The sequence below is a fragment of the Perna viridis genome, chromosome 15, assembly GCF_037379345.1.
Source record: "Perna viridis isolate PV_CMFRI_1.1 ecotype Kerala chromosome 15, ASM3737934v1, whole genome shotgun sequence".
In the NCBI taxonomy this organism is placed as follows: Eukaryota; Metazoa; Mollusca; class Bivalvia; order Mytilida; family Mytilidae; genus Perna; species Perna viridis.
This window is the reverse complement of record NC_142459.1, coordinates 19,393,318-19,523,310: the sequence shown is the minus strand read 5'-3', so window position 1 is coordinate 19,523,310 and position 129,993 is coordinate 19,393,318. Positions and strand designations below refer to the sequence as shown.

The following is a 129,993-nucleotide window of genomic DNA, read 5'->3' as shown; positions in this document are numbered from 1 at the left end:
AACAAAAATATTGTTTTATCAACTCATCATTAATCATGTGTATTATGAAAACAAGAAATAGCTTTCAAAATGTTCAACATCTTTAAACAAAATAATGAGTTAGCTCAACTACTGTTTGATATTTGAACTCTACATTGGTGTAATTATTTCTCGCCCTTTTGTATATGATTTTTCAAAGTATCGAATTTACGAGAAGGTGAATGACCTTTTAGAAATGAGTGACTGTCTTCAAGGATATTTTCACAGATTTTCGAAATAACCCACTGATTAATGTTGTAAAGTTTGAAAACTCGAATTCCTGTAGTCGATGACCTAATTTCCTGGCGACCATTTGTAAGTGGGTGAGTCAGGTCATTCGTTTGAACACCTTCAAAGGAGTGACATTTTTTTAATAGTCATATAGGTCTTTTCGGAAATGACTCACTTTTAATGTAAAATAGGTAGGAAAACTTCCTAATACTCAATAACCCTGTTTCCTCGAAAATCTATGGATTTCAGCTACAGTCAGGTGATTCACCTTAATTACCCTTTTAAAGAAGTGAAGGATGACACACTTTTCTATGATGTGATATAATGAAACTGAAATTAACTACCCTTCCCCCATCACTTAAATTTACTGAATAAAGTTTTTTTTCCAGAACATTTGTTTGTACACAGTAGTCGGACCAACATAGGACCATCATTTATCAACCCACTTCCCTACTATAATCCAGAGGGTGTGATAAAAAAGTATGACTCCCATTCACTGTGTTGCTTTTGACAGTATCCTCAGAGACACACTTTGGGAAATTGTGAGATCCTACGGAGTGCCAGACAAGATAGTGACTCTCATTAAGTGCTTTTACACACAGTTTGAATGCTCTGTCCAACCAAACAGCAAATAGTCAGATTATAGACTGGGTTTTAGAGAGACCGCACATGACGAGAAAAGAGGAATAATATGGTCCATGCTTTCAATTTTAGAACACCTAGATTCTGCTGATGACATTACTCTTCTATCATTTCGGCATAATCATATGCACAAAAGACCAACAGACTAAGCCATTTTGCAAGCAAAGTTGGACTACAACTCAATACAAAGAAGACTGAAGAAATGAGATTTAACACCACCCAAACTCTGATCTAGAAGTAGACGGAAAAGATATTATACAGATCAATGATTTTTTTTACTTGGGAACTGGCATAAGCACTGAAGTCTTCAAACAGAAAAATATTTAAAAAGACTTACAAAACAAGAACAGCATTTCATAGGCTACAAAACATTTGGAGATCCAAAACAGTACAGTAAAAAAATGGAAATAAAACAGTATAACGCCCACGTGAAATCTGTTCTACTATATAGTACTGAATGTTGGGTGGTTATAAAAGCAGAAATGACAACACTGCCTAGTTGTCATCACAGCTTCCCCCGACAGATCTGCAGCATATCTAGGCCTAATAAAATATCAAATAGCAACCTATTATGTCCTGTATAATACAACAAATCAAACGAAGGCGCTTCCGATTGCTAAGAGATGTTTTCAAAATGGAAAGCCCAAGTATTACCAAAGCAGCACTGCGATAGTCACCACAGGGTCAAAGGTCCAAGAGAAGTCTTTAAACAACTTGGCTAAATACAGTATAACATGAACTTCAGATGACATGGGGTGAAACAGAGACGTAGGCAAAGAGACGAACTGATTGGAGAGACCTTGTGTTGACCTTTGGCAGTGACCGGAATGAAGATGATATATAGGAAGGTATTCTCTGTGTTTGGGTTTGGAGTTTTATGCGATGTTATATCACTATGGTAGAAAAAAACTAAGCAGAGTCAGGTTACTGTAAACACAGTATTTTTTCTAGACCTAACATTCTGTTACAAGAAATTTAAATTTACATATGATATGACTTAACTGTACACTGCACATGTTTATATCTCCGAATGGAGCATTAACAATTAAGTTGTCTACGAATAAATAGTGGTGGAAACAAATGTCTCAGAAATAATCTTTATTGAGTCCACTGAGGCTATTGTCATTATAAAAAAAACATGCAATCGTTCGTTTTGAGTTTAAACAAGATGGAAACAATCACATAATTTAATTATTTGCTAAGAATGGGAAACACATGAATTCGATTGTAAAATTTCTTTCAGATGATAACGTATTTTCTGTCATGCCATTAGCTCATGAATACCAAGCAAAACCTTTATTAGAAAAAGGTTATAAATACATTAAGGAAAAGAAATTGAGAGATTTTGAGGACATACGATGTAATAAATTGCATGTGTTGTTATTTGCGACACAATATGAGCTGAAAGTAATATTATCCAGGCTAGTAGACATAGCTGCAATAAAACAATAGAAATTTTTCAGTGGTGCAAAGGATTTTAAGAAACTTTCGACCGAGTTGTTCTATCGAATCGTATTGACAAGGTTATATAGGTAGAAATTGAATATCAATACTGGAAATGGAAAAACAATAAGGAGGTTGTGTTATGTGACATGTAAACAAACTGTAGAACTTGGAGCGTCGTGTCTTATGGGCTATTATACCCCACTTTGATATTGGGAGGTGTATACAATTTACATGTAATGAAATAACCATGATGTCTATTTGTCCGTTCGTCCGTCCTAAGGTGTAAGCCACAACTGCTCTAAAACCACTGAAAGAAATGTAATAAATTATTCACATATTGTTATTGTGTACGTTCTATTATAATTTTCCTTCTGAAGGACTTTTTGGGTTTCCTGATGCAAAACATGTACTTAGTAATTGGTCGACCGGGGACGGACTACTTTCTGTCCGCAAGTCCTCAAAAATCGTTTAATTAAATTCAATGAAACTCTGACGTATTCTTTTATCACATAATGCCATTGGCATGATTGTGTACCTGTTACATATTGTGTTTAAAAAAAAATGTCGTCTGAATGACCTTCGGAGTTCCTCATATGGTTTCTCGGGAGGTCGTATGGTATTGTTCTTGTTTTTCAAACACAAAGTTCTAATTAAGAACGAGAAAAACTTAAAAGCTTTGCTGGTCCAGTAAATCTAACCTATGGCCAGGTTTCTAACAAAAATCCAAATTACAATAATCTTTGACCTACTAATTGGACAATCGAGACATGTAAAAGTGGTATACATATGATGAAAACCCTAATGTACTATTATGTACAGTAGTTTCAATTGTATAAAAGGACTGAATTGTGTTGTAATGAATCTAAAACATTGAATAACAACCTTAATCGATTACTTAATACAAACGCTTCATGTGACTTGGGCGTATTGACTTCACATGACACATGCTGTAATAGGTTATTCGTTGAATTCAATGTAAACAATAATACTAATACATTATTGTTATTATATGACAGTTCTAGAACAGTTTTGTGAGATATTAGAATTGACCTAATTTTTACTCGAAACTACTCATAATTTCTTTATGTACTCAGTAAATTTCCTATATTAAACAATTTACAAGAGCGAAACGTTTGAAGCAGCCATCCTGATACTAGATACAAAATCTTACATTGAAGAAACTTAAAGTTTTCAATACTGGCATAGAAAATTCAAAATTGCACATCTAAATGGAACCATTAATGGTCTCATTATGGGTGAAATATTACGACACTTAAGACTTTATAGTAGTCAAATGTGCCTAACGCATAATCTCAATAAAGCTACCCGGCTTTTAAAATTCAGCAAAATATGGAGGTTGGCCTGTTCGCTAGCTCCAGAACGTGTGATCTTAGATTTAAGGTCAGTACAACAAATAAAAAAAAATATTAAAATTCTTCAAAATACCATCCAACATTACAAACAATTTCGACTTTGTTATAAAAGCACTGGTCTTATAATTGATAACCCTAAATGCTCTCAACTATTTGAACGACCAGCCATAGTCTTTAAATGAGGGAGTAAGTGCAGACTGTAGTCAAACCTTAATAACACACGGTTATGAACAATTGAACTAAACACATTACTCCATAACATAATAACATGCTACAGATAAATCATTTATTGTTCTTTAAATAAGCATATTTTACATAATACATGTACTTACGAAACTATTTCATACTTGCACTATATATTAGTCCTGCTGTCAAACAAATAGACCCGCAACAGCGCTAAGCTTGTCGTAAAAGGCGACTTAATAGTGCTCAGAATTCTAGCCAGGGATACCTCTGGCGTGCTACATGATGAGGTTACCAAACTATAATGCCCCGTGCAGGTCCGGGTGTCTAAAGAATAGGCCTGCAGCAGCGCTAAGCTTGTCGTAAAAGGCAACTAAATAGTGCTCAGAACCTTAGCCGGGGGCTAGGGCGCTCTGCCCGCAGAGCAACTGGGTTGTGTGCCTCAGGTGGTGGAATGGGGTACCCCTGGTGTGTTACATGCTGGGGTTGTCAGGCTATAATACGGAAAACCTGACCGCAAACCATAGTGGTGCACCGTGTTGGGAAAGATGCCACGTTCCTCGCACGTTAAAGAACCCTTCTGTGGTATTCCCCCAGAGTAGGAACCGTAGGGCTCCGCCACAGTAGGCTAAATTGCCCGACCTTATCCACCTCTCCTCATTTCCAGTGGCAATCAAAATCTGTCGACCCCATTGTCCTTGTGTCCCATCCCTTTTTCATTTCATCATCATTTCATGTTCATTTTATCATCAATTTCATGTTCATCGTCTGAATATAGCTGAAATATTGCTGCTTGGACGTTAAACCCCAACAAACAAAATAAACAAACCAAGCTATAATACGGAAAACCTGACCCCAAACCAAAGTCGTGCACCGTGTTGGGAAAGGTGCACGTTCTTCGCACGTTAAAGAACCCTTCTGTGGGATTCTTCCGGAGTAGGAACCATAGGGCTCCGCCACAGGGGGCTTAATAGCCCGATCCTATCCATCCTTTTCTTTTTTAGTGGCAATCACAATTTGTCGACCCTATTATCCTTGTGTCCCATTCCATTTTTCATTTCATCATCATCAGCATTTCATGTTCATCACCTGAATATAGCTGAAATATCTCTGATCGGGCGTATAACCAAAATATTCCATCACTATATACTGGTAGGGCGGTAGCTGATCAAAAGCCGATACAAAAACCGAAAAATATACATATGAATACATGCAGTACAAAATATAACACATTCCGTTTTGCAATAATTGAAATACAATCATAAAGTTATTCATAAGTTAAAATAGTGTATATTTTTACTATAGAACAACAATAAGTGTGCAAGAATTTTAATAAGATATAATAAACAATCATACCCCGCACTCGACTTTTTATGAGCAAATCGACGGGTGTTCCTAGAAAAGCAGAGGACGCTTACCCTACTGGTGCACCTGGTCCATGCTCCCAGTTTTTAGTGGAGTTAGAGTTACTCATTTAGTTTTGTTACTTTGTATGTATGATTTTAGTTACTGTATGTTCTTTGTTGTGTATGTCTGTTTTCCATGTCTGGTCTTTGTCCCTGGATTACATTCATTTGATTACCGCTATAACTTTGGTTACCTTGATTACGTTCCTGCCTCATTGAATTAGTTTTGGATGGTAAACAACAATATACATTGTAGCAGCTCCTCGTCTAATCCCTGGCTACAGTCTTTGTAGGCAAATGAAATTTGAAAGGTAGATTTTTATCTAACCTTCACAAAAATATGGGGTGGTTGGGAGGATTTTAATTTTGTATTTTGTACCCTTATGGTAGCTATTTGATGTAAAGATATATTCTAAATCCATAAGCAAATCAATTTTAGAGAAGAAACATTCCTTTAGTCACCAAAAAAAATTTAAAAAATGTGTATTATAATACTACAATACTAGAAATGGACTAAAAAGATTAGTCAAGGGAACCACGATTCTAGCGTAAACCAAAAGAATGTAATCCAGGGAAAAAGACCAGACATGGAAAACAGACATTCACAATAGAGAATATAACATAACCAAAATAATACATACAAAATAAAAAAAAAATTAATCCCGATTTTGAAATTTCCGTTTTTTTTATTATTGAAACTTTTGTAGGAGTATTCTTATGAAGAATACAATATCTGATTGAGCTAAATATTTACTTCCATAATTTTGTATTTTGTAGCCTTATGGTAGCTATATGATGTATAGATATGTTCTAAATCCATAGGCACATCAATTTTAGAGAAGAACCATTCTTTTAGTCACCAAAAGGAAAATGAAAAAAATGTGTATTATACTACTACAATACTAGAAATCGACTAAAAAGTGTAGTCAAGGGAACCACGATTCTAGCGTAAACCAAAAGAATGTAATCCAGGGAAAAAGACCAGACATGGAAAACAGACATACATAATAGAGAATATAACATAACCAAAATAATACATACAAAATAAAAAAAAAAGTTAATCCCGATTTTGAAATTTTTGTAGGAGTATTCTTATGAAGAATAAAATATCTGATTGAGCTAAATATTTACTTCCATATGCCCTCTGATGTTTACATAATATTTTCCATATATTGATTATTGTTAAGTTGATTGGCAAAAAAACCCAACAAATTAGCCATATGCCTAAAAGAAATTTATTGTTCCTTTGCAATAGAACAAAATTAAGAAGATTAGAAAAAAAAATATTTAACAACATGAAAACCCCAGGTCCCCCTCAGTATGAAAAAGATCGGTGCCTAGCCATATTTATTGTTGTGTGCTCACTGCTTAATGATGCTTGACATTCATAGCAATACTGGACAAATATGAAGACCCAGATCGTGTCGAAATTACCAGGATGTTGAAGATTAAAAAAAACAGATTTAATTTTGATCGTCGTAGAAAAGGAATTTTATGTTAATGAATCTCACTTGAGAGAGATTTCTCCAGTTTTTGATGCTATGGTCACATCGGACTTCAAAGAAAAACATGAAAAGATCTTGCGGTTTCGTTACAAAAAGGTAAAACCATTTGTGTCCTTTCTTTGGTGCAGCGTACCTGGAGTTCAGGATTGTTTAACAGGTAATTGGCATGGTATTAAAATTGTTTGCAAGCTGTTTGATAACCTGCAGATTTGATTATGGTATACTAGAATGAAAACATCTTTACCCTTTTGTTCAGTGTAGTTTCAACAGACGCAAACACAAAATAAATAATGAGTATTTGTTTTAATGATCATTTTTTTCCAGTAACAATGATATAGTAATTACGTCTGATGTATTGTTCCTGTCAATCTATAAAAACACTTCATTTGCTCTGTTTTTTTTTTATTTCTTAGTCTAATACTACTGACGATATGTCTATAAAGAAGGTATTTCATACGTCCACAAAAAATGATGTATAATGGCATTACCTCTTCGTTTTTGTCTGTGTCGTCGTCGTTGGTGTCCAATACCTTTCGTTCATTTGCAGTAACTTTAGTAAAACCCATTCGATCTTTCTGAAATTTAAACACATTGTTTCTAGGTACATCGCGAAGGGTCCCATATTTTTGGAGGTTTTTGCCACACTCTTTGCTAATAGGGAGCTAAAAGGGGAAAAAGTGTTACCATTATAATTTCAGATATATCTTACGGTTTTTAGGATTTAGTTATTAGGGGCCAAATGGGGCAACGCGTGAAAATTCAATTTTCTAACTGATGCTCCTATGTTGACTTTTTTAAATTTGATTTGTTATAAAAATCAGTCAGATTTCAGGTATCTCTTTTTTTATCAAGTTATAATATTCGATTTTGAACTTTTGAATTGGATTCTTCATGAAAACCCTTGTCCATGTTTTTTTCTACTTTTTCACGTTTTAGGGATCGAGGGCAAAATCTTTGATAAGCAGCCTTAAAGCAGTACATTTTATACCTTTAAATGAATTTCAAAATTTGTTTTCAATATTGTTGTGTCCATAATGAACTGTAAGTCCCGATGTTTAATTACTAAGTGAGTTCAACATGCTGTGGTCGTATCATACTGCGCTCCACGAAGCTCTTTATTTCAATGTTCAGGAAGCATGTTTCTATACCTAAAACTAAAAATAGTTTGAAAAGCATTAAAATGGATTTATCTTGTGCGCAGTTGTATCCTGTGAGGGTTTTTTAACACAAAAAACCGGGTCACGGGAATAAGATTGATTGATTGTTGAAGTTTAACGCCCGAGCAGCAATAATGTAGCTATATTAAGGCGATGAACATGAAGTGATGTTGAAATGAAAAATGGGAAGGGACACTTGGATAATAAGGTCTACAAATTTGATTTTAACTGAAAATATGGAGAAGCCCAATTGTATCCACTCCGAGAGAATCCCACATATTGGTTCTTTAGCGTGCGAGGAAAGTGGCATCTTTCCAAACACGTTGCACCACAGTGACTATGGTTTGCGGTCAGGTTTCAATATTATGGCCTGACGACCCAAGCATGAAGCATATTAGGAGTACCCCATTCCACCATCTAGGGAATACAATTCAGTTTCTCTTTGCGCAGAGCGCCCTAGCCCCTCGGCCAAGGTTCTGAGCACTATTTAATCGCCTCTTACGACAAGCTTAGTGCTGCTGCGGGACTATTTTTTCGACACCTGGAGCCGTTCGCGGCTACGGGATTAAGGGCAAAAAGGATATAAGTGTTTCTGGAAACGCCATGAAAAATCTATGTAAGGTAGGTGGAATTTATTTTTTTTACAAATACTTTATGTGCCAACAATCTAGAGTTTAACAGTGTTTTTTTTCCCTTTTTTTTCAAAAGTCAACGACAGGCCAGGCATGGGAAAAAGTGGTTGAATCACTCTACACAGCTATTTTTCTCGGTCTAGCAGCATTCTGTTACAAGAAATTAAATATACATATTATATGACTTACTTGTACATTGCAAATGTATTAATCTCCGAATATCTCAGTTTATTAGTCTATGAACAAAAAGCGGGAGAAACATATGTTTCCAAAATAATTTTTATTGAGTCCACGGCGGAAATTGTCATTATAAAAAGCTCACAACTACCTTCTATTGAAACACTTGATGCATAGTTGAATACTTCAAGGTGTGCAGTGTTATAAAAACGTGATTTGCATTTTAAAAGGAAACATATATGAATGCGGATATTATGATTTGAACATTTGATGGTAATGAAAAGATCAGCGCGTCATTGCTTATCATTTCCTTTTTATTAAGACCTGTTTGGTTCAAAAATTAAGTGATATTGTTTCAAATAAACAGTACCTATGATGATGACAATGTACTTCCAAAGTTGTCACTAGAAATGTAATTGTATTAAAAAAATAATTATGTAAAGTCCATTCATTAGGGCATTAGTATTAAATGGTAATTTGAATGCCAACTTGTCTGAAACGTCGATCCCATACGCAATTATTTTTCTACAAACAAAGACCGTTCATTTTAACCAAATTGAAAAATTAAGTACTTTAATCATTTGCTAAGAATGGGACACATAGTAATTCAATTGTAAAATTTCTTTCAGATGACAACGTATATTCTGTCATTCCGTTAGTTCATGAATACCAAACAAAACCTTTCTTAGAAAAAAGTAATAAATACATCAAGGAAAAGAAATTGAGTGGCTTCGAGGGCACATAATGTAATGAGGTTGTACGGATGTTGTTATTTGCGACACAATATGAGCTGAAAGAATCATTATCAAGGCTAGTCCATATTGCTGCAAGAAGAAAATGGGAATTTTTCAGTGATGCAAAGGACTTTAAGAGACTTGCAACTGAGTTGATCAATCAAATAGCATTGATTAGGTGGAAACTGAATATTGATGCAGAAAATGAACTCAAAATTTGCAAGTTGCAGCTAGTGTTAGGTGACATATAAATAATCTTTAAAATCTAGAGCATCGTCTCTTATGGGCTATCATATCCCACTTAAGTTTGTTTGTTGGGGTTTAACGTCCGAGCAGCAATATTTCAGCTATATTCAGACAATGAACATGAAATGGATGGTAAAATGAACATGAAATGAAAAAAAAGTATGGGTCACAAGGATAATAGGGTCGACAAATTTTGATTGCCACTGGAAAAAGGGGGGATTGGTAAGGTCGGGCAATTTAGCCTCCTGTGGCGGAGCGCAAAGGTTCCTACTCCTATCGAATACCACAGCAGGGTTCTTTAACGTGCGAGGAACGTGTCATCTCTCCCAACACGGTGCACCGCTATGGTTTGCGGTCAGGTTTTCCGTATTATAGCCTGACAACCCCAGCATGCAACACGACAGGGGTACCCCATTCCACCACCTGGGGCATACATCTCAGTTGCTCTGTGGGCAGAGAGCCTAGCCCCCGGCTAGGTTTCTGAGCACTATTTATTTGCCTTATACGACAAGCTTAGCGCTGCTGCAGGCATATTCTTTTAACACCCGGACCTGCACGGGGCCATATCCCACTTAAAAAGCAAGAGGTGTATTCAATCAAAATTTGTCGACCCTATTATCCTTGTGTCCCATCCTTTTTTTTCATTTCATGTTCATTTTGTCATCCATTTCATGTTCATTGTCTGAATATAGCTGAAATATTGCTGCTCGGACGTTAAACCCCAACAAACAAACAAAACCGTCCAAATGTCTAAGCCATAACTGCTCTAAAACTGCCGATGCTGAAAGTAGTACGGGTAATTTAGCATTCAAACATTCTTTAAACAAGTCTTAAATGGTATAATCTTCCCATTTACACCATATTACATCCGACCATTTAAACACCCCCATTCCCTATTTGACAAATTGCACCCCATCCCATAGAATCCCCTTTGCACATTTCCTATCAAGTAAAATTTAATATTTTAAATTATTTTACAGTTATTTTTAGTTAAATTTAATACATTTTCATATCAACCAACATTTAAAAAATATAATTGTTCCGTCCTCTCCATTCAAAATCCCCAACCCTCACACATCATCCCAATCCGCATTACACACCCCACATTTCCCAATCCCGACATATCATATCAAAATGGGAACTTTTCCCGAAACAAGTACTGTAACATGATGCCATTGTACACATTACTTAATATAGTTGAGACTCAGGACAGTCTTCTCCGTTTGTGCCAGCCATTATATTAATTGTTTGGGGTTTGTTTCATTGGAGTACTCTTTCTTCTGTTGATTTCCTCATAAAGTATTTGGAAGTACTCAAGGAAACCAAGGTTATTGCGGTTATCAAATGAATGTAATCCAGGGACAAAGACCAGACATAGAAAACAGTCATACACACCAGAACATAAAGTAACTAAAATCTTACATACAAAGTAACAAAAGCAAATGAGCAACTCGTACTCCACTAAAAACTGGGAGCATGGACCAGGTGAACCGGTAGGGTAAGATATGGAACACAGTTGAGTTATATGCCGGTTGTGCAAAACATTCCCAGGTTAAATAAGAAATCAAGTGACCAAGGTTCTAGCGGTAATCAATATAATGTGAAACTCGAATTGCAGGAGAAAACTTATTGGTTGGGAAGACTGTTTCAGTGTTATCAGCAGCTGCATAGCAAGTACATGTGTCAGTAAAGAAGGTAGTAATTATAAGTATAGATGGTACATTCTATATAATAAGGAATGTTTTTAATGTTTTACTTTGGTGAAGATTTTGAGGGCATGCATAGGTTATCATTTATTTGTGATAGAGTAATCAAGATTCCAGCGGAAATCCAAGGAACAAAGACTAGACAGGGAAAACAGACACACGACGCAACAAAGAACATAACACAACCATAATAATACGTATAAAGAAACAAACGTAAATGAGCATTTCTGAGTCCACTGAAATATTGTTGAGAATGGACCAGATGCACCGGTTGAGTAAACGCCCTTTGCTTTTTTTTGAAAACACCCGCCGATAACTATATGGTCTATTTTCCATTTTCTGCTGTCTCTGAGAAAGGTGAGTTGATATATGTAATGTGTAGTTTTTTTTCAAAGGAAAACCGAAAGAACCAGGGATCGAACGGTAATCACAAAAACATAATCAAAGTACAATGACAGGACAGGAAAAAAACAGAAGCACACAAGAAGGAAAATGAAATAATAATAATAAAAAAAAAATAAAATGAAAAACAAAAGTACATGTATATGAGTAACCCGGACTCCTGACTAGGTTCATTGGTAGAATTATGTCCTATGCTCTAATTGTCAAATCCGAGGCGTTGCTCATAGAATTTCAAAGTATGTAACATTTGAAAAATCCTCGTATATAACACGCAGTCCCATTTCCTAATTTATTTTGGAATGTCAAATGCTAAGGATGAAAAACTAAGTTTTTTAAAGGATCAAATGGTATTAACATGTATTTGCTAAGATTCTTTCCGACACATATGGTCAGTATATAACAATTTCGGTTTCAAGATGTGTTTAATGATTCACATTATTAGTTTAGATAAGTTACAATTACAAATTATAACACATTCAACTATCATACAAACAACACTTACAAAACAACACATAATGATGACAATTGAATATCACTAAAACAATGATTAAGAATATGAAAAAGGCAATGCAAATCAATATTGACAATATAAAACTGAATTTGTGGAAATGAATAAAATGGGAATCTTGGGAAGAGGGATAAGATAAGAAATATTCATTAGCCATTCTGAAAGATCGGAAGAGCGCAATGAGCGAGCCCATGTAAAGATAACAGCAGACATGCGTGCATTTGTTCCTAAACACATTTATGCAAAATGCCTAATAACTTGCTTTATAAACTTTTAAAAAGAGATTGACTATAAGAAACGATCGCTTCAGACAGTAGGAATCTCTATCTGAGCCTCTTGCGTAATTGTTTACTGGTGCAAGCCCAGAGACGTAATTGAACAGAATTATAAATGTTTTCTAAATAAAATACTTATTTTGCTGTAAATAACACTGCTGGCTGACAGTGAAATGAATGTCTAACACAACGTTGATGTGCGATTAGGTTGATACATTTTGTCTACCACAACGCAAAAAATGTAGACGTTGACATGTTTTGTCTAACACAACTTGATAAGCGTTGCCATCTACATTGTTTGACTAACCTAATCTGAAAAGTGTTTACATAAACATTTTATTTGGTTTAGATTGACAAACAATGACTGATACAACATTTTTTCCCGTTGTGGTAGACACAATTACTTCTTATATACAGATAATGCGTTGATTAAGACATTTCGTGTTTGTGTCAGTCAAAAGACGACTATGTAAGGTAATGTCAATCATTATTTTGTTTAGTAGTGTAATAAAATCATATTTGAAATTGGTTTGTTGGGCGCATGGACTAGGTGCACCTAAAAAGGTAAGCGTCCTTTGAGAAACACCCGCCGAGTTGCTAATAAAAAGTCAAGTCCGGGGTAGATAAAATACGGAAGGAAAACTATGACATCTTGAAGAAATCAGTTTTCATGGTGCAGATGGATACGCCGTAACGATCCATGAGTTCATGATGAAGACCATAAACTTTTTGTGATGAATGTAATCTCGTAGCAACATAACCTTGTTCTAAAAGCTTTATGTAAGAAGTCTAGCGCGATCAAAAAGAACGCATAGTTGCGACAAATTCTGGCATAACTTATGAGTTATGATATGAAAATTCCATACGCAGGTGCTGAAGGGATGTTGCAACAGATAAAATGAAATGACAATTCTGAATGAAAAGTCATCACGTTTGTCGTAATGTTTTGTCAATAGTTTTCCTTTATCATCGATCTGTAGTGTAGGAGTAATCAAGGGAACCAAGGTTATAGCGGTATTCAAAAGAATATAATCAAGGGACAAAGACCCGACATGGAAAACAGACATACACAACAAAGAACATAAAGTAACTAGAATCATACACACAAAGTAACAAAAGTAAATGAGCAACTCGAACTCCACCAAAAACTGGGAGCATGGACCAGGTGCACCGGTAGGGTAAGCGTCCTCTGCTTTTCTTGAAACACCCACCGAGTTGCTCATAAAAAGTCAAGTCCGAAGTAGACAAACGAGGAAAGGTAAACTATGACCCGTTGAATAAATCAGTTTTCATGATGCTGATGGATACATCATAACGATCCACGAGTTCATGATGACGACCATAAAACTTCTGTAGGAATGACTTCAATCTTGTAGCCACATAACCCTGTTCCAGAAGCCTATTTGTTAGAGTGTAGATTTAGATATGAGGTTGACTTCACAGTGTCTGTAGCATCCTTTATCTCAAGTTCTTTGGGGAAGATGCAATTTATCATATCCCTGAAATTTGGATTGTATAACTATATTACGTCATCTATATAGCGAAAACTGAGATTTAATGATCTATCTCAACAAAGTTCTTTGTTTCGGTTAAGAGCAGCTTTAAAGTCAGCCTCATGAGAGTGTAGGAATATGTAAGCAAGTAGAACACTGAATGCAGTCTTAAAAACAAATACCAACGACTACACGAGTGGGACGACACTACATTATTACGATATAAATCGGCCAAAGTTTCTGTGCCTGGTATGAATTAAATTTTCTTAGAAGAAAGCAGACATTTTTCCGTTGTCCTTTAATGACTTTTAATGAGATTTTGCTTGATCAAGAACCACCTCTTAAAGTGTTTTAGCATGAGTAGAACAGTACTGGAAATTGACAAGGTATTGTAGCGTATATATGCACATAATATGTTATTTGTATAAATGAAACTATGAACATGTATGAACAAGTTTGAAATGAAACTAACTAAATTCATTTCCTAAATTATTATGAGAATCTGTCGACTACAGACCATTTTGAATGACACTCCACATAAAGCAGAATGCATTTTGAAGCTACGTAAACTGAATAAGTTTATAGAACCGAAATCGGTCTCGTTTAGGCAGCTTTCATTGTAATAGAAAATGAACGTACGGAAACAAGGATTTACTAGACGTCTTGAGGTTTATCCTTACATGAAGCATTGAAGAGTGGGTTTAGCCGCTGTAAAACCTAGATTTAACCCAGCATTTCGTTTTTAAGCGCCTATACTAAGTCACGATCATTGGGGTATCAGCTGCTCCACTGGTGTAATATCTATTTTGCACGATTCATTTTAAATTTGACTTGAATATGAATCGGATTAGAGATCGGTAATTTTGTTTTCACCCTTATTTGGATATCAGCAAATCAACTTATGAGAATACAGCTTATCTTGATTTCACGGGTGGGTTATGAATTCAAGGTAGGGGCATTAATATGATTCAATCCAATTCACTACAAAGTTGTTCATTCACTGTTGTTGCTTTGTACGTATTTTTTGGTTAGTTAATGTTTTTTGTTGTGTGTCTGATTTCCCTGCTTGTCTTTATCCCTTGATTACATTCTTTTGATTTCCGCTAGTTCCCTTGATTACGTGTGCTTGCAATATTGAAAACAAAACAGTATCTTCGATTCCTATAACAGAAATATCATGCTTAGATTGTGCTTTGTACAAGTCGGATACACTGAGTCTGTTTGTTATGTACAAACACACTAAACAGGTCATATATCATAGAGTTAAAACAAGTACTTCCTCTCTCGTGTTTTAAAAGTCATTTATATGCTATACCGATGCGTTTAAATACGACAAATCACTTTTCATTGAATGACTTCAAACTTTAAAATTTATTACAACAATCGATATATTAATACAGTATTAATGCATGTAATTGTTTGGTTGCACCATTATCTACTAAAAAATTAAATATATCAATTTTGTTTGATGTAAGGGCAATATGCAGTGGAGTAATCCAATCCATATTAGATTTATTGACATCAGCATTTTTCTCCACTAGTAATTTTACAATCTCTATTCAGCCATTGTCACATGCACTATGCAGTGGAGTATCGCCGTATGGACCCGTTTTATTCACATCCGCATTTTTCTCCAGAAGTATTTTTACAATTTCTATTCTTCCATACGAACATGCATACTACAGTGGAGTGTTTACCTGTAAACTTGATTTATTAACATCGGCATTTTAGTAATTTTTCGATTTCTATATCCCCCTCTTTGCATGCACCATGAAGTGGGGAATCTCCAGATACTGCGACACATCGGCATTCTTCTCTAGTAACAGTTTTTCTATATCTGTATAACCATTATCACATGCAACATAAAGGGCAGATAGTCCATATTCACCTCTTTGAGACACATTTGCATTTCTCTCCAATAATAAGTTTACAATTTTTGTAAAACCGCCTTTACATGCAAGATACAATGGAGTTGACTCAAAATCACCACATGGTGATACATCAACATTTCTCTCAAGTAACAATGTCACTATTTTAAGACGACCACCTCTACAGGCTCCACATAATGGAGTTCCTGACCAACCAGATTGTGCATCGTTGGCATTGTTTTTCAGTAATAGCTTTACAATTTCGATATGACCTTTATAAGATGCAGCGTATAGAGGAGTATCTCCGGGCCAATTCGACCTATCACCCTTTTTTCTACATTGAAGTGCAATCAATTGAAACATCGTGTAATTTGTATACCGCCCACACTGTGAAACATCAGCATTTCTCTCTAGCAACAATTTTACAATCTCAATATGACCAGCGTAACATGCACCATACAGTGGAGTATACCTTTTCGATTCACACTGTGAGACATCAACATTTTTTCTCTAATAACAGTTTGACAAATTCAATATGACCGCCACTACATGCAAGATATAACGGATATTCTCCATTCTCAGCACACTGTGATGCATCAGCATTTTTCTCAAGTAACATTTTCACAATATCTAAATAACCACCATCACAAGCAAGAGACAGTGGCGAGTCCGCACTACTACAAAGAGATACATTATCATTTGACTCTAATAACATTTTCAGGCGACTAAATAGTGCTCAGAAACCTAGCCGGGGGCTAGGCGCTCTGCCCACAGAGCAACTCGGATGTGTGCCCCAGGTGGTGGAATGGGGTACCCCTGGCGTGTTACATGCTGGGGTTGTCAGGCTATAATACGGAAAACCTGACCGCAAACCATAGTGGTGCACCGTGTTGGGAAAGATGCCACGTTCCTCGCACGTTAAAGAACCCTGCTGTGGTATTCGATAGGAGTAGGAACATTTGCGCTCCGCCACAGGAGGCTAAATTGCCCAACCTTACCCATCCCCCTTTTTCCAGTGGCAATCAAAATTTGTCGACCCTATTATCCTTGTGACCCATCCTTTTTTTTTCATTTTATGTTCATTTTATCATCCATTTCATGTTCATTGTCTGAATATAGCTGAAATATTGCTGCTCGGACGTTAAACCCCAACAAACAAACAAACAAAACTAATAACATTTTCACAATATCACTATGACCACTCATACATGCACTACACAATGGAGTTTGACCGGACATATTACACCTTGAAAAATCGACATGTTTTTCAAGTAATAATATTACAATGGCCTTGTAACCCTTGCGACATGCAAAATTTAAAGGAGACCCCCTCTCACTACATTGTGATACATTGATATTTTTTTTTGTCAGTCACATTTTTACTACACCAACATGGCCACTCATACACGCACCGTGTAATGCATTCAATCCATTCCCAGCACACTGTGACAAACCAACATTGTTACCAAGTAGCAATTTCACAATATCAACATTGCCTTTTTAACATGCTTGCAACAGTGGTGATAGTAAGTTATCAAATGGAACTTTATCGGCATTTCGTTCTAAAAGAAAATTAACAATTTCAATGCAACCACCTACACACGCTGCATGCAATAAATGATCGCCCTTTTCAAGCAAGAGGTCAATTTTTACACCCTTTTTCATAACTAATTCGGCAATTTAAAAAAATCCATTCATACAACAATAGATGCTCATGAACTTCTGGTATAAAAAGGTACGAATCGTTTTTTTCTTGAAATACACTTTTTTAATCTAAATCGATTTGCTATGAAAGCAGCAGATGCATGCTTAATAAACAATTTTATAAGTTAATTACCGCAAGTAACAGCTATCATATCGAGAAGCCTGTCAGGATTTATTCTATAATACAGTCTATAACCCATGATATATGACCCATTAAGACGTTCAAACGCCTCCAATAACTGATTTATCTTCAGTTCATTATCAAACATATCTAATATCATCTCTCCATTTTTTATATATTTCCTGATCCAGAGATATCTGATTGACTATGTTCATATGAACGGCACCATCGAAAAGAACACAAAACACAAAGGCGCAGTACTCAAAAGAATTACGTTCTATCATGTCTTTAATATCATTTTTTATGCTTTCGATCGGAGCTGTAAACAGTTCTGTCAATTGATTCTCATTTTCAGTTTTTGAACATCTTGCACAACAGAGGAAAAAATGGATACCTATTATAGCTATTACACTCCTTTTCCAACTCTTCTAATTTTAAATCTGAAAGGGTGACATAGTTTTTTTAGCATTTCTCGCCTTTCACTCGAACGTAAACAAAGATCTTTTGATTGCAAGTTCACAACTTGTGTAGTGAAAATCTTTAAAGACTTGAATTTCTTGTCTTTGAATATGTGCAAACTGCACGAAACAAGAATTTTGTGATTAAAACTTTTTTCTTCATTTCCGGTAACAAGAAGCATTTTGTCAATTCTCTCAGTTTCCTCTCTCCACATCTGTACTTTCTGTTCATTAATGATGCTTTTTCCGCAGAAATCACCTATTACGAAAACCTGATTTTTCTTGAAATCCCGATTATCATTTATGTCTTTCGGACCAGTAACAATTGCGATAATATCAAATCCGTTTTTTCTGTGCAACTCGAGCGCCACGTGATGAATAATCGGTGATTTCCCAGAACCAGAGCTTCCAGTTTTTAAAACTCATGTTATTTTCTTCTATTAAACTGGCTACACTTTCTGTAGCCCTGGTAACAAAAAACGTTCTCTCTTCTTCTTTCCATTCTCTAATACATTCAGAGTATTCTTCTACAATTAAAAGTAGCTTGTAGTATTTAGAACTGATAAATAATTTCTTATATAATTAACATCCTTTCAGAATATTCACAAAAGGACGTTAAGTCACATTTGGTCTTTTTTGCCATATATATATAACAACAGAATAGAATAACACAACAGCAAAGCTATTTAAACCTATTCTGATTTTTGGACTGGTTATATAAGAAAACTATACGGGGGAAGTTTTCCCGCCATTTTTCCATAGTGCATTTCACCTTAATTTTAACTATCAATATCTTGAAATGGCATATTTTACAAACGTTTTGATGGTCATTTCAGAGGGCTTTGAGGTATGAATACTTGAAAAATGTTTATTTGTCCATTTTGTGCGACTACTTAAACACGTTTTGTCCCATTCATAGACTGGGAAGTACTTAAACTGTTAGTTATATCACAATAACAAACTGTAAACTTAAGTAGCACTCCACATAAGAATCATGCAAAATGTGATACATGGTTGGAAAGCCTACATATTTTTATTTTTGATTATATTTGTTTGCAATGTCATAGTAAACTTAAAGTTACATGTGGTTTTTCATATAACCCATGTTTATAGGAGATAAAAATTGTATAGAATGCACTGTAGATTTCACAATTAAGGGGGAAAACTCTGTAACTGACGCTAAAATACAATAGAATCTATTGTATTTTCTATGTTGATTATCTCCTAAGAGCAGGAAGACACGAATGAATAATTACACATTTCACAATATAGACTCATAAAACAACTTAATTACAAAAATAAAAATATGTAGCCTTTTTTGGGATGTATCACATTTTTCAGATTTTTCATGATTCTGACAAAGACTGCTTCTTAAAAAGAAACTGTGAAAAAATGTGAGTAAGGAGACCCAATTTCCCCAATATCAGTAAGTACTTGGTCGAAGTAAAGTCGCCAAGCGGAAAGTTTATGTTCGTTCAGTTAGAACTAAGTCACACCTACTTTTATGATATACATGTACCTACACTTTTTATCAAGCAATTAAGTAGCTAGAAAATTTAAAAGCAGAAAATACTGTAACAAAAATGTTTTTTGAAAGTACGGATACCATGATAAATATACCGGTATACCTCTCGCAATGCAGAAGTACAATATGGATTTACAAAAAAAAACCAAAAAAATGCAGAACTAAACCATTAGCTCTGAAAGGAATGACAACCATGGGCAAGTTCTTGTTCTCATATGTGTCCCACGAAAACAGTGGTATAACGCATCGGACCTCAAGCTTTATTCCATGTAAAAAATGTATAGTTTTAGAATTCTAATATATGTGCAAAAAATGTATATATTAATTTTTTCTTGAATGTTCTGAAAGGCATAATTTGTCCATTTTAAAAACCGAACGACTATATATTTCTACCTGTAATTCTGCAGTATGATCAAACTTTTATGACGTATATATAAAATGTTTACCTACCTTTCTTGTGCTTTGGGACACTGTCTTCGAGTTCATCTAAAATGGAAAAAAAGACAGATAAAACCACAAAGTCAATTAACGTTTATTTTGGCATATGCAGCCACAAACAATTTTAAGTATACTGAACAAATTGAAAAAAATAATCAAGGGAACCAAGGTTATAGCAGTAGTCAAAAGAATGTAATCAGGGGACAAAGATCAGACATGGAAAACAGACATACACAACAAAGATCATGAAGAAACGTAACTAAAGTCATACATAAAGTAACAAAAACAAATGAGCAATTCGGACTCAACTAAAAACTAGGAGCATGGACCAGGTGCAGCGGTAGAATAAGCGTCCTCTGCTTTTCTACAAAAATCAGCCGAGTTGCTTATAAAAAGTCAAGTCCGGGGTAGACAGACGAGGGACGAAAACGACCATAAAACTTCTGTAGTGATGATTTCAATCTTGTAGCAACATAAGCCTAATTGTTAGAATTCTAGCGCGAAACGAAAAGTCTGCGCAGTTTTGGCAAGTCTTGGCATTACGTATGAGTTGTGAAATGAACACTCAATACGCAGGTGCTGAAGGAATGTTGCCGCAATTCTGAAAGAAAAGTCATAACGTTTGTCGTAAAGTTTGGTCAATACTTTTCCTTTACCATCTTTATTTAAGTGTAAGTCAAATTATGGTCTGACTTAAAAGTGTCCTTAGTATCCTCTATGTCAAGGTCTTTGGGATAAGACGCTATGTATCAAATCTCCGAGATAAGGAATTTTTAAATATAGTTTTCCTTTCCTCGTTTGTCTACCCCGGACTTGACTTTTTATGAGCAACTCGGCGGGCGTTTCTAGAAAAGCAGAGGACACTTACCCTATCGGTGCACCTGGTTGGTGCTCCCAGTTTTTAGTGGAGTCCGAGTTGCTCATTTGCTTTTGTTACTTTGTATGTATGATTTTAGTTACTTTATGTTCTTTGCTGTGTATGTCTGTTTTCCATGTCTGGTTTTTGTCCCTGGATTACATTCTTTTGATTACTCTTGTACATTGAAACATATCCGGAAATTAACATGCAAGGGAGATAACTTTGAAGCGGTTGGTCATTTCGCCCCATTTGAAAAAAAAAGTTGTTGGTAGTCCCATACATACATGTACGTGTAAGTTTACTTCATTTTCTGGTACTACAATTCCAAAATAAGGTTTGTTTGTTTGTTGGGGTTTAACGTCCGAGCAGCAATATTTCAGCTATATTCAGACAATGAACATGAAATGAAAAAAAGAAAGGATAGGTCACAAGGATAATAGGGTCGACAAATTTTGATTGCCACTGGAAAAAGGGGGGATGGGTAAGGTCGGGCAATTTAGCCTCCTGTGGCGGAGCGCATAGGTTCCTACTCCTATCGAATACCACAGCAGGGATCTTTAACGTGCGAGGAACGTGGCATCTTTCCCAACACGGCGCACCACTATGGTTTGCGGTCAGGTTTTCCGTATTATAGCCTGACAACCCCAGCATGTAACACGCCAGGGGTACCCAATTCCACCACCTGGGGCACACATCCCAGTTGCTCTGTAGGCAGAGCGCCTAGCCCCCGGCTAGGTTTCTGAGCACTATTTAGTCGCCTTTTACGACAAGCTTAGCGCTGCTGCAGGCCTATTCTTTTAACACCCGGACCTGTACGGGGCCCAAAATAAGGAGCTTGAAATATTATTAATACTGTGTATATACCATACATGTACGAAAGATATGTATTGTAATTCTTTAGTCTTCAGACAGAGTCTCATACAGATGTTTTTGATAAAATTTGTGTTTACAATAGAGTACTACATTTAAGTCTTTGAGGCTTTTCAGTTGTATTAGAGGGCTTAGTATTCTTAAACTAAAGTCTGGTAAAAACGCTTCACAAATATTAACTTATATTTTTAAGCTGTATCTATTCCTGACACTTTGTGGGTAATTGTTTCTCCTTTCAGGAGAATAAAACACAGACACGAAAGACACTTCACAAGGTGAGGAGAGTTCACTCCAGGTTTTTTTTTTTTTTTTTTTTTTTTGGTTTATTTTATTTCCTGCTGTTTCTTAAACTGTTCATTGAACATTGTTTATAGAATGTTAATTTTTAGAAATTAATCTTCAGTACATTTGAAAACTAAAGGTAAAAAATGCACATGTACATGTAAATTTCTACAAGCTTAAAGTAATCACTTTCAACAAAGTTGTGACATGTACATTGTGTAATATATATTTTTTTCCATTCCATCTGCCTGATAAATTTACACATGTATGTGTTATGTCACAAATGCTGAGAAAAACTTTATTTGTTTCTTCTTATATGCCCCTCTCTTAAGACCAGGTGTATTGTGGTATACAGTTTTATACGATTTTCTGTGAAAGGTTTGCAAAAGGAAACACAGTTACTGTCGGAGGACTATAAAGAGAGGTAATCCAATTTAAGAGTTTAGGTCTCAATAACCACTTATAACATTTCCATTACTTTACATAGTAAACAAAATATTTTCAATGATTCACTGTGAAATCCCAGGACAAATAACACCTTAAAGTTTCATGCTATTGCGAAGCTTGGAAATTAATCCTTTCAAAATCATTTTTCGAATGGTACGATGACAGTAGAAATTCGTCACAAAATTTACTTGAATAAAAAATACTGAAATCAACATTTTTCCTTTTCTGCTGACAGCATGAACTCAAATTACTCACGCATGTAAACAATATAAACAACATTCTTACACTTTTGTACTAAATTACAGATTTTTGGTATGTAAGTTCACAATGATTTACCAAAATTATGGTCTTGAACTTCACAGAAATAACAGTTTTTTGTACTTTTTTCTACACGCTTGCAGATTACGACATGGTTTTAGGTTTACAAGTTACAGATCTTATCACGTATATACGTTTTGTTCCATTACATTTTTACTTACTTTGGATTTATTAGAACTCAAAAAATTCGCAGTCTGGAGTTGAAACTACCATTCTGAGTAACAGAATTTACGGTAGTTAGAAGATAAAGAATGAATCATTTTCAAAAATCTTTTAAATTTTATTTTGTTGCATTCTTTTTTTAATGCCTAAACTAAAAACATCCGATTCCTTTTTTATCGGGGTCCTTCTACCACATGTACATGTATTTCTATGATGAACAAATTTACTTGAGTATCCAACATGGGGACGCGTGCAGAATGTGAGCGTCCTCACTAAGGTTCTTTAATTGACATGGCAGGTCCCATAGAGATGGATTCCATCTCCATGATTTCTAGTTTTACATTAAAAGTAGCATGAGAAGGGAGAGGTTACTCAGTTCAATTGGCCTAATTACCAATACAATTAGATACAAAACCATAACCATCCCTTTTTATCTGATAGAAAAAAATATGAGGATAGTAGATTATTAATGGTTAATGAGAGGATTATTCAAGAGTTTACATATCTTCTATCAAAGAACAACCTACATGTATATTTAGTACCTTATTAGTAAATAATGTGTCCATATTAAACTAGCACCCTGCACTTTTCAAATCCTAGTTAGAACACTATAAAGGTAGTAAAGTTAAAGAATTTCAAATTTGATGATAATACGATAAAATACTTTTAACAAATGATAATTTGCATACAAAAGAATATTATCATTACTGAGGTCAGGAATGAATTCATTGAAATGGGTCATTTTCCTCATTTATTACAAGCTTTCAACATGTACAATCATTTGATGGGTCATTTTCAGCTTCAGTGGGTTTATACCCATGGCCCCCTGCCTTTCCCTCTCATTGCATAAACAATAACAATTAAAAAAAATAGTTTACCCCTACTATCTCACATGTGATACACATCATGGACTCCATAATTTGTGAGATAGTCAATGAGCAATAAATGGCTAAAAATAGCATTTGCAGGGGACGGAGAGAAATCATAACAAAAATACGGAGTCATCTCCCCCTACAATGTGTACTAAAATTTTATTTAACGTTTGCCTCAATTCTAAGTTTTAGAAACTTTTCTTATGTGTTTTAAGGTACATTATGCTGAATTGAATTCCAATATTTTTGGTTGTAGTTTGTATAAGTTTACAATTTATTTTGACCGGACTTTATCATTTTTTAAGTGAAAATGTATGGATATCCATAATAATTTATGTGACACATTCTGTCTTGTACAATCTTACATTTTTGTTTGTATTGATATTAAATCTTTTTCGATTCTGTTTGAAAAAAAAAACCCTTATTGTCCATAAATTAATGTGTCATGATGCCCTTCCATCCAATAAAATCCTATTAAAATCCGTTGATATGATATGATATGATATGATATGATGCCCATTCATCCAATACAACCCCCTTCAAATCTATTGATTTATTATGATTCCCACCTCCCTATCTAATTCCATTAAAATCAATTGATTGGTTTTGATTTTACTCTTTATATAAAATTTATAGCGGTAATCGAAAGAATTTAATTCAGTGACAAAGACCAGACATTGAAAGAGACATTGACGAGAATGGGGAATGATGTTTACTGTATTGAAAAATCATAGGTTTTAATGTTATTATAATCAAATGAAAGTCTTGAATTGATTGTCTTTTAAAAGATCTTTCGAATTTTTCAGGATCTACATTAAATTAATACTAATACGGGTGTAACAAGTGTTGTGGTAAGACTGCAAACCCCCTTTGACAGCTTTGAGTATAGAAGTTAAAAGTTTTTTAAGAGGTTTAGTGGTACATTTTGCAGAACCAGCTATGTAACTTTCTTTATATGGATTCTTGTGGAGTTTAAGATCGCAAAAAGTTCAAAAATATATAAACCAACAAAAACAAACAATAAAGATTCGAAATAAATATACATACAGCATAAATACCTCTGTAAAAACCAAAGTGTTATTAATTTCAAAACAGGACAGAGAATGGACACAATTGAAAACCAATATGATCTACTTACCAATCTTTTCTTCCATTTTGCTGATTTTCTAAATATTAAAACATGATTCATTTGCCCATTATTTTTGTTGCTTTGTACGTATTAGTTTGGTTATTTCATGTTCGTGTGTGTGTGTGTGTGTGATACCCCGTCTGGTCTCTGTCCCTGTCGCTGTATTACTTCATTAGAGAATTGGTTTCCTTGACTACTCTTTTAATAATATAAATAATTTGTTTCAATTAATGATGTGTGCATGCATTTATGCTAAATATTTTGAATATGGACAACACGATCAAATTTAAGGTTGAAGGGGCTACTGATTCGACTTAATATTCATATGTTCATGTAAATCTAAATAAGGCGTAAAATGGCTAAAATAATTTACTCGGACTCGTATAAACAAATTCAATTACACGGGGCACCCTCATAACCTGATATCTCCCTCGTGGGAACGGGTATGTTTATATGAAATTCATTTTTTGTGTTTCAATCTATTTCTTGGGGATTTTTGAAACGCCTAATTTGATGATTGGGCAGTGAAAATGAATTAGTTTTCCCTGCAAATTCCAATATTCATTATATAAGGGCCATAAGGTACCCTGTTACAATGAAGGAACGCGAATCAAAACTGTAGTACTTTTAGCTTAATATACAGACACAATGTATGTCTTATTTTTATTTCATGCGATGTTTCTTTTGTGGTTCATTATCAGTGTATTTCAAATGGTAAGAAAAAGCGCTGGTTAATTTTAACATTTGATTTTAGAATCAAATAGGAATCATTAAAAAAATATTTGACATCACCAAAATATTGGGTTTATGAGATGATAGACACTTTGTTATTAGACAGCCTTTTAAGTAACAATGGAATGATAAAATTCTTAAATTGCTTCTCTATTGCCCTGATAACTAAGGCAGCACATCATGTGACAATCAGTCCTTTGATTACAAGAACAACTCTATCACATAAAGATAATTATTTTATGTAATGACGTTAGCTCTCTAACTAGTCTCATTTATAGTCCAGTGACAATCACAATAGACATGATAACTGTATACCATATCATGAAATAGGATATAAACATAATGAATTGAAGTATCTTTTTTATACTTGTTCTTACCTGTTCCATGTGCTGTATTTGCATTAACAGGGCTCCAAATTGTGTTTCAATCTCTTTCAAGACAACTGAGTCTGCACTGGTTCCTTCCATGAACTTTAAATCTAACATGTACAATACTATATAAGTATACATGGTATAGCTGCTTGTTTGTTTGTTTGTTGGGGTTTAACGTCCGAGCAGCAATATTTCATCTATATTCAGACAATGAACATGAAATGGATGATAAAATGAAAATGAAATGAAAAAGGATGGGTCACAAGGATAATAGGGTCGACAAATTTTGATTGCCACTGGAAAAAGGGGGGATGGGTAAGGTCGGGCAATTTAGCCTCCTGTGGCGGAGTAGCAAATGAGCCATATATGATAATCATATGGTTCTCGCGTCATATGGTAATCATATAGTAATTATATGATCATTTATTTGGTAGTCATGTGATCAATTACAGCGTGTTATTAGTTCAGTCCAAAGAAAAAAACTCTTAGATAGGAACAGTTCGCCATTTTGAATGGAAAACATATTCTGATATTATTAATAAAACAAAAGTTTAATTGGTAATTTCAAGTCAACGGTTGGATCAATTCAAAGGTTGAATTAATTCAACGGTTGATTTATTTCAATGGTTTGATTTTAAGTTTTCCTTCACAAATTAAAATGGGCAATTTCTTTAACCGGATGCATTCTTAAAAACGTTATTTTTATTTACACTCTTTTGAAAAGGAACTCAACGAGTACGTGGGCTAAGATACACCCCCTCACCCCGTGCTGTAAGTCTGCAACTATAATAGCCCCGTGCAGGTCCGGGTGTTAAAAGAATAGGCCTGCAGCAGCGCTAAGCTTGTCGTAAAAGGCGACTAAATAGTGCTCAGAACCCTAGCCGGGGGCTAGGGCGCTCTGCCCACAGAGCAACTGGGATGTGTGCCCCAGGTGGTGGAATGGGGTACCCCTGGTACTGTGGTATTCTCCCGAAGTAGGAACCATAGGGCTCCGCCACAGGAGGCTAAATTGCCCGACCCTACCCACCTCTCCCTATTTCCAGTGGCAATTAAAATCTGTCGACCCCATTGTCCTTGTGTCCCATCTCTTTTTCATTTCATCATCATTTTATGTTCATTTTATCGTCAATTTCATGTTCATCGTCTGAATATAGCTGAAATATTGCTGCTCCGACGTTAAACCCCAACAGACAAACAAAAAACAACATCAACTATAATATGGTTTTTAGGTGTCCTTATACCTCTCATATACGAATCAATTTGTCGCCAAAAATAACCGTAATCATACTTTTGTAATTCTTGGCCAATCTTAAATCTTGTGGTTTTCTTATAAGGGTTTATAAAAGTTGGGTAGGGGTACCATACTTTAGCCTAAATGGTCTTGTACAAGTTTTACTATTCATTACTTAGGCCCATTAGAAAGTTCAGATGCTATATAAATGTGTATGGATACCTTTATTTGAGGCCTTTGAATGAACAACAATTGAGTTGAATGAATGTCACTTTTAAGTGGATAAATTGAAAACAAATGCATGTTTTGATAAATTCTGGCTGAAAACCGCTATAACTAATCAAAAGAATACTAGAAATACTTATTGTGTCAGATAATGCTAGACAGGAAATATCATATACAAGCGTAAGCCATTTTTTAAATATAATAGGATAAATATTACACAGCTCTTGGCATGGAGAAATGTCTCAATTTCAGCAATTTTTGGTGGGATGCTTGTACAGATTTTGGATTTTACACATAAATCGTAAGAGTAACGACATTTTAATTAAAATCATTAAGAAGCTGAGAAATTTGGCTGTATGATGATACCATTAGAGAAATTTGGCTGTATGATGATACCATTATATATTTATCCTTTTATATATTATGATCTAGGACGCTCGAGCAATTCTTGGCTTTTTGACCTGGTAGGATACAAATATACATGTTGGCTACTACTGAAAAAGAATATAAAGACTAATTTAATGACATGCCCTAAGAAAGGTTGATTAAAGAAAAGCTTCTAAATGTACAAGTGATTTCATTTGACAATTTGTGATGAATTCCATAGTGGGGCGGGGCCTGTTTGTTTGTACAACTTGTTCAAGACAAATTGACTCGGTGTTGGGAGGTATAAAACATAGTGAGTTTGATGAGTGGGGTGCACGATGGATCCTTTCAGCCCATGGACTACAGGATTGCTTCATTTTCTCACCAAGTAGGTCATTCGTTTGAATTCATTTTATTCACCTTATCTTGTGTGAAGGCAAATAACTGTATAAAAAACCTTAATTGATAAATGTTTTACAGGTAATTCTGCCAATTTCAAAGAACATCGGATCGGACCAGTAGTTCGCGAAATGGTGCACAGGAGCAAGAGGTTAGGTATTAAGAAACGGGAGTTCTACCTCGTTACTTGTAAGAATATTTTGAGATATGCTCAAAATTTTATGTCAAATAACTCCGACAAAATTTACAGAAAATAGGAAAAGTCTAGTATGCGGATCACACCAAATAATAAAAAGAATCATTCCGGCAAGTGTTGTCTCCAACTTATGTTTACAATAGTATGTCCCATAATCCAACAAAAACCAACATCATCAAAATGTACTTATGCACATCAACACTTCATAATGTAAAATATATCAAACCAATTATTAAATGCACTACATGTCTGTCGTATATCGTTGTAACATGAACATGAACAGTTTGGCAAGTGTGGACGCACTATTCAAACTAGATACAGCTTTGAAGTTGGAATGCGATTTTTCCAGACTGAAATTTAAAGTGGCCGCTTTCTGGCTCCTTACTCCAATATGGTTAAGTTATGATCCTCAAACATTATCATTGCCTTCCTTCTGTTGTTTGGCATCTTGTTGTGCGATTTCAAAAATATACAATAGCTTAACGTCAAATTAATGCCTGAACATTGGGGAAACTGCTTGTTTCTGGTCCGTTTTGGGTCCCAAGGATAATAGGGTCGACAAATTTTGATTGCCACTGGAAAAAGGGGGGATGGGTAAGGTAGGGCAATTTAGCCTCCTGTGGCGGAGCGCAAAGGTTCCTACTCCTATCGAATACCAGTGCAGGATTCTTTAACGTGCGAGGAACGTGGCATCTTTTCCAACACGGTGCACCACTATGGTTTGCGGTCAGGTTTTCCGTATTATAGCCTGACAACCCCAGCATGTAACACGCCAGGGGTACCCCATTCCACCACCTGGGGCACACATCCCAGTTGCTCTGTGGGCAGAGCGCCTAGCCCCCGGCTAGGTTTGTGAGCACTATTTAGTCGCCTTATACGACAAGCTTAGCGCTGCTGCAGGCCTATTATTTCAACACCCGGACCTGCACGGGGCGACTGATATGTATATGTTAATCTCGATTACACAAAGTACGCTGTTCATTTACATACAAAACTTTGGTATACAATGCATGTGTCAATATATTAGGAAAGTACATTGAACAAATGTTAAGAACTCACGAACATAAAAAAAATAAAACGTTACTGAGATCGTAATTCAACTAACAACTGTTTAGTTTGAAGTAATTCAAATAAGGGATGTTCTCTTTATACGAAAGAGCCCCCATCCTTTTGTATTAAAATTGTAGGAAGTTAATATTCACCAAAAAATATTTAGATTTCGAGATCATTGTAATGAACTGTTTTTTTACGATGATGGCAAAGACCCACATGTAACTTTAGTTCATGTGAGGTAAGAAGGAATGTACAGTTGCAATCATTCTTACCTCTCATATATTCTGTCAGAATCTACCAGAAAAACTGTTCTACGACTGCAGATAGAACAGAAATCCTAACAGATCCTGACAGAGACTGTCATGGGTCGTGACAAAGAAAATACGAAAAGCTGTTCTAAACTGTATACTCCTGGACAGTTCCTCATACTAAATCTTTCTATTATCTGTGACGTGATTCAGAAAAGGAAGTCCGCGATTAATAAATGAAACTGTGTGACTAATGTAAATTAGCAAATCCGATAAGGAAAAAATCTGGATCTAAAATTATAAAATAGAGCTCGTCGTGATCACCATCCTAAAATCTCTCGATCGTTGTTCATGTTCCAATTTTCGTCGATCACGGTCTAGGCACTCATCGTTCAAAAAATTATCTTTGTTTTCATGTATGATTTTTTTACATTATTTCATAGACATGTGATATTACTTAAATTTAATTCTTTAATTATAAAAATTGAAGGTCTATGTTTCTGTTCTAAGTGTAAAAGTGGTATAACCGATAACTTTCAGATGTTTGGTAATTCTCACGAAGTTCTTGATTGACAAAGTACTTTTTGAGTGACAGCTACTTTTAATAACAAAAGGGTCACAAATCATTCTAAAATATGTCAAAATTGACAATTTTAGCATTAAATGGGTGACTGATACCTACATATTTCGGTCCAACTTCTTCAAAATCCCACTTTTAGCAACGAATATGAAGATGAACACTTCCACCATGAAAACTGATTTATTCAACGGGTCATAGTTTTCCTTCCCTTATTTGTCTACTACGGACTTGACTTTCTATGAGCAACTCGGCGGGTGTTTCTAAAAAAGCAGAGGACGCTTACCCTACCGGTGCACCTGGTCCATGCTCCCAATTTTTAGTGGAGTCCGAGTTGCTCATTTACTTTTGTTACTTTGTATGTATGATTTTAGTTACTTTATGTTCTTTGTTGTGTATGTCTGTTTTCCACATCTGGTCCTTGTCCCTGGATTACATTCCTTTGATTACCGCTATAACCTTGGTTCCCTTGATTACTCTCTCGCAAAAGTCAGAAACGATCAAACCAAGATCAACATTGTGCGGCAGATCAAAGTACTAACCAAGAATGTGGAATTCCATGATGACATTACTGTGAAAAATCTTGGACTGATGTCACACTTAAATTCTTATGAAGACCTAGATAACATTTAGTTTTTTTCAGCTGTAGTGTGTATGAGAAACTGAAGGATTATCAGATAAGGTTTGACCTTTTTGACAATTTTAAGGACGTGATTAAAAAAGAAGTCGACTGAAATAAAACAGAAAGAACAGATATATTTGATTTTTATGTAGTAAATATTATACAAATGGAAATAACCCAAAGTATAATTTTGATATTTTGATCAAACATCTAGGTGAAAGGTTATATAATATCCATGCTGTTATGGTACAAGAGAAAGAAATGTTATTATGTCAATATGCAGATGATACATTCCTAATGTTAGTTGGTAAGGATATATCTTTAACAGAGTCTTTAAATATAGTTGAGTTGTCTTATAAAGCTTCTAGATTCTCATGGATGCATCTAAAACAAACGCCATATAAGTTGGTAGTAAAAAAAATTCTCATGTATTATGTTCTGATAAAAAGTTCAATGATCAGTCTCAAATTGTACAGATCTAGCATATATGTTGTTTTTTTTATTAAATTTAGATGACATACGTCATTAATTTTTCTTAGAAGGATAAGGAAATTTCTATATTGAAGTCATGGGAATATAGAAAGATATCACTCCTTGGTAAAGTTACAATTAAATGGCGGCCATGTTTGAAAATTTAGACAGCAATTGCACATCTGCATACGGTGTCCTACTTTTTTTAGTTTTTGAGTACTTCATGTATACATTTATTTTCTTTTTAGATTTACTTTTTTCTGATTCTAATGCTGCTAATGACAGGTTACTCCTTGCAACTGGTATACTGCATAACAAGCTTTGCAATATATATAATTGGTACATGTATTTTGGTATTTTAATAACCACTGTGTCGATGCCACAGCCGTTTGACCTGAGGTTCCCGAGGGCAGTAGTCAGACTTGTCTGCTGCAGAAGAATATCATATTTTATTTTTCATATTTATTAAAATGTGCAGTTTTACATGTTGCTTGTATACAACTGTTTTTTTTTTTTTTTTTTTTTTTGTTTTTTTTGTTTGTTTGTTTGGTTTTTTTTGTTATCATTTAGATCTGAATTCCCATTTATTTGATTCTAATGCTGCTGATGAGAGGTAACTCGTTGAAACACGTATACAGCATATAGAAATTTGTAATTTATATATTTGGAATTGTTTGTACTTTTGAAAAATAAATTCTTTGTTTACCTGACCGCATGTTGTCTTATATTGTCTACAGCATTTTTTTGTAAAACAAAGCTGGGCTTTTATGATGTTTTTTAGTAATTTCAATAACATTTTGAATGCAAAAATAAAACAGGTTTATGTAATAATATGATTGATACAAATCAATGATTATAGATTGTGAATGGTAAAGTAACTTAATGTTTAACCGACCTTTTCGGTACAGCCTTTCCCTCTTTGAGATCATATGCCAGAATTGATGATAATTCCAAGTAATGCGGAAAAGTCACAGCTTTCTTCAAACGCTACATATTCAACCATAAATGTCTTTAGGAACAGTTTAGACAGACTAACCGAATCCTTAACACAATAGTCATATCTATTTTGCTGTCGGCTTCCAAGGGCCTTGTTATTATTGATGACCTCGTAATTGAGGAATGTTGACAAGTAATTTTTTTAACTGATTTAGATACTGCTGTACATCAATATGATTGGTTCTCTTCAAAGTCTGCCATAATTGGTCAAGCTTTGGTTCAACATACGTCCCTAAGGCAGGAGATATGATGTTGTGTAGACCTATACTTATAAGATGCCATCTTTTCTTCTTATTTTCTAAATCATCGAGACTTCCTGCAAATATATTTAAAAAAGCTACTAGTACATGTATTTGTTAACATTTTCTACTTTGTTTTCAATCCATGATATGAGAAAGGCAAAAAGCTATGGAATGGAAATAAATTGAGCATTTGAATAAAATAACTTAATTTGCACCTTAAATCCAAAATGAGTAAAGCTCATCTTTATTGTGATACAACAATGTATGTATCCAGCTAGAACGTGAAATTGGCATGTTTTTTACAGGACGCATTTTCAATTAATCCATATACATGTTACATTGTTACCTATACATATAAATACATGTATACACGTACTTTACTATATTGCTAAACAAAATGGAAATGTCGCTCCTCAAAACAAGAATATATACATCTTTGGCTAACTTAAACGCACAAGCTCTTATAAATGTGCAATTAACGACTTTGTAGTTTTCTGCATTATGCATTTCTTCGAAATCATCGAAAAAAAAACATTATAAAAATACCTGATATGACAAGAAAAAGGGGAACCATGGATCTCGAGAGCCTTTTCAGAAAGTTTGAAATCTTGCCGAGTGGTGTACGAAATTTCTCTGTCTTACACATGTAACACGCTCGTTATGAAAGGTTGTGGTTGGATTCTGAATTTTTTATCGCTTACATGTACATGTACATAACTTTAGTATCTTTTACATTATTGGAACCCGCAAAAAAAACTTTGACCGAAAGAGAGCAATTTATTCTAAATTTAATATGTATATTTAAGATATGTCTTTTCCCAAAGAAAGGGTGAAAACGGCTGCCCTTAGGGCCACATAAAAGAAAATTCTATGCCACCAAAGTAAGAGAAAACATCTTTCGGGATCTTAAGGTTGTCAAATTACCTGTTGCCTTGGCAACTTTTTCTTCGATTTCTCAAAGCTGTTCACGGAGCACAACAGAAGTGAACGCTTCACACCGGACATTCCTCCCATGCTTCGTGTATAATACAAATCATGCAGCTACTTAGTTCTTTCACATCTTTTCAAACTCTTCGATTTTTTTTTGTCTTATGACAGCGGTCTGTAAAATCCAGGTTAACTTTTATTAGTGCTATGTTACAAATAAATATAAGTCAATTCAATGTAAGAAAACAGCAGTGGCAGATCCATTAAAAACAAAAAGGCGGGATGAGTCATACTGGGATTCAGGTTATTATTTGCTCATTTTTGTCCATATTGTGAATAAAAGTAATAACATACTTCCCCCAAAAAGGGGGGATATTTTATCTCCTACCAAAATAATTTCTTAATGATGCATGGAGCTACATGTACATGTATCATGGCAGTGAAATAACAACACTGTAATTGATGCAATTCGTTTACATTGTATTAGAGCTGTAATTTAAGTTGTAGTTTTCTTTTAATTTGTCTTTCGCTATACAAACGCTAAAATATAAATATAACAGATCTTTCTCGCCAAATTAGCAAAAATGAAAAAGTCAAAAATTATTTTCTCATCCAACCCACGAACCAATACATTTTTTGCAGAAAAAAATGTGCTTGCTACATTGGCAAAACCTTGGAGGAAATAACCTACTTGTGACAGAGTTCACGAGAAATTCAAAAGATTCGAATCTTCACAGAAATTCAATGGGAACACGAGATTTTGAAAATTTCGCATTAAGCTCGATTCACATGAATTCACAAGAATTGCACGTGAACAATGTTTGTTTGTGTAACTTTAAGACATGAAATTCCACAACTAAAGTGTTTAGCTCCCTATATAAGCGTCTGGCAATTAGAACCTTGCCTCAGGCACATTTCCAAATTTGATGCTTAGCCTTCAAAATGTCATTACAAACCTGTTTAATTACAATAAAAAATGACCGATTTGTAGAGAATCATCTTTCAACTGTTCTTGCTGATATTCAATACAGGTGATCTCAACCCAAAACTGCTGTACTTGGACTTGAACTATTATACAGGATTAACGAAAATACCCATTTAATAACACTATAATGAAACATTTTAGTTTTTAAATACATTTAAGAGTAGTACTACCTACATGTACGTGTATCGAACGAAAGAAGAAAGTTGTCCACAGTAACGATTATAACATGTATAACATACACTCCCTGTTCATAGGTGGACAGACGCGGAAAGGAATGCTAATCCCTATTTGATTTCTAGCTTTTATTTGAATGGTGATACAACGGTACAATTGACATCAAATGTGAGGAACTATTAGTAAATTGTCACCTGTAATTAATATATTAAGGGGGAAATGAAAATCAACAGATATCGTCCCCCCATATTTATTAAAACAATTTTGGACCCGCCACTGCAGATTCATATCATTATTTTCTTATTTATCGTTTCAAAAAGCTTACGTAAAACATACATGTACGTACGTCCCGTTGGTTTGTCAAGAATTGACCTGTACGTACATCTACATGTAAGTTTTACAGTGCTTTATGAAACGATGGCCTGAATCCATTGCATGATCAATGTCGAAAAAAAAAACGTTTAACTAAAGAATGGTCAATAATCTAATACTCGACTAGTACATCTGCATGTACACATACCTAAAACATTAAGAGTAGATAGCATGCTAACCCATACCGCTGCAACAGGGCATTCGCGTGAAAAGCTTTCATTGCTAAGTAACGGGAAACATCAATCTCTCTTCGTATTCCTCTTACCCTCTAATGAGTCCCGATGTTGAACCAAATTGTTAAGTTAAAATTACGTCATATTGCATTTAAGGAAGTTTAAACTATTTTGTCATGCGTAGCGCGTAACCAGGTAAAATCTGCTCTGCTCTGGTCGCAGGAGTTACTTAATTAAATCATAGATGTACGGAATCTAACCCCCTAAAATTCCTAACTTTGAAAATGCACCGAAAGTGATTAGAAAATCCCAATAAATTATCTGGTTAAAATGTTACCATAAACCACCTGCTGAACATAAAACCCCTTACAATAGCTCCATGATTTAAAAAAAAGTTTTCCTATTGAAATATATTTATAATAATGTTCATACCAACAAAACGAAACATGTATGATATGCTCTTAGTAGGTTTAAATTGAAGTGAGAATGGCAGTTCTCAATCTTCCAGAAAATCAGGAAGTGTGTCAAAACTTAATAGCAGAAAACTGTCAACTTTGAACTATGTGTTCCAACAAGGACACAATTATGAGCCTTAAAAATTATTTAAACACCAACCCCTTAACGGGGGTAACTTTTGGGTTTTAATACCCCACCATTTCAAATACTCCGAATTAGGACATACCCTAGTTTAAAAATCCAAAAGCAGAGTCTACGTAAGCAAAGGTCTATCTTGTCATGAATTAATTCCCCATTCCTGTATTATTCATCAACAGTTTTCCACATACGTTTATATTTGCAATACCAAAAATCCGACCTTTCCATGTACATGGTGATTTAAAAATAAACCAATGAATTACGTTTTTTTTTTTTGTTTTTTTTTGTATGATTCTTACAAAGACAGCTACTTCTTAAGTACATAATATGTTAATGTATTTGTATGTTGTTGTCAATATTCCGTGATAGGTTCATGGTGTGTGTATTATTTCTGAATGAATGAAGCTATTTAAATTATTGATCGGCACTAACATAAATGTGTACTGCGTATTGACAATATAAAATGTATATTGGTTTGAAAATATAAAATGGTCGTTTCAGTCAAGATAGAATACCAGTAAGTATTTTTTTATTGTTTTACTCGTGCAGTACTTTGTACATATACATGTAATATAAATGAGTCTATACCCTGAACGAAAAGTTTGTTTGTTTGTTTGTTGGGGTTTAACGTCCGAGCAGCAATATTTCAGCTATATTCAGACAATGAACATGAAATGGATGATAAAATGAACATGAAATGAAAAAAAAAGGATGGGTCACAAGGATGATAGGGTCGACAAATTTTGATTGCCACTGAAAAAAGGGGGATGGGTAAGGTCGGGCAATTTAGCCTCCTGTGGCGGAGCGCAAAGGTTCCTACTCCTATCGAATACCACAGCAGGGTTCTTTAACGTGCGAGGAACGTGGCATCTTTCCCAACACGGTGCACCACTATGGTTTGCGGTCAGGTTTTCCGTATTATAGCCTGACAACCCCAGCATGTAACACGCCAGGGGTACCCCATTCCACCACCTGGGGCACACATCCCAGTTGCTCTGTGGGCAGAGCGCCTAGCCCCCGGCTAGGTTTCTGAGCACTATTTAGTCGCCTTTTACGATAAGCTTAGCGCTGCTGCAGGCCTATTCTTTTAACACCCGGACCTGCACGGGGCCTGAACGAAAAGTCGTCAGTAGTCAATTGCACGCAAATGTTGTTTCCAACATTTAAAACATACATACATTTATTTACAATGTACATTCTATTAAACTAGGTATGGATGATGTTCGTCTGGGAGATACCGGTTGCTGAAAGAAGAGATCCTCAAATCATTTCCTGATGCTGACGTTTCTTGTGAAATGGGTCCTGAAAGTAAGATTGCATTTTATTACCCAGGACAAATTTACTACCACTAATTCTATTACCAATTTATCTAGACACGCCACACAACAAAGAACATAAAATAACCAAAAAAAAAAAAAACGTACAAAGCAACAAAAGTAAATGAGCAATTCGGACTCCAAGCAAGTTACGGCAAACTCTGGTATAACGTTCGAGTTGTGACATGAAAAATCCAGGTGCTAAAGGGATGTTGCCACAGACGAAAGGAAAGTTGGCAATACGGAATGAAAATTTAAAACATGAATTTCAACAGAATATGACAGCTGTAAATATATGCTTCTTCATTTTCAGCTTCCTTTGAAATTAGTGTGAATGAGAAGCTTATTTTTTCAAAACTACAGCTGGGAGGATATCCCTTTAACTCCGATGTAAGTTGAGATTTTTAGTTTTAGTCAGTCATTTCCCAGTCACATGGTAACCCTCGATCCCATTGTAATCCTTTTCTCTCGTAGCTACCTCAAGAGATCCTATTAACCCTGATATCCCTAAAACGTTGTAACATGTTTACTAAATGATGTACAAATTTGTTATTAACACCATTAAATGCGATATCTTATTTTACGTGTACATATATGTGTCATGGATGATGTATAAATGTACACGTGCGATCCATATATGTAAAGTTCCTTTATACAAATTTGAAGATGACACCTGTGAATATGTCAGCAGGGTCACATGCCTACATGTGGTAAAAGCGTTTTTAAAGAAATTTAAAAGACAGGTCTACAGCAAAGTGCCTGTATTGGTCAAAGAGTAGTTCTCGCTAGCAAGTGTACATGTAACTTTCGCTAATCGATTTTTCGTTCTCTCCTGTGAAACAAAATAATGCCAAAAACTGAAGGAAAAAAACCTTACAGATTTCTGATATTTTCCTCTAAAAATGAGCTATGATACAACGGTTTTCATTGAGGAATAAAATATTGGTGAGCAGACTGAGAAGAGTTGCATCTGTCTTGGAAACGACAAGATCTACTCTCTGACCGGTAAATAATGTGCTAATTTCAAAGTTTTCGTATTTTATTTTACCAATCATAGGCCCACAGGGGCAATGACAAAACAACATTTATGATTAAATTTCAGGTACATGTACATGTATAAAGACAATTTAAGACAAGTACATGTATTTTTGTAAATGCATTGCATGTACAATGTACATGTGCATGCAAATTATTTTTTTTTCTCTCAGGTATTCCACTAAAATATCTTACTCTGTATTGTTTAAATTTGAAGGTTTTTGTCTTTGCAAACAGTCATAAAAATACACGTATACCAACATTTTTTCGAATTTATTACTTATATGTTCTATTGTGGGAAGTGCTGGTCTTTTCATTTGAGTGCATCCGTCGAAAGAACGATAACTCAAATTTGTAACTACAACCACAACATTTCACACACTTATTTATATAAGTGCAAGTAGTTATAGTACCAGTTGATGTTCAGACATAGGTACACTATAGGATTGAACAGTATTTCCGGTCGATCATGCATGTATGAACGGATCTCGGAGCTCCCAAACTCAATTCGGCCGTTCATGTAATGTTTGGGAGTGCAGAGATCCGGTCATACATTGTACATGCATGAACGACCGAAAATAGCTGTTAAATCCTTATAATTCTATCCCGACATTTGGGAATTTGTTTAAATAAGTTGAACCGGTAAATGTATTTATAGAATCTAACCTGGGATAATTTAATTTTGGGGTAAATTTACTTGTTATTAGATTTTAAGCATTTATGATTTCTTTCCCCGAGTTGAAAATTACTCTCCGTTTAACAAACAGTACCGGTAAAATCAATGTGGATGTATTAAACTATTCTTACGGCTATATTATGCCGTTAAGGTCGTTGTCACACCCTTTCGAACTACATGGCCGCCATATTGGTTTCAAGTTGACTGGCGTTCATGCACCTACAATTCTAATCATGAGATTCTTCATGCTTATAGCCGTTTCTTGATTGGTCGAGAACGTCATTGCCATAAAGTTCATACATACATGAACTACGCCACATCGTTCATACATGCATGAACCGTCAACTTTAAACCATTATGGCGGCAGTGTAGTTCGAAAGAGTGTGGCAACAAACTGAACGGCGTAATAAAGCCATAAGAATAGTCTATTACATGCATATTGATTTTACCGGTCAAGGTGAGAGTAATTTTCAGCTCGGGGAAAGAAATTTATAACCGAGTCTGACTGAACCCTCAAAACACCTGGTATTTTTCCTTCTTCCTTGTTGTATTTCCTTAATGACTTTATACCTTTTGAATTGTTTACATCTTGAATTCAGGAGCGGATCCAGAATTTTAGATTTGGGTGGGTGAAATGTAGGTATCTTTTGTGGTAAATGAAGCGAGAAATTAAAGTTTCAACCGAAAACCGCCTAAAACTACCCCTTAAAACCCATGCTTTGCAAATTTTAGGTGGGGAGCGCACGCCCGCAACGCCCCCGCCTGAATCCGCCCTTGGTATTTTTCAATGCCAACTATCATTGTCTGCGCGCTGCCATACTTTTGAAAAGGAATATAATTATGTGTATTAAAGCGTAAACATAAACATAGTTTATCAATATAACCGACTGAGGCTCTCAGAGGGTAACTTTGACTGTCGGATAGAATTATAAGGATTGAAAAGCTGTTTTCGGTCGTTCATGCATGTATGAACGGATCTATCTACTCCAAAACATTACATGAACGGCCAAAGGCCAAGTATGAACTCTATCGCAAAGACGTTCTCGACCAATCAATTACTGTTATAAGCATGAAGAATCTTGTGATTAGACTTATATTAAAATGAAAACTTAAACAGTAATGGTTAACTTTACTTAGTTTTAGCTAGAAGAACCGTAACAATGGATAAATGGTTGGTTACAACTAACCAATAAAAATGATAATCGATTGATAGTTTTAACCTATTGGAAAACACTATTTATAGCATTTGTAAACCTTGTTTATTTTTAGATTATGCAGTATCTCCATACTCTGACGATAGGCGGCAACCCAGATCCAGTCACACGTGCTAAGAAACCATCTTTCAACGTCTAAAAGGAGTCCCTCTCGGATTCAACTTGATAGGGACATGTTTTAACCATTTGTTTTGTATGGGGGTATGACTTCTATTAAATGTAATCCACAAAAAAAATCAAATTATAGGGGGATCATATCCCGTGTAAAAACGCACATACTCAATGCACTCAAGGTTCAAAGGTTAACCGGTATCTCTGTGGCGACATAGACGAGAAATGGACGTACATTTTACATGTTTTCATGACGTTTGATCTGAAAATATGCGGATGAAACTGATATATACATGTACATTGTACTAGTAAACATTAAAGACATTAGATATAACATCAATACGGTTTGATTATTTTAAGCCATGCCATGAACCAATAGTCCTCTGATATCACAATCTTACATGTAAATTCTCAATTCCAAGAATGGATTGTTTTACTGTGAAGAAGGTGATTTTATTTCCAAATTAAAGAATCTGATATGAGGCATGGTTGACAGTACAAGTTACCAGATTCATACAATATACACATAGTCCTGAGATACCATGTACAAGAACCTATGTTTCGGAGATGAAATACAGTGTTTACCTACATGTACATGCACATGTATCAATTGTCTGTTTTGCACCGACCATTTAAGGGAAATACAAAAGTGTTTCATGATGCTTCCACACTATACTGTCTAAAATATTGTTTTTAGAAATAAGAGGTTTTTCAGCAAAATATCCGTTCATACATATAAATGCGTCTTGTTAAAAATCTCATGAAGTCTACAATGTAGCTTCGGTGGATTTTTTAATCAAGTGGCTATGTTCAGTAGTTCCCTGAGAAAAATGTCAAGAAAATTCTTGTTACGGATGGAAGAACGTAATGACGAACAGAGCTAAAACAGTCCATCTCTTTTTCACAGCGGGGGTATAAAAATAAAAACAGAGATATGTTAAATGGGGTATGTCTGGAGGAACCACTCTGTTTTGAACATGTATTTTGAGTGAAGGGCGTCATTGATCGCGGTCGCTATTTGTAAAATGAATTAGCTTCCATAGTTTCCAAAAAATATTTGTCCCATTTTTTTCAACTTAAAATAGAAACTTCTTAAATTTACACTGAGCCAATATAGACACATTTTATTTTTTCTGCATAGGCTTGGAACTTTTTGTGCAGCTCGCCGCTGTGCACTTGATTTACTAATTAAAAGTACAAATAAAAAACAGTAACGATACCAAGGTGGTTTTCCCTGATCATGTATTAAAAATGATACATCAATAGACTCCTACGATAAACCAGCCTTTCACCTTAATTAACAGAACTGATCTCGATACATTTCAAGGTCAAATCTAACGTTATTAGAACTAATTCAAAGATCTGCTGTATGACTGAGAGTTGTGCCTGCAAGATATTAATGAGTTGTCTTGCTTGGATGGTTTTATGACCCATTGAGAGCGGTTCTTCATATAAAATATTAAAACTCGTAATTACTTTTAATGCGTTAAAATCGATTCGTATATAGTTGGGTCTAGAGGGATTACATATCACGACCATGCACCAATTAATAAGCATTTGTTTTTGTAATGATATTTCAGCATCTACGACAAAAAAATGTCTAAATTCTGATAATTCAAAACACATCGATTGGGTTAAAAACAAGTAAACTTAAGTACTTGGTCTACATAAAAATGATACTAGGCATGACATACCGGAGTATATTTACGATAATCATTGGAAGGAGAAACAATTGAAAGAGAATCGCCATTGAAAAAGATTTTCATACGTTCTAATTGTTTCGGTATCTAATTTCGGTTTGTGGCGTAAGGGAGTGTAATATTAAGTCCCTCGTGGCGTGTAATATGGCTGCTTTTCGTCACATAACTCTTCGTCAGTTTTTGTATGGGGTCATTCTAATTAAGAACAGAATCCAGAACTTTTAATTCAGGTTACATGATTAAAGATCGTATTTTAGTCAGATCGGGTTTGGAATGTGGCCTTTGTGAAATTCCAGGTTCCGCGTGTCTTCAGGGCCCAATCCACGTAGAACAATGCCATCTATGTTTTATGCTTGGTATCCCACTGAGGTACAAATGTGCTTTTACATCTCTGCTACATTCGGTACTCAATCAAACCTTTTATCAATATATATATATATATATATATATATATATATATAGAGAGAGAGAGAGAGAGAGAGAGAGAGAGAGAGAGAGAGGGGGGGGGGAAATTCCAAACGATGTTAGAACTGTCAAACTTGCGATGCAAATTTTTGGTCGTTCCCTCCGCGGGACTCGAACTCGTACCGCCTGCACCAAGTCCAGCGCCCTAGACCACGCGACTAGCTAGGCTATATTACGCTGAGAACGTTGTTAGGGGCTTCCCCTACATTATTAACTACATGTACATGTAGTAGTGTTTATGCCTAGCAAAAAGGTGAAGTATTTTCACATATGATGAACTACATGTACATATGTGTGTGATAATGAATGAATTCGCTAAATACTAGTATGAAGTTGTTTCTTTAAATGAGGACACAATTTCTATGACCCGCAAGTGACTAAATTTTCAAAAAATGTTTAATTTAATAGTTGTAGGTTCTTAAAAATGCATTACACCAGTTACATGTAATCCATGAAAATAACCTTAAATTAAACGGTTAAATATAAGTCGACCTAAGAATCATGCAAGACAAAAAGGCATTTTATGTTAATTTTTTTCAAAACTTTCTTAACAACTTAAAATCTTTCAAACATTAATATCAGCGATAAAATATTACATGCATACACACGTCTCGTTCAACGTTTTATGGAAGGATGGATAGGTAAATAAATGAGTCAAAACATTTAAGGTGAATTATTATGTATTTACTTTAAGGGGTAAGTCGGTGTGGGTAAAAATAAGCAAATAATATACTACACCCCTTGTTTCTGAACCAACTATACAACATCTTTGGATCCGCCCTTGAAACAAGGTTAAATTTCAGATTCGCCTTGTTACTTGAAGACGATACGCAAGATATTGCTACAAGATAACGTTACCATACGCCATACATGCATAAATTTCGGAACTCGAAGGGTTCCTGGATGACGTGATTTTGAATATTGTAGTAAGACTGATGTTTGAGAGGTGGTAAAATAGTACTAGTATTTGAGTATGTCACGTTTAGTTTTATACCTAACACAATTTTTTTTTGCAGTATTCTTTTTTTAAATTCAAATGTGAAATACTCATAACACATCCAGTAACAGAACCAAAAATTCCGAATGGTTCGGGGTCTGACAGACCTAAGAGGGGTCCGTCCGCTCGGGAGTTTTCATTACCATTCAAATCCTAGTTCCCTTGATTTCCGTTCCGTTGATTTTAATATTATCAACCAAAGTTTTTGAGCATAAACCACCTCTCCCATTTACCAGATCCGCCTATGACATCTAACAGGCACCAGATAACATTTCGTCACATGGTTATTCACATTTAGGTAATGTAAGTTTGAACACAACACTATTATGGATAGCTTCGCAAGGGATAGGTGTTACCGTTTATACTTTGTAATCCCCCCCCAAAAAAAAAAGAAGAAAAATTGTTCCATGTCCATATTGCGGCATAAACGTGCTTACCTTTTAGTTTGTAGAACACACACAACGTGTTACAAATGGACAGGATTGTTTTTTAAAAAACGTGTTCTTGCGAGAAATAACGAAAGCTCCTAGAACAGTGTATCATCGGCTTTCTTGGGACTGTCAAACCCTCTGGAATTAATGTTTAGTTATCACAACCCTGCTTTCAACTGCTGTTACTTATAGCAATTTTCTTCTTGAACTTGATACATACAATACTGGTATCTCATAATGTTCAAGATCGATCTTGTCTGAGTGGTACGGATAGAATTTATAAATAGCTTATTTAACTCCTTGGGTAGGGATTTACAGTTTTATCTCCAATACTTTTTGCCCCAGACGAAGGCCATAAGGCTGAGAATTTGGGCTCACATTTATCAATTTGTTTTTATGTCTCATTCCATTTGATTTATATTTAGTTCCTCATTTACCTTTTAAACGTGGCTCTAGTTCACAAATTCATTATTCTTATAAACGTGTTAAATGTCGTTTTTGCGGTTTGGGACAAAACTGGTAGACTCGTTTTGTCGCATTGAATGTATAACGTAAACAAAATCCTAGTTGTAAACGATACTTTGTAAGGCTGACTTCGTGTGTTTTGAATCATATCGTTTATTTATGCTTTTAGAAATGTAAAAATCTTTTCCTACGGCCACCTATTTGACACAACATGGCTCTGAATGCAAACGCTTAAGCGTGGAACAAAATAGCTAGACTTGCGGATTTCCTGATAAAATCGAAGTGTGGCAAACTTTTCTTCTAAATATATACCGATTTGGAAAAGACAATGTGAATTCTATAGTGATATGCATAATGTTCCGTATCTGCATTTGCAGTATCTAGGTGTTTCTCTTTTTTTTTCCTTTGGTCATTTTAATTTTTTTCTGTCAATAAATGACATGGACATCAATTTTGCTGTCCTGGATCTTTCTAAAACTGTTTGAAACAGTCGAACAGCAAAGTACCTGCTTGACCCCGAAATCCCATGATCCAATCTGCAATGATCTATGAGCAGATACAGTGTAACTCCAAATGGTGGCGCCTTAAATACCGAACGAAATTTTTCGGTCTCGTATGCCTCAGATAATCATTTAATCATTGATAATTTCACAACTTAAACGGTTATTTCAAGTACAATTTATGAAAAGAACGGTCGATGTTTGTTTACATCTATTTTTGGAGTGAATTATTTGGACCAATGAGCGATGAGTTCGAAATAAAATCTCCCTGTAGGAAAACGAGATTTCCCTTGTTCACTTTATTACCATATGAAAAAGGTGACAGAATCGCATTTAATACGTCATAATTAAAGATAGAGGGGTTTTATATGTAAATTGACCAATGATATTTGACCATCTAAGGGGATTAACTGTTTCAAAGTCAGGATCACCGTTTGTTTACAAACTTTTGAGACCACCCAAATGACATGTGCTCGTTGCTGTCAGTGACAAAAGCAAGCGCTATCTCGCCGAAATTCTTGTTGATACGTACAATATATGGTAAAATTGGGACAATAACATTTTCATTCAGATTAGTAATGCTTCTCTAATATATCTTGTGCATTATTTTTGATGGGACTAGTCATAAACTTGTTCAAGCCCTCCCCCTTTTTCAACGCGTATGAAAGAAACTTCTCTCGGATTTTATAACTCTCAGTCTACGTTGAAACAGCGAACATTGTGTTCAGCAAGGTTGTTTGTTTGTTTGTTGGGGTTTAACGTCCGAGCAGCAATATTTCAGATATATTCAGACGTTGAACATGAAATGGATGATAAAATGAGCATGAAATGATGATGAAATGAAAAAGGAATGGGGCATAAGGATAATGGGGTCGACAAGGTTTGATTGCCACTGGAAAATAGGGAGAGGTGGGTAGGGTCGGGCAATTTAGCCTCCTGTGGCGGAGCCCTATGGGTCCTACTCCGGGAGAATACCACAGTAGGGTTCTTTAACGTGCGAGGAACGTGGCATATTTCCCAACACGGTACACCACTATGGTTTGCGGTCAGGTTTTCCGTATTATAGCCTGACAACCCCAGCATGTAACACGCCAGGGGTACCCCATTCCACCACCCGGGGCACACATCCCAGTTGCTTTGTGGGCAGAGCGCCCTAGCCCCCGGCTAGGGTTCTGAGCACTATTTAGTCGCCTTTTACGACAAGGTTAGCGCTGCTGCAGGCCTATTTTTTTAACACCCGGACCTGCACGGGGCTTCAGCGTGGTATAAACACTTATCCATATAATCAGTATACACATTACATATCCCTAAAATGCAAATAGATGCCCCATCCAAGTCAGAATGGTCCATAATTTTAGTGTCTTTATTCTTGCTGTTTACATACATCTAGGAGTTTGAAATATACTTTAAAAATCCTTGCATACATCATCTTTAATAACCAAATATTGAATTTTTAAAAATGTAAGTGTAGATAAATATACATGTATCTTAGGCGCGGATCCAAGGACTAGCGTACCGGGCATACGCCCCCGCCCTGAATCGGTAAGAAAAAAAATTTCACCACAAGTTTCACCCCATAATATTTTTTGCCTTGCTTTGCACGGCATTTTAATTCAATTACCCCCCCCCTAAACTCTAAACTCAATACTGAATCCGCCCCTGTATCTATAAAGAAATTATATCTAATTGTCTTTCACCAAGGATTGTTATAATATAGAAATGAAATTCTATGAAAGTACTGATTTCACCTTTTGGAAAACAATTTTGCAAAATCTTCGTTCACGGTTAGGAAAACATAAATAACAAAAAACAGTTCAGCTTTTCAAAACAAAACGAACTAGTGAGCAAGTGATATTTCACTTGATTCTTTATTGAATGCATGTAAATATATGCAATGTTATTTTTGTTATTAATTTCAAGCAACTCAGCGGGTGTTTCTCAGAGGACGCTTACCCTACCGGTGCACCTGGTCCATGCTCCCAGTTTTTAGTGGAGTCCGAGTTGCTCATTTGCTTTTGTTACTTTGTGTGTATGGTTTTAGTTGCTTTATGTTCTTTGTTGTGTATGTCTATTTTCCATGTCTGGTCTTTGTCCCTGGATTACATTCCTTTTATTACACCTATTACCTTGGTTCCCTTGATTACTCTTTCAAAAGATTTAGAAATACAAATATGAATATTTGGAAGTGCAGAATCGCAGGTATAGTCGGGGTATTTTTTCACCCATATACATATATTTTGTTCTTATTTGTATATTTATTTAATTCTGGTATCAGTTTCAAAATGTTAATGATACATTATAAAATACCTTCATTCTTTAAAAAATACATGTGTTTCGCACACTCGTTAAATCTAGGCGTTCTTCGCCACTTGTGATCATATTTTGATTATTTACTCTTTTCAATTAATTACCCTATTATTCATATATGTTTCCGTGTAGATTTGTATTTAGAATTACTGTAATCTTTTTGTGTAATATAAAGATGTGAGGCTGCAAAATGCAATAAGTACTTATTATTTCCAAATTGTACTGAGACTTCCAAACACAGTTGCCTCCACTATCAAAATCGAAATTTTAATTAAGCTGACAGATCTGCATTAAACACCACTTCGTAGGTCAAAACATACATGTACACTGCAGCTCAGAAATATATCTGCCCTTCATTGTATGAAATATCTAAATGTTTTCAAAATCTAGAACTTGAGATATCGTTATTTTTATTTTGCAAAATAAAAATAACGGTATCTCAAGATGGCGATTTTTTTACTTGGGTTGGTCTGGACAAAGCTGACAGAATCTCTTCTGTGAGATATTTTGGCTTTTTATTGCTACACAATGTATATTTTAATGATTCGCAACATATCAGTGTATTTTGCCGATGTAATCGAAGCTGTAACGTGTCGCTTTCTCAGTGCATGTTGGGGCAGTGAAAAGTATCGCCATTCTGGAGTCAATGTGACGGTACTTTTGTAGATTGGCGCCGCCATTTTATTGACTTTGCGTTAAATAACTGACGTCAGGACCACTTCAAAGTCATGATATGTATGATATGAGTACAATTTCAGCCCGTCTAGAGCAGAATTGAATAGGTTTCAAGCGATGTGTAATAAGATGCAAGTGGATTTTGTAACGTTAGACGTCGTATTTTTAACTGATATTTAAAAAAAAATTGAATCGTAATAATAAAAAAAAACTTCACTTTTTGAATAGGGGTTTATCTTATATTTAATATCCATGAAGTTTATTTTGTGAAAGAGGATAGTTTCTAGCCGCGATTAAGAAACTATTCAGAGTTTGTAGCAATACGTGTAACGTGCGCAACGTTTTAGTTTGTACATGTGAACGTGAGTGCTAACTTGAAAAGGAAAAAAAAATCTATAACTTACGTTAGTGTACCAACTGACATCCTGGTACTGAAACTACTCAGAAACCAGGGATATAAAAATGGGTCACGGGGTCAACCGCAAGATGCGGATCCATGGCTGGTTCCGGGGGTTCAACCCCCCTTTTGTTTATAAATTTGGTTAATTTCGAGCAAAGTTTGGCCTAAAATGTGCAATCAATAGCCTTGAACCACCTTTTACAGGAACTCCTCTCAGTCTCTAGACCCACCCAGCCCACTAGGCACTGTCATGAAGAAAACAACCGAGACATGGATTACATTTATGTTTCCTCGCATCGAAGGACTATTATTGGATACCAGGGTTTAATTACATGTAGAACCATGCATGTAAGGCTATTGATTTCTGAATAACGAAGATCTTGTTATTTAATTACATACAATGGTTGTACCCGGTTGTTCAAGGGAAAGTATTCGACGAATTTGAATTGATTTAATATTTCTTAGTTACGTTTGAGTACAACAGTTATTACATTGACAGGTAAAATATTCATAAGACACAATGGGTTCATAAAATCTGTAAATTATATGCATTGTGTGTAAAATGTCTTGAGTTTAGACACTAAAAGTACAAGGGCAGAGCCAGCATTATTAAAAAAGGGGAAGGGGTGTTACAACACAGATTTAGAAAAGTAGGGGAATCCAGGCTATCATTGGTTCATATTTGCCCTAACTGAACGAATATTTTTTTAGCTTCCAACAAAGTGGGCCAGGGTGTCAAACACCGAAACTATACTCTGGATCCGTCACTGCGGTTAAGCCTTCTAAAAGGAAAAGAAAGGGAACACTTGCCGATTGTGAAATGTTTTTATCTCACAGGTTTTCGGTTTAGACAGTTCATCTAGGTGTTACTATGTAGGATAGAGGATCAAATTAATGATGCATGTCACAACAAATCAATATTATACAAACGTCTCAGAATGTGACGACTCTATTCGCTACACTGCTCCATCGGATCAAATTAGGGAAGATAACGTAAACTTGTGGAAGGGTCCCGTACTACCATATATAGTGTACTGAGTTAGAGCCCTAGATTAATCTTACGAGGAGGCACTTTGTGCAGGCGGTGTTGCCATAGATGTCACAGCGGTACGAGTCCCGCGGAAGGAACGACCAAAAATTTGTATCGCAAATTTGACAGTTCTAACATCGTTGGAATTTTTCAGACCCTTCTATAAGTTTACTGTCCCTTACTACAATACATCGTGTACTAAGTTAGAGCCCTAGATTATTCCTACGAGGAGGAATGACCCGGCCAGTGAAAGCTGTATTTTGATAGCCTAGCTGGCCGAGTGGTCTAGGGCGCTGGACTTTGTGCAGCCGGTGTTGCCATAGATGTCACAGCGGTACGAGTTTGAGTCCCGCGGAGGGTACGACTAAAAATTTGCATCGCAAATTCGACAGTTCTAACATAGTTTTTCAGACCCTTCTATAAGTTTACGTTATCTTCCTTGCATCAATTTGATCCGATGGAGCAGTGTAGCGAATAGAGTCGTCACATTCTGATACGTCATATTGGCTTGGTTCGTCTGATTTTGCCCACTCCAATAAGGCATTGCCATGCAATATTACATATTAGACTGGTAAGACATAATCACTCCTACAGACTATCGATCGATGTACATGTACATGTATGTGTCAAAGACATACAAATGTATCACCTTAACCTCACAATATTATAGTGTAACTTGGTAAGGTTTTTATATTATGAGCATGTACATGTATCGCATGTACATGTACCAGTTATTCGTTCCAAGGCAGGCCATATTGTTGCTCCTCAGTTCAATATGGCTTGCCTTGGACCAATAAGTCAGCCAATTGGGAAAACCTTACCCATATACACTTTGGTATTGTGATTAAAGGTGATATGTCTCGGACACATACATGTACATGTACGATATTGTCTTTCTGTAGGAATACATGTTATTCATATTTTGTTGTAAAATTACATGTTTATATTTTGACAAAAGTGTTACATGTAGTTTATTCTTTTATACACTATTGAAGGCTAGTTTCTACGACAAACTTGGGGAGGAGGGGCAGGGGAAGGTAATTTTTGAACGACCTTTGAAAATAATAAACATTTGATTCGGATCTTCCTATGCATTTGGATTTGACGCTGCTGGTGAGAGGTTATACTGCTTGAAACACGTGTACAGCATTTCTGTATTTAATAATCAATGTCACAGGGTCGATATCACTGTTGATGGACCGAGGGTAATCATCAACCCAGGAGTCAAACTTGTCTGACCCTAAAATACATTATACATGTATATTATTTATCAAAATTTGCAGTGTTACAAATTTCAAAATCCCTAAAACACTGAGGCTTCATTCTTTGTACTGACCCGTTAAAATCCCTTTCTGATGAATTTGGCTTCCTATTTCGATAGTTCTGGTTTTGAGTACTTCTTGTATACAATAAAAAGTTGGATTTAATACCTTCCCATGTATTTGATTGTATTAGTAATGGTTCTGACGAGAGGTTGCTCCTTGAAACACGTGTACAACATATAGAAATTTTCAATATTAATATGATTGGTATTTTTGTATTGAATTGAATTGACATTTACAAAGGTAATCTACATATACATTTAGGACAGGAAGGTACAAGTACATGTATGTTGGATCAGACAGGTACAAAAATCGCTGAAAATGTGATAAGCGTTTATTATAGAACAGGTTTGACCGTAACTTCACAAAGCTTTGGCTATTTTTCCCACTTTTTGGTAGCGATGTTGTCTCTTAAACACACTGTCCATTTCTGTATGTTGCACAATTATGGAATAATCCAGGCATTCTTAATTCATTTGTATCCACATTAAGTAGCTGTCCACTTAATCATGCAGGATGTAATAGATACATTTACATGTATTTATGGGTCGGAATATCACAACTGTTTTATTTCTAATATAATGTAGCTTCTGAGTATACGTTTGTAACCTTTCCTCCAGTAGCAAAGATCCTTTGACAATGGAATGCACTATTTATTTTCTTAAGCAAGACAACTCTTATTTTACCATCTCAATATCTTTAACTATAAGATCAATACATGTAGATGTATGTTCCATTCATAAATACATGTGTGATGTCTTACGTTCCGTACCTTACCACCGAACGCGAGTTACAAAATGTAAGTTCGTCTGAATATAGCTGAAATATTGCTGCTCGGACGTTAAACCCCAACAATCAATCAATCAATCAATCAATCAAAATGTAAGTATGGAACCTTTCCATTTCTCTTGCAATTCTAATTTCACATGATTCTTAGGCGGTCAACACAGCACAGAGATGGATCTAGACACTTTGAAAACGAGGGGTTTGAATCTAAGGTTTTGTTCCCCTGAAATCTCTTTTTTAGAAGTATTCTTTTCTTTTCTTTTTTTTTTTTTTTTTTTTTTTTTTTTTTTTTTTTTCAGCCCCGTGCAGGTCCGGGTGTTAAAAGAATAGGCCTGCAGCAGCGCTAAGCTTGTCGTAGAAGGCGACTAAATAGTGCTCAGAAACCTAGCCGGGGGCTAGGCGCTCTGCCCACAGAGCAACTGGGATGTGTGCCCCAGGTGGTGGAATGGGGTATTCCTGGCGTGTTGCATGCTGGGGTTGTCAGGCTATAATACGGAAAACCTGACCGCAAACCATAGTGGTGCACCGTGTTGGGAAAGATGCCACGTTCCTCGCACGTTAAAGATCCCTGCTGTGGTATTCGATAGGAGTAGGAACCTTTGCGCTCCGCCACAGGAGGCTAAATTGCCCGACCTTAACCACCCCCCTTTTTCCAGTGGCAATCAAAATTTGTCGACCCTATTATCCTTGTGACCCATCCTTTCTTTTTTTTTCATTTCATGTTCATTTTATCATCCATTTCATGTTCATCGTCTGAATATAGCTGAAATATTGCTTCTCGGACGTTAAACCCCAACAAACAAACAAACAAACTTTTTTTTCACTTCAAGCAAATGTCCGGAATAAAATACGTGTCTATTTCGTTTTTGATTTACACTAACGTATTGAATTGTTCAAAACACATGTACATATATATGAACCCATCTTCGCTTGAATTTAATCAATATGACAAACATGTACATGTATGTATTGTGTTGTTGACAATTTGACCCCAGCACGACCCTCCCCTACCCAGACAAACGTTCTGTATATAACATTTATTGATCGTTGCACCATATAAACTGGATTAGTAGAGGATTGATTTTAATAAAGTCGGAATAATTCAGTTGTTAAAACGGTCATACAATCTTAACACCGGCAGTGACTGTGAGGACGTGTAAAACAATTAAAATTAATGTTTCATTACACGTAACGTTTCTGTATAGGTTGATGAGTGGTTAATATTACATTAAGAGTTCGATTTGATACAGTACACAGTACTTGGACTAAGACTGAGAAGATTACTTACATCAAGGTAAAAATATATTTGATTTTCTCGTCTTTTGATCCTGTTCTGTAATTACTTTAAAGACGGTTTAGACAGATTTTTGCAATTGTGTGTATGTATGTGTTGTCGTGGATCCAGGGGATGTGGTTCTGGGGTCAGAACCACCCACTTTGTTGGAGATTTCGTGCAATACTTGGGCAAAAATTAACAAATAATAGCCTGGAACGCCAATTTTTTTATTGGTATCCCATTTTTTTTTTCAAATTTTCTGGATCTATCCCTGTGTATGTTTACATGGATGGTTTTGTTAAAACTTATTATTTTCCCTTTCTTTCGTTTTTAAATAGTGTTTGGTAATACGTCAATCAAAGGATTTAGATCACACTGTTTGAGGTCTTTGTCATATTTGATGTTGTCAGATTTATGTTTAGAATTCTGTTCGTGTTAATTGGGGGCGGGAATGTATCGACATATAATATGATATAAAATTAGGAACATATATCTTCACCAATGTTAAATTTTATCTCGTTTTTAGCCGGTGTTTTGAAATACAGTATTGTTGAATTTACTTTAATAATTATTCCTCTCAATTTTATGTGTGTGCCATTTCTCTTTTGTTTAGACGTGTTTTTAGACTACATGTGTGTGGGTGTTTGTTTGCTGAATGTGTGCCCTTTTCTACTAGTGTGTATTGTTATACGTTTAAGACGAATTAATCCAAATGTTTAAGTAATTGGACGCCTTAATCATGAGTTCAGATGGGTTAATAAGTATGGTACATGTTAGTGTGTGGGTTTGTTTCTGGTAGAGCAACAACATTCGACCCTTTGATTTCTCGTCCTTTTACCTTTTTTTTTTGGAAAATATTTAATGGACGGTTAAAGCTAAAAAAATGTCTAAGTGTCATTTGTTAATTATTTTTGTCTAAAGGTTACAAGGGTGAATTCTTGAACTGTTCAAAAGGGGGAGGGGTAAAAAAAATCGAAAAAAACGTGATAAGGTGCATTGGGTCCAAGCTATCATCTACTTATTTTTGCTTGTCCTTATTTTGCACACCATTAACACAGTTTTCCAATAGAAGGGGCGGTTTAACCCCCCACACCCCCAAAAAAAACCTTCCCCTGGATCCGCCATTTATTACTACAGGTATCTTTCAGACTATGAAATATGTGTTTATGAATGTATACATGCATGTATGTGCTTGCGGGGGTGGGAGGTGGTGGTTAGAACTAGAGAACACTGAATAGAACTATAGTTCCATGTTTGAGCTGTTTTGAATTATTTTGTTCCTATTTCTATAGCGGATATGCATTTGTTTGGGTGCAAGAAAACAAAATATATCAAAAGAAATTTTATTCTCCCGCTATTGAGTCACGTTGTATAATTAGTTTATAACAAATAATGAAAAAAAGGGGAGGGTATGTTAAAACCAGAACAAGACTAATATATTTTTTTCACTTCCGACTTTCAGAATTATTTCTACGGACAGATTGTTTTTGGCGAATATTCAAAAGTTTGGGTTGTACGGCCAATTCAGTTAAGACTGCGTGAAAAAAGGGAAGAAAATAAAACTAGTGCATGTACATCCAAGTGGCGTGTTAATAAATTCTGAAAAGCGGGGGGTGGGGGGGGGTTAGGGGTTGGCGCTCCCGTAATTTTCCAGTTTTCTTTCCATGTAACCAACAACAATTTTCCAATATAGGGTGGGCATTCCACCCCTTGGATTCGTCTATGCATTCAAACGTATTTTTTTAAAATCCAAACGCTTTTTAATATTCTTTACATACAAATGCGACAGTAAACCATCTAAATGCATGTAATCTGTACTTTAAACAACCAGGGTTTTTTTTATCATCAACCTAACTTAACATGATCATGAAACCATACCATATAAGACAAATGTACTTGTACAAATCTGGTTTTGCTTTCTCACTTCATTTATTGTTGCTGGCTACTTACATGTACATGTATCTATGGAATGTGTTGTTTTAACATTAACAAATTGACGGATAGGGCTTAAATATTGATAATCTCCATATATCTTTTATTAATTTTTAATTACCTAAAACTACAAAGTGATAAAATGTTTATCATTCTGTTAGGCTATTAACATTGTTGTGTCCCATCAGAATCTAATATCGCTACAAATGTAAGACTAACGATTGGCTTAAAGATCTAGTTGCCAAGTAACTCCGGCGATTGTCTGTCCTTGCTGCTTGATGAAATCCCAGTCCCCAGGGAAACAAATTAAGGACTATAATTGTCCTGGCAATTGGGTTACTTGAAAATACAAAGTTTATCGCTTTTCTGAAATGATTTTAATATTATATATTGTGTTTTCATTACAGAATAAATATTCAACCTTGCAAGCGCTTAATTCGTAGACGTTAAGGCCAATAACTCCTAAATGTAAATTATGCAAATCCAAAACTTGTTTACGTATACAGGTTTAATCGCCATATATAAATACAATACTTATAGTATGTTCCACTGTGGAAAGTCTATGTAAAATTATTCTTAAAAAAAATTAAGAATTTGAACCAGTTGAAACAGACGGAAGAATGACCGGCTCTATTTCATGGACATACATACGTGCACGATATGTTGGCTACATTGTATTTCAAAGCTTTTACATCTCTTTCGCAGTGATCAGCTCTAAAACTCAACTCTTTTTATTATATTAACTATTCACTACAGTACAATGGAAAGAGCGTCTCATTTATGTTTAGCATTGCCAGTGGCTGATCCAGGGTGTCCGATCGAGAATCGGACCCAATTGTTGTTGCACATTTCGGCCATAAATGAGCAAATATTATAACCTGGAGTCTTCTCCCTTTGTTCAAAAACTCTTTGAAATCCCTCTTTTAAATTTTCTGATTACGCCGTACATGTTAGTCTTGAATGTTTTTTTTTTCTTTAGAAATTATTTCCGTCCTTTTTAACAGAGCATTCAACCTATAGCGGAATGATATGTTAGTAAATCGGATAGCGGTTATACTTACACGTACATGTAGGCTATGGAAGAGATAGGGACAAATCTGAGAGTAACATGACTTAACCACTTGGCAACAATACTGTATGGGTATAATAAGTATGGTCGTATTTCAAAACTTTACAGCTTGATTGTAAATTGACTTTAATATACGAAATACATATGAATATATGCTAAGTTAAGCATACACGTATTTGTTTTACATGAAGGCAAAAAGTTAAATTGAAATTATCGATCAAATAAATGAATATTTAAAGCCTTTGATTTCTGTATACTAAGTACAATGTAATTATGCATCGATAGACTGATGAAGTATGTATCTAATGACTTGCATACGTACATGTAACAGTGTAAGTACTAAGGTATGAAAGAGTAATCAAGGGAACCAAGATTATAGTGGTAATCAAAAGAATGTAATCCAGGGACAAAGACCAGACATGGAAAACAGGCATACACAATAAAGAACATAGAGTAACTAAAATCATACATACAAAGTAACAAAAGCAAAGGAGCAACTCAGACTCCACTAAAAACTGGGAGCATGGACCAGGTGCACTGGTAGGGTAAGCGTTCTCTGCTTGAAAACACATTTTTCCTGAGGGTTGAATCTCCGAATTATGTGAGCATTATATTGATTCAGTGTTTACAATACTGTAAGTGTACATTTACGTTGTAATATGTTGCAAGCCCCGTGCAGGTCCGGGTGTTAAAAGAATAGGCCTGTAGCAGCGTTAAGCTTGTTGTAAAAGGCGACTAAATAGCGCTCAGAACCCTAGCCGGCGGCTAGGGCGCTTTGCCCATAGAGCAACTGGGTTGTGTGCCCCAGGTGGTGGAATGGGGTACCCCTGGCGTGTTACATGCTGGGATTGTCAGGCTATAATACGGAAAACCTGACCGCAAACCATAGTGGTGCACCGTGTTGGGAAAGATGCCACGTTCCTCGCACGTTAAAGAACCCTACTGTGGTATTCTCCCGGAGTAGGAACCATAGGGCTCCGCCACAGGAGGCTAAATTGCCCGACCCTACCCATCTCTCCCTATTTTCAGTGGCAATCAAAATTTGTCGACCCAATTGTCCTTGTGTCCCATCCCTTTTTCATTTCATCATTTCATGATCATTTCATGTTCATTTTATCATCAATTTCATGTTCATCGTCTGAATATAGCTGAAATATTGCTGCTCGGACGTTAAACCCCAACAAACAAACAAACAAACAAACAATATGTTGCAAAAAGTTATTGTTGTATTGTATTGTATAACTAAACGAAAAACATTCAGGTCTTGTTCGAATCCCGCCTATTCTCAACCTAAAACCTGGAATTTTTGGTCCGATAGCGCTTTGAGTTCCGATTGGTGCATGTACATGTTCATTGTACGGTATTTCGTGTTTTACTATAAGTAGGTCTCCATACGACAGATTTCAACTTTTTTTATAGTCATTCAATTGAATAGTTGACGTGCTAGCTCATTGAAACAACTGCTGTTTGCATTTCAGCCGAATCCGAAACTCTTTACCTGACTAAGAGCGAAATCTTTCGTTACTTTTCTTAACAATAACACTCAGTTCATAAGTCGTTTTAAACCTGGGCCACCATCACCTTCTCGCTCAATGTAAACATGAATGTGGACAGCATTGCCATCAATGTAAGCCATATTATTTTATTTATAGATAAACTAAGGAAAAACCTTTTAATTGCGCTAACTTTCGGTTGACATACTTGTTATTTACAATATAAGCAGAAGTATGCCGAGCTAATTCTCATCGGCGAAATGTAATAAAACTTGATCCTGTTCAAAAATGACAATAATATTTTTTTTTATCGAGCGAGAGAGAACAAAAAAAAAAGACAAATTACACAAAAATCGAATTCACCCTTTTGTTTGGGTGTCAGACGGTTATTACAGGTATATTGGACCCCTAAGGCCCCTTAAAGAAATTCCAAGTAGATCTTGATCTTCACGTTGTAATTCAAACCGATTAAAGTTCTTGTGGTCAACTATTAGGTTGAAAGTTCTGTTTACTAAAGATTAAAGATACAAAATCTTCTTAATCCGCCAGTTTCTAAATTTTGAACCTTAATGTCCACTGTTGATAGCCAGAAGTTAGTTCTTCCGGGAAGTTGAATTGCTGACAACGTACAAGCTTGTATTATGTATTATAATATTATATTAGTTATGTACAAAAAAGGTACCAAAATATCCTTTCAGGGAGTGTTTCATGTTTTCTGTGGTAATTTTTGGCGAAATCTAATCAACCTGGTTAAATCAAAATCACAAAAATTTTATTGCAAAATGTTTTAACTAAAATGCAATTTAACAAAACAGTACCTTGCTGAGTGGTTTACAATGTACCTTTCACTACCAAGGTCATACATTTTGTAATACATGTATAAAATATTTGTAACTACATTTGTACATGTACAAGACTGAATAACTGAAATGTTGTAGTATATACATGTTCATATAAATGTACATGTAGTTTTACCCCTTAACTACATGTAATGATACATGTACATGTACCAATTGTACAAAATTTTAATGTGTATGTAGTTGCACACCACTTAATTTGCCAATTATCTAATAATTCTGTATCAAGGTCGAAGTATAATGTCACTGGTACAGTGGCTGGTCCAGGGGATAAGTATGGTCCAGGGATACGAACGCTATTCCCCTTTTTGCCGAAAAATTGTGTTTATTTTGAGCAGAATTTGCCAAATGATGAGTAAATAACAGCCTGGAATCCCTTTATTTTTTTTTAATCCATCATTGCTACATGTAGTTTGACTTCGCGTCACATAATTGTATCTGTTAAAGCACACACACACACACACACACACACACACACACACACACACACACACACAAATGAAATAAATGTTTATCTAATTTCAACGATGTGACAACAATCGGACACGAATTAAGAAAATTGGTACATTGTAAGTAATTCTAACGTCAGCTCCCATGATTACATGTACATGTATTTATCCTGCCAACCCTTTTTGCTGAAAAAATGGGAGTGATTGCTTATACACGTACAGGATGTCCTAAGTGCGCCTGATCCTTAGTGAGCGACTTTTGTAGAAAAAAATAAGACTGGCCACACAATTGCAAATCCAGACTTTTTTAAGGGGGATATAAAAAAACTTCTTGATAAACACATTTTAATCTTGAATTCGAACTAAACAATACGCTATTTTCATAAATTTTGCAAATTGATAAGGGACCTTGGCTCTGCCTTTTTCACATAACCTGATTAAATTCAATAAGATTTACAAATGAATTAGGTTTGTTTCCATGTAGATGGTAAACAAAATCAGCAATGAGATTGCCTAACTGCAGCGATCTGTTTAAAAGGAAACTGAGCCATGATAATCGTTTCTACAGAGGGTAAAATGTTGTAAAATAATCTAAAGAATAATCGCACGAAGGCAAAGTTCGCATCTACACAGACAAAATTATTTCACATAATTTTCACACGAATTTCACGTAATTTTCACACGAATTTCACATGATTTTCAGCTGAATTGAGCAAAGAAACTAAGTGACACAGTTCACGTGAAATTCGGGTGAATGGAGCCTTCACGTGAATTTCACACAAAATGTTTACATGAAATTCGTGTGTATTGAATTTTATGTGAACATCATGTTAATTTCATGTGAATTTTACATGAATTTCACGTGAAGCTCGATTAACATGAATTTCACGTGAACAAATATTTGCCTGTGTAAAAATGTTACCGGATTTATCCTTCACATACTTGTACATGCAACAATGGTATTTTCTCAATACAGCGACAGTCCGACGTAAGATATTTTCCCACGTCAAAACTGTTTAATCTTGTCTGTTACTTTGTACCTTTAGAATTTATTTTCGTATGCATTATTTACATTGCTACGTGGTCACCTTATTGCACGTAAAATATGTTTCAACTTTGATATTTTCTCACAATGTATACGTGTTTATGTAGTCAATCACTGGCTAGTGGTCTAGATCTATCATTGTTATATACATGTATGACCCTTCCGTTCAACTGCTTTAAACAGCCGCTGGACCCCATACTTATTACAATTATGCTTCTTATATTTGGTCATGTTGCTACAAGATGGAAGTCATCACTACAGAAATTTTATGTTCGTCACTCAACATGAACACGTGGATCGTTACTACAATTCTATATCCACCATGAAAACTGATTTGTTTTCTCTTTCGTGTACCCTGGACTTGACTTTTTGTGAGCTACTCGGCTGATGTTTCTATAAAAGCATATGACGCTTACCCTACCGGCGCATCTGGTCCATGGACCCAGTTTTTAGTGGAGTCCGAGTTGCTCATTTACTTTTGTTACTTCGTATGTATGATTTTGGTTATTTTATGTTCTTTGCTGTATATGTCAGTTTTCCATGTCTGGTCTTTGTCCCTGGATTACATTCCTTTAATTTCCAGTGGAATCTTTGTTCTCTTGATTTCTCTTCCTCAACACGAATATATTTTTAACCGGAGGTTCTGATTAAATAGTTTGATCGTCTTAAACAGCGTTTGTTCTATTTTAGATCGTCAACATGACCTTTTAAAATAGCCGTTACTAACCTATTCCAAAGTTATCTGTCATTGTTCCTCTGCAACTCAGGCACACCTTTGATCCAGTTATTCTTTATGTTAAAAATAGAACTTGATCAAAGACCTACCGCGTGAGGCCTGCGATGTCTGCATTGATATTAAAACATCCATCACTCACACCGACTTTTAAAGTGCCAATATAATGCAGGATGCACTTGCTCAGTAATGAATGGAGTATGTTTTAACCTTCAAAAAGTGCTGCCGCGTTTGACTTATGTTGAATTATTCTGTAGTCCACTGACGAGATCAAGAAATAAAAAAGAGGAGCCAGTTTACACATCAAAGAGTAGGACGTGTCAGCTCGCCAGTAGTTTTCTATTCAAAACAACCGGAATTGTCGCACATACACATGTAAGGGGTGCCTGACGTTATGAGTATGGACTTAATATGTTTAATGTACAATTCATGTTTGTTTGACCTAATACCTTAATATTACAAGTAAGTTCATACACTGATATACATGTACATTAAACTATCTGACTGACTTACTATCATGAAACGGCAGATTATATTTTGCGGGCAAAATATTTGGCGAATTTGAGGCAAAAATGAACATGTATACAAGAATTTTTGGTGAACTGAGTAGTGAAGCATAGAGTGGATATTATGCAGCATTGTTGTGCTAACGGTGGGGTAGTCGAAGAGCATGCGTAGAGCATGCTCAATATACACTTCCGCGAGGAAAATTCTTCTGTTCTACCCAAGCCCTACTTCGTGGAAGTGTATATTGAGAATGCTCACCAACTTACCACAAAAGGGTCTATTCATTTTGGCGTTGCTAACAGACCGCTAAATACGCCAACATTAGCGTCCCGCGTAAATTACTCGCCAAACGGTATAACTTACATGTACTGTACGTCCTATACTAAAATTTACATTTTTTCTTTCTTTTTCACAGATGCATTGAAGTAATGGGTGAATCAGAAAACGAAAAGTTTCTTAAAAGTCTTCAAACATACATACAACGACGTGACACAGAAAAGATTAAAATTTTAGTACAGAATCCAAAGTTTAATGTAAACATCCGGGACATAACGGACAACTTACAAACGCCGCTTATGACGTTGTGCCACAGTGAAATTCACGACAAATATTTACTTGAAATTATAGATTTATTAGTGGACCGAAATGCTGATCTCAATTTACAGGACTCTCTCGGACGTACTGTCGTTATGCATGCGTTAATAGCAAGAAGATCTACGCTAGCGGACTATCTGATCAGTGATCCAACAACTCGATTAGAAATATTTGACTTCGATGGGAACTCAGCTTTGTCTCATGCCGTTAAAAGTATTGACTGTATAATGACCAAACGGATTCTCGAACATCCGGCTGGAATTGGACTTTTAGAAATTCACAATAGCAATGGTGAGACAAGCACTAATATAATAATATGTTTATGGGTGCAGTTTCAAAGGGGACCCCGTGTTCAAAATGTAAAACCCTAAAATTTGGGGACATATTGCAAAAAATTTTATCTTTCACAAAGTGTACCTCGAGAAACTTTCTTGTCTCTCTGAGCTTAGCCACGCTTCTAAGGTCCTGGAGCTCACTGTTTTTTTATTCTTAATGATAAATAGTACCAAAAGAAGAGTCCACTACTATAGGAATTCTCATGTGATGTATCAATTATCATTTTCACAATGTCATAAATCTTATACATGTATACAATGAAAGTACTAATTGTACGTTGAGTACCAATTTTCGTTGATTTCGTGAGTTAGCTAAACCACGAATTTTGGTTTTGGTTCGCAACGAAAAGGAGATTCCCACTTATGTGTATACTGAAAACCTCCAATGCACGAATTCAAGAATCCATGAACTTGTGTTTCTACCCTAATCTACGAAAATTGGTATCCACGAATTAATGTACTTTCACAGTATGTAATTTGTTGGCCATCATTGATTATCTAAGATCTAGTAATATGTTCAAGTTTCAACTGTAAATACATGTAGTAACATAAAGAAGAAAGACCTCCTGGAAAACGCTCATGTGATGTATCATTTTACCTTTCCACAATTTTCTAAACCTTGCTGGGCATCTGCAATATAGAATTTAGTAACATCTTCATGATACGGAACCATTGTATAATGTTGTTTTCAACGGATTACGACCTATAAAAATGCAATTTAATCAACCTAGGAATGGAGTTGTAATGGTAAGTTTCTCCTATATCGTATTGAGTGTCATTCTGTAAGAATTTGGCAGTGGGCGAAACGTGATATGAAATACCCCACCATTTTGGCAGCTTCGATGCCTCTATTTTTCTATCGAAAATATCCAAACATATATTGTGATGTAACATTCAAACAATGTTTGGATTTTACATCACAAGATATGTTTGGATAATGTTTGGCCCCGTGCAGGTCCGGGTGTTAAAAGAATAGGCCTGCAACAGCGCTAAGCTTGTCGTAAAAGACGACTAAATAGTGCTCAGATCCTTAGCCGGGGGCTAGGGCGCTCTGCCCACAGAGCAACTGGGTTGTGTGCCTCAGGTGGTGGAATGGGATACCCCTGGCATGTTACATGCTGGGGTTGTCAGGCTATAATACGGAAAACCTGACCGCAAACCATAGTGGTGCACCGTGTTGGGAAAGATGCCACGTTCCTCGCACGTTAAAGAACCCTGCTGTGGTATTCAATAGGAGTAGGAACCTTTGCGCTCCGCCATAGGAGGCTAAATTGCCCGACCTTACCCATCCCCCCTTTTCCTAGTGGCAATCAAATTTGTTGACCCTATTGTCCTTGTGTCCAATCTTTTTTTTTCATTTCATCATCATTTCATGTTCATTTTATCATCCACTTCATGTTCATTGTCTGAATATAGCTGAAATATTGCTGCTCGGACGTTAAACCCCAACTAACAATTTCGATTGCTGTAGATGATTTGGAGATTAAAGCATTAACTATTTTTTTTACAATTTATTATCCTATAAAAAAATTTATTGTTAGGGTTTCCAAAGGGAAATACATATACAAATGTACTAGTATCGTGACTCCGCGTGTTTCCCGGACTTCCTCATTTGAAACGTTTTCAGACTTGAAAAAAAATCACAAAAGTAAACTTTAATTCGAATTAAACGCAATGAATGTACATTTAAACGTTATGTTAAGGGTCGCATGTGAAATAAATAAAATTTACTATCTTGATTTGACATAGTGTTAAACAGCTCCTACAATAAACAGTACCTAAGGATAATCTACCTTGTACAATATTTAAAATTTACTATATCTTGAATTGAAATACAGCTCATCCAATACCTACATGTAAGGCTGGTCTATTTCAAAGCCAATTATACTACATATGATAATCCAATGGTACTCGATACAAATGAAAGATGTAATCGTGTAATGCGGCGGAATGGTCAACCTGTCCACATTTGTCTACCCTCGGAAATAACATTTAATGAGCAACTCGGCTGGGTTTCCTTGACAAAAAAACGAGAACGCTTACCCTACCGGTGCAATTGGTCAATATCCCCTGTTTTTAGTGGAGTCCGTGTTATTCATTTACTTTTGTTTCTTTGAAGGTATTAATTTGGTTATTTCATGATCTATGTTGTGTGTGCGTCTCTTTCCTTTTCCAGCCTTTATTCTAGAAATATGTTTTTTTTATTTCCAGTGGAATATTGGGTGACTTCCCTCGATTACATTTACGCATGATTGCCAGAGACTGTATATTGATCACTTGATTCTCATTATGTCAATTTTGGTTTGGATACATATGAAAATCATATACAGTAGTTGTGATAACATATGATCATGTTATGTATGGAACGCCAAAACTTTAATAATGAAGAATGAAAAATTCAGATATTTTTTTTGTGTGATAATGTGCGCCGTACACAAGTACATTAATTCAAATAAGATGTTATTATCTATCATGATAAAATCATATCATCGGAATTAATATGATTTTGGCGTGCCATACATGTACATGAACATATGTATCATATCACTGTCGATTCATATGATTTTTATTTGTAGCATTTTGGCTGTGTAGTATATTCGTGCAGATACAGTATTATAATGACACGTAAGGCATAACCCTAACAAACAATTGGGGTGATATTCGAATCATGTTTCATAACATACATGTACGTGAAGAAAAAACACACACTACTCGACAAATGTTTCGAAAAAAAAAATTTTGCTGATTTTGTCTAAAAATTTGGAATCAGAAACCAAAAAAAACACTCATTACTAGTACATGTATAATATCTAAATCATGTTACAAGATAGCTCATATACATGTACATGTATGTACAATGTATACTCGACTTTGCCTGATATGAAATACAATACATTTACAAAAAAATGTATGTGCATGTATATAGTGATCACCGAGTCCGTCTGTCCATTGATTCGTCTGTTCGTTTGTCTGCACTCCTTTTTCATTGCCGTTTTTCTCAACTTTTTTTTATTTTTATTCGAATTTCGTGTTGATCTACAGTTGCTTACACTGGCTGAAAGTTTGTTGAGCAAGACAAAATAAGAAATTCTCTTTCACGTTATAGACGCTTATACAACATATATGACTGGAAACGCATAGATTAAGACTTAAGTTTTGTACATAGTTAGCTTAAATCCTTCTTTTGATGTAAATATTTTTCACATTCATTTTAAATAAGCTTTGTTTAAAGTTGGCTGATTAATCATGAATGAAAAGAGTTTATTATAGAAGAGGGTATTTAAAGGAACATATTACACATATAGTAGTGAGACTATTAAAGCAATATTTATAAAATATAGAGATAATCCATGATGCAGAAATACCCAACGAACGAACAACGTTTTCTTTTTCTCGGTTTTCATAAGCTATAACTATACATAATTCTCCAGAGGAAACAATCAAACCAAGAAAGATAACTCTTGCAAAGTGTCAATTTCGTACACAATATATTTAAATTTTATCTCAAAAGTGCAAGAATCGACTGGATATTTGGTCTGTGTTTTTGAATAAAGTGAATTAGTGGTAATTTTACATGTATGCACGTTGTGTCAGATTTGTATACAAACTGTATTTAAGAAGAATTCATTTTGCGCGAATATAGTTTTGTCTACGTAACTTAAATAACAGTACCTTTGCTTTACTTCTTTCTAACTCAATTTATTAGAAAATTACAGGAATCAACCTGACAAATTGATTCTATAACGACGATTTGTTTTAAGGAGGTAGACCTAGGGTAAGGGACATAAGTGTAACTCATGAAGTCGGTGATATGTTTGTATCATATCATATTCAATTTCAGCAAAGGCTATCAAGCTTTCATTTGACACAGAATGAAATTAATCTAAGTTACTTTGATGCTTACATGACATTGATGTAAAAAGCTGAATACAAACGCTCCAATGATTTGTAAGAATTGTTACCCTTACCCTATACTCGAATTCACCTCAGCCTGTTTGCAGTTTTTTTGAGATTAATTTTTTTATTACTCATAAGTTCCTTTTAAAAAATTGCCATTTAATTCATGTTGTTCTGTTCTACTACTTTCATACAATTATTTCTCGTTCTTACCTCCGAGAATGAAAAAATTCAAAATTTATTTTTCCTACGAGAATTTTGCTCTGAACGTATAGTTTATCCGCCATCTTGTTTCTATGGGTATTTTGAGATGTTCCCTATTACCTCACAATTGAAGAGCTGAAATATCTTAATTCCCCGCTATATTTCTGGTTCCCTGCTAAATCAATACTTTATGTGGTAAGTCTCATATTAAGTACCAGTTGTAGCATTTTCATTCGGATCTTCTGGTTTTTTCTTTTATTAAAGGTAAAGAGCAGAAATATGGCGGGGAATAAATTTTGAATTTTTTCAATCTTGGAGGTAAGAACGCGAAATAATTGTATGAGAATTGTAGTACAGAACGACATAAATAAAATGGCAAGTTTTTAAAGGAACTTTTGAGTAATGAAAAAAATTAATCTAAAAAAACTGCAAACAGTCTGAGGTGAATTCGAGTATAGGTCAACCTCCTTAAAGAGAACGGGTATATACATGTACATTTAAGTCACTACCTGCTCCTATTGAAGGACATTGTTAATTGTTTTTGCCGTGGTCAAGAGTCCACATTTACTTTCTTGACTTGAAGGCGTGTTGGACTATTCAATGCTTATGCTGTTCTATTGAATAAGGTTGAAGTTCCTGCAATTTTTAAAGGTCTAAGGTCAGAAAATGAGGGTCCCAGGTCACGGACCACCACTAATGGACCAATTCAGAAATTCAACTTCCGTTCTTGTAAACAACGTTGCACCGTCGAATCGTACTCGTAAAATAATCAAGGACGCCATGAACAAAAGGAGTGTCAGAATGACATACAGTTTCTAAATCGGTCCAATTTAATCGTTGCGTGCACGTGGTTTCTGCAACTTTTTGCCAACTTTAGCTGTTTTTATCAAAATGTTGTTTCGAACATATAGTACGAATATATCAGCACTGATTTTTTAATGGAATGTTTTTTTTTAAATGTTTTAGGTCAGAAGCCATTACATATTTCAATAAAGATTGGGAATAAAAAGCTTATCAAACTTATAGAACATTATGAGGCGAAAATTCCAAAGGCGAAAATCAAAGAAAAACAACGCAACTTGGAAAACGATCCAGTTGACTCTATATACTCCCCTCGAACAAAGAAAAGATTGTTGAAACGTACATCAGATAACTCGCTTCTAAGTCTGAAACTTGACAATTCTGATGGCAATGATTCAGACGACGGAGCCAGTTCTGACTCTGCAAGACAACACCGTAGCAAAAAGTGTACAAATACTGTATTTTCTCCCGATTTAATCTTGCCATCAATTTCCGAAAAGACGGAGAAAAACGGACAGGTTGGTAAACACACGCCTTCAATGAGACGAAAGGCAAGGAGGAACTCGGTTTCACTTCCGGACTTGCGCGATACACCAAACTGCCTCGTACGTTCTGGGGAGAACACTCCCTCAAATGAAAATCATGAAACAGATAGTATTGAAGATGAAACTTTCGTTATTACAAGTCTGTCTCCACGGAAGAAGCCACCACCAGATATTAGAAAGTGTATTTCAGAAAACCATCTTTCTTTCCCAAGTATTGCAACAACAAATACAAAACCAAATCAGGTGAAACGCACACTTACGGAATCTAGTATCTACAGTAACAGTGATGACGCACTTTCACGTACAATGAAGAGATTATTATGAAGTTTATTGGGAAAAAAAATTTAAGGAATATGGGACGTCGCCCAATAATATACTTAAATTATTGCAAAAATACGACTTAAAATTGTTTATATTACACTTTAATAACACTTTCAAAAAATATTTACTAGCAGCTAAGTGTTAAGTCTTAAATAAATGTAATTTTTTCCCCTACCCCATTTTTTTGTTTGCATACCCAAAAATATTTTGGTAATTTTTGACAAGCGCTTTTGAAGTCTGATTATTTCCCCTAAACTAACCAGTCAAAAACTTTGAAAAAGTAAACAGTTTCGTCTACCTACTGACTGTAGTTTTTTTATGGCATTTTTACGGAACACTGTTATTATACCTAGCCCTGTATTTATTATATGATTCTGATCATCACCGTAATACCGCATCTTGGTAATTTCCCTTCGCAGGAGTATCCGCGTATTAAATCCATAATTGTTTTATAATGCAAATCACTGTTGTTAAAATGCAATTTCTGTAAATGTAATTATACCGGTTATATAGGTTAATATCAAACAAGATTACATTGATAACAATTTGCTTATTTTCACCTCACTGCCATAAAGATAACAGACGCCTCAGAACTTCTGAATCAACCGAATTCATTTATTTTCCCCCGATTACAGGAAGTCCATTTTTTTTTAAATAAGAATCTGTAGACGTACCTGTACATATTATATTCTGAAACAAAATAATTCTACATTCCGAAAGAAAAAGTTTCTAAAACAAACTATAAACCACTCCATGTACATGTTTTTTTTGTTTTTTGTTTTTTTGTTTTGTTTTTGTTTTTTATTTGTTTTTTTTTATTTTGTTTTTGTTTTATTTCTTGTTTTTTGTTTTGTTTTGTTTTTTAATCAATTACAGGTTGACCCTACCTTACTTTATAATAATTACAATACACAATCACAAGAAGAGAATTATTTCACTGTTTTGTGTTTCGTATAATATTTATCATCTATCTGATAATTGATAAACTACATGTATTTGGTATGATAATCCCAAAATGTATTGCCAACTCTCACAAAAGAGTCTAACAAAGACATGGTTGAAATTTAAAAAAAAAGACAGAAAATGATAATCATTGTGATTTGCTGCGTGTGCTAAGGCTGTATGGATAATAAAAATAAATGTTTTTGTCATTTTTACGAGTGTCTGTTATCGAAATATAGCCCCTACATGTGAAATCCGTTAGTGCCCCGGCGTCTGCATGTTTTTTTTTTTTGTGTTTCACTTCTAGTCATAATTTTGACGTTGACGATATTTATGTTTAGTTTATAACAATTTTATTTGCTCAACTAGAACAAATGGGATAGGACACAAGTTAGTTAAACTTATAAAGTCTTCTTCCATGAATTACATTTCTTACATTATTACACAGAGAATACTACAAGCATATAAAGTAATAACATGCACAAGAAAAGAAAAGAAGAAAACAACTAATATCAATTGGGTAAATAAAATAACGAGAAAAGATTAGCAAATACATATAGTTTGTGTGTGGACCCGACGCCTCCAAGTATTTTAAATAACGACGAAATGTTTCGACTTCTTGATAAAAGTTAGAACTTATTCTACAATTGCTACATTCATTTCGTTTGTAAGATCTTGATGCCCACTTAAGAGAATACTACTTTCTATTTCCATGAGTAGCCAATTCAGTTTATGAATAAGGTTGTTTCGGATATCACTGTAGAAAGGACAGACAAAGAAAAAATGATTTACATCCTCATTTTTAGCACCACAATAACACGCCGCTGGGCTAGACACTATGTTAGTTTTAGCAAGATCTCCATTTAGAAAAGAAGCCGAACAATGGAGTTGCGAGAGTATTGTGCTAAGTGTTCGTGGGCCATAAGAATAATATGAAGGTGTAGTTATTTTTGTGGATTTATCTTTTAGTGCTGCCTTGAATTTTGAAAGAGAGCCTAGATCGCGAACGGATGGGTCGAGTTTGTTCCATACTTCAATAACAGAAGGAATGAAAGATTCAGATGTAAATGACAGCCTACAGAATGGTTGCATTAAATCCTTGCCGTTTCTCAAGGGATACGAAGTTAAACTTTGAACATCGGGGCGTACAAGGGTATTGAGATAGTTGGGTGCTTTATTATTGACAATGTTGTAAAATAAATGCAGTTTTCTTCGCTTTCTTCTCTCCGAGAGTGGCTCCCAGCCTGTTTCAGAGTACAAAAATTCTGTTTTGTGTTATCGGTATAATATTATCATTTAGGGAAAAGGATTTTAAGGTTTGAGAAAATCATTATTTCGGTTTTATCTGGGTTAAAGTTCATTAACCACTTATTTGACCAGTCTGCAAGTTCCTCCAAATCCTTTCCTATTACTGTTTTGATATTTGCAGTATTATTACTAGAGTAATCCAAAGATGTTATAGTACCATTTTGTGTACGAAAATGGGCAATGGGTGGCACATCATGTTTTCCGATTTATTCTTTTTGTTAAAAATATTCAGTACATGTACATCTAAAAAACAATCTCGATTGTCCTGAAAGCATTCATGACGTACATTGTAGAGATATTTTGACCGTTTATATAGGGACAAATTGCGGGAAAAATTTCCGGTCATTTTTTGTTGTGCATTTCAATTTAACTTGATGAATTAATATCTTAAGAGGACAAACTTTATAAACACCTTTATTGTTTTTTTTTTCTAGGGATTTATGAGGTAAAAAATATCATAATGCAATAAAACCTCTGCGTTTCTTATCTTTTATGTGCCACACCTTATACCCATTTTGCCTGATTCTTAGACACACAAGTATTTAAATAACGTTCTCTATGTATGACAGTGGTGAGGTAATGACGTGGCAAGAATGACCATGAAACAACCACCAAGCAGATATCCATAAAAAGAAAATTCATTATGAGGGCATCATTAAGCCTTAAATGCTGAGTTCGACTCAAACTAAACAGAGAACTTTTACCGTTACTTTTATACAATGAAACTTGTCCAAACAGGACCAGTTTAGACAGGTATAGGACTTACCAACTTGAAGTTTCACAATACATTGTACATTGAGACTGATATGAAATGGACTTTAGAATGTGTTTGGTTTAGACAGGTTTTCGGATTATACAAGGTTTGGTTTGACAGATTTCACAGTATTTTAACTTAGAAAGCGAAACTTTCTAACGTAAGTCAATTCAAATAAATGGTACCTGAAATAGGATGGAAAAAAATAACTACGATTGGAAATCCTGACCAAGGACACAATTTTTAAATACTGTAATCCACGAAACGATCAGGTGATTGCCATCTATAAGAATACTGAGAATTTTTTGCAGTACAGAATTTCGCTATGGATTGGCGTCTAAAAAGTCGGTTAAGCTGATCCAATTGTCGAGATATCGCAGTGTGTGTGTATTTTTTTATCGAGTATGTAGTGAACCAATTCTTAAAGGGGTACATGTAGACCTAGGGTAAGTGAAATAACTCTTGAAATCAGTGGTATGTTTGTATCACATTCGATTTCACCAAAGCTTATCAAGCTTCTATTTCAAACAGAAGGACATTAATCCAAGTTACTTTGATGCTTACACGAGATTGATGTAAAATGCTGAATACAAACGTTCCAATGACTGTAAGAGTTTTGTCCCATACCGTAGGTCTACCTCCTTAAGTCCAGTCCTGTTTTTATTTGGCTATAATCATGTTAATTATTATTTATTTAATTTTCACTCATCCATGTACGCAGTTTACATGTAGTAAGACTAATCATTGAAATATTTAACAAAATATATCTTTAGAATAGACTACGAAATACGAAAGAAAATATTACCAATAAAAAAACGTGTAATACAAATGATTTATGAATGCAAAAACCCTACATAATCGAAAGAGTTACATATATATTTGACACATATGTATCTTTGCTGATATAGTAAGTTCGGTATATCAATAAGAGTCATCTTTCTTTTTATGAAATGCGTTTGGAAAAACTATCAATTAGACTGTACATGTACATATCAGGGGCGGGGTTCTGAGAAAATTTTCAGAAAGAGGGAGGATTCCAGGCTTTTGTTTGCTCATTTTTGCCTTAATTGTTTTAAATTACTGAAATTAAAAAAAAAATCCGATAACGTTGGACTAACCTTCGGAATATCTCTTCTAGACCCGCAACTGTATTAAACTCTTTTCCAACAAAGGGGTCCAAACCCCCGGAACTTCCCCTCTGGACCGGTTACTGTATAGAAAACTTACAGAATGATTAAAAGCGACAGCTTGAGAAACTTTCCTTCTGAAATACAATTTTGTAGAGATACATTTATACATGTTACATGTAGAAATACAATGTAGATGAGAATATTCCGATGTTCTGACTCAACAAGCCAATGAAATGATTTCGAGAGATGACTAATATGACGATTAATTAGAAAGAAGTAAATGACCAAAATATAATCACCACTGCCAAAGAACGCCTTGATATCAAAAGTATAGGAAACCTTTCAAACCAGTATAACAATAGCATAAATATGATGAATTTATTTGACAAAAATCAAAGATGGGAAAGGAGTCATGGCCATCGCCACTATACGTCATTTAAGTTCCATGATGTCCATAGATGGTTTCCTAGCTTTCATCACATTAGAACCAAACTTTATTATATACCTCTCACTCTACTACACTCCCTTTACAAAACAAGTCTTGACACTCCTGTTTCTGACCCCGCCTCATCATTAGACAGACTTGTTGTGGTATTAATTCAATGTGGATCCTGAAAAATTTGAAAGATCTTTTAGAGACAATCAGTTCAAGACTATTATCTGAATATAATAACATTAAAACCTATGATTTTTCAACACTGTATACTTCTATTTCCCATACTCAGTTAAAATCCCGACTTAAAAACATTATACATCGTTGTTTTTTTTTTAAATAAGATGGTGCACCTAGATACAAATATATAGTTCTTGGTAGAGATTCCTCATACTTTGTAAGAAATAATTCCAAATCATCTTCCAAATATACAGAGGATGATGTTTACATAATGCTGGAATTTTTAATCGACAACATATTTGTCCAGTGTGGTGGACGTGTTTTTCAACAAACGATCGGCATTCCAATGAAAACAAATTGTGCTACTTTACTTGCTGACCTATTCCTTCACTCTTATGAGGCTGACTTTATACATGTAGCTGATCTGATGCGAAAGAAATAATATCGTTTAGTCAGATCCTTTAATCTCAGTTTCCGCTATATAGATGATGTATTATCTTTAAACAATCCTAATTTCGGGGATTTAATGCATTGCATCTACCCTAAAGAACTTGAGATAAAGGATACTACAGACACCGTGAAGTCAGCTCATATATTGACCTACACTTAGAAATCGACGGTAAAGGAAAACTATTGACCAAACTTTACGACAAACGTGATGACTTTTCATTCAGAATTGTCAACTTGCCTTTCGTCTGTGGCAACATTCCTTCGGCACCTGCGTATGGAGTGTTCATATCACAACTTATACGTTATGCCAGAGCATGCCGAAACTACGCAGACTTTTTTGTATCGTGCTAGAACTCTAACAAAGAGGCTTCTGGAACAGGGTTATGTTGCTATAAGGTTGAAGTCATCACTACAGAAGTTTTATGGTCGTCATCATGAACTCGTGGATCGTTATGGTGCATCCATCTGCACCATGAAAACTGATTTATTCAACGGGTCATAGTTTTCCTTTCCTTATTTGTCTACCCTGGACTTGACTTTTTATGAGCAACTCGACGGGTGTTTCTAGAAAAGCAGAGGACGCCTACCCTACCGGTGCACCTGATCCATGCTCCCAGTTTTTAGTGGAGTCCGAGTTGCTCATTTACTTTTGTTACCTTGTATGTATGATTTTAGTTACGTTATGTTCTTTGTTATGTATGTCTGTTTTCCATGTTAGGTCTTTGTCCCTGGATTACATTCTTTTGATAACCGCTATAACCTTGGTTCCCTTGATTACTCTTTAACGAGTGGGTCGAACTTATTCCGCACACGGGGTAAATAGTTATGTGTTGCTCATGTTTTTGTTATTCATTATATTGATTTCCTCTATTATCGGTTGCTATTTTCAACATAAATTTTTGTGACGTTATGACTGCAGAAAGTCCGAGAGTAAAATTACAGAATCTATTTCGCACTGTGACTAATCGAAATTTTTTACACAGGGAATAACAGTTATAATGTATATCACTGTTATCTATATAATAAGTGATTAATATGCAACTGTAGGTCGACCAAACTTTGGAAAAGTATCAGTCGTTGTAAAAGCCGCATGCAAGCAAGATAGAAAGTATAGACTCATAAAACATTTTTCCAAAACATAGTGAATGTTGTTCAACCTTCAGTAGCAGTGGTGGAACAGTTGGGTGGTCCACAGTTGGACCCCTTCTTGATCGTAGACTTTTGTTGATTTCCACTAAACAGAAAAATAAATGATATCCCGGAACTTCCTTTTTATCTGCATAGGTCCCCGGATCCTTCTTTTCAAAAGCCTTGGTTATTTATATATCAATAATTGGTTGGCACATGGTCTTGTACGAACATAATCAAATCAAGGGAATTATTTTTTTTTTTTTAAGATTTTTTTTAAAACTGAAATGGACTACGATATTTTTATACATTAGTACCGTAAGACAGGCGCTTCCCTGAACAGTTCGTTGTATTCGTAAGTAGATTAAATGACCTCATGAATTTATTTTAGAAAAAAAAATCCATTGAACTGTACATTGTAATGTTTTACGTTGATTTTATTTTTTATAACACCCCTAAAATTCCAGCAACCCATTCAAAGGGAAGATAAGTCATCACTGTAGACACCCCGTCAATACATGTCTTTCCACATGTCTTTTCCAACCATTAAAGACGCCATAACCCTTCGTGGTTTAAGTGGTAATCGAGACGGTTACTTCCAGTGGAAATACGAGATCTCGTTTTAACTCGATTTTTCTCTTTTTAAACAATAGTGACAGTTGTATCGCTTATACACAATTCTTTATCCACTGCCTCGAAGATAGATCGTTTGGCAGAAGTTCTTAAAATAATCGACTTGACTTGTATGGATCCTATTTTCCCTGAAAGAAGATAATTACCGTATATATCATATCATAAATATATACATGTATACATTGTAGTTTATTTATTTTGAGGTACATGTATGTCATTTAGTCGGGTGCCGATGTATAATGCATGTAGGTCTCCGGTGGAAGCATTTTCGGTTAAACATTTGAAAATTGTAGCATTATCAAAGGGAACATTTGTATAAAGTTGTTTTATGGAAACATGTTTATGGCTTTCCCGCAAACTATTAAAAAAGTTTGAAATAAATTGAGAGTTTGCACCGTTCTTTGCATTCCATAAATTCGTTTGTTTCTCTGTTTTCCAAAATTCTGTTGCGCGATAGATGTTGGTTTTGCGTTCTATTTCTCTCATGCCAGTTAATTAAATAATACCTTTAGATCTAAGTTGAATGCTTGGCTTGGATGCGGTTCGTCAATTAGACTTCTACTAGATTTCTGAGAGTTGTCTGATCCCACTGTGTTATCTAAAACGAAGAGGATTATTTATGCACGGCACAGTAATTAGGGTATATCCTTTTGAATCGAATAAATATGCAGAATAAAGCAGATTTTGCTTATTTGGAGTGTAACTGGAGAGCATGATTTGACTCACAAAATTATACTCCACCAACGAAGATTGAACCCAAGACCGCTTTGTCACAAGCCAGCGACAAACGGATTAGGTTGAAGAATTATTCCTTTAACCAAGGCAATTGATTGGCTAAGAATCAAGGTATTGTCTGGAGATCAGGAAAATGTATGTGACCCCTAATTTCTGAAGTCTTTAACCCAAAAATCGATCCATGCAAGTCTGACTTTTGTTGTACAAGTAGAGGCTCAAGAGAGCCTGAATTGCTCACCTGGACAACCATTTGCTTATTGAAAAACTTGAGGAATGAGACAGGCCAAGTTAAAGTCAACTGATTTGTCAAATGCAGGAAATGCTTTTAATAGCATTTTTATGACCTAAACCAGAATTTTGCAAAAAGCAACAGTTTTTGAATTATTTTCCAAAAAACTGTGGAACAATACCATAAACATTCCTATGCTGTTGTGTGCGTTATATAGTTAAAGTCCATGAAATGCTTGTTCTAGGCCCCTTTTAGCCCCTTATTATTAAACACTTGAAGCCCCTCCCCCCCAAAAAAAAACAAACCAAAAAAACAAAAACAAAAACAAAAACAAAAACAAAAAAAAACAAAAACAAAAAAAAAAAGCAAAATCAATACCAACCTTTCTTTTGTGATTTGTGTACAATTTTGTAAAGATCAAACAACTAATACTATTGTTATGGCACGAAAACAAATTGTCTACAGACGATGATGATGGCGCCGTACCAATCTACGACTGCAATTTTTTAGTGGTCGTATACAAAAAAAATCTTGTGTCAGTTTATATCGTACACAGAAACACGAGACGACGTTCTTTCTATTTTTTTGGACAAGACTTTTGACTGAAGCATGCGCATACATGCATGATGTAACTATATAATCGAAGATTCTCTATTCTGTATAGGTGGAAATTCAATAGTCAGTACTGAAATAATAACGAAAAACACACCTACCAGACCGCCGTTAGGGTAGTAGTTCTTAGGGTATGGCAAGTATATAAGACCTGCCTATTTGTATTCGTCAATATCGAAAATTTAATTATATACCTCCAATAGACCGTATACAGAAATTTAAACCTATATATCTAGTCTACATTGATTACAAAAGTTAAAAAAATATAATACAATATTCTACATGCGTACATACAGGCAGTGCACAGTTGGCGAGCCGTCTCATTGTAAAGCAAGAATTTTATATATATATATAAGGCAAAAGCGAATATATCCCCTTGTATTTAATATATAAATAAAAAGGGATATATTCTACATTTGCCATTATATTTTCGTATTGTTAGCTTCCCCATAAACTTTATTTTTGCTGAGAGGGTCACGTGACAGAATCCAGAGTTACGTGATAACTTTTCGTATATTTTCAGTTTCAATGAATTCTTCTTTAATCGGAATGTCTGTGAAATTGGTCGAATTTATACACTTTGCCTTCATTCGGCACTTCGATTTCCATGGTAAACCAACGTATGCATGAATTGCAAAATGTTGACATGTGTGCAGAGGCATTACACGCAATATCCATTTGGATTTGTGAAAAATTATTTTTTAGGAGCGATTACGATGCAAACCTAACTTGCCCGTAATAAATATGCTTTATTAATGAACATGTACTCTTCAGCCGAGGCTTTAGTGACCTATGCTACATGTATGTGCTGTCAACACAAGCGTCCACGTCGTTTTAAATTTATGTTGCAGTATACCATAGACACAAGTCACGTCAAGAAAGGTATACATGTTCATGTATGCATGGACGTTCAAAATTCACTCTGGACGCTAGAATCTTGCAATGTCGGGAAAAGTTAATGATTTTTTTTATGTTATCCGATTGTCAAACAACGTTTGATTTGATTTTCGAAAGGCCTAGCTGTCTGAGACGGTTAGTAAGAGAGCAAACGAACGACTGCCACTGCGTGGAGCATGGTACTAAGGTATTGAAACCAATGAGACTACACCAGGCGAATTGCTCATATTGTGTCAAATCTGGGTTGAAACGAAAGATTAAAACTACATGTACGAAATTGTGAACAAATCGGTTCTCATGGTAGTGACGGTCGCAATTTTACGTTTTACAGTCAAAGAGTTCATGTTGACCATAAAACTTTTGTACTGAAGACTTAATTATGGATCTGTCTAAAAACCAGGCTGGGGGTGATTCATCATAAATGCATGTATCTCAAGATAATAAATGAAACGGTTCAAATACATATGTTACATCTTAAAATCGACTCTTCCTACATGTATGTTCTTTTTCTCGGATTTGCTACATACATTGAAATAATTTAAACTGCATTTATTATACAAATTCTGTCGGGAAATGTTCTCGTACTCATCTGCAGTTAAACATAACCAAAACTTCTAGTGGGCAACTTACATTTGCACTTATTTTGAATGCAGTTTCAAAAAAGAAATACAACATGTATTTGGGAGTAAGAAATGCATGAATCACTAATCATAGCCATCTGCCTGGTTTTAAGGAGGTAGACCTAGGGTAGGGGACATAACTCATGATATGTTTGTATCATACTCAATTTCACCAAAGGCTATCAAGCTTTCATTTGACACAGAATGAAATTAATCTAAGGTACTTTGATGCTTACATGAAATTGATATAAAATGCTGAATACAAACGTGCCGCTGATGTAGAAAAACCGTGAGTAATGCTCGCTAAATTGATACCCCCGCTCCCCAATCCCCATTCGATCATAAACACCTTATGGCCAATGATCTCGAAAATAAAAGTCGTGTTCCAGATTTTGATGAGGACAAGCAGTGTATTTTTATAAGTAGAGAGATAACTCTGTAAATGACACTAAGCTACAATAGAGACCGTTGGACTTTCAATGTTGATTATTTCTTAAGAGCAGACAAATTGAGATGAAAGATTATATACATGTATTTCATTTCTAAAGAACTATAAAGCAAATTAATAACAAAAATAAAAATGTGTAGCATTTTTTGGGGTGTATCACATATAACAGAATTTGCAGGATTCTTACAAAGACTGCTACTTAATTTGATCAAATCTATGTTGACTACAGAGTGGCCACAATTTGAGCATATTGATAACCTTAAAATATCAATTACTTACTTAAATGATTACTTATATGTAGGGGTACACATCTTTAATATTTTGAAATAAATAGTCTGTGTATGTCTCATTAAATTCAATTCAGTGTTGTTGGAGAGGTATAAGATAAGAGATGGGCACCCCTCTGCGTAACATACATGTGTAAGTTCATACGGAAGGACAAACAACCCTAGTAATATATAACACTTTGCATGCTGGGAGTTTGATTGATTGATTGTTGGGGTTTAACGTCCGAGCAGCAGTATTTCAGCTATATTCAGACGATCATGCTGGGAGTACAGTAATTGTCCAAACATGAAAAAATAATATAAAAATAATTAATTTGCATATTTATTGTTTGCAGAACTATTATGTACGCAATACTATACACAGCTTTTGTATGGTATTAACTTCCCTCTTACACCATATAACATCTCCCATTGTCCCCATCCCCATTCACCGTAAAAAAATCCCCACCCCTATAAAATCCCCATTGCATACTTATATTATCAAATTAAATTTTATATTTTTAAATTTTTAAGCATTTTAGCTGCATGTTATTTTAAATTCAATTTAATAATTTTTTTTCATATCTATAATTATCTTCGAATTACGTTCTCTTTGTCGCCATATCCATTCTCGTAATTTTAAAAAGAAAAACATAATAAATTTCACATTAGTTATAGTATAAATTCTAAAGCTGTATTTTCAACCATCGAAAGGCTCCGCTTTATTATTCCGAATTGTACAACATAAAATTTTATATTAAATTATGTCCTTGTCACTAATGTAACTACATCTAGTTGTTAAGGAAACGACAGTATGTATTTTCACAACATATTACTTTCCGTCAGACTGAAATCAAACCCCAAGTGAATCTAAGGTCGAAAGTTAAAGACGTAAAAAATATGAATACTTTGAAATACATTATAACATTCTAGGTTGTGTCATAATTTCTCACTTATTGACATAATTGAAATTCAACCATCTTAATGTTGTGTTTCATAACCATAATTGATTGATTGATTGATTGATATTCTTTATTTCCTCCAGTATTGAATATCATTACAAGCAAGTTTACAACACAAAGATCATTTCAAAACACACATATATATAGACTATAAACGGAACAATAGTAGCTAAAGTATCAAAGCATTACACAAGGCATGAGCACTAACCAAAATTATACGTATGATGCGCTAAGACATCTTTAATTCGACTATACATATTATAAATGCGCTCTGCCGAACAGTGCATCAGGCGTCGCCATGTAAACGAGTCAATTGTTTCTATGAAGTCTGTTACACGACCAAGTGATGCAGTTAAGATGTCCTCATCATCTTGGTGGAAGAAAAGAACAGATTCCTGGACAGGTAACACGTCCACGATATTGTAAAATAGTTCATTTCTTCGTTCCAGTAGTTCGAAGCAGTTCAAAATTAGATGCTTGACAATGTCGGATGAATGTGTATCACATACAGTACCTAAGCCTTGTTTTACGGACCACAGTTCCAAGGGAGACCAAGGTTAATATCTGTTGACGTATGCAGAAATCGTTTGCTGCCAGTCTAAATAGTCTATGTGTTGTCAGTTTATTATGGATTCTAAAATACCTGGTAAGTTCCGGACGTTCAACAATGGATGAATGCCAGTTATTTTCTTCTTGCAATTCAATTGATTGACGAAAAATTTTGGACCACAAAAGTTTGTCTGGTATATAACATTCGGATACATAGTTTTTGATAGATAATAACATGTCATGTTAAACCACAGTTTTTAACATGTCACATGTTATGGACTGCTTGTCTAATTCACCAATAAGTAGTTGGCTTAAGAGGAAATTAAACAGTTTCTTGTGAGTCGTTTCGGAATTGGATCTACATAGTCGTCCGAAGAATAAAAGTTTAAATTTATCAATTTTGCCTTGAATTGTCCAAAGTACTACGTTTATTGTGCATGCATCTGTTGGAGATGTTTTCGGTAGTTTGAGTATAAATCCAGCAAAATATCTTTGGGTTTTCTCAAGCATATCGATTTCAGTCTCTGTTAATCTCCCCCACAGTTCACATGAATATAAACAGTAGGTAGGACAATTCTTTTCCATATAGTATTGTTTGAAGTCGGACTTATTCCATGGGGGTTGACACCGATATTATACAATTATTGTAGATTTTGCTTCAATTTGATACAAACTTTTTCTGTCCGCTCAGTCGTTTTAAAGGAACAGTCTATGATAGTTCCTGCATAAACCACAGTTTGGCTTATTGGAACGTGTATATCACAAAGTCTTAAGTCGTATTCTGGTTCTCTTTAGAAGATTTCACAGGGTTAAAGAATTGCACTATGAGATCATTGCAAATAGCCAAGCGGACATCACTTCTCCCTGCCCAACGCCTTGTTTGATATGAGCCAACTCATCAAACCATTAAACTGTATATGAGCGGTAGCAGTTTTGTAAAAAGTGAATATAATGTTCCACAATTTTCCAAGAAAAGCCGAAAATACTTTGGAAGATAAGGAAGATAAGTTTCTGTCTTCAAAAATAGACGTAGTGATTTACTTTTCATATTGTTCTTACTGTTACTCAGATCAACATTAAGATCGCCACCTACGATAGTTACACAGTTATCACACAACCTATCATAGTATGTAAATGCCTCTTCTAAATACATTACATAATCATCAGCTCTATAATTCGTTGCTGGTAATAGTGTACACAAAATACAAATATCTTGAAAATTTTTTGATGACAACCTGATACCACATACTCGATCACTTTGTATGTTTAGTTCAGTACATTTAAAATCAATTGTCTTTCTTACTAGAATGGCAGTTCCGCCTGAACCTTTATTGCTGCTTAAACAATTTGAGCTAATGCTGTACACAACTAAAAAATCTTTTGCCACATTTTCCAAAAATGAAATATTACTTTCATGAAGCCAATGTTCCGTGAACAAACACACATCAGATTTATTTAAAATATACTCAAAATAATGTTGCAAACCTTAACATGGTGAAAAAATAAAAAAAAATGTATACAGATTAACAATAAACGCTGTCATTGTGAAGAATTTTTTACAGTTTTAGTAGGGGACATAGTCCCTCCAATATACCCCTTCAGACCAGAAGTACTCATCATTCTCAACAAGGCTTACAAAATCACTTTCAATCAAATTAACACGCATAATATAAGAAGCTTTTCCTCTATTCTCCCTCCTTTTCAACAGTTTTGTCACGTGCACACCCTTACTCTCAGCATACACTCTTACGGCATCACTAACTACCTCGTATGATGTATGTGCTACAACATTATACAATACAAAACTGAGCAATTCTCACTGAATTTCTACACCCCCCTTTATTCCACCATTCGATAACATGCATCTTTTGACTTCCAAATTGATTTGGATCATAATCTTAAATAAGAGTTCTTCAACAGGAATATGTTATAACGATTCAGTGAAGTTTAATTAAATTCAATTCATTGTTGAAGAAGAAGGAAGGGATACATAGAAGAGATAAGTACCCCTCTGAGTAACAGGACGAAGGAAAAACAGACAGCCCTATCATTTTGAAAGTCGATAGTATGAATAAAATGTGTGATGGACATATAGATAGATAGGCAATGGCTTAAAGATATACCCTCTCTCATAAATTCTGTAGGAAGCTTCACTGAATTGTGATATCAGTTCTGACTCCGTGTTGTCTGGATAACGGACGGAGAACAATTATAGAGGACGAAGTCCTCCTAGTAGCAATAAATACAAGTTAAACCCTTGACATTAGAAGCACTGAGAGCCCGATTTCACTGACAGGAAGTAAACTAGTAACAACAAGGGAAATATGGAGTCAGGATCCTGTTCAGTTTCGTATCTTTAACAAAAAAAATAAATGTTTATCTACATAAATTTCACATCTTAAAGATATGTTAAATTATTGGGCAAAATAAAGTGTAAAAGGTAAAATTATTTTAAAAAAAACAAGATCTTAAGCTCCGTCCTTGTACAGGTACTACTAAGGGGGTTTTTAACGTCCTTGACTACCCCGTGGGTCTCGCACGGACGGTCCTCGTACAGGTTTCACCTGCCTCATTTTATACGTCTCTTAAAGACGGGTGAACTTTGCTGTAGATAAATCTGTTACACGTGATCACGTATCAGTAAGTTCGCAAATGTACTCATCAATCGGAACCTACATTTTAGTCTTTCTCGTTACATTTAGGCACTAGGCAGAAGAAACATTCCGGAATTTGACTTTAAACTTATAGTTAAACTTATATATTTTTTTAAATTTTAATTTCAAAAAGTAAAATTCTCAATACTAACTCAAGTTTAACGAATACTCGATGAGTGGTGTCATCCCCTACAACAGACTTTACACTTGATAAATCTCCTAAAAGCTTTCCGGAACACTACCGACAGTGATCCGAAGAGAAAAAACGTGATTGGAACGGAAATACATTTTAACGTTTTTTCAATGATTCCTATAACAATCATAAATGTTCCCGCGTCAACGAAGGAACTTTCGGTCATTACAAGATCGATAATGCGGGGGAGCGTAGCAATAAATGAGAATGATGTGGTTATCGTGACGACTATGAGCATCCTATCCATGTCGGAAGTTGTCTCCTTTGACGACTGAAATTGCCGTCTAAATAAGTTCTGCAGGCGAATCTTTCTGACTAACATTATACAGAGCCCAGCCATGAAAAAAGCTGGAAGACAGTTTGCTAAAACTAAACTTAAGGCTCCTGAAACTACGTTGAGAGTATTAGGCCAGGTTACGCCCTTTTCGATATAGCTTGCGTCGAACTTACAAACTGAAACTATTTTCATCTCCTCAATGTCCGCTATTTTCAATGCTTCTATATTCCTGGCTAATATCTGCAACATCGGGATAAAAGTGGCGAAAAGTATCATTATACAGGCCCCAATAATAATGTTTCTTCTAACGAAATACTGTTTATACGTTATAGGTAGGTAAACCATTAGAGCTCTCTGCAGGGCTTGTATAACCCTTATCCACTGGTTACAGAAATACAGAAAAAATGGCACTCCAGTCGTCATTACGAAGTAAGTGTTGCACAAATTATATTCAATATAATCCTTGTCTCTGAAGTATACAATGGCTAGAACGGAGGTTTCTATCATAGCTTGCAGTACTTCCAAGGACGAATAGAGTGACATGTACCCATACTTGTGGAAAAAATTCTGGCCCCAAAGAAGATAATGTAAAAATACTAGCAACGCTAGTGACGTTAGATTGAGAAATGGGAGAACATATACCAAGAAAAGCAAATATTCAGGCAGGTAGTTGATATTCGGATGAATATAAGTCACGTCTCCTATTTCTTTCATGAGGCTAATTTGCATAAAGTAACGATTAATTTCATCAACACTGAGACTTCTCTGATCTGTGAAAAAAATAAACATATTATGTTTTTTAAGGAAACTGTCACATTTATAGGTTGTCAGTCTTTTCAATGTTGTCTGTCTCTGACGCAGTAGCGGATCTTGACACTTTGAAAATGAAGGCTGCAACTCAAGGTTCCTCAGAAAAAAAGAAGGATGCTTGGACATTATTTGCCGCAATGCCGAAAATTTGGGCCCCATATTCTTTGTATATTTTTTACTTTTTATTTGTATTTTAATTGTATGTAATTCTTTTTTACTTTTTTAATGTGACTTATTCATTATTCTTACATGTATTAACTTTTAAATGAGCCACTTCACAACATATATTATTTTTATCTGACCCATTTATAGACCATTTCGTATTAACTACGGGAAGTCGATGAACATGTCGGAGTTAAACTCCCTAAGGTATTGCTAGGGGAAAAAATAAAAAAAAAATTAAGCATGCCATTTAACTGCACCCGAGAAACTAGGAAAAGGTTTATTGACAATATAGCCTGAATTCAAAAATACCACTTATATTAAAATTGTAAACTTCGGATTGTTGTACGTGTACATGTGTTTCAAGGGCAAAATAATCTCATCAGGGCATTAGTATCAAATGCTTACATGTAGAGAGATTTAGATCACAACATATAAGTTGTACGGCAATATGAATTGTTCAACTCATTTAACATACTGATAAATAAAGAGAAGGCAACGTTGTAATCAGTGTTTAAGCTACAGCTTGTCCCAATTAAAAAATGACCATAGTCTATCCAGGGACTTTGTATTACAAATAGTTATCTGTAAGTAAGTATAATATTGTTCCTGGTCTATACATCCATTTAAGAGTGCTCGTGAAAAGATCCAGGGATGATGCAAAACACAGGAACAACTTTTATTGGACACTAGTGTTAATTTCGTGCAAATTTTGGCATTATTAGTAGAAAATAGTCTGAAACAATCTTTTTTCGTGAACTGCTTTTTCAAAATTTCTGGATCCGTCCTGACCTAGCCCTATTTAATAATGCAGCATCAGGACACAATCGAAAACTTTATTGTGTAACTACATTTAGAGCTTTAAATCTTCAAATATCTGTAAATACTTATGAATTTCGCACAAGTCACATCTGATTAATGCTTCATACGTGCTGCAATAATTCCAATACACTAGTCCTACAATTATCGCATTTTAACCGAGTTTAACCTGGGTTTTATAAAAAAAATTCTCAAGTTGAAAATTTCCTCGAGTCCGTGTTTTAGCTCAAATCCTCACTTTCAAGTTATCTGATTTGTCGAAATTTAAGTTGAGTAAGGATTTGAGGAAAATCTCCATTTGAGATGTGTAACGAAAACGGGACCCTATTCCAATGACTATAAAAGTTCCCAGTCCCATTTGTTTTGAAATCACATGTATACATAACGAATTGCTGAAATCCTTCAATAATATCTCATTATTAAAGTGTTTCGTCTTGCAGGTAGGTTAAAACTGATCATTTACCCAATTATCATATGAACCTAATATTCAATAGGGGTTTATTTACAGTTATTTGTCAATTTAAGGAGGTAGACCTAAGGTAAGGGACACATCCCAATTATTCGTTTGTATTCAGCATTTTACATGTACATCAATGTCATGTACGCATCAAAGTAACTTAGATTATTTTATTCTGTGTCAAATGAAAGTTTGATAGCCTTTAGTGAGATTAAATACGATACAAACATATCACTGACTTCATGAGTTATATCCCTTACCCTAGGTCTACCTCCTTAAAGGATGTTGCTTATAATTTCACATATGCAGTGGTTGGTACAAATGTACATACCTAAGTTTGTTCACAAAATACCCCAAAACATTTCATCGTTTTAAATAGCAGACTTTATAAAAAATCAGACAGGGAGTGATCTAAGCCTTAAAAAAACCTACGGAATATTAACGCTGAAGCTCTCGTGTTAAAAATCATCCTCGTTTGTCTACCCCGTACTTGACTTTTTATGAGCAACTCGGCGGGTGTTTTTAGAAAAGCAGAGGACGCTTACCCTACCGGTGCACCTGGTCCATGCTCCTAGTTTTTAGTGGAGTCCGAGTTGCTCATTTACTTTTCTTACTTTGTATGTATGATTTTAGTTTCTCTATGTTCTTTGTTGTGTATGTCTGTTTTCCGTGTCTGGTCTTTGTCCCTGGAATTCATTCTTTTGATTACCGCTATAACCATGGTTCCTTTGATTACTCTTTGATTACCTCTATAACCTTGGTTCCCTTGATTACTCTATGATTACCGCTATAACCTTGGTTCCCTTGATTACTCTTTGATTACCGCTATAACCTTGATTCCCTTGATTACGCTTTTAACTATCTCGATTGTAGAAATATTTTAAATCCACTAGAAATCAAAAGAAGAATCCATATGAAATGGTATGGTATAAAAATCAAACTTTAAACAAAGTAATTATTAATCTGATCAATTTGATTGACTTTTAGAGAACTTGAATGATTGATCTTTGGGGTTTAACACCCGAGCAACAATATTTCAGCCATATTCAGGCGATAAACATGAAATGGATGATAAAATTAACATGAAATGATGATGAGATGAAAAATGGGATGGGAATCAAGGATAATGGGGTCGACAAAATCTGATTGCCACTGGAAATAGGGAGAGTTGGGTGGATAGGGTCGGGCAATTAAGCATCCTGTGATGGAGCTTTATGTTTCCTACTCCGATAGAATATCACAGAAAGGTTCTTTAACGTGCAAGGAACAAGGCATCTTTCCCAACACGTTGCACCACTATATTTTGCGGTCAGGTTTTCCGTATTATGGCCTGACGACCCCAGCATGTCAGGGGTACCCCATTCCATCACCTGGGGTACACAACCCAGTTTCTCTGTGGGCAGAGCGCCCTAGCCCCCGACCACGGTTCTGAGCACTATTGTGTCGCCCTTTACGACAACCTTAGCGCTGCTGTGGACTATTTTTGTTTTACACCCGGATCCACACGGGGCGGGAACTTTAAAGGCATATTCTGAGTGATCCACTTCCAACAACAAAAAACATATCATAACAAGTTAAACATTACTTTGAAACAAAAATTGTGCTATGATTTTTATTTTGTGCTCTCCGGTTTTTATGTGGACGGTGTTTCAAATTGACAACAAAAACAATTTATAATTTATGTAATATATATGTACCAAATATTTCATCACAGCACACCAAATCTGATTAAAAAATAGGTATAAAATTCTTATTGGACTACTAGTATCGTAATGGAATGTTTTGCTTTGAGGACCATACAATCTACGTTTTAAATATCTAAAACTGACACTTATATAACTTTAAGAACAATGAACATGGTATACAGTCTGTCTTATGAAATGCCTTCGCGCAGTTTAGACACGCTATACATAAGCATGATTGTATACATGCAGCTACTTGTACATGCACAGTGAACATGTAATATACTACAATTAACTTCTCCTGTTTTAACCTTCAAAAATAAGTTTTATTACGTATTCTCATTTTCCTTGGCCTTAGTTCGAACTCGTGTGCCCCCATAACAAAAAAGCGAAGCGGCAAATATTTCATGCGTTGTTTTGGGAACAGAACGAATTTAATTGGAACAATGAAAATAGGAATGGGATGACATACAAAGAAATCTCGAAAAAAATTGAGAAAAAAGTAGGGGTAAAAAATCATTCTATCTTACATGTACACTGTATATAAAAAAGTCTTTCTATACCTGTAGATGTTTATTCTATGTGCATACAGGGTGGAGCTCTCCAGACACGTCGTAGACACACATGCATTGTAGTCCGCGGTCAGATTTTCCTTAAATGGCCCGATAACCCCCCTCCCCCAGTAACTATAGCCTATATCTTAAATAAATGCCTGTAGTTGAGTCTTTTACCACAAAACAGATTTCAAAACTCTTTGTCAATTTTGACGTCAAGCGGAACTGTTCTCCTCGCAAACATCTGTGTCGCCACAGTTTTTTTTTTTTATTTTTTGTTTGTATATATATTGCACCAGGAGTGAATGAGGCCTACATATTAACATGATACTAACCTTCCATATTGTTTCTTTACATCTGATAATGCCAAACAGAAAATCAAACCCCGGTCTCATCTTTTAAATCATTTTATGAATTGCAATCTAAGTTCATGACACAAAGCCTCCACCAATCAAATATTTGAACATTTTTTTTTATAGATATAGGAAAATTAATATGGATGATAATTAATGTGCGAAACACGGAGACCTCAAATACGACGATCCTTATCTTTGTTAAATCTACTATCTTACCCGAAATAGGTGTAGCTAAAGTTCAAACATGCCATACAACCTGACAGCATCTAGCTAAGACTTTCAATGCATACACAAGTCATGTAAAGCAAACAAATAAAATTAACTGATGCGTCACATTGAGCAAGTCTTTAAATCTTTCCCTGACTTAAGCTTGCTACAAGAACATAACATGGTCATCATCATCATGAACTCGAGGAGATCCGATTTGTTCAACATGTCATAGTTTTCCTTTCCTCTTTCGTCAACCCCAGACTTAACATTTTTATGGGCATCTCGGTGGGTGTTTCTAGAAAAGTAGAGGACTTTACCCTACCCGTGCACATAGTCCATGATCCCAATTTTAAGTGGAGTCCGAGTACCTCATTTTTCTTTTTTTTTTCTTTGTACGTATTATTTTGGGTTGTTTTATTTTTTTATTTTTTTTTGTGTTCGACTTTTTACATGTCTGGTCTTTGCCTTTGTCTGTCCCTGGATTGCTTTCTTTTGATTGCCACTACAATTTTGGTTCCCTTAATTACTCTTTCAAACTGCAAATTTGAGGACAATCTGAAAAAACAACTTTGGGATACCAGTATAAAACGGGAAAAGCTCGACATTTTCATGTAGACGAAATATCGGTAAAATCTCGGATCTATAGTAGTTGCCTGAAACTTTGATACACGTACCTCCTTACTTGTGTATCTTACATTTCACATTCTGCAGTCGGGCCCCTTGTAAAAAGTACTTCAAAAGTTTAAATGCTGACACAACTGCTCATTATTACTCCCCATCTGAAACTGTTTTAGGTTCTCTTTCAAATAATACTATTTATCAGTGTCATAACCTTCTCCGATAAACTTGAAAACCAAACACGACTTTTTTTTCGGTTCCTTGGTCTTCATATGAGACAGTTGAAACACGAAACACTCCCCATGAAACAGAATGATGTTCATTCCACCAGTCGTTATGTCAGTTCAAAAGATCTTGAGAGCTGATGTTTACTGTTATATGTCTTGTCGACCTATAAATAAAGCTCATCAATCAGTCTAAATGTTTCGATCTATCTACCTTTTTTTAGCTGATCGAAACTTGGTTCGATTTTTAACATATTTCGTCGTGACGTCATGATTTTGCAGAATTAAGTAAGAGAAAATTCATAGAAACTGGGAACATCTACAAAAAATCAGCTATCTTCTACTCCGGACTTGACTTTTTATGAGCAACTCGGCGGGTGTTTCTAGAAAAGCAGAGGACGCTTACCCTACCGGTGCATCTGGTCCATGCTCCCAGTTTTTAGTGGAGTCCGAGTTGCTCATTTACTTTTGTTACTTTGTATGTATGATTTTAGTTACTTTATGTTCTTTGTTTTCCATGTCTGGTCTTTGTCCCTGGATTACATTCTTTTGATTACCGCTATAACCATGGTTCCCTTGATTACTCTTGCAGAATTGCTCTTTTGCATATCGTATCAATCTTCAATTTTCATTGTAAATTTTTGGAATTCTCTCCTAATAAATATTTAGTTTAAAAGAATGTAATTCTTAACTTTATCTTGAAAAATAGAGAAACCCGACGCAGTAAAATTTGCTTTTTACTAATATTTTTCTACATTTAATTCGGGAAATCATGCGTGACACGCAATTTCAATTTTCGATAGTTTTTTTTAACGCCACCAAGTTATCAGTATTTGGCAAAATCGGAAAACAGAATCGCGATCAGGTAATTTGCGTTTCAACGGAAAAGTGTCTTTAAGGCCAAAGTGTAAAAAGCGAAACTAACGACTGCGTATATAGAACCATTTCTATATTTTTAGCGAATGGTCTTTGCCTGTATGGTTGTATATACATTAAACTTTACTCCTCATGTTTTATTTACCAACCAGATCTTAATGCAAATAATTTTTATACATTAGGAGGTATGAAATGTATCAAAAACAAATTTCAGACTTGATTTTAAGAGGTTTACAAACAAAGCGGAAATTTGTAAAATCGGAAGTAAATATACATTAAAAAAGAATCGTAACGGTAAAAATCCGGATTTGAAATAAAGGACTAAATAAAAAGTGGGGGAAAAAAATCATGTCTAAACAATACATTAAAACCATACTGCAACCTTAAGTTATTGAATAGATCTGGCGTAAGCAGGACACATTATAATAAAGGCACGTAATAAGTACTTGCGTCTAGACAGCAGAGATTTGCTACTTCATCTCTATCAGATAACAAGCATGTGTTGCCTACTATGCTGCTGTCATTAACCTGGCTATAAATTTTCACATAAACATGTCTAATCCATATGTCATTCATTATATACTTTTTGCAAAAGTATATTATTAATTACAGAAACATATGTTTTAAACATTATATGAAAATGTAACTTTTTTTTTCATACACATAGTGTTATGGAAAACTTATAACTACCATAATTATGATTTTTTTAAGTAGCAGTATTTGTAATAATCTGTAAAATGTGAGACGCCTCAAAGAAAGCTACATGTTTATATTTTTGTTATAGTTGATTTATAGTTCTACATGATGAAATGTTTAATTATTCATTTCAACCTATCTGCTCTTTGGAGTCTGAAACACACCTTAAGCATACATATAAACAATTGCATTGTATACATGTACAAAAATCTACATCCCAAACAATAATACAGATGGTATTGTGCGAAACCATATACATGAATGTGTGATAGCGATACCACGTAACCAAGTATCTCAGAATGATTTCTAACTGCATTCCAGGATCGATTCACTATTATTACTAAGTGTTCCTCTTTGTAATCCTTAGGCCAACGATATATAAACGTTTTTGAAACATTTGTGGGTCTATTCTAACACATTTCTTATATACAGCTTCATTGTCATTAGGGTTTCATAATGGTTGTTGATTGGTTTTAGCCATCCCTAGTCCTTATCACCTCTGCCTTCGCTCACCTTGTCGTCTGTCCTAAAGAGGCTCGACCATTGCCCTTACATCTTGTGCCATATCAATATACAGTTTTGCAAGGCTATAGTTCGAACCCATGCTAGAAGCCGAAAAGCAGAAGTATAGACAAAATTTGAACAAGGTATATGATGACGTATACAGGCCATTGGATACGGGTATATACAACAGGGAATAAAAGCCGAAAGACGACTCCTTTGAGAATAACACATGGTTACCATTATCTTTTCAATACTGAATTTCTTCCACACTAGTTGGCAATCAATCAAAACAACGAGTCAGAAATGTACTTTGGAACAAAAGAAAAGACTTTCTCCGTATTTTATATATACAAAAATCTACATGTAATGATAATGGATATGATGAATATACCAAAGCGACAACAACCTAACCGGGTTGAAAAATGTCAGCCCGAGGCCACCCATGGGTCTTCAATGAATGGCGAGGAAACCCTCACACCACAGGGCAGACTGCAACTGCCCCCGAAACAGCATTAAATACAGGTAGAGCAAAAGAATTACCCGTATATACTCCAGCAACGTAAAAGTAAACTGAGAGTGAAAACAAAACAAGACATACAGACGCCAAAAATTTCTGACTTATACGGTCGGCATTCCAATGGGAACAAATTGTGCTCCTCTCCTTGCTGACCTATTCTTTCACTCATATGAGGCTGACTTTATAGCTCATCTGTTCCGAAAGAAAGAATATCGTTTAGCTAGAACCTTTAATCTCATTTTCTGCTATATAGATGACGTATTATCTTTAAACAATCCTAATTTTGGGGATTTAATACATCGCATCTACCCCAAAGAACTTGAGATAACGGATACTTCAGACACTATAAAGTCAGCCTCATATCTTGACCTACACTCAGAAATCGATGGTAAAGGACAACTACTGAGCAAACTGTACGACAAACGTGAAGGCTTTTCATTTGGAATTGTCAACTTTTCTTTCATCTGTGGCAACATCCCTTCAACACCTGCATATGAAGTGTTAATATCACAACTAATTCGTTATGCCAGAGCTTGCCAAAACTACGCAGCTTTTTTGTATCGCGCTCGAACTCTAACAAATAGGCTTCTGGAACAGGGTTATGTTGCTACAAGATTGAAGTCATCACTACAGAAGTTTTATGGTCGTCATCATGAACTCATGGATCGTTATCCATCTGCGCCATGAAAACTTATTTGTTCAACGTGTCATAGTTTTCCTTTCCTCATCTGTCTACCCTGGACTTGACTTTTTATGAGCAACTCGGCGGGTGTTTCTAGAAAAATAGAGGACGCTTACCCTACCGATGCATCTAGTCCATGCTCCCAGTTTTTAGTGGAGACCGAGTTGCTCATTTGCTTTTTTTTGCTTTGTGTGTGTGATTTTAGTTTCTTTGTGTTCTTTGTTGTGTTTGTCTGTTTTCCATATATGGTTTTTGTCCCTGAATTGCATTCTTTTGATTACCGCTATAACCTTGGTTCCCTTGATTACTCTGTGGACAGATTGGGCTTAAGTGCTTTGGCGTGACAAGAACTCTCATCTTTTTTTAAGCTGGCTATTGGGGAAAACAAATATTACATAATTAATATCTATTGGCAGTGGTAGTTTAAGCAGCGAAATCAGAAACTCAAAAATAATACGAAGACCTCCCAAGACATTTGAAAAAAAACGCATGCAGTAACATAGTGTGTAGAAATCCAAATGTAAGTGATAAAACATGGGTAGTCTATTACAAATTATATTGAACGAGCAATTCTAATATGACGTGCCATGGTAAAAAAAGTGATAAACACGTGATCACCATTTCGTGCAACACACAGGCTGCGTATATGCGAAAATATAAAGAAACTGGTCCTATTAGAATCTGCGTCGAAATAAATCACGGAAACTCCATTTTATCATTATTTTACCATGGGCTGGGCATTTACGTCGTTGTTTCACCTCTAGCTATCGCTTGAGGTAAAACAATGCGACATACATGTAAACGGTCAGCCTGTGGTAGAACAATGGTAAAATGGAGTTTCCGTGATTCATTCCTTAATATTCCCGTGGTCATGCATTGCAACATACGTCAAATTAAAAAGTTCATTTATTCAAACAGGTAAATTTGGTGGATCCGGAGGAGCAGGTGGATCGAGTATTATTGGTGATGGCCGGATATCTGTAGGTAAACTGTCTATAATGCGCACACTTGAAGGATCCAGGCCTGAAATTGTAATAAACAAGTACATGTACGTTAAATGCTGTAAACCTGCTACATGTAACACAGGATTGATTTTCTTGCTATTCTAATTCGAACGTAAGGAGGTATATACACTGTACATGTAAAATCTTCTTTAAAATTTATTTGGCTGGTTTAATTTTTTTGAAATTTTATTCAGTGTTTAACCTGGATTAAAGAAGCAAAATATATAAATTTCAAGAAATTTTAATCACATGTTTTATGGGGTTAATTTAAATGAACATATAGTAGCTTCATCAACAGAACTTTTGATCACTAAGACGCTATGGATTTTATATCAGAATGTCACAAAATAAAACGTTTTGTTGATTTTTATTAGTTATTTCCTTTAGGTGTTGTGAACCCCCTTAAGTCCAAAATTAAATCAAAACGCATTGAGGTAAACAATTAAATTGGTTTTAAAAAGTTTGTTTTCAAATATAAATGTATTATGTGTATTTTAGGGTACACAGCAAAGTACAAAAATTCCTGGTAACCTGCGTATTGTGTCACGTGATGCTTTGAAGTTGATATCAGAATGTCACAAAAGAAAACGTTTTGCTGATTGTATGGAGTAAATTTCCTTAGGTATTTTTAAAATAAACTGAATACTCCATTTTGCATATAATGTACATGTACTAAGGTATGTGATACATGTAGTATAATGGCTACCTTATTGAATGTACAGTGTGTCTATGTGGAAAATAAACTTCCCATTATATGGTACATGTATTATGATTTTGTATGAAGGGATTGGATCTTTCAATCATAGGATCGTCTGAATTTAGCTGAAATATTGCTCCTCGGATGTTATACCCCAACAATCATCAATCAATCTTTCAATCATGGGAAATTTTTAATGTTTTAAATACATTTATTTATTCATAAACAAAACTATATTTTATCACTTTATTTTATATAAGATAAACCAATAGCTTAAATGTAAAAAAATAGTTAATAATGTAAAATTGTCAAAAAGAAAAAGATTAATTTCTCAGATGCACCCATTTTCTGTCATTCCACTTAACGTGTCTACATACAAGAAATTTATAAAATTCTATGTAAAACTATATTACACGTACCTAATGATATACCTGGAACCTCAAAATTTCTTCGAACGCTGGCATAATCTCCGAGTTTTATCCGGCTGTTGGGAGAACAAGTATTCGGAGAGACATCTGAAAAAGCAACGTATAAAACTCATTCACACAACCCTAGTGCCTGCAGTTAAGGATGGTGTACTAGATTGCAACAAAAATATCGTCCGAGACGAGGTCGAGGTTGACCGGGCCGGATCAAGATACTTTGGCCAGGACATTATTTGCCATTTTTGTCAATTTTACACACGAAAATGACAAACGAAAATGACAAATTTTCTAATAAAAAGGGGGTACCAAACCCCTGCTTCCCCCTCTGGATCTGCTACTGGGGGATATTCCTTTTCTAAGTATTGGGATCTAGCCAGGGATCTAGTATACCATCCTCATCCTCTTTCCACCATTTGCGTCCTTAGTTTTTAATGTAAGCTAATAAAAAACGTAGAATTGAACGTGATGTATAATACATTACACTTAGGTGACCTTGAAAGTCCAAATCCAGAACGCATACATATATACATAGATGTAAAATAGTCAATATTTGCGTTATTTTGGCAAATTATAGACCGACACGCTTTACACTTCTCAATATACTGTATTTATTTATATTATAAATAATGGGTTTTGGGTACATTCAAGTTATTCAAATTGTTTTCCGAATACTGCACATGTAAGGTAAATGCATTTCTTGGCCAAATATATGCTAACCTCTATGTTGACATCGAATTCATGTACTTCAAATTATGGATTGACAAAAAAATATTGTGTGAATAGAAAATACATTTTTTTTATTTCTTGGGCAAGTACAATATATAATAATTAGAATATGCATTTCATGCATTGAAAAGTTAGTCATTTTAAACTTATTTAACAATAAAGGGAAGGTCTCTGCAAGATATCGCAAGAGCAAATGCTGTGGAATAAAATATCTGTTTTCCTCGCCTATGTTTAAAAAAAAATATATAAAATAACTGAATAATGAATATGCGTAAAAAATCAAATATTCACATATTTTGCTTTTTGGAAATAAAGAAAAAAAATAATGCGTTATGAAGTATGCAAAGTATGGTAACATTCTAAAAGGTTACAGCTTATAATGTTGTTTAAAATAATCAATATATTGCTGTTTTTTTATTAATATGTTGAAAGCATTTGGTTACATAATATTTTTTTATTATTATATATCAAACATTTATGTGATGTGTTTCCATTCTTTCTTCTGTTACGCTGCTTATCCGTAACAGTTACTCCAACACCACCGAATGAAACTGAATTAAACTTTAATGGAAAATTTATTACATATTCCCATTGTGCAACCCCTATTTTAGATTTTGATCCATATCAATTTCAGGGACAAAGACTTGACATGGAAAACAGACATACACAACAAAGAACATAAAGTAATTAAAATCATACATACAAACTTGAAAGTAACAAAAGCAAATGAACAACTCGGACTCCACTAAAAACTGGGAGCATGGACCATGTGCACCGGTAGGGTAAGCGTCCTCTGCTTTTCTAGAAACACCCGCCGAGTTGCTCATAACAAGTCAAATCCGGGGTAGACAAATGAGGAAAGGAAAACTAGGACACGTTGAACAAATCAGTTTTCATGGCGCAGATGGATAACGACCCATGATTTCATGATGACGACCATAAAACTTCTGTAGTGATGACTTAATCTTGTAGCAACAAAACCCTGTTCCAGAAGCCTATTTGTTAGTTCTAGCGCGATACAAAAAGTCTGCGTAGTGCCGGCACGCTCTGGCATAACGTATGAGTTGCAGTATGAACACTCCATACGCAGGTGTTGAATGGATGTTGCCACAGATGAAAGGAAAGTTGACAATTCTGAATGAAAAGTCGTCACGTTTGTCGTAAAGTTTGATCCATAATTTTCCTTTACCATCGACTTAACCTTTGTGAATCGTTTCGGGGAGCTGCAATATAGTTGACAAACTTTTATATTTTTACCGAATTACACTCACTTGTAATGTAACAGGTGCTGCAAATTCATCCTTCCGGAGCACCTGATGTCACTTCCGGTTTTTGCGTGCGATTTCATATCGCTTGTGTTTTAGTTTTTTGTGTGTTAAGTATTGTTATCCTCACCTTCAGTTTTTATATGTAATCTTTGTTATTCGGTTTACTATATTGTATGTACAACACTGTAGATCGTGTTTGTTTCACGTACTCCCGTTTTCTGATCATGTAGTCGGGTTTTGACGTATTTAAATTCTCCCATTGTCCAAACTTGTTTTATTTTGCCATTATAATTTATTCATCATACTCAAAAATTGATCAAAAATTGAAAGAGCATTATTTACATGTATTTAGGTTGAATAACTATTATGAATACACTATAAATAATGAACTTGTATTGCAAAAGTACTATTATCTTTTAAAAGTATTAAAAAGGCTATCCATTCAAAAAAAATATATATATAGGCAGACCCTACGATACGTTTGGTACAGAGTAAACTTCGTTCCCCCAGAATTTTTTATTTCAATGTAATGTTTATTACATATGTATGTCAAATAGTTAAACGATTTTTTTAAAGCGACAATGGATTGCTCAGAAAACGATTTTAAAGTTCCGTATCAATGCAACCAAATTTGGCCAAAACAAAACCCAAAATAAATAAGTACATGTACATGTATATAGCTATATATATCTACCTTTTTCTATAAATTTCAATGGTTTCTGTGTAATTTTATATCGCTTTAACAGTAGCAGTTAAGCATCACGTGACACAATATTCAACTTTATGAAAGGATATATTTGTGATACGACATTAATGAAAACATTTTGAGAGCAAAATTTCTCATGTGTCACCCACTGCCTTGTTTTGTATGGACACCCTCTTTATAGATTTAATAAATGAGACAATGTTAATTGACATTTGTTATAAATATAATTTTGACAAACGAGTAAAAAATAAACATAATCTTTATTTAAGTGTAAGTGTTCGTAAGAATCAGGCAAAATTAGAAAAATCGGAAGCATGCATGTGAAAACCGCACTGATCTGACAAAGTACTGTAATATCACTGAAGGACACTTTCTCTATTTGATAGATCATTATTTGATCTTTGCATCACTGGTTTTTCTCAGACATTTTTCAATAGCATGTTAGAAAAAATGATGTCTTTGACAGATTTATCTTCCCTAGAAATATTCATTTTCAGTGCATTTCAAGGAAATTATAACTCAATGCACCAACATGATATGGAAAATATTGTCCTTTTTCCTTGATTCTGGTGGTGCAAATAGTCAAATTACACTATCAAAATGATGGTTTTTTTTTCATACCATGTTTCCCCCACTGCCAGATTCTTACAGGTACTTATACTTAATACTATATTTACATGGTTTACCAGAATATTGTATGATTTCCTCATAATATTTTGTAAGATAGTCCGTTGTGCCCTTTGGAATAATGTCTTCAGTACCTTTAGGTGTAATGTCTTGACATTCCATGTGTAAAGTTTCATTTTTGTTGACATCAGCTTGCAAAAGAAAAAAAGAATACGAATGAAAATCTGTGGAATATAATGTTAGATATGCCTATTTGCAAAGTGTCTTCTGGCTGTTCCAACATTTCAAAACTTCATATTCTGGCCATTCCAACATGGAAAGTCTGGACATTCAAACATGGAAAGTCTGGCCATTCCAACATGGAAAGTCTGGCCATTCCAACATGGAAAGTCTGGCCATTCCAACATGGAAAGTCTGGACATTCAAACATGGAAAGTCTGGATATTCCAACATGGGAAGAACAAATAGATGCTTTTCTTACAATATAAAGTGTTGTTATAATAATCGATCACTAATTAGATTTACAGGTAAAATAATAAAAAAATAAAAATTTTATTTTGGAATTAAAAGTTGATCTCTAACTAATTATAGAATAATTTTGCCTATTTAATTCCCATAATATCATTTGATTGAAAATATAGATATTTTTGTTTTTGTGAATTTGTTTGAAAGAAAATTGATTATATTCATAATAATATAATATTAAAATATCCTGAGTAAGCCAAACTCGCAAGTTTATAATGACAGAAATTCGAAGTATTAAATATTACTCTACAGTAACTTGAACACTGAATCATGGATCTTAAGTGATTACTTGTAAGTGATTACTTGTAAGTTTGTGTAGGGTTTGTAAGTCTCTCTCTAGTTCCAGTTTCCCGTTTCGGAATTTCCGATGTAGAACGAATTGAAATCCGAAGAACGATCTGCATTTTATTGTTTACTTCTGAGAAATCGAAACCATGCATCACAATGCAAAATCTTCTATTTTATGAATGTCTTAACATTTTTATCATGTAGAACTAGATATTTGTCATCTTTTTAATCAGTACTTTTACAGAAAAAAGATATTTTGCTTTTAATATTGAACCCAATGATATGTTAACGACGAATCTCCATGCATTTGAATGGTAGACGAGCACCCATTCTCATGAAAGTACGGAGTCACGTGACGAGACTTACATACCCTATTGCTCAAATTAACATGGTTAATGCAATTAAACATCTTTTAACTTGAGAAACAAAATTTGATACACTATAGCTACAAGTTCCAAGTCAGGCGAGGTCGAAGAGTTTTTTTGGAGACGTTCAACGCGTGACTGTCCGGCAACCATGAACACGCAACCAAGGTTATTGTCAAACACAACCACCCATCAGGCAGAATGCAACCAAGGTTATTGTCAAACACAACCACCCATCAGGCAGAATGCAACCAAGGAACAGACTAAAAATTACTCCAACTCTATGAAATAAAGTTGGTAAAACTTCCCAACAGAGAATGGCACTACGTCTGAGCACATACCAGTCTCCTAATCTTGTAAAGAAAAAACGTATAATCAGAGACACAAAACACAAACATCAGTAGCAGACTTTATTGTAAATGGTGAATGGACAGAATGTACAACTGGACAACTCTCCTACTCGCAGATGATGACACTTATAGGCGCATTCGTTAGAACTCGGGGAAATATAGCCCATCTAGCTGCAAATAGTACTTTCTATTGTGACAATATGTTTTACAACTGCCCTGCTCTATTCTACCAGTATAACACATTCCATGCAGAATTTGCTGTGGTACTATGTTCATTTTTTGTACAATGTATACTGTCTTCTACCCAGTAAAGAAGATGTACGTACAATTAGTAACAATACTGAGGTAGAAATCTGCCAGAGACTTAATATACCATCACTTTGTTCCCGGATGACGAGATTGTCATCAGAAATGAAGCAACTCAGATTTTTCCTGGAATCAACATAATGGGCTGCTATTTCCCCTTACCTAGTGAATTAGGTAAAATGCTCAGAAACGTCGAGTCCAGACAACATACATCTTTTCATTCGCCAGGCAGCAGTACATGTATCATCACTACTGCCATCAAACTTAGTAGATGTTTGGTTCGATGCTTTGGAATATATCGACAACTCAGAGACCAACATTCCAACATTATCATTTACTGATTATGTCACCGTTTACAGGGTGGAATCCAACCGTAATATTTAACCCTTTTTCGACAGAAGGACCCAAAGACAACAAACAATCAGGTTGGCACAATAAGCTAAAGGAACTCGTCAAACATCTTCAATATGATTAACCTACGAAGAAGCTATCCTCTCATTCAGTCTTCTTAAATACAGGACTGTTTGCAAACATGTACCCAAGAAGATGAGTTGCAGAGAGATCTACAGTACACTTGATACATATACCAACTCGACGAGTGCTCCTAGAAAAGCAGATGACGCTTACCCTACTGGTGCACCTGGCACTTGCTCCCTGTTTTAGTGGAATCCGAGTTGCTCATTACTTTTGTTACTTTGAAGATATTATTGTGTTTATTTGATGTTCTTTGTTTTATTTGTCAGTTTTCCGTGTCAGGTTTTTGTCCCTGGATTACATTCGTTTGATATCCGCTAGAATATTGGCTCCCCTAATTAATCTTTGAATCCTAATGTGGATAGACTTGTAATTTAGCTCTTTGTACATATCAGTTTCCTTTGGAATCTATTAACGTATTAATGCTTCCTAATATTTTAATCTCATATAGATGTGCTAATTGATAAAGCATATCATGATCTCAAATAATATCAAACGTCTGAGTAAAGAATAACAATACAGCGTAAAAACTGTTATTTTTCAACCGAGATAAGTAACATATACACTATTTTTTTTACTTCTTTTTAGGAGCTCTCCAGCCACGAATCATGCAAAATGTCGTTCACGGATGAAAAGCCTACATACTTTTATTTTAATATTTTGTTACGATTGCCATAGTAAACAGACAAATTAATGTGGCTTTTCATATTACTTTTGTTCATAGAAAATAAAAAAAATATATAGAATGTACTGTAAAATTCAAAATTAAGGGAGATAACTTTGTAAATGACACTAAAATACAATAGAAACTATTGGATTTACATGTGGCTTATCTCCTAAGGGCAGACATATTTGAATGAATAATTATACATTTCATCATACAGACATATTAAGCAACTTAATAACAAATTTCAAAAGTATGTAGCCTTTTTTGAAGTGTATCACATTTTACAGAATTTGCATGATTCTTACAAAGACTACACCACATACCACGAGAGATTGTTGTGTATAAAACAGGTACATTAACGCATCCATAAACGATAAAGCTTTAGAATATAATTTAAACAATGGTGTCTAGTACAAGAACATTAGCCATGCATTATAAAAACACACAAATGGCCAAAAATATGCAATCATTATAGACCATTTGTTTATCTTTAATCAACCTACTGAACAGTAAGCCGACTCTGGGACAATTGTACTTTACAAGATCCCAACTTACTAGGAAGTTTTCAAATAGAGGCTACACGTATCATATATATTCTAAGACAAACTACATCACTCCGAAAATTATACTTAAAACTTGATCTTGAAGAGCTCAGTGAAAGTAGAAGTGGCAAAAAACTTTTTTTTACAAAAATGTGTATAATTACGTCCCTTGTTATCTGTGCGATATTATCATTGCACCTTTTTAGCTTAATTGTAGAATTAAACAAACTGTTAAACTCAACTTCAGCATTTGAGCAATCGGTAAAAATCCAAAGCTGGTATTGTTGGCTTGATATATATTTCAATACTTTGTTCTCAGCACAAACAATAGAAACAAAGTATGGAAAATCTGACAAAAACAACAAAGAAAAAAGAAAGAAAAAAAATGCATATGATATACATCTAGTTGGATTAACAAGAAACTTACGGCGGTGGTGATTCAATTCCCCCCCCCCCCCCCAAAAAAAAAAAAAAACAAAACAAAACAAAACAAAAAACAAAAAACAAAACAAAACAAAACAAAACAAAACAAAATGTAAGAATATGCGAAAGGTGTCAAAATCAATTGCAACTAGATATGATAGAATGAGTGTTTATAAATAATTACAGTATAATTTGGGGTTTACTATTAAATATTTTGAAAACTAAGTGACTTACCATCTCATTATCTCAACAATTTAAAGGTAGTGGTCTTGACATTTAGTGCCATATATCAGGTACAAAAACCAGTTGTTAGGCTATAATTCAACATGAAAAATACTTTTAAGTGATCAACTGTTGCCACTTTCTTGTTGGTAGTGTTTTTTTTTATTTTAGTTTAAAAACAAATAGCCAATTTCATGACCTACATCCTACATGCATACAGCTAAGTGTAAGGTAGATATGCACTGAATCCAAGGAGGTGGGCAAGTATTAGATTGCCTCTTGAATCAATATTTATGCTTCAATATAATTAAATTGGGTATTTCTGTAATCCTCATATACAGAGCTTGCCAAGCTATACAAAATATTTCTATGTAAAAACAAATCCTTCCTCTTAAGGTTGCACTGTACTGTACAAATGGGATTTAGGTGCACTGTTTCTTACACAAACCTGACCGGGTCTAATTTTGTAAAACTTAAAAATTAGAAGTGATACATGGTGGAAATATTGATTGTGAGTAGTAGAGCAATCGTACATAAATAGATGCAATACTTGTGAAGGTGAAGACGTATAAATTGCATGTTTAAAGCGATCTGGAAAGATTCAGGTCCTCACCGGATTGGATTCTCTACCCGGCACCAAAAGGCTGTTTTTCAAAAATGCAAAATTTCGCAAGAACTTTAAGAATTAAAATCATGAACAAATGAGCAGAAAAAGTACACTTTTTATTTGTTTTTTACAATAATACCATGCCAACTTACTTTTTCTGGCAGTTTTTAAGTGCCTGATATTTTAGAAAACCTTTTTTTTGACAATTAATTTTAGGAAGGCACCCAAAATTTGTTATGAAAACTGATGTTTATTTTTATTATGTTACCATGGCTACAGATTTTCATAACAAAATAGAAAAGAATATCTATCTCATTTTTATGGATTTCCATACATGTAATATAAGGTTTTGAAAAAATGTATGATTTTTACACGAAAAAAATGTTGGATTTGCTTGTTTAAGTGTCTCAGTATAGCTTTATTTCCACAAATTGTCATAAAGTTATCTGCAGTGACCTATTTATATAGTGGAACCTAATTCAAGTATGAAAAAAGTCCACTTAAAATTTGCATAAATACGGACAAGGACACGGTTAAGAAAAGTGCATGCAATCATGTGGACATGTGGCTAAAACGAAATCTATATCTGATTTAATAACAGAATAATTATATAAGAACGTATATTTGATAATAACCACTATTAAAGTAAAGCATGAAGTAAATGAAACAAAATGATAAAAGCTCTTCGACTTTTTTCGTACGTATCTACTCCACGTGTTTTAAGGTGTAATTAGGTTTCACAGGTAGCCAGGTGTATTGTCATGTGCTAGTTTGTTAGGTCACATAGCTTTTATACCTTGGTCATATAACTATTTTCGTGTTTTCAGAAGGGAGCCACTTCTGGTAAATATATATCAAGATAGCTCTTATTCGTTCTTGTTCATAAGAAAATTCAAGTTTTGTGGAATTCATACACAAGAAAATATTAGAACTTTTCTCTTCTTGTTCAGTATTTATTTTTAATTGCCAATTTTCACAATAAATAGCGAATTTATAATATTCAACAAAACCAGTCACATGTATATGATGCCCTACATACATGAAATGTACCGTTATCGATTTTTTACCTAGCATTGACATTTTTGTTTCATTTAAGAAAAAATACAACAAAAATAAATAAGTATATAAAAATATACTGCGTGCATGTGTGTGTGGTGGGGTATACTTGTTCTTAGATTAATTGAGACCTAACATATTTCGTTGGAAACTAATCGGGTCGTTAATTTTGAAAAAAAAACAACAACAAAACCCAAGCCGTGTCGTACACTTAAAGTGAATTACTTTCTCAAGGGAATGGGACTCTTCAACCGTAATTATAAGATTTATTCTAACATTTAAAAAATATTATTATATATACTAATAATAATTTAAAAAATGGATGGTCACCCCTTTGCGTGTCTTGAAGTAAGCTGTTTCAATTTCATACTGAATAATGTAGCAGAATACACACATAGACCCGTTTGGTAACGAAATATAGTGCATATAACGGGTATCTCGTTTACCGTTGTCATGTGCCGAAATCGATAAGTACCGAAATGACAAAAACATTGGATATTACCCGGCATGCAAATCTTCCGGAACAAGATTTAATAACACGTTAATAATTCGTTCTATTTATTGATATAAATAAATGATTTATCAACATGTTAATAATTCATCTATTTATTGATATTGATAAATCATTTATGCACATGTTATTAAATATTTATTGATATCAATAAATGGGGAATTAATTCCATAACGGCTTGCCATAGTTTCTATACATACTGCAGTGAAAAGAAACTTACAATTCGAGTCATTTACACATCCGATTTACAGCAAAACCTAAACAATCCAAAAAATCAGTCTAAATTCAGATGTCTGTTTAAAACCCTTATTTATACCTGTCTTAACCGAAGAAATATTAAATTTCAAATTTGGTTCGGTTTGGACAGGTTTCATTGTATTTGTTTGTTTGTTTGTTTGTTGGGGTTAACGGTCAAGCAGCAATATTTCAGCTATATTCAGGCGTTCAACATGAAATGGATGATAAAATGAACATGGAATGATGATGAAATGAAAAATGGGATGGGACACAAGGATAATGGGCTCGCCAAATTTTGATTGCCACTGGAAATAGGGAGAGGTGGGTAGGGTCGGGCAATTTAGCCTCCTGTGGCGGAGCCCTATGGTTCCTACTCCGGAAGAATACCACAGTAGGGTTTTTTAACGTGCAAGGAACGTGGCATCTTTCCCAACACGGTGCACCACTATGGTTGCAGAGCGCCCTAGCCCCCGCCTAGGGTTCTGAGCACTATTTAGTCGCATTTTACGACGACAAGCTTAGCGCTGCTGCAGGCCTATTTTTTCGACACCCGGACCTGCACGGGTCGTTTCATTGTATTTATTAATTTGAGTTCAATTATTAATAATAAAAAGGGTCGAAACACACACTGTTAGTTTAATAAAAAAAAAATATACTTACAACTTTTCTCTTTATATGTAATTTCCTTAGTCGGTTTCCTTCGGCAACATTTGAGACAGATTATAAACACTACTACGGTTGTGAGGACAGTAAAAAATATGGCTATTATGACGTAATAGATGATGTCATCCATTGTACATTAAATGAAGAAACAATGTCTTAAATTGATGGTGACCCAGGTCTCAGTATTCAATGCTAAATTGGTGCCACATAACATATGTTGGTTTCAAAGGCATTAGAATAGTGTAAATCAAATTCCTTTTTGTATCCACAGAATATTGACTCCTTCCAATGTATCACTTTGCTGATGACATATCTACCTTAAGTCTCACCCTTTAAACAAGAAAACAAAGTAAGAAAATTAAGTCACTTGTTCAGTTCGAAGGTGTACATGTACATGTAGGGTACATTCTTGAAACGGTCATGTTTCCCAATTAAGCGTTCGTATATCGTTTAACTGGGAGCGTTCGTGTTGACGCACGATAGAAACGTTCGTTTATTTAGTACAGTCATTATTTCCTTTATTTAACTCTTTTTTTAATTCTTTTTGTTTAGTATTATTATTTTCTTGTATTTTCATTAACTCTATTTTCGAATTTTTCTTTCTCTATTAATATTTGTACATTAGTTTGTTTTTATCGTTTATCTATCACGCTTTTAAACGCTCGTTTATCTTTCGTTTGGTGAGCATTTAGGTATGGGGCGTGCGGGAAACCGAAATGTCTGAAGGAGAGTATAAAGATTTATTGACTAACGTTCGGATATTAACCTTTATTGGACTAGTTAGTCAATAAGGGTATAATTGCGTGAGGTTTTCCATATTGGCTGAGTTATTGGTCGATATGTTATGACTGGTTCTGCGTCGGCTATCTTTTTTTTTTAAAATAGTACTTGTTATAATATAAGTTCGCGTAAACGTTGCTTAAAATATACAATTATGCCAATTCTAAAGATTAACTAGTCAAGATAAGGTATTTTTGTTTCTATTCTAATGCTATAGAAATAAACAAAACAAAAACAAAAACAAAAAACAAAAATTAATTGAAAACAACAGAAAGCATATGAAAGTTTCATATATTTCATACCTTGCCACAAACAAATAATCGCATCTCCACCCAAGATTTTATTTCAATGCACCAAAACCAACCTTTCTTTCAATAATGAGACCACTACAGGTTATCTATACCGCTTCCTGGTTTGGACAGGAATGATGCTTAAAAGTAAATAAAACACCAAGCAACAACTGCCGCCTTATCGGTCATCAGGGGCATTCAGGTTTAAACTGAATCAATTTATTATTTCGTGAGACATATGCTATATTTGAAGATAAGTTTTATCATAGTAATAGTGTGTCGCGATACATCCTCGTAATTAATCCGTTAAATTATCCGATGATATATTTTCGAAATGTCGTAAAACTTCCAAGTGTATGGAAGATGGGGAACGGGGATTTCCTTTAAAGCCTTCATTTTTAAATTTGAATTTGTTTAATATAGTGTACAGATTACCACAATTTTTAATTCTTATATTCGGCTAGTACGGTCGTATTTCAAGAAAATGCATTTTAATTTTACATAATGTGGTAAAACAAAGAACAAGGACTATCAATCGTGGGTATTAGGTTTACGTTGTCAATACGACGTTTACATATACAATTGAAGAATTAAAACGTCGAGGTAATAGGCTATTAAATTAAGTATCACTCCAGCTAAAAATCATGCAAAATGTGATTCATGGTTAGAAAGCATACATATTTTTATTTTTGATATTTTGTTTAAAATGTAAAAGTAAACAAAGGCTTTTCAAATAACCCCTGTTCATAGGAGATAAAAATTATATAGAATGTAGTGTAGAATTCAAAATTAAGGGAAATAACTCTGTAAATGACACAAAAATTCAATAGAAACTGTTGGATTTTCAAAGCGGATTACCGCCTAAGAGCAAAAAAAGATTGGAATAAATAATTATACATTTCATCATATAGACTTATAAAGCAATAAAATAACAAAAATAAAAATGTGTAGCCTGTTTTTGGGTGTATCACATATTACAGAATTTGCATGATTCTTACAAAGACTGATACTTAATATGTACCGTTTCGAGGTTGTTGTCTGTTTCAAATACAAGATGTTTACTTCAAGAAGTAATTCCTTGAATTAATTGTACTGAAGACAAACTGTTTCTCCTGTGTTTCGTTTTTGTTTTATTAGTAAGCGTACGAACTTGATTATGATTGATGTTTGTATATAATATTTCAAGAACTTGAAAGTACAGCCACTGACTCAACAATAAGTTATAGAACTACCTTGTTGACTTCGAGTTACTGTGATCTCCTGCCAGGCGTCGATTTCACAAAAAGTCGTAAGTCTGTCAAGCTTGCAGAATTTAGAGGATCGAGTGTTGACTAATTTGGACTCATATTAATGTGTTCGAGTCTCTGTATCAAGTTGAACATACATACATGCACATGTAACCTAGTAAACCGACAAATAATGGGGTTGACAAATTTTTATTACAAGTACCACTGGATATAGAGAGAGGTGGGTAGGGTTGGGCAATTAAGCATCCTGTGGCGAAGCCCTGTAGTTCCTGCTCCAGGAGAATAGCACAGAAGTTCTTTAACGTGCGAGGAACGTGGCATCTTTCCCAACACGTTGCACCACTATGGTTTGCGGTCAGGTTTCTATATCATGGCCTGACGACCCCAGCATGTTCTATACCAGGGTTATCCCATTCAACCAACTTGGGCACACAACCAAATTCCTCCGTGGGAAGACCGCCCTAGTCCCCGGTCAGGGTTCTGAGCACTATTTCGTCGCCCTTTACGACAAGCTTAGCGCTGCTGCGGGCCTATTGTTTTACACCCGGACCCGCACCGGGCCGGAAGAGATGAAATAATGTGTACAAGATTAGAAGGACGAACTGTAAACGAAGAACGGCGAATCCAAAAATAAAAACAAAATAAAGATTTTATTATAGTGTCATATATAGTACATACACAAGTAAATAATGAGAAGGAGCTTTGTTTGACAATAGGTAGAATATCTTTGTCTCCCTTTAAAAGACAAAGAAAATACTTATTAAAAACTATTTTGAATTTGAATTTTATATTTTATTTCAGGCTAGAAAATTTAACTGCTTTTCCTGTTCAATGAATAAAGGTTTAAAAGACATACATGTATATCCGATGCTATTTTTTTTGTCACTCAAGTCGTCTTCTCCGCTATTTATTGCGTAGTAATTGACTAGCAAAATTGAATGAGCTATCAAATTATTGACAACAAATCTAACGATTACCAGTTCACATTCAATTCTCTACTGTCGTTTATCTCCAAATTTAAAATTCTGTTATTTTTATCCATAGAAATATAAACTTGCACCCACATGCTAAAATTTTATTTTTCAAAGATGTTTAGGGGAAATACACTTTAATTCATATAACTTATAGAAGTTGAATTATGTACTTTTGGAAAAGTTCCAATAAAAATATGAGATAAAATCAAGTGTTTGTTCATGACTGAATAATTATGTCTACATTGTACATGTACATACCCTTCATAAATCAGTCTATTTCTATATTGACCTTGACGCGAACAAGACCCCTGAATAAAACCATAACATGATATGAGTAGACGCAAATTATAACCCGTATTAGCCAAACTTTCCAAAAAATCTAGTTTTGAAATCTTGATCACGCCATGATCTAAAAAAATATTACCTCGTTATTAAACTCCTTAGTGTCTCCCTATACAAGTCATCAGGGTTGTGTAAACTCCGCAACCATATCTTTTCTGACATTTACGTTAACGCATGTTGTAACTGTGAGTCAGAATCTATTTTGGGATTTATTAATCAAAAACTTTCCTCATCATCTATTCACCGACCTTTTCGAATCTGACGAAATCCAACTTCTTGAAGTACTTAAAGAAAACTACTGACACCAATCTAAGTCGATACATATGATTTCATGAGACTGTGTCACATACCAGGGGCGTTCAGGCGGGGGCGTGGCGGGCATGCGCCCCCCCCTCTAAATTTTGCATAGCATGGGTTGTCAGGGATAGATATAGGCGGTTTTAGGTTGAAACTTTAATTTCTTGCTAATTTTACCACAAAAGATATCTACATTGCCGAAAAGACATCTACATTGCACCCACTATAGAATATTATTTCAAAAATTTCACTTCAGAACATTTTTCGCCTCGCTCCGCTCTGCGAAAATTTTGATGTACGCCCTCCCTAATTTAAAATCCTGGATCCGCCCCTGCATACTTACAGTCATGTAGTACAGTTGTGCATTGCATGATGGACAGTATAGTTTACTTCTGAGTTGTTTGGTGGCAAACGCTAAATAATAAATGTAGAAAACACCTGATTAAATTTATTTACATGTATATGTGTATCACATAACCTGTTTACCCTTTAAGTGTTAGTATCTGTAAGAATAAGGCAGTGGATGAAACATGATATGAAAAACCCACCATTTTGAAAGTTTAAATTTGACTATTTGTACCATCATAATAAAAAAAAAAGATTTTCCATATAATTTTGGTAAACCGAGTTCTATTTCATTGAAATGCACTGAAAATTAACATTTCAAAGGCACAAAATACTTTATTTTTCTAACATTCTATTGAAAAAAAAATAAAGTGATGCAAAGATTAAATAATGTTTTTCTTTCAAATAGAGAAAGAATTTTTGGGTGAAATTATATTGTCAGATCACTGGGATTTTGGCATGCATGTTTCGAATTTTCCCATTTGCCAGATTCTTACAAATACTTACACTTAATCAATTTTTTGTCTTTAACTTTCTGATTATTTTGCATCTATAATATATTTGTACTTTTACTGGGTAATTTATAAATGACTTGCATGAACTGTTCAATAATAGTAATTAATATAAAAGAAATATTTCTGGGCAAATGACGAAAGCTAAGACTTAGAGTAAAGGTACTTCGACACGCCACATTAAAACGCATTATTACAAGTAGAGTACCTCTAATTAAATAATGGTAAGCAACTATGAAATACTACGATATTTCATGGTATTTCATTTCAACTTCTAGACATCAAAACTGACCATATTATTGTTTATGAATCAATGTGGAAAACGGGCTCGGTACATACATGTAACCATTGTAGAACATGATCATGCCATGTTTTAAAATAAGATAGTCAAAATAAAAGTCAATGGATGCTCAAAGCTATGTCTCAGAGGGAGATTTTCAACTTTAAGATTCTAAATTTTACAAAAAAAACTGCGAGTTAATAATACAAAAGACAATAAGACAATAATCAAGGAACACATTTCAACATCAAAATATAATTAGCATCTCCCAAAAGAAATCCTCAATTTGGTAGTATCTCAACTCAGAACATCACGCTTCTATATGCTTCGCTGATACATAAAATTGGGAACCCTTGGAGACCGATTGTCTGAGCCTGTAACTGTCCTACTGAATACATTTCTAGTTTTTTTCATGCCCATCATGGAGAACCTACCTACATGTACATATATCAAGGACACTACTGATGCCCTTAATATTCTTGATTTTTGTTAACCAGAGAGTTCGGATTTCAAACTTTTCACTATGGATGTGACAGTCCTCTATACAAGCTGCTATGATTGATTTGAGACATTTCCTTTACAGCAGACACAATCAAAATTGACATCGTCTTCAGGCTTGCCGAACTAGTCCTCAACCTCAATTCCTTCCACTTCAATGGCAAACGCTATGGTCAGTCAGGTGGGGAGACAATGGGAACTAAAATGGGACTCAGCTTTGCTTGTCTATTTATTGGCTTCCTTGATAAAAAATGTTCTACGAGTACATTAAACCCGTACCAGGTCTTTAAAAAAGATACACAGACGATGTCTTTGAGGTAACCTACGATTAAGGTCATGAAGTGGGAGCATGGACGAGGTGCATCGGTAGTGTAAGCGTCCTCTGCTTTTCTAGAAACACCCGCCGAGTTGCTCATAAAAAGTCATGACCAGGATAGACGAAAGAGGAAAGGAAACCTATGACACGTTAAACAAAATCAGTTTTCATGATGCAAATGGATACACAGTAAAGATCCACAATTTCATGATGACGACCATAAAACTTTTGTAGTGATGACTTCAATTTTGTAGCAACACAACCCTGCTCCAGAAGCCTAAGTCTAGCGCGATTAAAAAAAAAGCTGCGTAGTTACGGCAAGCTCTGGCATAACATAATCCTGAATGAAAAGTCGTCACGTTTGTAGTAAAGTTTGGTAAATAGGTTTCCTTTACTATCGATCTCTAAGTGTAGGTATAGATATGAGGCTGACTTCACAGTGTCTGTAGTATCCTTTACCTCAAGTTCTTTGGGGGAGATGAGATATATCAAATTCCCGAAACCAGGATTGTGTGACGATAATACGCCATCTAAATAGCGGAAACTGAGATTTAGCTAAAAGATGTCTGTTCTTTCGGACCAGATCAGATATAAAGTCAGCCTCATTAGAGTGAAATATAAATGCATTATTATTTTGGACAATTAGACGAAACTGTGATAATATCATATATTACGGTACGCCATTTCATGCAAAGCATTGACCTTCCTAAATTGCTGTATATTGCTCTGAAATTATTCTACATAATCAGTGATAATGTTGATTTATGTCATTTTTGATGCTATTCCTAGATACAACAATGACCAGAACAATTGTATTTGATAGAAAACTTTGAATAAAGTGAACACCATTCGAATCAATTCTTTATTTTTAGTTATTTTATAAAATGTAGAAGGAAACATAAAGTTGTCCGCGTTGGACTATATATACATTCTTTCGACAATGCAACGAAAGACTGAATCGCTGACTGCGTATGACCTATCTATACACACCAGTGTAAACCCGTTGCTTCCAAAGTGGTTAATAAACAATTTCATGAAAATTGAAACTTGGAGTAAAAATGCATCCTTAAGAAAAATGGTAGCTGCTATTCAAGTATGCCTTACACCAATCCCGTTTTAAGGTTTTCTCATTAGCAAAATTAATGATACAAATAATGAAATAACTCTTGTAGCTTGAGATAACTTCTAGTTTTAAGTACTAAAAAATCCATTGTTAAATCTGAACTTTTCACAAGTTTTTTTTTTTCTTATAGTAAACGGGCAAGTCTAAGCACAAAAAAGACTTTCATTTGTATCTTTGAGTTTAAACAACTGATAGTAACATTATCAATTCCAAGTTTGTAATATTTTAGAGATGAAAAACAATTTATCAAAGCACCTAAGCCGAGAATGTGTAGCTTTTAGTACGGTTGATGTAAGAGTCAAAACCGGTTGAGAACACCAAAAATGTCGAAAATACGGTATTTTTTAAAATTATTTTACTACATAAATAGCAATGATAATTATGGTTAAGTTTAAAAACTAGCAAGGCACACGAACCTAGCTCTTTTTTTTCTATTATTAGCATAGAAGATACTTGAACCTGACCCTTTTTAATATGAATTGCATACATGTAGTTGAAGATCAATTATGGGTCCATATTATTGTTTTTCTAAGTCGTTTTCACTCTGAACGTACAGGTATGCGCATACATTATTTTGCAGCATACACATGACTTTAATATCTTTCTATTATGATGACAAATAGCTCCTAAATTATAGATAAACATTACATTTCTGAACACAAGGATAGTAAAATGAAATACAGAAAGCTAGCTTTGAATGCTCAAAATGGGAAGTTTCAGTACCAAACAAAGACATACATTAAAAACTATGCTAGTTGTGTTACAGGTGCAACACAATGAAGGGAAATTTTGCAGGTCTATGGCACAATCACAGAAAATTCAAAGTTCATTTAGTGTTTGAATCCATACATATATGCTACATGTACCGACACTAAATACTTAAATACTACATGTTCATCTGCATTATGTATTTCCTTTGTGAAGAAAATAATGATTTCTATTTCATTATGAACACCCTCCGCTTATCTATTTCCAATGTTGCCTTCTAAACTCGACCTGCCGAAAACGTCAACAAGTCTGTAGTACAATTGAGTGAATATGTTTATGGTGGGAAGGATATCAATGAAATATATGACCATGTATATATACAACCTCGGGGCCAAATACCACTCAAAAATTAACAAAAAGTTGGATGTTAAATGGATTTTATTTTGTTTGTAACTTACTTTGATCCGTAACAGCTTGATTTAGAAAAAGAGTTGGATTCGTCTTTTTGTTGGAAAATTGAACATGTATGCAATCGTGGAGAAAATGAGCAAATGATAGCCTTTAAACACTCATTTAGAAATTTCTGAATTGTACCCCTTTCCCCCCTTTTTTTTAAAATGTAGATCCGCCATTGTCGTACATTTCATTCACACGGTGAAAATCTACTTACCAATTATACGTATCCTCCCGAAAATGAACAGGTAACTTAAACATGCTAAGCCTAGCTTTAATTAATTGTGGGTAAAACACAGAGGTCGCCCGAAAGGTCTTGCACATACAAATGTAGTTATAAAATATAAAGAGAATATGTATGGTGTATATGTCAAAGAGACAACAACCCCACGCGGATGAAAATGTCAGCCGAAGGCCACCCATTGGACTTCAATGAACGATGAGGAAATTATCATACCACAGGTCAGGCTGCAGCTGGCCCTAAAACATCATTTAATACAGATACAGCGAAATTGTTGCCGATATATGTAAAGGTTAAAAGGAAACAAGACACACAAGGCAAGAAATTCCTGACTTTGGTGAGGTGCAAAAAATACGGCGAAGTTAAAATACTTTGGCGTGATCATAAAACTTCCCAGTTAAAATCTGGCCACTGTTGAAATAATATTGCACAATTAAGCAAACGAAAAAAATCAGTTCAGAAAGGTTTTAGTCCCTTGTTACAATGGAAATAAACTTTAGTGTCACTTTAAGAGTTACCTCCCTTAATTTTGAAATATGCTGTACGTTCTACACATTTCAAACCCATATGAACAAGGATTCTATGGAAAGCCATATGCTATTTTCTGTTCACTTAGCATTTAAGCAAAATATGAAAAATAAAAATATGTAGTCTTTTCAATCCTGAATTACTTTTTGTATGATTCTTAGCTGGATGGCTTCTTAAAACAAAACATTTTCCAATTTATAATTACAAGAACTAACAAGATCATTTGTCCCTTAATCAGTGCTTTATCCATTCATATTTAAGTATTACGTAATTCATGAATATATTTCGTCAAATTGGAAAAAGTCAATAAAAAGGAGCAATCTTTCTTGTCATCAAAGGATATACATTTTCAAACAAAGTCTGTTTTTGCACATTTTGCTTTCATATAAATCAAACAAACCACGGATTGCATAACATGCATAGACTGATATCAAATTTGGTATGTGGCTTTTTATACATGGGTAATACGTTGTATGCAAATTAGGTTGCTGTCCAACAACGTGTGCAACTTCATGTTAGTACTACGCCCATGACAATATTTACCTAAAAAGGTAACCTTTTTCTTAGGTAACGGGAAATTTTATTTTACCCTCGGTGAATATGCATGCGTGTACAAGTCATGAACTAACATAATTGAGCTCTGTAGAGCTTATTAGCCGATGGCTAGATTAACGACCGTTTGGCTCATGCAAGCTTCCCCCATGGAGAAGAGAAAAGGAATTTAAAGCCCATATTTCATATTTCAGGCTGGAAAATCGGTGAAACCCCCAGGCTAGGGTAGGTACCTGGAAACCTGGAAACATTTTGACTCGAACCCATATCGGTATCGAACCAGTGATAACAGGTCCAGCACCTTAACCACTCGGACAAAAAGCACATATGCATGTATCTGTTTTCTTTGCCTGATTGTCACAAAGAATAGAAATACTGATTAGTTATCTTTTAACTCCGTATAAGGGATTTTGTTTTTTGAGGAAGATTCTCAATGGGAGTAGCTGTTTCTGTTCTTATTCATTTATTTGAAGAAAATGTGATAAAACAAGCTACTTTATTTTAAATAACATATTTGTTCTATCAGCTAGTCATGCAACACAACGTAAAGTAGCAGTAACTGTTACAAATTCACCCTATCCATTTTCCTTTGAAATCAATCTGTGAAACGAACCACTGATACATTACTACCTATCCTCTTACTGCCCAGTGGCACATAGGAATGATACCAGATCCATCCATTTGTGTTTGTCCATAACTATAGACATCTTTTCTATTTTCCTTTCCAGGTCTTTCCAATCTTCTTTATTTTTCACTCTATAGTCCTCATCCAAACAAACCACTAGCATGTTCTTATTTGATGATCAGCAGGTATGAATTATCAATAAGTGTAAGTATTTTGGTTTATTACTGACTGTATTTCTGACTTATAATGGTTTGGTAAAAGCGGTTGTAAAGAGTAAAGCACACGGAGGTTTCCAGTACCATATATTAACTAAACTGTATGACAGCTTAGTTATGTCAGTAACAAGTGATGGTGCAGCTTTTTACAGTATAACAGTAAGTCTCGTTCTAGTTTCAATTTTCTTCCGGAATTTCTGATGTAGAACGTGTTGAAATCCGAAGACTGGTCTACATTTTATTGTTTACTTCCAGGATTTCTGAACGCTGTATTACAATGCAAAATCTTCTATTATACGCTTTTTCGTAATACTTTTATCATCTGCATATAGATATTTGTCATTTTAATTGGCATTTTTACGCGAAAATATGATTTGCTTTTGTATACTGAACCAACACTCTGAAAATGGCAAATTTCTATCCATTTGAATGATAGACTAGGACCCATTTTCGTGAACCACGGAGCCACATGACGAGACTTACACACCCTATTTAGATCGAGATTTATACACAGATTTTCAAAATATTTTTCATAAGAGTGTAATACTTCAGACTAGACTAGGACTAGTATATTGCTTGATCAATATAAACATGAATAGCAAACTAGAATTTGGGTAAAAAGTTATTAATTGTTTAAAATGTTTTTGGAACATGGATGTTTTGTGAAGTGATAAGTTGTAATATCCATTTCAATTGTTTATCAGATAATGAGAGGTTTATATACATTCTAAAGAAGTAAACCCTGTGCTTTTGCTTCTCAAACCTGTTTCAATATTCTTACGAGAAGAAACGGCTTTTATATTAGCGATGGATTTATGTACATGTAATAATGTATTTTAATGATACTCTTATTGTCTTTTAAGTTAACAGTTGCACCATGCGATATTAACTGAATATTAAATGTCAAAGTCTGTATCACATGCCTTATCAACCCGAGAATCCTATATCACCCCAAGGGCCACCCTCCCGTAAGGTGATATAGGCCAAGGTTGATACTTCATATATATTTTATAGCATGTCATGTTCATTATATCATATATTTAAACAATATGTTAGGTGTGGTCTGTGAAGTAATGCGATAAAGAGTATGCGATTTGGGTCTAGGGATGTGATATAGGGTATACAATATAGGTCTAGAGGTGTGATATAGAGTGTGCAATGCAGGGTAGACGATATAAGGTTTCAACAAATACTTAAAATGCAAAAAAGTTGTATTTTAATCTTAATATATGATATATGTATGTTATACGCTCCCGAGCGAAGCGTTTTTGGTTGTGTTATGAACTTGGTTCTGTATACTTATGGCAAGAAAAAGCATCAATATCCGGTTTGTACCTTTATTTTCAGGAGCTGAAAAACAGCATCATGGCAGCTTCATTTGCGTATACTTGTATATGTGCGACTGAGAGCCAAACCAGTCTCGGAAAATATTCGCTAATAATTAAATACAAATCGAATCATAGCTTTTCCAACACAGGGTTGGCCATACTAGTCTGTAGGATGGCGCCCAGATGTTTACGGAAATTACGTAATCAATATTACCCACAATTCTCAGGTCATAAAAATTGCGAAACGAAAACGAAACAAAACGAAACGAAAATAATCGGTCAAGAGAGAATCGAAACGAAACAATTCGATAAAATGAATCAAATCGTAATAAAAAACAAAATTAAACGATATAAATCGAAACAGAATGAAGCGAAATTAAATGGAATGAAAGAAATATTTTAAGATGTTTCGCAAATTTTAAGAACCATTATGTTTATCAGTGCCGGACAATTCGACCCAAAGACATTTCGGACCATGACAACCAATAATTCCGTATAAATGCCGAACATTTCGGCCAATAGACATATCAGAGCATGACAATTAGTATAACGCTTTAGGAAATATATCATTACAAAATTACCATATTTGAAGGTTATAAGTATAATATATCAAAACAGAGTTGACAAAAATTATCAAAGTTGTTTTTAATTAATGTTTCTTCGGGAATGTTAAAAGGTTTCACCTACATCATATTACATATAAGACCTTAATGAAATATTGAAAGTAAAGTAAGCTTTGCTTATTTAAAGTAATTTGTCATTTAAAATAAGAAAAAAAACCGTGTCAAACGAGGTTCATGGTAAAAAAAGTCAAATACTAATCTAGTTAATCAAAATTAAGCAACATTAAGCAATACACAAGAATTATAACTATACATTGTAAAACAAGCAAAACACAATTCATAAAACTACAATTTTTGTTTATTATGTGTAACGAGTGTACAACAATTATTTCTTAAGGTAACATGGAAGTGCATATATATCAAACATATGGTATTACCTTAAGATGAAAAACTGCGGCAGTAAAGAAAGAGAATGCACATTAGTAAGGAAAATGGATGAGGTTTTTTGTTTAACGCGACAACAGTAAATTTTTTTTCTGTACCTGAATTGAGTAAAATGAACGTAATTCCTATTTGCTGGTGCTTGTTTTTGCGATTCTATCAAGTGAATATATTCGTGGGTGTCAAATGTCGCGCTTTAAAAATGATTAGCACTTTATTGTTGAATATCAAATTTTCTGTCTACCGGGCATGCAGTGAAAACTTATACGTTTGCAGTATACTTCCTATGTGAGGATTTGAAGAAATGGATATGGTGCATATGGTTTTAGGAAAAGCACAATCGTAATAAATTAAACCCACATTATTTATAAACATAACAGCTGGTGTATAACGAGAATGAATTTGGGAAATATACTAATGGAAAAAAAGAAACTGCATTCCCGTATAAATTCAGTAGTAGCTTCAGTAGTTCCTCAATAGACACTGAACAATCCTACATGTTCTTCTCTTTGCATACCGTTTCCTATGTTCTTTATTTGCATTTGCTAAATCCATTTAAAAAAATAAGAATAAATACTTTTTGAAATATTGCCGGCGGGAGCGGGTGCATGATATTTTTGACGGAAGTGTGGTAATCATAAAGGATTGGTGGTATATCAAAATAATTAATCTTCTGTAAACTAATGAAAAATGAAGTTTAACATATCATGGTAATAAATATTTACCTAACTTGATTTTTTATTACATTTTCTTTTAGTTTTTATTAGATTATTTTAATTTTTAAGAGTTATTTAAATTGGTATATAAGAATAGAGTATGAAATTTGAAAGCAATGTCATTTAAAATTCGTAAAAAGATTTGTACATTGGCTAATGGAGTAAGAACGCTTGGTATGTTTTTTTATTTAATATTTTCCAGTTTATTACAATATTAGATTGAACCAAAGATCGCTGGCTGTATTATTGTCACAAACATTTTGAAGCTCTTTGCTACGGCGCCTTTCTAATTTTATTAATTTTAATATATCTGTATTGCCCTCGCATTTGACCCTTCTGTACCAATTTATTTACTTACTAAACATAAACACTTTCTCACTCAAGTAAACTTCGAACAAGCTACAGTTCCGTACACCTTTTGAACCATCAAAATTTACAAACTACAATCAGAACATTTGAATGAAAATATCAGTTTATGAAAATATATTAACTCAAGGTATTCATCCATATCGTAAGATGATTTAGCAGAAACATTTGTATTCAAAAGTGACCTCTGAAACCTTTTGAAAGTCTTATTATATAAAGGTGAACATTGCCTTAACCGAACCCCTTTTTACCTTGGTTTGGTTCACATTACATTTAAATTGCGTAATACACTTCAACAGTTGTGTGATTTAAAGAGGTTTTCTGTACAATTATTCAGGGTTCTTATAAGACAGATTTCACTGTAAAAGTAGGACTTCATCCACCATCTTTAAGGAGTTGCCATTATATCCTGAATCTTTTGAGCTTTTTGCAGTACTGTTTGATAGATTTACTCTGATTTAGTCAGATTTTGTTTGAATTTTTTTCCCGCTAAAACAAATGTAGGCAATTAAGGCAGTAGACCTGGGGTAAGAGACATAACACTCCAAATCAGTGATATGTTTGTATCATATGCAAGTATGCAAGTACGCAATTTCATCAAAGTGTTTCAAGCTTGTGTAATTTAGTCAGATTTTGTTTGAATTTTTTTTCGCAAAAACAAATGTAGGCAATTAAGGCAGTAGACCTGGGGTAAGGGACGTAACACTTCAAATCAGTGATATGTTTGTATCATATGCAATTTCATCAAAGTGTTTCAAGCTTCCATTTGAAACAGAATGATATCAGTCCAGGTTACTTTGATGCTTACATGATATTGTTATGAAATGGTGAATACAAACGTTCCAATGATTTAAAAGAGTTGTGTCCCTTACCCTAGGTCTACTACCTTAAATCTACTATGTTAATGTTTTTCGGTCGTTGTGAAGGTCGACAATAAGAAACTGAAAGAAAAAAAAGTTTTTTTTTTACATTTGTTCCTTTTCATGTTAAATTGATTGCAAACAATTGCGGTCTTTCCAAATAACAACATGATATAATATGTAGTGAACCTATAATGCACTCTCTTCACTGTTTCCTTTGATCAATGTATAATGAACAATTGTTACAGAACAGTAGTGACAAAGCTGATCTGTCATAGACAAAAAAAATGCATAAATAAACTTAAAAATGATGCATATTTAAAACTGAGACTCCATGAGTCCAGGTCGCATTATACGTGTTCAACACCTAACTATAGTAGACTCTGCATTCAATTGATTTTTACGCCTGTGTTTTGACAAATAAATTCTGATACACACCTTTCTGTCGACATGTCATACTATGAAATAGATATCTGATTTAGAGAAGAAAGCTCGCGTTCGTTGTTTCCATAGTTAAGTTTAAGTCGTCTTCTGAGAAAGTACTTTTGCTCGTGGGGTATGACATTTCGTGGTTTTCGTGGTAAGGCCAAACCAAGAAATTCAATCCCAAACGAAAAGGAAAATTTCATTGATTTGTATACTAAACAAACTAAAACAAAACCACGAATTCAAGAATCCACGAACCTGTGTTTATTCCTTTATCCACGAATTAATGTAATTTCAACAAAAAGGCATCTTTTGCTCTATCGGAACTGTTGTTTACTCGTACAATAAACTACTAGGAGATGACGAGCGTGATAATGAAATATTTGATTACTTCTGTTTAATTACGAATACTACACCACATTCCTTACTCCTCATACTCCATTTCCCTTATCCACATGTTCAATTCCCCATAGAAATATTCTCGTTTCTCTGTTAAGTCTGCAATGCATTTCATTACTTTATTTTTTGATTATCAATTTGAATTTCAAAGGCTTGAATACTATTCTTCATTTAACCAAAATTAAAAAAAAAAGAATTTAATATGATATCAAAATAAATTCTGTTAAAGCGAATTTTCCATTTCACCCATACGAAATCCCCACCACATTTGACAGTGGGAAGTTTCCCAAAACAAGGGATGAACGCATTTTCGCTAATAACATTGTACACGTGAGCAGATTTTAAGGATGTTCATTTTGAAAATTTCCCTTCAGATGCCGTCAAACTTGATCATTCATGCTATGTATTATCCTGCATTTCTTTATTGGAACTAGTATAAGTAATTGTTTACTAACTCGAAATATGAAAAAAAAAAAGCAAAACGTACGCATTCTGTATAAGGTTCTTTCATGTCAATGTTAATTACAATACAAGTATTAAAAGCTCTCAAACACTTGGAATAAAGAAAACTAAATTTTAATATGGTCTTGCATATGTGGATCCATAGGTAGATTTATAGCTACTCGATAATCCACCAGAGTAACCCGGACCATAGCTGGATTGGTATCCGCCGTAACCCGGACCGTAGCTGGATTGGTATCTGCCGTAACCCGGACCGTAGCTGGATTGGTATCCGCTGTAACCCGGACCATGACCATAATGATGTTGATGTCCACTTCCGTAATATTTCTTGTCGTACTTTTTGTCGTCGTACTTTTTGTCGTCGTATTTTTTATCGTAATGTTTATTGTCATATTTTTTGTCGTCGTATTTTTTATGGTAGTGTTTATCGTCGTACTTTTTGTCGTCGTATTTCTTGTCGTAGGGTTTATGAGGTTTTATGGGTATCCATTTGCAGCAAATCTTCCAAATGGGGAACTTTGGACATACACCGGCATTTATCTCATTAAACATGTTACAGTATGGTTTACATTTACATACCCATTGTCCTGAAATAACGAGAAATCAATATATGGTTAAGGCTTTAAACTACACACTTGTTACAAGGAAAGTTACTAGAATTATCATATTATTACATTATTATACCTGTGCCATTCTCCGCATAAACAAAAAGGATTGACCTTTTTTAGCAGAAAATTAGTTTTCATTTCGAATTGCACATACCACCTTTATTTTTACCCTGCGTTACTAACCGTTTATTAGAGTCTAGAAGCCGATCGATGCCGCCTGATGATCACAAATAGGTGTACCTACTATGTTTTTGTAACTCAAAAAACAACTGACAATTATTTTCAAGCTTTGCTCAATGTTCTTATACTTATTGAAAATGTAAACTATTTTGTTATTTTAAATTCCGTTGTGTTTATTCACATAATTAAGATATATAAGATATAGATATGGACTGACAAATTTATCAAGATGATGCAGGTCCAGAAATATTATGGGTCGTATTTGTTTTTACTACATAGAAATACTAATTATACCATACAAACCCTAGGAGAGCTGTTACGGAAACCCCAAGTTCATACCAGATTAGTTAATATTAATTGAATTATGAATTTTGAATGATGTCCTGGCTAGTATAATGTTAACAATACATATACAAGCAAAACTGGAATGAACACAAGATCAAATACCAACTTTAAGGAGGTAGACCTAGGGTAAGGGACATAACTCTTGAAATCAGTGACCACTTTGTATTATATTCAATTTCACCAAAGTCTTTCAAGCTTTCCTCTGAAACAGAATGAAATCAGTCCAAGTTACATTGATGCTTATCAGAGATTGATGTAACATGGTGAATACAAACCTTCCAATGATTCCCTTACCGAAGATCTGCCTTCTTCAACATAAAAATCAAACGAATGTCATCCAGGGACAAAAACCAAACATGCAAAACAGACACAAACAACTAAGAACAAAAAATAACTAAGATAATACATGCAGAGTAACAAAAGTAAACGAGCTACTCGGACTCCGCTAAAAACTGGGAGCATGGACCATGTGCCTCGGTAGGGTAAACCCATAATTGAATCTCCACAACAACACATTATCAAATGGTTAGAACCTAATGTCTTACCGTGTGGATGATGAAACTGTCCTCCAAATCTGCCTGCTGCTCCTCCAGAGAACCCTGGACCGCCTCCGAATGGACCTCCCCAATGCCCGCCATGGAAACCGGGACCTCCACCAGGCCCTCCGAAATGACCAGGACCACCATACTGATAGGAATTAGACGCCCCGTAATCTTTCTTTTTGTAGTCCTTCTTGTCATAATCATTGTAATCGTCTTTCTTCTTGTAATCGTTGTAGTCATAATCTTTCTTTTTATAGTCGTAATCGTAATCTTTTTTTTTATAGTCTTTCTTTTTGTAGTCATATCCATACCCATGATCATCATGTTTGCCACCATACATATCCATTGCCATCTTTAGAAGCACAAGGTCTCTGGCAAGTTGTACGTCGCCGCGCCTTCCAAAACCTCTTGGATATGACGGTTTCTTGTCATAATCGTCGTACTTTTTGTATCCTTTTTTGTCGTAACTCATATCATGACTATATTTCTTTTTATATTGGCCTTCATGGTACGCAGGCCCTCCAAAGCATATTGGAATTAGTACAGCAAATGTTAGTACAACGACAGTTAAGGACCCCATGGCTTGTCTGGTCAAAACTGTAATGCTCTGCCGACCAATTATACTTTATACAGCACGTGATATGAGCCTTGCCTTTTATATCAATTGTTTTTGTATTAATCAAGAATGTGATCGATTAAACTTCTAATTACCAGAAAAAATAATATAAAAACAACTATTAAAAGCATTAATGGGTTGATGAATTGTTGGTCTGTAATTCTAAATGCATGTAGTGCAACGTCAACAAAACAAATTTGTGGATTTATTTGATAATGTTCACCCTTTTCAAATGGTTTTGTCTTTTTAAGACTAAAGAGGTCAGGTAGAATTTGTATATCTCAGCTCATTAAACAAGACAATTTTTGTGTGCGGTTTTTTGTTTTATTTGGCCATCATTTTATTTTTACTTTTGATTAGTTTAAGGAGGTAGACCTAGTGAAGGGGCACAACTCTTAAAAATCATTGCAATGTTTGTATGCAGCATTTTACATCCATCTTTAACCAATTTCAATTTCACTAAAAGTCGTAAGTGTCGATAAATACATGTAACTCCAAAACCGTATGTATGAGAGCATTTTCAAATACCATGAAAACGTGGAAATATTAAGCTTAATAATGCCTATAGTTGGTTAGTGTTTTCCTATGTGATATCCCATGGCCAGGAGGATGACTTATACTTTCGAACGCTTATCCTACCGATGCACCTGGTCCATGCTCCCAGTTTTTAGTGGAGTCCGAGTTGCTCATTTGCTTTTGTTACTTTGTATGTATGATTTTAGTTACTTCATGTTCTTTGTTGTGTATGTCTGTTTTCAATGTCTGGTTTTTAACTCTGGATTACATTCTTTTGATTACCGCTATAACCTTGGTTCCCTTGATTACTCTTTGAATGACTGAGTTAAAAAAATATATGCTTTTTGGCGAAGTAGGTACAACTGATAAAGATTTCCAGGATATTCCATGTCGACAAATTGACTGGTTATTGAGAGTACAGTCCTTGAGCCATTTAGGTTTTCCCGCATGCACGATATCCAAATGCACGCTAAAAGGCTCACCAAACGCACGATAAACGAACGCTTCTATCATGCGTTTAAACGAACGGTTCTATTGCATTTTGATAAGCATGAAGCACTGTGAACCCTCTCAGCCTTTGAACTAATTAATGTCCATATATACATCTGAGTATAATTTAGGAAACAAAAAAGTAATGCTGTCCATATCATGCAGTATTGTGGTTATATTCAAGGATCTAAGAGAAACAGATTTCATGTCTGTTTTATTGGGCGCAAAATTTGGCGCGAGGTATTGGAATGGGTTAATCCTGGCACCATGTTTTTGCAACGTGTTGGGGAAAGATGTTAAGTTTCTCGCACGCTAAAGAACCCTGCTGTGGTATTCGAAAGGAGTAGTAACCTTTGCGCTTAATTTCCCGACCATGCTTTCTCTCCCTTTTAATAACATTCGACAACCCTATTTTCCTTGTGTCCTATCCCATTTTTTCATTTCATCAACATTTCATTCTCTTTTTACATCCATTTTACATACAACGAATGATTATTTGTAAATTTATGCAACGGATACTACATCATCGTTCAATCTACGTTAAAATAAAAAAAATAAACAACAAAAAAACAAAACAAAAACAAACATACAAAATCAACAAAAACACAACAAAGAAACAAACAAAAACAAAAACACATGTAACGCTAATTCAGATAGCAAAGTACTTCATTTATTTTTAAGATTGTTGAAGATACCCATTTATAATATGAGGTTTTGTACTACTTCAACTTTTTGATATTCTTCATACGCCGTTCCAAGGCGGTTTTCCGATTGTTATTGAGTGTAATATGTTTTTATTGTATATCCAATTTAATTAAAATGAGAATGGTGAATATGTCAAAGAGAAAACAACCCCACCCCCACCGAGATGAAAAATGTCAGCTAAATGCGATTGAATATAGATCAAGATAATGGGCTATAAAGATGGAAGCTGAGGCCTGGAAAAACGAACAAAAAAGGCAACATATTTTTGTCTCAAAAATCGATTCATTTTAATTGTTGTATGTGGAAATTAAATATCCGTCTCTGATCCAAGTTCAATAATATAATACAATGCGTTTGGGTCTACTCCAAAAAGTTGAAGAGAAATTATAATCAAACATTGTCTTTTATTTTTCAAATTGCTGCAAATTTGTTTCTCTAGTACATTTTTGATCAATACTGATTTTCAATTTTCTTAAAACATGAATATTTAATATGAAATCGATGCACTTAAATACAAATTTAGACAGCCCAATATTTACTCATTACTTTAAAGGACACGGTATGCCTTGGCAGTCATTTGGCCACGTATAAACATTGAGTATAAACATATAAAAGTATTTACAAATCGAGTATTGTCTACAGTTAGAGACGTATCAAGTTTTAGTTTTGTAAGAATCAGGGAAAATGGGAAAACTCAGAAACATGAATGCCAAAACCTCTGACAGTTTAACTTATCTCAAGGATGATTTGAAAAGACAATTATTTGGTCTCTGCATCTCTGGATTTGTTCATAAAGTTTTCAATAGAATGTTAAAAAGAGTAATCAAAGAACGTGATTCTAGAGGAAATAAAAAAAATGCAATCCAGGGACAAAGACTAGACATGGAAAACAGACAAACACAACAAAGAACATAAAGTTCTTTAAAATAACTTAAATAAGTCTCATAAACTAAAATAATACGTACAAAGTAACAAATCTAATTTAGCAAATTGGACTCCACTAAAAACAGAAATTGGGTTATCTGCGCTTGAAATGTTCCTTTTCACTGCATTTTAATGAAATTATAAGTCAAAATGATACGAAAAGTTAACTTTTTTCTTGATTGTTATAAGTGATCAAATTATTGTTAATATAATCCAGATTTATTTCACATATTGACAAATTTCACGTTATTCCTATCGTTACCAAATATGTTGTACAAGCAACAAGCAGTATGTAGACAAAGTCGCAAAAACAAAGACTCTGAAACTTTCACTTAGAAGCGAACAGCATTATGAATGGTTAATGTCAACAGACCTTGATATATGGGCAGTACACTTTTATTACTGAATTGTTGTAGATCACTGTTAAGGCATATTCAGGTAATTAGTGTAACAGTTGCAAAAAAGTAACAATGTGCATTTGATGCCTTATAATGTATGAAATGAAGATAGTTCGCAAAACAAAGTCGACTAAGGATATGCATAGTGAGGCTATTTCACATTATGGCAGGATAAAACAATACAGGGCCATTTATGCCCGTTAACAAACCTACTCCTTTATAACATAAACCAAGCATTCCGGGTCATATGTAGTTACTACAAAACTACTGTAACCCAAATGTATACGTATTCACTCCATTTCATTGTTGATGAAGGACCATAAATGATGAAAATCATTACATTTGTATTTAGGTTGATATGCCTTCAAATTTCAGGTCAGTCATGCAAATATGTATTTAAGAATCGGCAAAAAATATCACCAACGCGTAGAAAATTAAACAGTTCAGAAATATCAATATACTAAATGTACAAACATAAAACAAAGACATACTACATACACGTGAATATATTTCATGTAGGGATTACATAGAAAGTTACACACACACACACACACACAAAAATACAAAGCACTTGCAGTATGGGCTCATTTAAAAAAAAAATTGAGTTTAATCAGGTGTTCTGGTTGGAATGGTAATCATGTCATATCATGGCATCTCCCCCCTCCCCCCCCGAACAAATAGTCTGGCAATTGACTAGCTAGAAAAATGTGGCTCTCAGACAAAATAGAATCACAATTTAGTTTTAGAAAGATTAAATGTCTTGTGCAATTGAGTTTAGATTATTAACAACGTACTAAATGTTTCCATGATTCTTATTCACTTTGTAATCTACTTCAGAATTTTTAAAATTTAAGGATTTAAGGTCAGTTTTAGATTTATTTATACACAAACTTAATGAAACATTCTTATATTTAGGGATTGCTATGCCTTAAAATTGTTCTTGGATTTTCTTTGGGCATGGGGAATTTTGTACTGAAATCAATCCCATAATTGTCAAAATGATATGTGATAATTGAAACATGTTATCAGTTGTCTTCATGCTGTGAAGTACACATATGAGTTTTTTATTAGTATTTATACAGTCTGTGGAAATGTTTTAATCAGTATGTCAGTCTAGAAATAATATACAATAATGCGAAAATAACCATAATGAAACTGAACACTCAATTTTTGTTTCCAGGAGCTGTAGGTCTCTCGCCAACAATAGATATATCAACTTACGACAACGGTAATGCTAGCAGCTTATACTACCCTGACATTTATCTTAACTACACAAATCTTAAAGACTACAATATTATACCAAAGCTTGATGACCATCTAGAGTTTGAAGTACAGACCTGTCGAACCGCTTCACTAATTATCTCCGCTAGTCCGGATTTAATCTCAGACCGTTTTTTCGAAGTGGTCATTGCATATGCCAATAGTTCCTACCTTATTCGTAGCAGAAATGGTACAATTGATGTTGTAGATAAGACAAATGTTTTTTCTATTCTTAGCTGTTATGAATATAAAAGTTTTTTATTGCGATGGTTAACCAATGGTTTAGTTGAACTTTTACACGGAGCTGTAACTATTTTTAACTATTACGACCCGAACCCGATGCAGGTGCGTGGTCTGGGGATTATGACGTCGAATGGAACCGGAGAATGGAGAATTAAAGCAGATAGTGGTAAGATGTAACGAGGCACAGTGGTAGATTTAACAAAAAGATCATTAGTGCAAAATTAATCGTAATAACGCTAATGTAAAATTTTATGTTCGACGTCATAATTGAAAATAATATTAATGAACTAATGACTTCTTGTTGGAGTCAATCACTGGTATTTTCAAAACAAGTACACTATTCGGATAATGTCAACATACAAGTGCCCTGTGCAGATCCGGGCGTCAAAAGAATAGGCCTACAGCAGTGCTAGGCATGTCGTAAAAGGCGACTAAATAGTGTTCAGAAACCTAGCCGGAGGGCTAGGTTGTGTGCCCACAGGGCAACTGGGATGTGTGCCCCAGGTGGTGGAATGGGGAACCCCTGGCGTGTTACATGCTGGGGTTGTCAGGCTATAATACGAAAACCTGACCGCAAACCATAGTGGTGCACCGTGTTGGGAAAGATGCTACCTTCCTCGCACTTAAGGAGGTAGACCTAGGATAAAGGACACAACTCTTAAAAGTCATTGGAACGTATGCATCATTTTAAGTAAGCATCTAATTAACTTGGATTGGTTTTATTCTGCTTCAAACAAAAGCTTGATAGGATTTGGTGAAATTGAATATGATACAAACATATCACTGATTTCAAGAGTTATGTCCCTTACCCTAGGTCTACCACCTTAAATTGGTAAACGGTAGGTATCAGTGTTTTATTTTATCAGAGTTATTTATGTTATTAGAACGTTTTCGAAATACTTGCGCAGTATATTTAGACATATATAATATATTCACGTCAGTGTATTATTTCTGTCTCGTCTCTGCATTTCCTAACAACTTCAACACAGAGTTTGCATTAAATGGTAAAAATAATATCTAGATAATCACAGCATCTCTATTGAAACATAACATCGGACACTACATGCATTTTAATTTAAACAAAACTAATTGACTTTTTGTTTTCTTCAAAAGCATTGAATAATACTTGGCATCAAGAATAATAGTTAAATGTCCTTTAACGTAAGGAAACAATTTATTTTATTGTTTTGGTGAAAAACACACTAGTAGTGGACCTGAAAAGAACGACATTGCCAATAATCATAATCAGTCTCTTTAATGAAGATATATTGGTTTTATCTCCGAATTCTTATTATTTTTCTTTCAAGTTAGTCTTTCTCGATCGAAAACCCCTTGATTATTAGTGAAACATGTGAAAGTACAACCTAATAAGTTGTTAGTTTATATTCTTCAACATCTTTTTTTTCACACTCGCTCTCTGAAAAAAACCCTTTCTTATAATATCTATATCTTAATGGCAGTAGGAATGTTTGATACTGTAAATAATATTCGTAAGATTAAAATATGCGTGTATCGAACGTTTTGCATATAAATAAAGATAGAACAAAATTGTGATCCAAGCTGTATACTATATACATACAAATTATTCCCTGGTATGATAGGTGTAATGATGTGAGAGGAATGAACCAGGCTATGGGTTGCACATGATAAATTATGTTTACAAAATTTCTATTCATTTGAGATTACAAACTCATGTTTTGAAATATTAATGACCGTAGATATGTAATTTATTGCAGTGGTAATAATGGAATAAATTTGATAGAAAGCACTACATCCTATAAAGTGAGGGGAAATAACTCTTTGATTTGTGCATAAATCACTTGATATCGAGGAATTTTTTAACATATATTATGAGTCGTCCAGTTTTGATTACAAGTCAATTTTGTTTATTGCTGCTGTGATAGTATGACTTCCGGCTGATACTTTATTTCGTGAATGCAGTTTGGTGAAAACAGAAATATTTGCTTGACAGAAAAAAGACAAGACTTTCTATTCAACTAAGCATTTGTATTTATGTTTTTTTTTCTGCATTTGTAGTTTCATTGGGAGAGACCACTTCTTATGAGGTATCAACTTGCGTGTGTTCAGTGACAGACAGTTCAAACACAAGCATAAGTAATTATACAGTCAATGAATTAAAAGTAATTTTAGCATCTGAATTGGAGGCACTTCAAAATGAGATAAGCGTGGAAGTCGAAACTCTTTCAAAAACAATAAACAGACGGATTTGTGCTGAGGACAATCGCAACTCTTCACAAAATTTAGGTATCGTTGGTGCTTTTGTAATCGCTGGACTATTTTCCTGCGTAGTTATCAGTGACTTAGTTGGCTGTATTTTAAAATCACGTCAATACTTGAAGAAGAGACTAAGGCTGTGCAATAAAAAAGTAGGTGG

General features: G+C 34.7%; 6 protein-coding genes and 2 long non-coding RNA genes across 17 annotated transcripts in view; 3 read left to right on the top strand and 5 right to left on the bottom strand.

The window, feature by feature from the left end:
• Positions 1 to 16,893: 16,893 nt before the first annotated feature.
• On the bottom strand, positions 16,894 to 27,287 carry LOC148597364 (uncharacterized). The gene is made up of 4 exons (XM_088564149.1): positions 26,297 to 27,287; positions 25,197 to 25,224; positions 20,261 to 20,296; positions 16,894 to 18,812 (listed from the first exon to the last, which is right to left on the bottom strand). Exons 1-4 carry the CDS (start codon positions 26,426 to 26,428, stop codon positions 18,622 to 18,624), a joined length of 387 nt encoding a protein of 128 aa, XP_088420275.1. The 5' UTR covers positions 26,429 to 27,287; the 3' UTR covers positions 16,894 to 18,621.
• Positions 27,288 to 29,892: 2,605 nt separating this feature from the next.
• LOC148597363 (uncharacterized) lies at positions 29,893 to 36,377 on the bottom strand. 8 transcript variants are annotated; one of them, XR_015919125.1, is made up of 4 exons: positions 35,523 to 35,684; positions 34,800 to 34,911; positions 33,841 to 34,018; positions 29,900 to 32,990 (listed from the first exon to the last, which is right to left on the bottom strand). It is a non-coding gene; the product is annotated as an uncharacterized LOC148597363 (long non-coding RNA). The 8 variants fall into 8 exon arrangements; XR_015919123.1 differs by lacking the exons at positions 33,841 to 34,018; positions 34,800 to 34,911 and having other exon boundaries at positions 29,893 to 31,591; positions 32,574 to 32,990; XR_015919122.1 differs by lacking the exons at positions 33,841 to 34,018; positions 34,800 to 34,911 and having other exon boundaries at positions 29,895 to 32,104; positions 32,574 to 32,990.
• Positions 36,378 to 36,508: 131 nt separating this feature from the next.
• Positions 36,509 to 40,833, top strand: LOC148597362 (migration and invasion enhancer 1-like). The gene is made up of 4 exons (XM_088563830.1): positions 36,509 to 36,658; positions 37,352 to 37,449; positions 37,771 to 37,847; positions 40,438 to 40,833. The coding sequence occupies exons 2-4, from the start codon at positions 37,437 to 37,439 to the stop codon at positions 40,519 to 40,521; spliced, it is 174 nt and encodes a 57-aa protein (XP_088419956.1). The 5' UTR covers positions 36,509 to 36,658; positions 37,352 to 37,436; the 3' UTR covers positions 40,522 to 40,833.
• Positions 40,834 to 51,829: 10,996 nt separating this feature from the next.
• LOC148597361 (uncharacterized) lies at positions 51,830 to 68,782 on the top strand. The gene is made up of 3 exons (XM_088564085.1): positions 51,830 to 52,865; positions 61,348 to 61,817; positions 66,929 to 68,782. Exons 2-3 carry the CDS (start codon positions 61,361 to 61,363, stop codon positions 67,630 to 67,632), a joined length of 1,161 nt encoding a protein of 386 aa, XP_088420211.1. The 5' UTR covers positions 51,830 to 52,865; positions 61,348 to 61,360; the 3' UTR covers positions 67,633 to 68,782.
• A 5,397-nt stretch (positions 68,783 to 74,179) lies between these two features.
• LOC148597360 (uncharacterized) lies at positions 74,180 to 76,314 on the bottom strand. The gene is made up of 3 exons (XR_015919177.1): positions 76,265 to 76,314; positions 75,094 to 75,185; positions 74,180 to 74,715 (listed from the first exon to the last, which is right to left on the bottom strand). It is a non-coding gene; the product is annotated as an uncharacterized LOC148597360 (long non-coding RNA).
• A 16,770-nt stretch (positions 76,315 to 93,084) lies between these two features.
• On the bottom strand, positions 93,085 to 106,374 carry LOC148597359 (uncharacterized). Of its 3 annotated transcripts, none has more exons than XM_088564163.1 (5): positions 105,968 to 106,374; positions 104,883 to 105,215; positions 97,784 to 97,840; positions 94,317 to 94,412; positions 93,085 to 93,219 (listed from the first exon to the last, which is right to left on the bottom strand). In XM_088564163.1, the coding sequence occupies exons 2-5, from the start codon at positions 105,013 to 105,015 to the stop codon at positions 93,107 to 93,109; spliced, it is 399 nt and encodes a 132-aa protein (XP_088420289.1). In that variant the 5' UTR covers positions 105,016 to 105,215; positions 105,968 to 106,374; the 3' UTR covers positions 93,085 to 93,106. The 3 variants fall into 3 exon arrangements, with proteins under 3 accessions (XP_088420289.1, XP_088420288.1, XP_088420287.1); XM_088564162.1 differs by having other exon boundaries at positions 97,709 to 97,840; positions 105,968 to 106,369; XM_088564161.1 differs by having other exon boundaries at positions 97,700 to 97,840; positions 105,968 to 106,166.
• A 14,496-nt stretch (positions 106,375 to 120,870) lies between these two features.
• LOC148597358 (uncharacterized) lies at positions 120,871 to 123,079 on the bottom strand. The gene is made up of 2 exons (XM_088563868.1): positions 122,451 to 123,079; positions 120,871 to 121,359 (listed from the first exon to the last, which is right to left on the bottom strand). The coding sequence occupies exons 1-2, from the start codon at positions 123,025 to 123,027 to the stop codon at positions 120,887 to 120,889; spliced, it is 1,050 nt and encodes a 349-aa protein (XP_088419994.1). The 5' UTR covers positions 123,028 to 123,079; the 3' UTR covers positions 120,871 to 120,886.
• Positions 123,080 to 127,244: 4,165 nt separating this feature from the next.
• The window catches only part of LOC148597357 (uncharacterized), a 4,754-nt gene continuing 2,005 nt past the window's right edge, over positions 127,245 to 129,993 (top strand). The window contains exons 1-2 of the mRNA XM_088563020.1: positions 127,245 to 127,764; positions 129,636 to 129,993. The exon at positions 129,636 to 129,993 is cut by the window's right edge and continues 2,005 nt beyond it. Coding sequence (XP_088419146.1) covers positions 127,245 to 127,764; positions 129,636 to 129,993 — 878 coding nt within the window. The remainder of the gene's footprint in view (positions 127,765 to 129,635) is intronic.

Excerpts from the sequence above, each read along its gene's own strand:
- LOC148597362 (XM_088563830.1), top strand. Across the intron at positions 37,848-40,437 it reads GATATCCCTTTAACTCCGAT|ATTATGCAGTATCTCCATAC; the intron begins GTAAGTTGAGAT and ends GTTTATTTTTAG.
- LOC148597361 (XM_088564085.1), top strand. The coding sequence starts at position 61,361 with ATGGGTGAATCAGAAAACGAAAAGTTTCTTAAAAGTCTTCAAACATAC. Across the intron at positions 61,818-66,928 it reads AGAAATTCACAATAGCAATG|GTCAGAAGCCATTACATATT; the intron begins GTGAGACAAGCA and ends TAAATGTTTTAG.
- LOC148597358 (XM_088563868.1), bottom strand. The coding sequence starts at position 123,027 with ATGGGGTCCTTAACTGTCGTTGTACTAACATTTGCTGTACTAATTCCA. Across the intron at positions 121,360-122,450 it reads ACAGTTTCATCATCCACACG|GACAATGGGTATGTAAATGT; the intron begins GTAAGACATTAG and ends TCGTTATTTCAG.
- LOC148597359 (XM_088564161.1), bottom strand. The coding sequence starts at position 105,015 with ATGGATGACATCATCTATTACGTCATAATAGCCATATTTTTTACTGTC. Across the intron at positions 97,841-104,882 it reads TACATATAAAGAGAAAAGTT|CTGATGTCAACAAAAATGAA; the intron begins GTAAGTATATTT and ends TTCTTTTGCAAG. Across the intron at positions 93,220-94,316 it reads GGTTCCAGGTATATCATTAG|GCCTGGATCCTTCAAGTGTG; the intron begins GTACGTGTAATA and ends TTACAATTTCAG.
- LOC148597364 (XM_088564149.1), bottom strand. The coding sequence starts at position 26,428 with ATGTATACTTATATAGTATTGTACATGTTAGATTTAAAGTTCATGGAA. Across the intron at positions 20,297-25,196 it reads CAAAATGGAAGAAAAGATTG|ATGAACTCGAAGACAGTGTC; the intron begins GTAAGTAGATCA and ends TTTCCATTTTAG. Across the intron at positions 18,813-20,260 it reads TGTCCCAAAGCACAAGAAAG|AAGAATACTCTGAATGTATT; the intron begins GTAGGTAAACAT and ends TTTTAATTGTAG.